This window comes from Schistocerca americana, chromosome 7 (genome assembly GCF_021461395.2).
Source record: "Schistocerca americana isolate TAMUIC-IGC-003095 chromosome 7, iqSchAmer2.1, whole genome shotgun sequence".
In the NCBI taxonomy this organism is placed as follows: Eukaryota; Metazoa; Arthropoda; class Insecta; order Orthoptera; family Acrididae; genus Schistocerca; species Schistocerca americana.
This window is the reverse complement of record NC_060125.1, coordinates 455,961,062-456,105,240: the sequence shown is the minus strand read 5'-3', so window position 1 is coordinate 456,105,240 and position 144,179 is coordinate 455,961,062. Positions and strand designations below refer to the sequence as shown.

The window sequence follows — 144,179 nt, the reverse complement described above, 5'->3', positions numbered from 1 at the left end:
CGTCGTCCAGACGACGTACAAGCGTGTTCTCCGGTTCCTTACCCTCTTTGTCGTCGACCATCCGTCAGCTTCGAATATTTTTGGCCTGGATGCGTTTCAACTGTTTGGCTTTTTAATTTCCGACGAAGTTAATGTCGTTTCCACGGCTGTTCCCTTTCAGGACTTGAACGATCTCTTCTTCGCTTTTGACTCGTTGTTTGCACCGGATCTCGGATGTGCTTCCGGCTTTCAGGCGCACATCAACCTACGGCCCGATGCATAGCCTCGCTTTTTCCGGACCCGGCCCCTTCTGGTGGCCTTACGACCAGTGGTCAAGCAGGAACTTTATCAGCCCCAGGCCACTGGCGTGCGGGAGCCTGCAACTTACAGTGCATGGGTGACACCACTGGTGGTCATACGGAAACCCAATGGGTGCCTTCGGCTGTGTGGCGCCACAGTCAATGCTCAGTTCCTCGTTGACATTACCCCATTACCCGACAGGAAGACCTTCTTGCCAAGCTTGCTGGGGAAGAGTATTTTTCCAAGTTCGACCTGGCTGAGGCATACCGCCAGTTGGCCTTGGATGCCAAATCTCAGAACATCATGGTTATCAACACGCCTTTCGGACTGTGTAAGTGCAAGTGCCTTCCCTTTGGTGTCTCTTCGGCGCCAGCCATTTTCCAGCGATTCTTGGAGCGGCTTACGCAGCCTATCGTTGCTTGTGTGAATTATCTGGATGACATCTTGGTCACCTGGCTTTCCCGCCAAGAACATTTACAAAACCTCAGCGCCTTATTTCACGCTCTGCAGTCCGCTTGCTTACACTGTCGGCTGGACAAGTGTTGTTTTTTTCAACCGGAAGTGGAATACTTAGGCCAATGTCTTAGCAAAGATGGCATTCACCCTTCAGGTCATAATGTCATGGCCACTGAGGCCCTTCCTCATCCCAAATACTTATCTGAACTGCAGGTGTTCTTGGGCAAGGTTACTTATTACTTAAAGTTCGTGCCCCAGGCTGCCTCCGTTGCTCAAGCCCTCTATCACTTGCGTCGCAAAGGGGTACCTTTTGATTGGACTCTAGCCTGTGACCAGGCTTTTCTCCGTTTAAAGGCGATGCTGAAGTCCTCCCCTTGCCTTACTACCTTTTCTCCGGACCGCCCCTTGGTTGTGGCGGCTGATACGTCGGCATACGGCATTGGGGCCGTCCTTGTGCACCGGGATGCCGATGGCTCCGAACAGCCCATCGCTTATGCCTCTAAGACGTTGAACCCAGCACAACGGAACTACTCCCAGATTGAAAAGGAGGCTCTGGCGATCATGTTCGCTGTCCAAAAACTCCACACCTATCTCTTTGGGGCAAAGTTCACCCTCCTGACGGACCATAAACCCTTGGTACACTTTTCGGACCCCACTCTCACCTTTCAGAGCAGACGGCTCAATGTCTCCAGCGCTGGGTATTGTTTTTACGTAATTACGCCTACACCATCCGGTATAAGCCCACCGCCCATCACGCTAACACGGACACTTTGTCACATCTCTCAGCAGGCCCTGATCCTGCCTTTGACCAGCAGGAGGTTCTCTGCTTTCACATTGATTCCGCCCGCCGAGATGCACATGACTCTTATGGCTCTCTTGGGGCAGGTTCTCAACTACATGTTCCATGGGTGACCATCCTATGTTACTCGTCGGATACAGTTCGATTTCAGCCCCTGGTGCCACCTGTCCCAAAGGCTCTCCATTGTCGATGATGTCCTTCTGTTTCTCACGGAGTCGGATGCCCATCGGGTGGTCATCCTTCCGGAATTGCGGCTTTCGGTGCTCGGTTTGTTACACCTCCGACACTGGGGTATGTCCCGTATGGAAGTTTTGGCTCGCTGGAATGTGTATTGGCCCTGCATCAATGGCGATATTGAGCGCCTGGTCCGTGGGTGCACTGTCTGTGCGCGTCACTAGGCGAGTCCCCCTCAGTAATTTGCACCCTGGCCTGTGACTCGTCGGTCCTAGGATCGCATCATTATCGATTTTGCGAGCCCGTGTTTGGGGTCCATGTAGTTACTCATCGTTGATGCCTGCTCCAGATACCCATATGTTATCCGCATGGCATCCACCACTTCGGAGGCTACTCCTCAAACATAGAGGGCTGTGCAAACGATACAAACTTCAAGACAAAAAAAAAAAAGGTTCAAATGGCTCTGAGCACTATGGGACTTAACAGCTATGGTCATCAGTCCCCTAGAACTTAGAACTACTTAAACCGAACGAACCTAAGGACAGCACACAACACCCAGCCATCACGAGGCAGAGAAAATCCCTGACCTCGCCGGCAATCGAACCCGGGAACCCGGGCGTGGGAAGCGAGAACGCTACCGCACGACCACGAGATGCGGGCAAACTTCAAGACAATTGTATGGAAAGGTAAGAGGAAGTAATGGAGAGAGGTGAGACATGTTACTGCAAGAAGAATTTCGCCAAGTTCTGAAAGACGTACGTCGAAGCAAAGCACCAGGGGTAGACAACCTTCCCTCAGAAATATTGATTTCATTAGGGAAACATATCACGACGGATGTGTACCACTTGGTATGCAAGGTACATCCTGACCGGCGAAATGATCTCACACTTAGAGAAGAAAGTAATAATTTCAGTTCCAAATATATCAGACGCTGTATTACCCTAATATAAATTGTGTACAGAAGAACGGAAGCATTAGAAATTTGGAGAACATTTATCTGGGTTCTGGAGAAACACGTGAACCAGAAGTGACACTATGATTTATCGTTGAAGACAGACTGACCATAGCCTTCTTCAGGAAGCAAATCACGCACACATTCACGCAAGCAAGCGCACCTGACGCACACACCACCACTATCTTCAACCACTCCTGCCACAATGGAACTCTGTCACATGCAATCTAAGCAGCGGTCTGGTGTGTGAAGGAGAACGAAACGCAGAGTACAGATGGGGAGAGAGAGATCAATGCTCCCTGGTGGAGTGTGCAGGGACTAGACAATAGCAGGACATGGCAGCCCGAGGGTGATGGTGGGATGTTGGAGGAGGGAGAGGGGGAAATGGTGACGAAAATAGAAGCATAGAAGAGCAAAAACTGTTGGGGTATAGCCAGAGAGCAGTGCAGAATGAAGATAATGGGATGTGTGTTGGGAGTAGGTAATAAGAAGAGGGGGGGGGGGGAGAAACTGTTGGGTGGAGGCTGTGGGTACAGTAGGTTACTGAAGGTTGAGATCAGGGAGATTGTGGGGTCGGAAAACGTGTTGTAGGGCTAAATGCCATCTGCACAGTTCTGAAAATCTGGTGGTGGAAGAGAGGATCCATGTGGCCCAGATTGTAAAGCCATCACTGACTCAATCATATTATGTTGTGCTGCATATGTTCTGCTGTACGCTGTACCAAAGGTAGCCGGCTTTGCACATGGACACACTTTGACCATGGTCATTCATCTTGGTGGATTTATGGTTGCTAGTCATACCAGCAGAGCTTGTGTATGGCAGAGCTGCTTTGATGGCTCGCCTGGCCTCTGCTGCGGAAGGATAAGCCTGCAAAAAGAATAGAGTAGGAAATGCTGGACGGCTGGCCTGAGCTGGTCTTGCACCTTTCAAAAATATCCATGTTCCAAGGGGTTCGGAGTGTGTGTGGCTTAGGGATGGACTAACGTGTTGTGGAGATCGACAGGGGCTGGAATCCACTTTAGGAGGCAAAAAATTTTGTAATGTCGGCACCTGTGGCTTTAGTAATGTATCATGATGAAAAAGACCACTTCAGCAGTATCATAGACATTTATTTATAATGAAACTACTGTCATGCCGTTAGAGCCACAACAGTAGGGATGCTTATTTATTTCAACACACATTTCATCGTGAGGCCACACCAGGAGAGGTAGGATGACCTACATTTTGGGGCATGATAGTAGATAAAGCCATAAGGAAGGGCTTGTTATAGTGTGGGGTGGTACAGAGTGATGTAGGGTGCGCTCCTTTCTACCTGATTCTTGGGTATGGTGGAATGATAGAGCTGCCGTGAATTATGGTATGGAAAATCTGTTTGCACACTGTGTTAGGTGGATAGTGAGGTGGATAGTGCCTGCCCAATAAAGCCTTTGTGAGACCTTCTGTGTGCTAGGCAAAGGAGTCATTGTCACTGCAAATATGCTGTCCCCATGGAGTCTGGTTGTCTGAGATTGCCACTCTCAAAAAGCAGGTACTTTTAATGGTTTATGGGTTTAATGTGGACAAAGGGTTAGATGGAGCCATCAGAGCGGAACTGGTCATCAGCCATGAAGGTGTTGAGCTGAGACAAGGAGGAGTATCAGAAGCAGGTGGAAGAGGAGGTGTTGTTGAGCTTGTGAAGGAATGAGAATTGGATGTCTTAGCCCTCAGACCAGATTGTGAAGATATCATCAATGATTCTGAAAAGGACCAGGGTTTTGGGAGGATAGGGAAGTTGGCTCTAGATGGACCATAAACATTTTTGCATAGGAGGGTGTCACGCTTTAACATGGGCTGAAGGCTATGTTCAACTTTTGGAATGGGATAATTCTGGCACTGTTTATTGCTGGAGAAGCCAGAGCATTGGCAGAGTGCCACTGCCAGGGAGTTACCAGGATTCATAAGAACAGCAGTGGAATCTCTGCCTGAAGGCAGGCAGGATCTGATTGGAGGCTATGTGTGTCTCTCCTTTCTTCTGCTGAGAGGTTTGCGATCGAGGTTTGTGCCATCGAGGGTCTGCCACACACATTGGTCTCTGATAATGGTCCCCAATTCACGGCGTCCTCCTTCGACAACTTCTGTCAGGCCAACGGTATCAAACATTTTCGTAGCCACCCTTTCCACCCTTCGTCCAATTGGGCGACGGTGAGGCTTGTCCGCACTTTTAAACAACAGTTGACTAAGGCGGTCGACACATCTCCAACAACGTCGGCTCTCACCCTGGTTTTGAGCACCTATCGTACTACGCCAATTGACGGACGCAGTCCGGCAGAGCTCCTTCATGGGTAACAGCCGTGCACCTTGCTCCATTTGCTGATGCCATCCTCCTCCCGCCCCCACTCCCGGCCCTCGCAGCGGTATGCCCCTGGCACGTCCGTGTGCGCCCGAGAGTACGGGCGCAAGACAGGTTGGACACCCGCCACGGTCGTCGCGGCCCATGGGTGGAGTGTGACGTCGGTGCAGACGTCGAAAGGGTTGGAGTGCTGCCATCATAATCAGATCCGCCCGCGTGCCGCCACGGGACCGCCTCTTTCCCGTCCTCCTTCAGGTAATGATGTGGTCCTCGAGTCACAGTCGCGGCCCCCGGTTGCCATCTCCCCAAGGGCCTGCCGCCGGCCCTCTCCGATTCCGGATGGATCGGCAGCTCCCTCCCCGGCCCTGGACTCTGGATCGGCTGTCATGAATATCTCGGGCGTCCCTTCCTCCCCGCCAATAGCGGTTGATGAGCCCGGCTCCTCTTCTCACTGCCGCCCACCCCGGCACCGTTTGGGGCGTTTCCGCCCCTAAGCGTAAGTTTCAAGGGGGAGGGATCTGGTACCGCGAGCCGCGGAATTTGAATACCCGCCAGACGTCATGGACGTCGATGACTCCTAGAGGTCTCTCTACCATAGCGCCGTAAGCTGTGGCGGCGCGCGCCTCCTGGCCCGCATTTAGAATGAGGCCGCCACAGTGGAACACGTGATTGCAGCAGCCAATAGCGGCGCCCTGATAGAGTACTTAAGCCCCTGCCTCTCGCTCAGTGAGTACCTCCTCCCAAACACCCAATGTGGCTTTCGACCCTCCTTCTCTGCTGATGACCAACTCCTCCGCCTCACTCATCTCCTCTCCCTCCAGCTTAACTCCCGTCGCTCCGCCATTTTTGTCTCACTTGACCTCGAAAAGGCCTACGACCGTGTCTGGCATCCCGGTCTCCTGTTTAAACTCCAAACCTACGCCCTTCCTATCAACTACATCCGTCTGGTGGCCTCCTTCCTCTCCCACCGCCCCTCCTATGTTACTGTCCATCATGCCAATTCCCACACCTTCTACCCCTCTGCCGGTGTGCCCCAGGGCTCTGTCCTCTCCCCTCTGCTCTACCTCCTGTACACGGCAGATATGCCCCAACCCCCCCCTCCAGTACACCTCTTGCAATATGCTGATGACACCGCATTCCTCGCCCTCGCTCCTACCCTCCAACGGTCCCAACGCCTTCTCCAGAATCACCTTGACCTTTTTGCTGCATGGTGTAACCAATGGCTCCTGAAACTCAATCCTTCCAAGACCCAGGCAATCATCGTAGGTCATACCACTCGCTCCTTCCGGCTCCTAGATTTCTCCCTTACTGTCTGCGCACATCCTGTCCGCTTCACCCCCACCCTCACCTACCTTGGCCTCACCATTGACCGTCACCTCACCTGGATACCTCATCTCCGCTCCATCCAATCCAAAGCCCACAGCCGCCTCCGACTCCTCAAACTCCTCTCTGGCCGGACATGGGGGTTGCACCCCTCTACCATCCTCCTCACCTACAAATCCTTCATCCGTCCCATCCTCTGTTATGCCAGTCCTGCCTGGATATCTGCCCCCCCCCCCCAAATTCTATCAGTCCCTCCACATCCTTGAGTGTCATGCACTCCGCCTCGCCTTCCGTATCCGCCTCCCGTCCCCCACGCGGATCCTCTATGATCTCATTCCTTTCCCCCATCTGCTCCTATTCCTCGAACATATCCACATCCTCTACACCTCCCGCCGTCTTGTACCCCCTCACCCCCTGGTTGCTCCTCTCCTCTCCCATCCCCGCCCCCTGCCACGTCTTCACCGTTGTGTCCCCCCTACCCTCCATCTCTACACCCTCCATCTCCTTTCCCAAGGTGGCTTCCGTCAACTCCCCCTCCCGGATGATGCCCTCTCTCCCTCCATTTATCCTTCCTATCAACTCTGATCCTCAATCCCCCTCCTTTCCTCTGTCCTTTCCCTGGGCTCCCTCTTCCCCCCCCCTTCCGTCCTGTTTTTCTCCCCACTAAACCTCTCCTTACCTCACTTCTCCCCCCCCCTCAGTCCTTTTGTATTCCCCTCCTCTGCCCACCCCACTCCCTGTTGCGTCTGCCCCCCACCCCTCTTATGGGTCCTCATCCTCCTTCAGCTCCTTTCCCGGCTCACCCCTTCTCTTTTACTCTCCTTTCCCCCCCTTTTTTGTTTTCCCATCTTCTGTCCAGTTTCCCCCCACCTGCTCTCGACTGTGGTGTCACATTTGCCCACTTTTTAGTGCAGTGTTCCAGTGACTATTCAGTGTTGTTTGTCTTTCTCGTGTTGCGAATAGAAACCATGCTGTCGCTCGGTGTGAATTTTATGTCCTTTGCGAACAGAATCCAGACTGTCGCCGTGTTTTTTTTTTTAATTGTCTATTGTTTTCTCTGTCTGCTTCGTATGTATTTTTATTAGCGTCATCATCCCTGTGTTGTTGTTTTAAGTTCCACGATTTCTTTTCGCCTTGTTACTCTCTAAGTCTCCGATTTTATCGCCTGTTTTTTATTATTTGTTCTCTTGATCTTTGTCACAAAATCTGTCGGCTGAAGAGCGGCGTACTAAGCTGCTGCCAGCCCGCCCCCTTCGGGGGGAATTGAAATTCCATAAATGAAAAAAAAAAGCTCAGTCAGTCAGTCTAACCTTGCGTACGTCTCTGAACATATCGCCTCGCCTTAGACAGCGTATTTACTTTCGTGTTTTGTTTGCTAGTGGACGTGGTTGTCTAGTTAGGTTTTGTTGAGTCTGTTGTTTCGCTCCTGTTGTTTTCGTAAGGTCCTCCGTCGGTCGTGTCCGTCCTCTCCCGTTGTGTTGTTGTTCGCGGGCCGCTCCGCGGGTCCCGCCGCGTTTTCCGTCACTTCAACCCCGCGACTGTCCCGGTCGCCGTTACAGCTAATGGGTTATTCCGTTTGATGTCTTTCTTCAAGGTGCAACGATAAACTCTTTATTGAGTGGTACCCTCAGGAAATTGAAGAAACTACTTCAGCATGTTCGTCGCCACAAAAATGCTAATGTGCTTCCCCTTTTCCATGACAACGCAAGGCCCCAAACAAGTCTGCACACCTGAGGGGAGCTCACAGAACTTCATTGGACCCTTCTTCCACCCTACAGCTCGGATCTCGCACAGTGAGACCTCCATCTGTTTGGCTGATGGAGGATTCACGCAGAAGGGAGGAGTACGTTAGTGATGGGGCTGGGGCGTAACTGACACAGCAAAACTTTGCCTCTGACGTCGACCAGTAGAGTTGTAGCATACGGGCATATAGCACGTACCAGTAATGTCGCGTAAAGCGGACATATTGAACGGAGATTACGTTGAAAAATAGGATGTTGTAGCTAAAAAAGTGGTAAATAATATGATGTATTCGGATTCTGAATAAAGTGAACTTACTCTCAGAAGAAAATGTTGCATTACTTACTGAAGGACCCTCGTATATTCTCATTCATTGTTACAGAGCAGACAACAAATCCGTGAAGGTCGACACTCAACCGCTATCGCATTCTTTCGCAACAGTCAGCTCACAAGTGTCAACAAAACTTTTCAACGGTAGTATTGTTTGCCCTAATATTTTAGTACAAATCGGTCTCTTCGATAGTTTAGTGTTCGATGACACCTAGTGTAACATGCTACGCAGCTTTTAGTTAACTCATACGTCACAGTTTACACAGAAAATTCAGAATTTTGCGCTTTCGTCCTTCTCTTTCGCGTTACTTTGCTACACTCAATGGTCAAATTTAACTCATAATTCTGTGAAATAATTATGTCTGTTCTGATGGCTGGGCTCCAGACTTGATCTAGACGTCGCAAAGCAATTCATTGAGCCCTTTGTTCTTTCCTCTGACTGGCCAATATGCGTCATAGCCAATCTGTTATCGGAATTAAGTTAATTATCTCGCGTCTTTTACTATGAATCAATCGCAATATAGTACTTTTAATTAGTAATCAGTAGAAATGCAAATTTGGAAAACGCACAAATATCTAATTACTTCTCTCTTTAAATAAATGAAGTATCATAATATGTTTATTGTTTCCCAGTATTATAAACTGGCAAATTACACTTTACCAATTTTCCCTGAGAGTATGATTCACCCTCTCAGACGCCCGTGGTAGCCGCGTTGTCTGGGGCGCCTTGCCACGGTTCACCCGGTTCCCCCCATCGGAGGTTTCAGTCCTCCCCCGCGCAAGGGTGTTTGTCCTTAGCGTAAGTTAGTTTCAGTTAGATTAAGTAGTGTGTAAACCTAGTGGCCGATGACCTCAGCAGTTGGTTCCCATAGGAACTTATCACAAATCACCCTCTCTGTACATATATACTGCACACACATTCATATATACCTTTAATAGACATAACAATATTCTTTTATCATATCACTTCACTTTCGCTGCTTCATTCACACTAGTAACTTACTAAATCAACAATAAGTAATGTCAGGCTTCCAAAATATATTGTGATGACTACTTAGGATTTCATAGTCCATAAGACGCTGACTCATTTCGGTCGCAGCCTTCACTACCAAGAACTTCTGCTGGATCGGAGTGCACTTCAGTCACAAAGCTGTGACTCATCGTTTGTGTGAAGCAATCTGCTATCGTCCGGCAGCAGCTGCTTATTGTTGGTGAGGCGCGCGAGTTCTGTGCTGTCGTACAGATGAGTGATTTATAATCAAATAAAAGATTAATACAGGAAACTAATTAAATACCTGTATTAATGTGTTTTCAAGCTTACCATTAAAGTTGTTACTTTTATCTGTGTATTATTCTAGAAAATGCGAAAAGATAATAAAGTAGGTTTACAGTTGGAATTTTTTTTACGTTTTGACGCAGTAAATTTAAAGAATTTCGTTTAATTGTTCTTTTTTCTTTCCAGCAAGTTAAGTAGAGCGCATAACTTCATTGTTTTAATTCTTATTTGCGAAACACAGCGTAAATTTTAATTTTCTGGACCCAGAAGTTTCGCACATAGTAACTTCGATTACATATTGTTGAGAGTAGGCCTAATTCTCGTTTTTTTGTTAATCGGAAATTAAATTGACTTATTCTAATTAAATTGTTACTTTTAATGTGAGTGAACAGTACCACCCAAATTCACTATTGCAGGAATTGTCCAAAAAGTTTGGAAAACATAATATACAACAGTTTTCTTAACCATCTGGCCACAAATAAAATATTATTCAAGTCACATGTCGGATTTTTCAAGGGTTCTGATATTGAGAAGGCCATCTCTACATATAGTGGGAATGAACTTAATTTATTCGACAGTAAATCACAGGCTAGTGGTACATATTCTAATCTGTCAGAGGCAAATGGCCGATATTTATTATTTAGCGTATGGCTATTACAGACATATCATGAAATTAAATTACATAAACATATGTACGCCGGCCGTAGTGGCCGAGCGGTTAAAGGCGCTACAGTCTGGAACCGCACGACCGCTACGGTCGCAGGTTCGAATCCTGCCTCGGGCATGGATGTGTGTGATGTCCTTAGGTTAGTTAGGTTTAAGTAGTTCTAAGTTCTAGGGGACTTATGACCACAGCAGTTGAGTCCCATAGTGCTCAGAGCCATTTGAACCAAACATATGTACATATTGACACACAAGAAACTTAAGTTTGTCTTTACAACTGAATATCCAGTCCATCTGGAGTTGCTAGCAGGAAGTCCTCTTTGGAACCGTGATAGGTTCCAATCCTGCATTCACTGACAATGTGGTGAACAGTCTGGTATGGAGCCCCGCAGTCACAGGCTGGATCAGGCAGCTTCTTCCACTTAAAAGAGAGCATCCCTGCATCGGCCATGGCCGGTACGGATTCTGTTGAGGGTAGTCCAGGTCTTGCGTGGTAGGTCTTAACCACTTGGAAATCTAGCACCTGAGAAGATGTTATGCAGGTGCACATCTGTCACTGCTTCCCATCGACCTTTCCATTCTTCAAGAGGTTTGTAATCCTTAGCAACCATGTCAGCAGCATCGCACAGAGTTGGATGGGGTGATTTCAGTCTCTTACGATTTAAAAGTGGCAGGTCGCTATGCACGGGTAGGTTAGAATTCTTGGAGACCTTGTGGAGTTCTCTCATAAGGGCAGTACATCTGCGTAGATCAGGAGGCATTATACCGGTTAACTGTGGAAGCCAATAAACTGGAGTAGATCTGATTGCGCCAGTTTTTATACGCATTGTCGTATTCACCTGGGTATCAACAAGCCTTGTATGATGACTGTTCGTCCAAACAGGTGCACAATACTCAGTACTTGACTACACCAAGCCCAGAGCTGAAGATCGCAAGGTGGTTGCTGAAGATCCCCAGGTAGCTCCTCATAGCTTATGCAGGATGTTGTTTCGAGTCCTCAACTTTTGAGCTAAGTTAAGAAGCTGTTGTTTGAAGCATAGTGTACGATCCAGGATGACACCAAGATATTTTGGGATCCAATTATGACGAAGAATTCTGCCTCTGAAACTTACTTCCAGTTTTACGTTTGCCAACCGGTTATTTAAATGGAAGCAACACACTTCTGTTTTACTCACACTGGTTTGGAGTCTCCAGATTTTGAAGTAATTATCTACTGCAGACAGCTCATTGCCTAGAATCTCTTCTGTTGTCTTCATTCCCTGGTGTTTTACGGCTAGAGCCAGGTCATCGGCATAGCAGTATTTTCTGGACGAAGTGTCAGGTAGATCAGATAGATATAGGTTGAACAGTAAGGGTGAGAGAACTGATACTTGAGGCAATCCGTTGTTCAGCTCCCTCTCCTTACTTATGCTGCTTCCAGTGATCACTTGGAACTTCCGATCACTTAGCATACTGTTAATCAGTCCAGCCATTGTTCTTCAGGGTATGATGCGGTGAAATTTGTACATAAGGCCTTCCCTCCACACAGTGTCGAAGACGGGAGTTAGATCAACAATTGCCATAGATGTTTTCTGCTTCATTTGGTATCCTGTCTCTATGAAGGATGTGAGAGGCAATACTTGGTCGCAGCAGCTTCGCCCTGGTCTGAAGCCTGCCTGATCAACTGGAACGTTCTCTAGTGTAGCGCTGCTTATTCTGTTATATATTAGCCTTTCAAAAAGCTTTTAGCAGCTGCTAAGTAGGGCAATGGGGCGATAACTTTCTACCTTGTTGCTGGGTTTGCCAGGTTTCAGAACAGATATCATCTTCGCCTTTTTAAACTCCAATGGAAGTTGACCAGTCAGCCGGATGTCAGTAAAGAATTCTACCAGCCATTTCATAGCTTTTCCTCCCATATGAATCAGGCATTCTGGATGGATACCATCGAATCCAGGCGCCTTAAGAGGTTTGAGGTCCTTCAGTCCAGAGTCAATGTCTGAAACTGTGAAGGGATGGGTATAGTCAGATGAGGGAGATACCTTCTTTTTCAGGTCACGAAGCTGTCGTCTGATATTTCTTATATGTTTCTTGTCAGGAGGTACTCTTGAGGTAGTAATGATGTGGGAAGCGATTTTGTCTGGTGTTCCTTCGGAATTTTTTCTGCATACTGGTGGACTTCCTCCCAGTTTTCTCAGAAAACTCCATGCTTTCCTGCTTACTTAAAAAGTATATTGTGATTTACACAGCCATTTGTCATACAATTGCACGGCATTACTACTACGGATGTTTACAAACCACCCAAAACAACATGGCCCGATTTTGTCCTACACACAGCAGAACATCCTGCAATTTACATAGGAGACTTCAATAGTCACCACGAACTTTGTAAGTACTCTCAAAATGATGGAAATGGGAGCATGCTTGCAGAATGGGTCGAAGAGAATAATCTTCATCTAGTGTTTGATGCCAAAGATCAAGGCACTTTCAGGTCAGCTGCTTGGGACAAGGATTCAAATCCTGACTTATGCTTTGTTAGCTGCAACGAAACTGGCTTTTCCATCAACACCACAAGCAAAATGATAGATGTCTTTCCTCATAGCCAACAGAGACCTGTAATAATTCAACAAATGGTTGCGCGGTTCCTGTGATACGATCAAATCAGCGTGCTCGATGGATTTTCCAGAAAGCTGACCGGATGAAGTTTTCAATGGAACTGGATAAGACCATTCGATGGATACCTCCATCACATAAGAACTATCAACGCTTCATTGGTGCAGTAACAGCTACAGCTAAAAAGTGTATGCCAAGAGGATACCGAAAAGAGTATGTTCCAGGATGGAATCATAAAAGTGAAATACTGTACCAACACTTCCAGCAAAGTGGTGATCCAGAGATAGCTACGGAACTATTGTCCCGCTTGGTCATGTCTCGGAGGCAGAAATGGGCAGAAACAGTCAAAAACGTGCAATACGAATTACTTGTTGTGGAAACTCAAGAACGTCCTGCAGAGGGTTGTTTAAACAACTGGGGATACTATCTACTGCCTACCGATATAATTGTTTCTTAATGACATTTGTCGTTAAAAATATACGTATTTTTAACAAGCAGCTCAGTTCATGGAATCAGTACTAGAAATAGGAATAACTTTCACAATGATTTAAAGTCACTTACTTTGTTTCAAAAAGGTGTCCACTTTTCAGCAATATAAATTTTCAACAACATGCCAACAGTAAAATAACTAATAATAAAATTCAATTTGAGAAGAATCTAAAAGATTTATTAGTGGCCGACTCATTCTACTCCAGTGATGAATTTCTTAGCAGAACCGACTGACGCGTATGTTTTATTAATAAAATCACATAATCTGTAAACTGCATGCAATCTGACTTCTGTACAAATTTGATACGGTAATGTGATAGTTGTAAATGAGATCTGTAAAACGTTTTTATCTGATACTTTTATTTGAAGGTGTGTGGCTACAATGGCCTAATAATTACCATGTGCATCGAAGTGTATTGAAAATTTTATATTTGATGCAAAGTTTCATATCTGTTTCATACCTAAATATGATTATAAGATATTTTTTGGATAGATTTCACATCCATAATTCAACTTCATTTGGGATTTGTGGAAGGTACATTAGCATTACAGATATTGTATTCTTGTTTTCTAACATGTTCTACATCCCAGACGATCTCCATACTTTAGATTAATGGGAACGAAAGGCACATCTAATCTATAGGCCCAATGCAAAGCACTACTCCTCGGCGTGCTCTCACCGTCATTTAAATTAATAACATTTTCTCACGCTTCCATCCACGTCAAGTAATTTAATATTTGCTCTTTGGCCCATACATAGTGGGAACAGTTGTGTGGTTGCCGCTTCTGTCGTTATGCAGGGTAGCGTAGGAGGAATGGTCAAGATTCAGCAGTTTGACAGGAACGACCATTAGAAGCAAGAAGCTTTATGATATGGACATATGTGCTATTCTGAATGGTTTGTTAGCTATAAACGTTTAATATCCATTTGTTTCTGGACTAGAGGTGTTCGTACATATCTTACACACCCAACATCCTTCACATTTTGTTTGCTTCATTGCTTTCAGTCTCTTTGCTCAGGGTGCCTTTCCCCCCATTGATCTATCACGTGATATATAAGATGGTATCGGTTCTTTCGTACATGTCCGAAAGAACAGATACCATCAGTGATCATGCAGTTCTCTTAAAACGAAATGATAAGTAAATCACGACCCTAAACTTCGACAGGCGTTGATATACATCAGTGGGGAGAGTTGCAAATGTGTGCCCCGACCGGGACTCGCAACAGGGATCTTCTGCTTACATGGCAGATGCACTACACATATGAGCCACCGAGGGCACAGAGGATAGTGCGACTGCAGGGATCTACCCACTGCACGATTCCCACGAGCCCCACATTCCCAGCTTAATGTCCACACACTACATTCGCAAAGCCCCGGCCCATTACATTCATTTCTCGCGGCAGACAATCTCACCGAGACCCGTAAGAGTTTGAGTCCATGGCCGGTTAGTCTTGACCATACGAAGCCGCACGTCCGATCATCACGACAGCCAGCCGTGTTCCTAACAATGGTGTGTCAACCCCAATGCTGCCTGTTATTCAAGTCTTTCTGGTAACCTTTGTCGATGTCACATTAGCGGTGGGTTGCTTTTTTGTGACCAACACAGACGTGCTGTGCAACAGACACAGTCCATGTTCGTCTATGTCTCACTTGAACTCATATCAGTAAGCTGAATTAAACTTCAAATATCTCGTGATTATCCAGTCGATGCTGTTTCCACCAAACTTATTGTAATAAAATTGTCTATACATCTAGATGATTACACCTATATATCCCTTTCCTTGCTAGTTTCATTTATTAATTTATTGACTAGCAGGGCGATGAGAGTAAAAAATGAGCAGATATACCGCTGCTCCGTATCACTACGACATGAACTGCCACGTTGTCAACCATGGTACCCAAAAACCTCCGCCACCTCGGTAAAAAGTACATGTCTGAGTCTTTGGTACCAGTGGCCACACTGGAAACTACTTAGTTAAGTGATTCTGTGCTCAGGAGAAGCAATGTGACACTGTCACTTCGCACAGAAGAAGTGGCAAGTAGGCTACATGGACAATTTCAGAATGAACAATACAACATTATCCCTATAATAAATGACATGTGGAATAATCGAGTCTACTGCCGGATGCTTGTGTCGCTCTGGCACAATATTTCGGCCGTGTAACTCGTTGCCTTCTTCAGGTGCTACCTGAGACTGCCGTACTGGAGGATCTTGTCGAGTATTTATGCCCAGAGTGCGCTGGGTGCTTTCTTTACCGTCCGCGCCCGCCTGGCACTGCTGGTAAGGTGTTGTCTCTTCCCCGGTGCTCCCTCAGACGTCCGCGCCCTACTTGGTCGCCATCTGTGGCAGTTCTCTGAGGTCCTTCCTGTGTCAGGCGTTCCCATCGCGATCCGCGCCCGCCTAGTGCTGCTCCTGTGATTTTGGCCCCTCCCTGGTGCTCCCACGGACGTCCGCACCCGGCTCGTCCACCATCTGTGGTCGTGGCAGCTGTCTGGGGCCGGACCCGCGTTTGGCGTTCCGTTCGTGGTCCGCGCCCGCCTGGCGCTGCTCCTAAGGTGTTGGCACTTCCCTGGTGCTCCCACGGCCGTCCGCGCCCGGCTCGTCCGTCATCTGCAGTCGTGGTGGCTGTCAGAGGCCCGTCCCGCGTAAGGAGTTGCGTTCGCGGTCCGCGCCCGTCTGGCGCTGCTCCTGCGGTGTTACTACTGGTTGAGGAGTTTCTTGGTTCCTTTCGTTGGGCCCTGATAAACTCCAAGGCCGGACTCCACGCCGAGCTGAGCTGGTAACCACTGTCTCGGTTTATTAGGTTGTCTGTGACCTTGATCTCGATGGCCTCCTTTTGACACTGCCCCAAAATCTTGGCGTCTGTGTCACAATTTTGGCGTTGTTGTAGTCCATCGAGTCACCGAGCACCAGAAAGTGCTCCGCTATGCTTGCCTGTCCGAGTCTGGTGTGCCTCTGGTGTTCTTTGAGCCTGATGTCCACCGTCCTGGTTGTCTGGCCAATGTATGACTTTCCACACTGGCACGGAATGTTGTAAATGCCTGGTTTACGTAGCCCCAGGTTGTCCTTCACACTCCCTAGCATTGTCCCAATTGTGGAGTGTGGACACAAGATACGCTTGGTATCATATTTTGAATGAATTCTGCTGATCTTTGCAAAAATAGGTCCAGAATATGGCAGGTATGACACCTTCTTCGCCTCGTCTGGCTCCTCTTCTGTACCCTGTGGTTGGCCGGTAGCAGATAGTGCCCTTTGGAAGTCTGTGGAGGAACATCCATTTCTGCTGAACACCAGCGGTAGATGCTCTATCACTGTGGCCAGACTTTCTGTAACTGTATTCTGTATTACGCCAGGCGGGCGTAAATACTGGACTAGATCCTCCAAAAAAAAGTGAATGAATGAGTGTGAGAATGCGTTAACTGTATTATGTATGAGTGTGTACAAGGTATATAACGTGTGAATGTGAAAGCGAATGGAAAAAAATTAATTACAAAAGGAATAAAAAATAAAAAAACCAAAAATAAAAAATATAATAAAAAATAATATCATCCAGACATTATCTTTTGTAATCCTTTCGAAGCACAAAAACAAGACATCTAAAAAGCTATTGTTCTAATGTTAATTTTTATTATTGAGGGAGTACCCGCATGGTTTGAACTTTTATTTTCAGACTGGGCAATCCTAGATGCCCCAATATATTCTGTAGCGGCCAATGCGGCAGTCTCAGGTAGCACCTGAAGAAGGAAACGAGTTACATGGCTGAAATATTGTGCCAGAGCAACACAGACATCCAGCAGTAGGCCTGATTATTGCTCATGTCAATATCTCTTCGGGAAAGCCTGAAGAGCCGGGAAAGCCTGAAGACTCTACGGGGAGGAGATGTACCTTAATATCAATAAGCTGGATAAGCTTCGAGAGAGGAAGGGGAGGATGCTGAGTTGTCTCAGTTTCCTTCTGAGATGCCGAGAGGAGGGTGTAGTTCCTGTCTTTGCCAGGTTCAAGCACTATGTTAACACCACAACGGCGAACAGAATCAAACACCGAGCCAGCCTCGCGCTGGTAAGAGAAAGAGTGCCTGACATGCGCCACAGCCTAGGTGTCACGTCCAGGGATTTGCTGTATCTCCACCTTTCCTTAGCAACTACCCTGACCCAAGAAGACTGGGACCAGGTTGATGGTGGCCTTTGGTCCTTGTCTAAATGCACCATGAGGGAGAAATCAACAGCATGTGAACAGGCCAAGTTTGAGGGCCTTAACAAGAATGTACAACAGAATGGAGACATATGGGCAGTAGTCAACCGGAGCGACAAGCAGCTCGATGAGCCCACCTCAAAAGCACTCAGCAAGGGCCTCAATTTTGCAGTGACTACCAGAAGCGTACCTGTTGTAGCCTTCATCAGTTCGGTTGAGCAAGTCGTCAACAAGCTATATTCCAACGTGTCTGAAGAGATCCGCAGGGAGACCTGCAGGGCACTCACCAGGACGAAGCCCCCCAAACCCAACATCTCGAGCGAGGAGAGGGTTGCATTCAGGCAGCTACGGGAGGATGACAGCATTGTAGTTCTGCCAGCTGATAAGGGTAACTCCACAGTCATCTTAAACAAGTTGGAGTACGATAGGAAGGTGCAACAACTTCTGTAAGACACTGCTTACAAACCACTAGATGGCGACCCCACTGACAAAGTGAACAAGAAGACCCGGAAGTTGCTGAAGGAGACAGGTCTACCTCAGCAGGTCATCAAGAAGCTTCATCCCAAAGCACCTGTACTGCCCAGACTCTATGGACTCCCCAAGGTCCGCTAGGAGGGGGTCCCTCTACAACCTATTGTGAGTAACATCGCCACAGCGACATACCTCACTGCACAATACCTGAAGAAGATGTTGGCACCATGTGTGGGCAAATGTGCACACCACATTCGGAACTCGGAAGACTTCCCACAACGGATAAGGCAGTTACACACCGTGCACTCTGACATCATGGTCAGTTTAGATGTGGTGACACGCTTCACATGAGTGCCACTCACCGATTCACTCAATATCATTGGAGAGAAGTTCGATGGTGCCCTGCTCGACCTGTTCAAGCATGTACTGACCCCAACATATTTTCTTTATGGGGGTCAATTTTATGAGAAAATGGAAGGCGTGGCAATGGGCAGATGATGGATGATCCGGGTACAGACGACTGTCAGAGCACCACAGATATAGAAAATCTATAGCTGGTGTTCAGCAGAAATGGGTACTCCTCCATAGACATCCAAAGGGCACTTCATGCTACCAGACAAACACACGGTACAGAAGAGGAGTCAGAGGAGGCGAAGAATGTGTCATACCTGCCATATGCTGGACCTATTTCAGCAAAGATCAGCAGAATTCTTTCAAATTTTGGAATCAAGAGTATCCTCTGTCCACCCTCCAAAATTGGGACAATGCTAGGGAGTGTGAAGGACGACCTGGGGCTATGTAAACCAGCCATTTACAACATTCCGCGCCAGTGTAGAAAGTCATACATTGATCAGACAATCAGGACAGTGGACGTCAGGTGCAAAGAACACCAGAGGCAACTCAGACAGCCAACCAAATCTACCATAGCGGAGCACAGTCTGGAGCTCGGTCCCTCAATGGACAACAACAACACAAAAATTGGGACACAGATGCCAAGATTTTGGGACAGTGTCATAAAGGAGGCCATTGAGATCAATGTCACAGACATCCTAATAAACCGAGACAGTGGTTACCAGCTCAGCTCGGCGTGGAGTCTGGCGTTGGGGATTATCAGGGCCCAACGAAAGGAACCAAGAAACTTCTCAACAAGTAGTAGCACTGCAGGAGCAGCGCCATCTGGGTGCGGACCACGAAAGCAACTCCCGACGCGGGATGGGCCTCTGACAGCCGCCACGACCGCAGATGATGGACGATCCGGGCTCGGACGACTGTCAGAGCACCAGGGAAGTGCCAACACCTCAGGGGGAGCGCCAAGCGGGCACAGACCATGGACGGAATGCCAAACGCGGGTCCTGCAACGACCACAGATGGTGGACGAGCCGGGCGTGGACGTCCGTGGAAGCATCAGAGTGGGGCCAAATCCTCAGGAGCAGCACCAGGCGGGTGCGGACCGCGATGGGAACGCCTGACACAGGATGGGCCCCAGAGAACTGCCACAGATGACGACCAAGTTCGGCTTCCGGAGGGGTCACTCCATGGTCCATCAGCTGATGCGGCTGGTGGAAGAGGCCATGCGCGCCCTGGAGAGTCGGGAATACCATGAGGCGGTGTTCCTCGACGACTCCAGGGCATTCGACTCTGTGTGGCACGACGGCCTCGTGTACAAACTTTTTATGCACGGGGTCCCGACGTCGCACGGGGTCCTACTCCAATCGTATCTGGCAGACAGGACTTTCCACATCCGCCTGGACGAGGGGACGTCCACGTACCGACCCATCCATGCTGGAGTGCCGCAGGAGTCCGTTCTCGGCCCGCTGCTCTACTCCTTATTCATTGCCATTGCCGGTACTCTACGCCGACGACACGGCGCTACTCGTGCGGAGTAAGAAGGCAGCCTAGATGCGCCGCCTGCTCCAGCGTGGATGTGAGGCCCTTGGTGCGTGGTCGACAAAGTGGCGCCTGAAGCAGAATGCGGCGAAGAGACAGGCAGTGGTGTCCACACGAAGACCACTGCCACCAGATCTTCCGCCAGTCACCGTCATGGGAAGCCCCGTCCCATGGAGCAAGACTGGCCGCTACCTGGGAATCATTCTCGATCAGAAGCTAACGTGGAAAGCCCAGATCGAGGACGTCAGGGGCAGAGCAATAGGGCGCCTATGCGTTCTGTACCCTCTGCTCAACCCGTCGTCTGCCTTGCCTCCCCACCACGGCATCACGCTGTACCTGGCGCTGGTTCGTCCAGTGCTGGTGTGGGGCAACACAGCCGACACACACATCAACCAGCTGCAGAGGGTGCAGAACAGGGCGCTCAAGCTCGCTCTGCGCCTACCGAGGATCTATTCGACCGCTCGGCTACACCGGCAAACCGGCATCCCCTTCCTCCGCGACCGATCTAAACAATCGGCGCTGGACTTCTACGAGCAGGCTGTACAGTCCGACAATAGGCTCATTAGGGACTTGGTCCATCCTATTCACCACAGGCCAACCACGCGTTGGCCTGACCTGTTACGAGAATAATCTCTCACGACCGAGAAACGGAAACTCCCCCCCCCCCCCCCCCCCAGAAAACACCTCAGGCCTATTCGGACCGTGAGGAAGCCACTCCACAGATACAGGACTATGCAGGAACAGCAGTATATGCTTAGCTTGCTCCCAACACGAGTCAGGGCAGACTCGTATGGGTAAGTGACAGTGGCGGTGACAGTGGCGACCAAGTCGGGTGCGGACGTACGAGGGAGCACTGGGGAAGAGGCACCATCTTACCAGCAGTGCCAGGAGGGCGCAGACGGCAAAGAGAGCACCCAGCGCACTCTGGGCATAAATACTGGACAAGATCCTCCAATACGGCAGCCTCAGGTAGGACCTGAAGAAGGCAACGAGTTACATGGCCGAAATATTGTGCGACACAAACATCCGGCAGTAGACCCAATTATTGGCTCTGAGCACTATGCGACTTAAGTTCTGAGGTCATCAGTCGCCTAGAACTTAGAACTAATAAAACCTAACTAATCTAAGGATATCACACACATCCATGCCCGAGGCAGGATTCGAACCTGCGACCGTAGCGACCCGATTATTCCACATGTCAAGATCTCGCCTGGAAAACCTAAAGAGTTACATATAATAATTGTTAAAAGGGACTAAGTGTTGCATTAAAATGGCTCACTCGTATAGGGGGAGACATAAGCAAGCATTCGTTGGTGTCTTTGAGGCACAAATATTACTGAATTTTATGTATAACTGACATTCTACAGGCCAATATTTTGGCATCTAACGTTTGTTAGCATTTAATATGGTTAGGGAATGAACCTTCAGTCTACATGTATAGTTTTTACCCTCAACTTCTGCCAGCTTGTAAGTCATGGGAGGGGGTTAGCAGTAAATCGAGCTGTTCTTTGTAAACTGAGCTAAGGCAAGAGTACATTTCTATTACTACCAAGGATTTCGTAGGCGCCCAAGTCATCTTGCATGGTCCATCGGTGTTTTGCGGTGGAATTTTGACCTCCACTCACGCTAACAAGGATACGAATGAACACGGTAATGGCTGGGTCACCGTTGCTCTTGTACATGGACCAAAAGTCGATAAAGTATAAGGGCTAGATAATTTCAATTCACGTGATGTCATCGCTTAACGGACATTTTAGCTATGTGAAATTTACAACACAGATAAGGGTTGATCGTATTACATGTCGGCTATGCCTTTGGTTCTCAGGACCAGGAATTGTCGTAAAATAAATGAATCGGAATATGTCCCAGTGTGGGTGAAAGGTGTTGACAACTGTAAAAATATCGCACTCGTTAGTGATCTGACTCATTATTATAGAAATTAAAGTTCCCTTCCTTATCCTTGAACCTTTTATATTAAACAGGTTTGCTCGTATGGGATGCTGTTTAGAAGAGCAACATGTAGCAGTAACCGTTAGGTACCATCGCAGTTAGGTTTTTCTCGTCTGGTATGTGAATCTAATCCGTTTAGAATAACGACTGTAATTCCAATGGTTAACAATATCCTATGATCCAGGTCACATCTATAGCATTATGAGCAGTTTGCGTGGGTGTTCCGAGTATAAGATTTTGCAGCAGTTGCTCGCCTGAGGATCGGCTGCAAAAGTTAGGTGTGGAGAAGTAAGGTGTGAAACTTCAAGAGAGAAGAACAAGGTCTCGCAGAGGCGTATTGTGTTCGAGTCTGTAGCGGCCAGCAGCAGCGCATACCTCCACGCCGGCACAGCATCAACGGCGACCAGCGAACGTGGACCGTCGGCAGAGATTCCGAGATCGTCGGCATAGACGCCATCTACACTTTCGGCTATAGCACTACAGCAGAAGCAGCAAACATGAGTGACAATCTGAGTAATTGTGCCGATAATGTTAAAATATGTGAAGCTGCCGCGTCATCATCAGTGAAGGAGTTTCCAAGGGTTAAGCAGTCACCCAGCATGTGTTATTCAGGTAATATTAGTGGGCCAGTTATTCCAAAATATGAAAGTGGTGATGTATATAGGGACGATATTATTGGAGTATATAGCCTAAAATCAGAGAGAAGCGGTGTAGTTGGGAGTGATTCAATGGCGTAGTTAAAAGAAATGCTGACAAACTCTAAATTCGAGTACTGGGCACAGAAGTATGTTCAATTAAATTAGCGATGAGTTCAGTAGAGACAAGTGTAGCAGAAAGTGTAAAATCTGAGGTGAAGAAATATAAATCCTTCATAGATGGGACGATAGATTCAAAACTTGGGGCTACGAGTACAAGGGCAGACGTAGGTAAAATATCTGCAAAGGTTGGCCTGGTTAACACCAAAGGCGACTCACATTAAAAAGATTTCGAGGACAAGTTGGAAAAGATACATTATACATTAAGAACTGGGTGGCAATGTTAAGGATTGTGTACTAGGGTAATGTGCGCTTGAGGAAGTGACCTCTGAGTCTGTTAACACTTTGCTGGTAGAGAGTGTGAAAAAGAGGTGATGAAAAATGAGCAAAGTAGACAACAGTTGGAAGCAGAGATTAACGAAGCTTTAAAGTGGAAACAGCAGATTAAAGATGTACAGGCAGAATTAAATGCTTCAGCAACGAATCAGGCTACCACTGCGATGCTTATCACGGTCCTAGCGGCTGCCCCCGTCGGAGGTTCGAGTCCTCCCTCGGGCATGTATTGTCCTAAGCGTAAGTTACTTTAAGTTAGATTAAGTAATGCGTATGCTCAGATGCCGATGACCTCAGCAATTTGGTCCCATAAGTCCTTACCACAAATTTCCAAATTTTACTTGTGCGATGAATCTTCTATGGGGTAATTTAAAAACGACAAAGTGTTTTGGAGATAACGGGAAATACCACGCACCTTACTTTATTGCTACTTCATGAGATGGTCTTCTGAGAGGAATGTTGGATGAAGCAAAAATTAAGTTAGCCAAGAGACATCTCGTGGGCAGTGCACTATTATGAGCAAATTTATTGAGAGCTTCGTGAACTACCTATGAAGTTTCTGAGAATTCTCTCCTGAACAAATTCTAGAGTGAAGCGAAGAAAACGCGACTTCAGAATGAGTTCCTGGACTGACCAAGTTTCAAACACAGAAGTTGATGGATGCGGTACTTTTGTGTGCGTGAGCTCGCTAAGCTGACGCATATAAATCGTCCGCTGGGAGCGTTGACCCAAATCACGACGCTCAAGAGACGCTCATCGGAACATTTATAATGGGATGTTGTTGACAGCAGGACAAATTCCATCACTGGATTGTTAGATTTCATTGAGAAACTTGAACAGGCTTTTAAATTTAATCCAGATAGCTGGAAAAGTAGACAGAGAAATCGATATCAGTACGGGAACAATAGCAATATCCACAATAATTATAATAATCGCAACAGACATAATAAACAACGTAATAATAATTTTTGAAGGGGAAACTGAAACTGGAATTTTCGCAACGAAAATCAAAACAGGGAACGAAGATTTGAAAGGCAGGAGAATAAAAAGTCGGGAAACTAGAGGTCACCGCGTCTCAGGTCCAGAGGTGCCGAAATAAAACGCTGTTGGAAAGGATAAGTTACTTCAAAAATTCAGTAGGTGTCGCAAATTCGGAAAATAAGCTACAAACTTTGGAGGTTATGAGAAATAATAAAATGAGGAATAATTTTAAGCAGCACAACCGTAAAGCGGGTGCAAGAAAGGTTGTACAATGTGTAGAGAGACTGGATGATGAGAACATAGGGCTGAAAAATTTGTTTTATGAAATAATTGAATGATGGAAAGCATGTATGTTTGTTGAAAGATTCTGTGATCAGAACAGAGACTGAGGTGGATCTGAGTATGTCTGAGGTGGAATTTATGACGAATTCTGATGAGACACTAGTTACTAGCAACAATTACAGTAACGTATGTGAAAGTAATGGATATGATTTTGTATCACGGGAGGAAGATGAAACTCTCTGAGAAGACGGCGGAGATGTAGTCGCATCATCTGGAGATGAATTTTGTGGTGTATCGACGGGAGCTTGTAAAGATATTAGTGAAGCCGACGTAGCAATAGTCTCGTCAACGGGTGATTAATTTTATTATGTACCGGCGGATGTGCGTTATTTACTGCTAAAGGGAGGTAAGGGTGATGTTTTAGGTGAAGAAGTTGCGAAAGTTGAAGTCACTGATTTAGAAATCTCGGAGGAAGCAATTTGTGCATTTATTTCTATGAATGTAAGTGAAGCGAGGGCTCTTGATGAAAGTATGAAATATGAGTCGACGTGGAAGTTCGAACATAAAAATGTTTCACACGGTATGCTAAAACATTAAGTGGCAGAGACACCTGAGACTAGAGAAAATGTAACCGACGTGTATATGGTAAATCCTCGGTGGTGAACATAAGCTGTGAGACTATAATTATTGAAGACTCTTTTGGGTTAGATCTTGAAGGGGAAACTTGGTGTCAAATATTGGAAGAAGGCAGTCCGGCCTGTTGTAAAGAGGATGATTCAGTCGTATCGGTGATTGATTCTGTGTGGTGATCGGCCGCAACAGTACTCTTAACTTTTGAAGACACTCTCATTCATGAGAGATCTGAATGTGCTCCGTAGTATCGACTTTTAATATGGAACTGAGGATAGACGGAGTATGAGTTACTATTCTTCGTATTGCTTGTGATAATTTGTAAATCATCATGTTGAGCCCAGAATTGTCTTGAGCTGGTGAATATTTCGTGTATTGTGATTACGAAATGGACTTAATTTTTGATTACTATTTACTCTGGGAACATTGTTGCCATTCTCGTAACGCTCTCGACGTAACATTACTTCATTTAATAAGTGTAATTTCTGTATATATTTGAACTGAATATCGTAGGACTATTTACCGTTAATCGGAGATATCCCTTCTTGAATAAACATTATTTAACACAATACTCTGCCAATTACGTGAATTATAGAGGTTGGAATAGAACCCTTATTATTAAATTATTCATTTAACGTTTATTTTATGTTCTGTATTTTATTAACTAGCAATTCTAGCCAAAGCGTACACTATTTCACTGTAGGATAACAGTTACAGGTTATTATTTGCAGCGAATTACCTACGGTTCATAAAAGCAGACGTGTGTGGCTAGACCTTACAACTACATCGAGCTATCTTTTTTAAACAGACCCCAGGTAGCTAATGTACGGGTAACTACAGGTAAAGAAGCAACTGGTTCACTCGTATGGGATGCTGTTTGGAAGAGCAGCTACACTCTGCCATAATCGTTAGGTGCCGTCGCAATAGCTACTGCGCTATAGGCCATTCAAAGAACTGCCTGGGCCAATGAATGAAGCCACTAGCCTTGATTCGGTCGATAACACGAGTCACTTTTCAAATACTTCATTAACAGTGAATGTTTCGACTTCTGTGTCTACTATAGCGAAATACAAACGATAAAATTCAGGGCACAGTGGGACTCAAACATCAGTTACAACATCCGAGTATTTAATTATACTTTTTCTGTAGCTAGTTCATTGATAGCAGCCTCCGCCTACTTCCAAATAAAGTTTTTGCCAAAAGATTTATACACGTTAAGAGTTACGAACTACTATGTTACAGTTACCAGTAAACCTTCAGTCGAGCGACAAAGATGGTCTGATAATCTATACATCCGGTTGGGTTCTGTAGACGACGGTGAATAACTGGATGGAATGCATTGCTGAAGTCAAGGAGAACGGAATCAGTCTGGATGTCAGTATTCGCCGCTTGACGAACGGAACGATCAGGGTCTTTCAAATCGTTGTTTGCGCAGCCCAAGCTGATTCCTGCTGAGAAGAATTTTTGTCTACAGGAAGGTCATGTTACAACTGCATAAAACGTGTTCTACGATTCGCGTGGGCACCTGCTCAACAGCGAATCTAGACAGTCCAGTCACTTGGAACACTACAATGCTTCTAACGATATCGTGATCGATATCCTTACTAGCGAGCGACATAGCAGCAGGTGCTAGATGGCGCACATTAGCTTCTAGAACTTACACCTTTACTTCTGAGTGCAGTCAGACATTAGCTAATACCCTCGCCTTCCTACACCACCTCCCCTGCCGTATGTTGCGTTGCGCTTCACCCCCCCCCCCCCCCCCCTCACGTCTCTCACATTATTATAACTTTAGCACCTAACTAAACTGTAGAATGGAAAACTTGTCTTGGAGCGCTTTATTTTTAAAACGATGAAACACGCGAAAGGTGTGTGTGTTAGAATGAATGATGAAGCAATATGCAGTGCATTGTAAGTGTTACACACAACTCGTTCTCAGATAAGCAAGCTATCTATTCACAGTAATGATAAACACTTACTGCAGTACATAGTTCCCCTGCATTACTCCTCTCCATTGCGAAACTTGCTCGACCAGCGCAGTGAAACCCTATTTAAAATCAAACACGTTCAGATGAGTGCATTATACTTACTGTTTGTGAATCACTTTATTGTTGGATTCCTTTCTTGTGAACTGACACATATTGGACGACTTCAGGTTATGAATGCTTCATGACGAACCAGTGTAATAATAATAGCAATAATAATTAAGTTAGAATCAGTTTAATAGGGAGATGACAGGAGTATTTTGCTGCAATGGGGATGTCGAATTATTTGCTGCTTTTTTCAGAGAGAATTATTTTTGGAATTTTCTACTTTAATCGAAATGAATGACTGCGGTGCGATTAAGAGTGTTTCACTGTTGGTTGTTAAATATACTACATGAAAGGATGTCATATTCTATTTCACAAGAGCCTTGCCAGATTTTATGTTTAATTCAGCGGTAAATGGTAACATTCACCTTAAGCAAAGTTAGGCTGTAGCTAAATTTTCTATGTTGTTCTGTCTATCTCGAAGGTCCGAATGCAAGTCCTTAGGATCGCAGTTAGATTACTTAAAACTGCGAGGTGACGAGAGTTTTCATGCTCCAGTGGCGTACGGTGGTCTACTGCTAGAAGAGCAGTACGTTCCTTACCATACTTTGTGTTCTCCACGTACTTTGTATGTTGTACTCAGTAGAAGTAAAATTTCAGTAGTGATCGCCATCATACTGTTTGAGAGTATATAATACTCAACAGAATGAGTTATCGTATTTCAGTAAATGGCTGCAGTGCGAAAATGTTTGAGTGTTAAAAGCAAAATAAAAAGAGAACACAAAATGTAGACGGGCTCACTCATCTCTCTACACAAAGCGAACAGCACACCCTCTGCGATTCATTAGCTGCGATACAAAAGTTCATTTTTGTACTAAAAGGGCTGGTCGCCGTCCCCAGTGAAATACCGCCGAGAGCCGTGTTTATCGGCCGTTCCCCTCCATTTGTTTAATGCCGCAGGCGTGACGTATCTCGGCTGCCACATCGCTGGCCTCGGCTGCACTAGTTTTTGTTTGATAAACTTGTTTCTCAGTTTCAGACAGAGTTCTTGAAAAAGCGCTCGTGGTTGCTGTCCCTTTTCAAGGTTTTAAAAAGACAACAAAACTATTAATGATTCATTCGTTCTCAGAGTTCTATATTTTCCAGAGTATTAAATGTGTAAATGTGACAGGTGCATTAATAGAACCGTAAGCTCGCTGGGTTTTCATTGTGTCCACGAGTTGGCGTTACGAGGGCAGTGCCTTGACAAAATGGCGGCTAAGTGAAAAAAGAGTTTTTGTGTGTCGGAATACGGGAGAGGTTTAATTGCTAAGCCAGCACAGCGTGTGCATTCAGAGGAAATTACGGAAAAGAACCGCTATGTAAAAACAGAATTGAGACACAACTTAGGGACAGTGGTCCCTATTAACAGAAAAGTACCGGTCGATGAAGTGCGCCAGATACGCAGTCCAAAAAAGTCAACGATCTGACCAAAACAGGAACTTGGAACACTGCAGCTAAATGTGTGGAAGATTTACCAGCGGCTGTTACATTTCAGACCGTACCGTCTGCAACTTGGGCAACAATGAAAACCGAAATATTATGAACGGTGGTGCCTTTAATTTTGCATAAAAATTCAGGAAGCACTTGGGGATGAACATTTCGCTTCCAAGCTAGTAAGAGTGAAGAAACAACCTTCCATTTATCTAGAAAGGTTAATCACCACACTGTGAGATTGAGAGACACATCTTCGATTAGTTCACACTTATTAACGATGTTCGCCAATGGTTTACGTTCTTTGTTGAGCGTCACCAATGAAGATTTGCGGGCCGGTTTTCTCCTACGACTGGTACTTCTTACCTTGATATGCAGCAGCGGTTGTTGTTTTCATAATTGACTATTGATTCCGTGTATTTGATCATCTAGCATGATACGGCATACCGTGATCGAAGCGTCGATGTTTGTTGCTCCCTAAACGACGGACTTTCTCATCCCTGAATTGAGTGTAATGGTGAAGGTGATGATATGGCTCTGTTCTCTTGGCTCCATACGTTATCTGACATAACGCCTTGTGACTTATTGCTTTGGGGATACGCATTAGACCGTGTTTATGTACCTCCACTGCCAAGAACACTGGAAAATCTCAGGGCACGGATCGATGACCGTTGGCAGGCTATTGCTACATAAGGGTATAGCGAATCGGTCAACGGGTGTTGTGTGACCATAGGGGAATCATAACATATCTATAGAGCGATAAATGCACACCTGGTGACTTTTCGGTTGCATTCATACGTCGGTTACATCTGGACATGTAAAACAATGGAAAATTTACAACTTTGAGAATGAATGAATCATTTATAATACCTCTGTGCATTCTTCATTGTGGATAGGTAGCAGCGTTTGAACATTACGTGCAGAAATTGCAAACGTGACAAAACACATGCTCATGCGCACGCGCGCGAGCGCGCGCCCACTAGGCAGTATTTGAAAATATTCGAAAACAAAACCTCCATGGTCAGGGATACTTATTTAAAACTGTCATGATTCAGAATTAAAATAATTTGAACACCACTTCCTGGGACACCCGTGATGTACTTCCCGGCCGCTCTGAAATGGTATGTTTACGAAATTTATTCGCCATTACGGTGTGGAATTATATTCTACCAATCATCGTTTCGAAGACTGTTAGTTCAGTAACAAAAAAGCATGTTGTCAGAATATGCGCCTCACCTCCGCAATGATTTGTGAAACATTAGTTACAGTATTTGGAATTTCAAAAAAAGCTTTAAAATTCACATACTATTTGTTGACAATAGTAACTGATTTAGCAGAAAAAAATAGCAGTGCCCATAATTACCATACGATGTGAAAAAATTTATTTTCAAAGTCATACCTTTGCATAGGGTTAGTAGCCTCCTGTATTTTCTCGGACGTGGGCTGTTTTCTGAGGAGTAATACTACAGAGATCGTGTTCTCACTTCATTTAGCGGACATCGCATAGGGTATGATCTGTTTCTACGCCATTGCAACACTTTGTGCCTCCTCAAATTTCGGTTACTAACAACGTGACGATCTCATCGCGTTTTCATTCCACTTTTGCTAAATTACTTACCCCTTTAATATGCCGTCTGCCTTATTTCACCTCTTACTAGTTATTCATAGACAGCCCAGCGGCGACCTTCCAGTAAGTTTTGTGGACTATTCTGATCTTCAATGAATTCGTTTCATTGTCGCGGAATATTTTCTTCCGATTTACCATTATATTGAATCGGAGGAACAATCGGTAGTCTAGCTGTCACTTTCGTCATTACAGTGATGTTGGCTTACGTCACGTTGCGGACTTTGTGCGTAACCGAACACATTACGTAATGCCACGGTTTGAATGTCGTATGGAAAGGTATTTCACATCTAGCTGATGATGACGTCAAATACCACTTATATGAAGTCACATATTACGTAAGAACATCTAGAAGGATTCCAACATCACGGCAAATCCTGACGGCAAAGTTATTAACTTTGAAATGCCATGTCAAAGAAATCAGGATTAGCATTAGGTAGATAATGTGGCATTGAGATAATAAATCGCTGTAACCAGAAAGTACTCGAAAAAAGGAACGAAAAAGATGTAGAAGCTGAGTTAATGTAGTATGTGAAAGTTATAGTGTCAGTTTGAGAAATGCTGCCGACAAGGTTGTGAAGCGAATTGCAATGGCGAACTGCATCTTTTATCTACTCACAGTAAATGATGACAGCCAAAACAGTAGCAGGATAAATATTTATTAAAAATTCTTGACCACGGTTTCGGTATATATAAATATACCTTCATCAGAAGTAAAATACACTAAAATCACATCTTGCAATGAGGATTCATAAAACAATTGTGCCAAAGGCGTCGTCAGTAGTTAAAACATCATCTCCATTTATACAACATAATTATGGTCAGAGGGTCGATGCGAACACACTTTACCATCAGTACTTCGCATATGTTTTAACTACTGACGACGCCTTTGGCACAATTGTTTTATAAATCTCCATTTCAGGATGTGATTTTAGTGTATTTTACTTCTGATGAAGGTATATTTATATATACCGAAACCGTGGCCATGAGTTTTTAATAAATATTCATCCTGCAACTGTTTTGGCTGTCATTATTTACCGTGAAGAATTTCAACAGTTGCTGTTTCAGCCATGTTTAAAATCTTTTATCTATACCAAAAGTTGAAATCTGCAGATATTTTTTACTGTTTTGAAGATGATTTATGAAACAGCTAGCCACATACAAAGAAACATATACGTTTTTTTTACAAAAACGTATGAGAATCAACTCACCCTGTAATGATTTAATAAAAAAATAATAGATAATGGATGACAGGATATTTCGCATTATGCTGATGCTTCTGTTAGCTAGGATTGTATACGAATAAAGTGAATTTATGTCAAGAAATAAAATCAGAATATATCAGTAGTTTCTTCGAATATTTATTATGCAGATGGCAGGTGACACAACACAGGGTTGATGTTACAACATCAACGGCTACTGGAAGTACTTCTCAGGGACAGTCCTGTTTCTGTAAATGTCTCCCATAAAACTCGCCGACGCCTTGGGGGTTCTCGTCCGGTCTGTGCTGTTGAAGTCCACGTGGTAGAGGCCAAACTTCACCCTATGAACAACCAAAGATGGTAACATTTAAAAAAAAAAAAGAGTACATAACAGTGGACTCTATGCTGATGGCACAGAATAAAAGTCAGCTTACTGACAGACAATATCACGGATACACTGGTATTAACGTATTTATGTATAAAGTTCTTAGGAGCGTTTACAGTCATCGAGGTTCCGACAAGGGAAGTCCGAAAATTCTAACTCTGAAAACCAAATTAAATTGCTTTAAAATACAAAGAAGTATCCATTCTAACACCAACAGCTTTCATTTATGATTAAGACTCTGCTTTTGTGTGTAATCCACGTCTGAAATTTAACGAATAAAAAACGCACAGAAGGACATGCGGTGAAATCGACGAGTTCGATCATCAGATCTACAAGATTCGTAGGTTCATTAATGAGCTATTATTTGAACAGGTAATACATGAAGTAATGCTACAGTCACATTGACCAACATAGAAGTTGCTACGTTGTACGTTCACCCTTTACTCGTTGTCCAAAACAACGGAGTTTCAAAAATATCAGCAAAACACAACGAAGTGGAACACCTCGTGGCGGTGATCCCGATGATTTTTATACTTAACTGTTCCACTACTGACACACCGGAAATGACGTAGCATGTTCTCATGTAACGACTGCCAATCGTGCATCGTGTTGTTGAAGTTTAAAGCATTAGTTATCAACAGGACAGTGAAATTATCAAATCCAATGTGATTGACGTAAAGGGTGACAGTTATTGATCTATTTGGGAAAAAACGTAAATTCGTTACAAATAACGGCGTGCACCCACTTTGTACAACATGTAAACGTCACTACAGATATTCTGATTCAGGTTATGACATGTTCGATATGAGTGGCCTCCAATATGGCGGCCAATCGGGCCCGATGCCAGTGGTCTCTGGGTACCCCAGAGGCTCCTCCAGGCCCCCACAGTGCCCAACCGGGACATCACTCTCCTGCTTCGAGTGGTCGAGGTCCGTCTTGCATGAACCACATCTTGTCGAAATCAGGGTCACTTTGAATAATGATGATGAAATCGTCTTCCAAACCGTTCACGTACCGTTCGATAGTCACTGTGGCATAAAGGAATATCGCACAGACCATTCCGTGACTGGTTACTACACACCACATAGTCACCCGTCGAGGGTGAAGAAACTTATGTATCGCGAAATGCGGATTCTCAGCCCCCCATATGCAGCAATTTTGCTTATTGACGTCCACATCCAAGTGAACAGTATTCACATCAAAGTCCTGTTCGTCAATTCTGTGGACATTGTTGGTGAAACACAACCGCTCTCCCATGGCCCTGGGGCTTAATGGCTGATGGGTTTGAATTTCGTATGTGAAGAGATGGAGGTCTTCAATAACAATTTCTCGTAGAGTCTCCCGGTTGATTAGCACCTGTTGTGCAGTTCGTCTGATAGATTTCTTCTCGTCTGAAACACAGCGCGTGTCTTCTACATTTTTTCAGGCGTTTTCACCCTTTTTGGACGACCGACTTTGCCAACACTGTTATCATGAACACTACCCGTTCTCTCAAATTTACGAATCAAATGCTTGATTGTTAGCACTCTTGGACCTGTTGCCTTCGGCTTGAACTCGGTAGCAAATTTCCTTTGAGCCGCAGTGGGCTGTTATTGCTCCCATAGTAGGCCTCCACACGCACTATACGCTCAGGCACGCTGTACCGTGACATTTCTACGGGCAGATGGCTGACAACAACAAATTGCATTCGCATGCTCATAATAATTCTCGTCATGCACTGTGGCCAGGCGTGAGTTTGAACGTCCTAAGGCAAACCGTTTAGAAGTTTTGGCGATTCTGCATCATATAATTCACTGTCACTCTGTATGTGCTTCACATTCAAAGCAGTCAACGTGTCTGTCTTGCAGAGAATCCGGGTTCCAGTTCCGATTTATTTGCTTGGTGGGCTGACTGCACTTTGACTCGAGAGGTCAATTGAGGCGCTTCTTGAATAGAAAGTAGCGGCTTCTAAGTCCGCATGCCGACAGGGAGAGCTTTGTGAAGATCCCTTGTCCTTTCCCACAGCATTCAAATAACGCTATTCGGAAAATATGATACATCGTGGGGTCTCCACAGCACGATGGCGGAGTTTAGTTCAATTTCTGATAACATTGAATTATGAATTTCGTTTGGGTCTTCCCAGTTTGATGGCTTTCTGGGGTGATCACGAAAAAAAAAAATTAGTAGAAGTGCTGTTGAGTGTAGGGAAACAAAGAAAATTAATGTTGAAATATGAGAGTGCTGATGCTCGACTTTAAAACTAGACAAAACAGATTAATGAAGGCGTCGTCAGTGTGGTTCTGAAAGTGTGTTACTGTGCGTTGAAGAAATATTGACTCATTAGCTATGAGAGAGGGAGACATTTGGTACAATCTGTAGATTCACGCAGAGCTTAGATGCGAAGAGAGATTAAAGGTCTGAGTAAGTTGGTCGGTGGGACATTGAAATGGTTTTGCGGTATCGGTAGTGGATATACGAAAAAACTGAGATATCTTTTCTCATGCTTCATATGGAGTAACATTCATTTGTAAAAATTCGGAATTGGATCAACAGCAGTTCATGAAAGAAATTACAATTGTTCAAGCAGCGAGTAAAGCTTAGCGACATTTATGGTTGAAATTAGACGTTCCTAAGAGAACAGAAGTATCTCTTCCAGCAGCCATGTATAAGTCATTACAGTGAGATATTTACTATGCAATACCACCATAGCGAGCTATAGCTTAAAATTTAGCAATTTCATCATTCACTGATGCTTAAGGGGCTCTGGAAAGGCTCAAAATCATGAAAAGTTCAAATTTTACTTTTTTGCGTTTTCTGAATCTGCAGACTATTACCTTTTAATAGATATATAATTTATTCAATTCCGAAGACTACAACTATTTTTAAATTTTTTTTGAAATGTGTTCTACATGGGCGTGACCCACTGTGGCGCTGTTAAACTGCTGTCAAATGGTGTTATTATTAACGTCCGTGTTCATCAGGTACATTTTAGAGATGTGAGATAAAGTATGTGTTGTGGCTAACCTGTGATGGTTCAATATATATCGCTGGTGTGATTGTCGATTGTATCATGTTTATTTACTCTGTCGTTATCTCGAAAATATTCGTAATTAATTCTGTTTCTTGAGTCTCTGTTTTGTTGAAGTATACTAATGAGTAAAAATAAAGTTGTTAGAAATCCTCTGAAGGCTTTTAAGAAAAGGAGAAATGTTGGAAAGCCAAAGGTATGTGTTATTACTGTAAACAATAAAGACGATAACCAAGTGAGTGAACCTAACCTCTCAAGTACACCTGCCCATAGCAGTGAAAGTGGGAAAGAAAATACTTCACAGAAGAAGCTTGGTTCAATGTGTGAAAACTATGAATGTTTTATGGGCGAATCGGATGTGAATGAAATATTTGATATGTCGGTTACCAAAGGAATTTTTTCAAACTGTGTAAGATGTATTCATTGTAGTGAAGTTGGTCTGGAACTCTCCATAATAAAGCACGTAGGACTTGCTAGTGAAATACAACTGAAATGTGATAAGTGTTCATACATGACCACCTTTTGGAACAGTGTTGCAGTAACTGCAACTGAAGAAAATGGTAGCAAAATCTACGAACACAACAACGAGCGATGCTTGCTTTAGACAAGGAACGCCTTCAGGCTGCAGACAGGGCTGTAAAGAGTCTAGAAATACAAGCAAGAGTAAACAGGAGGAGGAACAAGAGGAAGCTGGAGGAGGAGTTTGCAGAGGATGAAGATAATCTATCCTATGGCCCTGGAATGCACTAAAAAGTTAATCCAATCTTTGTCGCTCGATTCCCAAAACTTTTATTTTCTCATACTAATTACATGTTTTCTAAGGATCTTCCGAACATATTTGTTTCAAACTTTCAGTAAATGTTACACAGTACCTTCTGCATAATTTAACACAGCCTTTTTCCAAAAAACTGTATATTTTTGAATATATAAATAAAAAATTGTAAAAAAATGTTGTGAATTTTCATTACAATTGAAAAAAATCATCTTTAATAACTGAACTAAAATTTTGTAAAATCCCTGTGTTAAGTTGTTGTCCATATTCCAATAAATAATCTGTAAAAAGTTCAACTTCCTACCTCAAATACTTTGTGAGGAAAGATGTAATTTATAAGCGTTATTTTAACATTGCAAGTATAGGGCGTTCCGGAGCCCCTTAAAGGCCTCCGTACATTACGTTATGGAATGTAGCCTTGGAAGGATGTGAAAAGATGACGAGAATAAGTATCAACAAGCAGAAAAATTAAGGATCTTAATCATTGCGAAGATACTGAAGAAAGTTTAAAATTAGATGGGTACATCGAATAACTAGTAAGGAGATACTTAATCGAATTGCGAAACAAAAAAAAGCGACACGAATTGACTTAACGAATAGGTCGGTTGATAGGACACTCCTGAGGCATCGGGGAATCGACAGTTTAGTATTTGGAAGTGTCGATATTAATATTTCAGTGTATGTGTGTGTGTGTGTGTGTGTGTGTGTGTGTGTGTGTTTGCGGGGATTTAAAGTGTTCAAGAGCAAGATTAGATGCACCGTTCGGAACTTACAAATGGCCACATCTGAAGCCAGCTTTCTCGTTTGCCACAGTAAGAACTAAGAATTTTCGATCCTTGCGATTAGAAAGTACATCAGAAGCAGAAAAGCCAGCACAATAAGTCATTTGCAAGTCATGAATGGAATTTTTGAAGGGAGCTATTTATGACCCTAGCTCCAGAGATTGAAAACACGTCAACATTTTTTCTGATATGGGTATATAAATACGTCAATAAAACCCTACACACACACACACACACACACACACACACAGTGTGTAACGGGTATCAGTGCAGATTTTTTGTAACCCTTTCCCTATTATGTACACACATTTGTGTGTTGCTTGTCTTCTGCCTGCAACGAACAGTCTTCCCACAAACACGTCACATACCTTACAACGTGATGTTTCCTGCACAACAGTAGTTGCACCACTAAGTGGATCATGCCTGCCGGAGTGGACTAACCCATTTGTGTCCACGCATCTACACTTCAACAGGTGACCAGTTCCTTAGAGGAAAATAAGCATTAGTGGCTTGCTCTTGTCACAGGTACTTGGAGGTACTATCCAACCAAAAAAACTTGCAATAATTACAACTATTAGTCAGCAAATGACGTAAATACTGATGTAATATGGTTCAGTATGCCGATCACAGACACCAATAGAAATATCTATACTTATACCCATTACACTCTCTATGCGTCAACAACATGCATACGACAGCAGGTCCAACAGCAACAACGAATTCCAAATGGTTTTCAAAGAAGGGCCAGAGTACCTGAATGTCGAGCTTTCAGAGGTTCCTCATGAGTAAACAGAGGGAAACGTATGTGACTTACGCGTATCCATAAGCCCATTCTAAGTTGTCGATGATGCTCCACGCCATGTAACCAAAGACATTCACTCCATCTTCGTTGACAGCTTTAAGCATTTCAGCCAGGTAACTCTGAAACAAAGACAGTGAAATATTTCCTACAATTGTGCAAAATCTGGAGACACACTGTGAAGTAGACTCACTCTCCATCACGATACACGCCTTTAAAATGAGTATTTGCCATTTAGAAAGACAGGGACGCGTGGGTACCTAGTATGAAACTTTAGTCACTTTATCTTATGCGCTTTATAAGCAGCTGAGAAATAATGGAAGTTGTTTGACGACCACTGACTCAGAAAGGTAGTTTGGTGGATGTACAGGATTGTCAGTTAGGTGGTAATTACAAAAAAACGTGACGAATAGTTAATGTCTTTAATATGGTTGTCGTCCATGAAATAATAATTAACACATAATTTTTCTGTTTGAACCTTTCTTTCCGGATCATTAACTATATCTTGTAATTCCCTCAAACGATGCTGTATCGTACCTTCGGATACATAAATTCGAATAAGCTTCTCAATAAAGCCAGAATTTGATTTAGATGCAAAATATAAAGTTACTGATACACATATAAATGTATTAAAATATTGATGTTTTGAAAATTATCCACTCGCAGGAGAATTTCATATGTGGTAGTTGCATTTTACAAGTTCGTGTGAGAATGTTATTCATCTCTGTATATAAAACGCTATTTCCTAACTGACTGAGTAATTGCCTGACTTCAAATCAGGCGAAGGTGTGGATCTTTTACTGCATGCGTCGTTTAAGGAGAGATTTTTCGAAATCACAACCCCAAGGGGTGTGAAATAACGGATGAAGGGCTTATTTTGCAAAATGTTGCTATTAAGGCAATTTTGAAGCTACACTTAAGAAAGTTGCTATTTGGTTTCTTGGTGGTGAGAAGTAAAGAAATATATCCTTAAGTATTATTGGAAATTAAACCCATTGGGGATGAATTCTGGGTGAAAGTCTTTCTTGAAAATATAACATTATTGAAGAAAGACTTAAGTATTTGTAAATCTACATGTATGAACCTTGGTATTTGACTTCACGGTTACAAATAAAAAAGACGTGTTTTCGTTTTTTTGGAAGTAGAACCACTATGGGGGTAAAATGGGGGATGAAAACTTTTAAGGGAATATTTCATTGTGCAAGTATTTTTGAAGCTAAATCTATGAACATTTGTATGACTTCTCTGTTAGAAATAAAACATGTACATGTCACTGTTTTTGGAAATTAAACTCCTAAGAGGTTAGAGTAAGAGACGAAATGCTTTACGAAATTATTTCATTGCAAAATCGTGTTTAAAGCTGTATCTTTGAAAATTGGTGTTTGGCTACTCAGTCAGAGATAAAATACGTGTTTCAGTGTTTTAGAAAATTCAACTCCTAAGGCGGTGATATAGGGTCAGGCAGATTTTCTGACTCCTCACTGCCCTGCCCAAGCCGATATGGATAGACACTTGAAGTTTGGAAGAGAGCGTGGTTCTTATATTGTAGGTGTTTCAGGAAGGATTGTCCGAAATTCCATTCCTAAGGGGGTGAAATTGGGGATGAAAGGCTTTTTGAAAGTATGTCGAAAATAAAGGAATTTTGAAGCTAGAACTACAAAAACTGCAATTTGGCTTTTCAATCAGAAAATAAAAATATATGTTCCAGCATTTTTGGGAATTCAACGAAGGATACACCTATGAGAGTTCGTATTTGTCTTCTCGGTTAGAAATAGAAAAATATATATTTCAGTGCTTCTGGAAATTGAACCCCTAAGGTTTAAGAAATTATTTCGTTACCTAAAAATGTCAAAAGTATTTTAAGAAAATTGATATTTCACTTTTCAGTCAGATATAAAGAAATGTTTGTTAGGGGATGGAAGTTGCTATGGAAATGTCTGCACAATAACACCAAAGACATGATTAACAAACATTTTAGATTCGAGGCACCAGAATCCCTTTTTGGTCAGAAGTACATTCGGAAAAGACCATACTTATATGACCTTCATTAGCGAGAAAACTTACAAGGCACTGAAATTTATCAACAACATAAAAATTACATTAAATGAAAACAAAGAAAAATCTCTGCAGGACCGTACAGTTCACTCGAGCAAAGCAGTGGGCGTTAAGCTAATCTTGTGTATTTTAAATTTATCTGTATTTCACTGATGATGTTTTCTTAGTCCTATTACTAATAATTATTTTGTGTTATTAATAATTCTCGTACAGATCAACAGCTAATAATCTCTGTTCTCTTCGTTCATACCTAGATCGTTCACATAGTTCGAAACAGAAACCTTTGCAAATATGCCGAATTACTGTAATTTTCTTTTTGCCGATGGGCATGGTTTCACGCGGCACTTTTTTTCGTCATTCTCTGTTCCAATAAATTCGAATGTGGAGCAATTCCACAAATACGACGTCAGAAAAATACAATGTAATTATTAAATTTCAAAACAAATGGAAATATTTAAGGGAGGAAGCTTTTACGCGAATTTTAAACAGTAAGAGGAAGTTATGGACACAAAGAAAACGACTGAATGTACAGTTGACACATAGCAATTTTAGGAAAAGAAAATAGAAAGTAAGTGAAAAACGAGTAGATATAGGCGTCATCTAGCAGGAAACTGGACTAGTTCAACCTCATATAAGAGTTAGAGTAGTATACTCTGAATGATAGACATCTTAAATGAGATGAAAACAAGTGAAATTATAATTATAAAACAATCTTAACAATGCGTTGTCCTCTAACAAAATATGAATAGTATAGATAAATTAATTCATGGCCGACAAGAAATATTTTCAAAGGCACAGAGCTTGGAAACTTAAAAAGATTTTAAACCAACAGAGGTAGGGTAAATCAAAATATGCTCGATGGAAACAATAGTTATTAATTATGTAGGGAAATAGCTTATTTTCTCCACGTAACATAAATTGATTTTACTTGATGTATTCTTTTTTCGTTTACTTTGACTCCCCTTAAGAAGACTGGTGGACAATTTCTTATTTCATAATTCGGTCCAAGCTACAAAGGTCATGAGTATCTTTACAAAAAAAAAAAAAAAAAAAAAAAATAGTCTAGCAATGTTCCCATGCGGATTATACTGGAGTCGCAACAACACTTGCTTATATCTGAAACACGAAAAGTCATTCAAGCTTTGAATGACTGGCAATATAAATATGACAGAAAAAGCTGGTGAGAAAGTGGTATGATATCCTGCTATAGAAACCCCAAAAGGAAAAGCTAACAATACTCTGACGAATGGATTAAGCGGAGTATTCCTCATTTAGACCCCCCCCCCCCCCCCCCCCGATTAGGCCTAAAGCACTTCGAAACAATTAATAGAAAACTATATTTTCCGCCGTAAAAATTATTTTCATCTACTCTGAGTCTCACATTAGTTTATGTGTCTTCCTGTGTCTAAAGCAAACAGCAGGTAGAGAGTGGGCAATAGCAAAACTGGTAAATAGACTCGAACTGCAAACAGAAAGGAAGAGTAAACGAAACCCACATTAGGTGAGCATCAGAACGACTTTTGTTTTAAGCATATTGAGAAAAGTAGCCGATGCTGTAAAAATTTCGACGAAGAGTATTAACACAGATGTTGTTTCCAAGTTTGTTGATGTGTGGTCTCCATTCAGTGAATAGGTAAGAGAGGATGGAACAGCGTCCATGAAGCGGCCATGTCCACATAATAAACATAAATAATGTGGGCCTCTTCAGGGCTATTATTATATTAGACTTATGAAATGAATTGTTCACCTTCTTTCACTGGGTGACAGCCAGTGTAACTGTACACACACACACACACACACACACACACACACACACACACACACATACACACACAAAGAGTTTAGCACAAGTACACTAAATATCCCATTTACGCTATATACCATTTTCCAGAGGCATACTGTCAACAATAGTGCATTACTTGTAACGTGTACATGTCCTTTTGATTTTTGCAAGTTATCGATGTGCGTGTCAGGGAGAGAGAGTAAGTTATGTTGCTGTTAAACAAAATCTGGTCTCGTTGTGGCACAGTCTTTGTCTCTGCTGAGTCTGATACATTCCTAGTTGAAGTGGAAAAGGTGATGAGGTGTTCAGCAGTCCTGTGTTGACTTGTGGTTGGATGTGTTAGATGAACAGTTAATGTAAAGGACAGCAAGAATGAATATGATGCATATATCGGAGACCGAAAAGAATATAAATCTTGAAGAATGCTATTTTGTTGAACAGAGGAAGTATAAGGTGAAACTACAGAACTGTGCGCATGGTTTGTCAAAATGATTATTGCCATCTAGTTAACTTGCTCAGAGCTGAGAGAAAGACTACCCCACAACCGTGAGTCATGCAGTAGGATATCGACTGACTGAGCTGTTTGGTTTTTATAGAACTTCACTGTTAACATTGTACCTTTATAAAATCATTATTCATTTTGTTAAGCATAGTATTGTACAGGCGAACGTTTTGTGTGATGATCATGCGGAATTTTGTTCTGTCTTTTTGAATACATACTTCATTCTACAGTGGTTGCCTTGGAATATCATTTCATAGGAATACTTGTTTTCCCCATTCCACTGTTGAAAGAAGGTTTATTATTACGCATTACCGCACTGGGCCATACGGTATGTAACAGTTTGAATATAGTTCGGAAATTTTATTTAAAAAAGAAATCTAGCTTAGCCGCTGCCTGCTTGATGTTTGCTGTTGCGCTTTCGAGAAACCTGCAACGATGTTGTCAGGACACTAGGTGAGTGGAAAATTTTATTGTTTTACTTCAGTTGTTTATCTAATATAAACACATGTTGTTTTCAGACCAGTTACAGTTCACTTCAAATTAGGTTACGTTTAGTCAAAGACTAGCATACGAGAGTAAATTGCATCATAGTTTGTGGGTTTACAGTTTTCGTAATATGTAGATTTTTTTACAGAGTTGGGAAGTAAATTTGGGCCGAATTTCATACAGAAACATATAGTGTGCGGCTTTAATATGAGGACCTTTTCTTCCAGCATAATTCGTTCTTTTTTTTTTTTTTTTTGTTAATACACAGCCAGATAGTGTTGGATTTCTCGAATATATAAAATACCGCTGCGCTAATTTTACTAATGTTGAACTTTTTTTTCCCGAAAATTCTTTTTCTGTTCAATTTGTGAAATTTTGTGTCGAGTGACAATTATCCATTACTTTGTTACATAAACATTTTGCATGATAATACAGGTTTTGCGTGGATTTCACTCAATGTTGAATATTTGCATGATAATAGTACATTTTAATTCTCTTGTACCGTCGCTCATTTTTTGTGTTTGCATCTTTGCTACTTAACTAGCTTAATTTGTATCCCGATACATACGCTCGGACAATTTTTTGCCATAAGAAACCAGGAGGTTGATTTTTGCTTCTGATGAAGGAATAGTTTTAGATTCACGAAAGTGTCAGTCGGAACTAGTGCTAGTCTCTTGAAATAATTCGATACAGGATAATAAGGTTCAAATGGCTTTAAGCACTATGGGGCTTAACATCTGAGGGCGTCAGTCCCCTAGACTTAGAGTACTTAAACCTAACTAACCTAAGGACATCACACACATCCATGGCCGAGGCAGGATTCGAACCTGCGACCGTAGCAGCAGCGCGGTTGCAGACTGAAGTGCCTGGAGCCACTCAGCCATAGCGGCCGGCGATACTGGTTAATACATCTGTTGCTGAGATAAATGGATGTTGACACACATTTAACAGAAAATTCAGGTGGTATATACTCACTCCATAGTAGCTGATGCGCACTTGGTCATCGAGTTCTCCGGTGTCGGCGTAACCATTCTCCGTTACAATAATGGGATATCCCTGGTACTCTGTGGCCACCCAGTTCAGCAACTTCCGAAATCCCCATGGTACCACCTGTTATCAGTAAAATAATACGAAATGCAAACGAGGAGCAGTAATCAAAATTAATTATTTATGATGTTCAGACAGTGATATGAATATTGTTCAAACAGTCTGACACACGTTAAAAAAGCAATTTCAAAATCAAACACAGCATCAGAAAATTAAGTATACCGTTGTTTACTAGCAGCAATAAAACTGCCTTAGTGCAGTTGTATCAGAATAGACATAGTAGAAAACCTCAGATACGCGACGTTTCAGGTAGACAGATGGAAGATGTCACTAGATGTAGCTGTAGATAAATAGGCCGGCAAAAAGAAGCGCTTGAAGCAAGAGGAGCAGCATGTGTGCTGAGAATTGTATTTAAATGCTGAGTAGTTGGTTGAGCTCTGTGTAGCTGGCAAGTTGCCGTCATATGGCTGGGCCAGGTAGTTCAGACCTGCTGCTCGGCAGAGCGACCCGGCTACTGCAGCAAGGGGAGCGCCTCTCGACGTGTTACAGCGGCTCTGGGACTTGGAAGTTCCGAAATGGTAAGGGGAGAGTGGGCCACTGCTTGCGTGAGGAGTAAGTTAGGCAAGATATCCGAGAAAGTGAATATGTTACAATGGAAACCTAATTTATTCACAGGACACACCATAACTACTTATAGACATGCTACAAATCTAAAGGCAGTGTTGGATTCGTGAGAGTGAGATGACCTCATTAAGATTATTACCATGTGTATAAAATTTTTACTAACGAAATTGGTAACATTGATGTACACGAGAAATTGGGTTAAAATCAATAAAAAGTAGTAAAGACACCCTATGTGGCCCTGTATGCCAGCTAGGAAATGACCATACTCCTATTATTATAAAACAAAAAACTTGCAAATAGAATTACCATTTATAAATAATTTATTGAATAACCTAACCAGCATTCCACAAAGGATTATCACCAGCATGAGAGAGTTGTTCCATTATCTTACAATCAATCACCTTATTTAATGACATGTGGTGGCTTAATATACTACTTGACAGTTGCTTAGGAACAACTGACATCTGGTAACGAACGAAAGCTAGTCGCTAGAAGACAAGCGACCACTGCTATGGAAGACCCGATCAATGACAGTAAAAGGAAATGTAGAGGTTCGGAAGAGTTAACTGATGCTAAACCTGTGCAAAAAAGCTCAGTATATACTCGATAGCTCATACAGTTCGGTGTTTGATGAAGGTTGTTGTGAAACCGATTAGCGTGACATTCCGGATGGTATAGCAACATGTCTGCAAAACATCATTTGAGCGCTTACGATCGTGGAAGAACAGCAGAACCTTTCCAAGCCAGTCACAGTGTCACTTGTGTGCTAATGGATGCGTCTGAAAATATCGCACGATTAAAAAAGGCCACTGAATTTGGAAGTGCTATACGAAAGCACGAAAGCATACAAGTGGTCGTAGATGGACCACCATGCCGCAAAGAGGATCGATATGACCCCTAGTAGCGAAAGGGAACACGTATCTCACACCTAGATAGATCGCTGCAGATCTTGCAACCGCTGCCGGTAGCCTGTTTGTGCCAAAAATATTTCACGGCGATTAAATCAGATTGGTTAGCATGCCCAGAAGCCTATTGGAAGCATCCCACTTCAACCACACCATCGTCGAGAAATTATTCGTTGGTTTATGAAGCACGTTGGTTGTGGTTAGCAATAGTGGTCCAGAGTGATGTTCTCCGACGAATCCTGCTTCATTGTGGCAAGTGATACTCGCCACCAGTTCGTGAGGAGACAGAGAGGAACACGTTAGACACAGCAGAAAGTTCATGAACCGCACTGACGTGACTTAGGCGTCATCGTGTGGACAGGCATCATGCACAATGGAAAAACACCGCTTCATATCGTTGCGCGAAGTAACGTGATGGAACAGTGGTACCGCAGGATGATTATTCTGGATCACGTCCGTCTCTATGGGGGTTGCGGTATGACCCGACTTCTTTTTTATGGACGACAACGCCCGATCTAACAGGATTGCTAAGGTGTCGGGCGCTCTGGAAGGTGAAGATACTGTACGTATGCATTTCCTACATACTTCCCGGACGTAAACGATTTTGAGTATGAATGGGATGCTTTTGGTAGGTCCTTCTCAACGGACACTCCTGACCCGAACCGGGCAAGAACTGAAAACCACCTTGAGACAGAAGGGGACAATAAGCTCCATATACTCCTCAACAGTTTAGCAGCTAGCACGAATAACAGGTGCAAAATGTGTGTTAGTATCCGACAAAGTCATATCCTTTACTGAGAGTCAGATATCGGGCGTTATGTTGGGAGTCTGATCTGTGTCAAACAGGAACGCTATTTATGTCGGTTATCCTGTTTTCACATGTGGTGAAATCTGTAATATTTTCCGTTATAAATATAACATTACACCTATATTACTCATTTAATTTGATTAATGTCGTGCATCATTACCTTAGATTATTCCTGTGCAACAATATCTCTGTTCCTTAGCAGCTGTCAAGCAGTGCATATCCAGTATTGTTACTTGACTAACGTAGAATTGCACTAATGTAGTCAGTAACGCTTTCCTGTTGATTAGTTTCACTCCATTTCCGTTTGTTCCGTGTAAAATTCAGTAAAGTATGTTCCTATTGGTACAGTGAAAATTGAATAATGTGAGATGTCGTTTTTAATAAGCCAAAATTAATTGCCATACTATGTCGAATCCTGCAAACTGTGGTCGAATTCCAAGTTGCTGTATAGCATAACGTAACGTTCGCATGACGAGATTTGTGAATAGGAAGGCTGAGCAGAGCTCAGGGACTTTCGTCTTTGTCTTCTGGTCGCTGAGGTTGTTCTGGTAAAGTACTGTTTGCTCAGAGAGCCTCGTGGGCTTGAGTATTATTCGGAATTGTAAATACTTGCGGTGTCCTACAGTTCGGGATTTAGAATATCCATCTGTTCGAGACTGGATTTCGACTCAAAAGTCGGGTCATCGAGGACTGAATATTTCGACCTTGGTGAATTTGTTACTGTAAGAAGACTTGTATGCAGCTGTTGAACGGGCTGTATTCGTAGCTCCGGTGATTTAGAAATTCTGAAGTTCGGATGTATGCTTTTGGCGATCTTTTGTTTAATGATTACTATTCGTGTAAGAGGCGATAAAAAAATGTCCCTAGAAGGCCGTACAGTCCAGATTCAGGAAGCAACCATCGTGTCCAGCAGCGTGAAGAGGTCCGTAACTGACTGCTGTACATCCTCGTCCGAAACGTCGATCATTCAAGGACTTTCCAGAGGACCAGCGGCGTCGTAAACGTATGACGAGAAACCAGAATCACGTGGCGGGCGCTCAAGTGTCTCGGACTTGATTTGTAAATTCTGCCTTACGATATCTGTGACACGGGGAAGTATGTTATCGTGAAACAGCAGCACCTGTTTCCGCAGTGTTCCCGGATGTTTCGCCTTAACTGCACGCCGTAATGTGTCCAGTGCAGCGATGTACCGTTCCTCATTGATGGATACACCAGGTTCTTTGAAAGAATGAATGGCTCCCGGTAATAAAAGAACGGGATGTACATCACCTTTCCAACAGACGGCTTGCTCTTGTACTTATTGGCACAATGAGATGATGGACGCTTTCACTACAGTTCCCAGTACTGGTAACAGCTTTCGTCGCCTGCAACAATTTCATCACTGAAATGCATCGGGTGCTTCAGGCAAACAGCCACACGGTTTGCTTTTTGTTCGGCGCTCAACGTCCAGTGTATCCACTAGTTGTAGGCCTTAACGGCAGACTAATGCCTGATGTATAATGTGTTGCATGTTACCGAAGCTGTCGTCGAGGTCCTTTGCTAGTGCTCGATTGGTTACGCACGGTCCGCCCTAATAACATAACCAACTGCCTACTTGTTGTTGCCCGTAATGTAGGAAGCTGGCCTCGCACATCAACTGGTGTACCGAAACTTGGTGCACTTCTCCACAACGGTGGTTTTGAACAGGTATAGGTCCCATACATATTCCTCACTGTCCGATGGATGTCCGTCGGTTTTGGTCCTGCGGCAGCCGTGAAAAGAATAGCAGCTCCTTGGTCCTGTTTGGATGCATTTGGTAATAACGTCATCATAGTTCACGTTTCCGCATTTACTGCAAGAAAGTCGGAGAGATACGAATGCCACACTTATGTACCCTCAACACAGTCATGCGTGGTTGCATTTCCGCTGCAGCAACGCCCTCAAACAGAAACTATTTGTCGCCCCTCATTCACTGCGTAGTGTAATTATATTACTATTTATCATTTGCTAATTAAGGTGCTTCACGAACAATCCTTGTCGCCATAAGGCCTTGAAGTAACAATGCATGTCCTGAATCGTTATGATAAGATGAGCCACGTCAAAAGCTTACTTCGTATACTCACATTCTGGTGGTCAGACAGCAGTTATTTGAAGCTGACTAGCGATTATGTGTCACATAATTGTTACCGCAAGTAAAGTTGCACACTGTAGTCAATATCAGCAAGTTATTTATCTGGTACTGTAGAAGTATTACTCAGTTGACAACTAGAAACGGGTTGAAAATTGCGCTTTTCTTATGTTTAAGTTTACGTTTATATTGTTCTTGAGGTTCTTCTGTCCACATGTATTTCGAAGAAATGTATGAAATGTTCTATGAGACACAACGGTTGGTTGATTGGTTGATTTGGGGGAGGGGACCAAACAGCGACGTCATCGGTTCCGTCGGACTAGGGAAGGAGGGTGAAGAAAGTTGGCCGTGCCCTTTCAAGGGAACTATCCCGGCATTTGCCTGAAGCGATTTAGGCAAATCACGAAAAACCTAAATCGCGATAGCCGGACGCGCATTTGAACCGTTGTCCTCCCGAATGCTAGTCCAGTGTGCTAACCACTGCGCCACCTCGCTCGGTGAAACAAAGGTAAGACGAGTTTCGAACGCAATATTCTAGCCACCAATTCTACATTCTATTTAACAGTCTCTATTGACGGCCGAACAATATTAACGGACTGTGGAAACTAATGGATGAAACACAATGCGTGCTATGTAAAGAACATTTGGAAACCAATTGACATAACTTCGTTAAAAATTCACATCGTACTTTAAAGTAAGATCACAGACAGGACTGACATAAATGTTAACTTTTGGTACCACGCTCATCCACTAAGAATCAGGTAGTAAACCATTTCTCCTGCTTTAAAGGTAGATGCAGACTGAAAATTTTGGATCTCATTTTAAGGCTTTGTGACCCGACAAAATTTTGCTTGCTCAGTGTTGAAGTGGGAACCAACAAAGAAACAGTATTTTAAATGGTAATGTTCTATCTGAGACAAGCTGAAAGTTTTGATCTTAGAATTTGGCTTATTTCCTTGCTGTATTTGGTGTTTTCTAGAATGGCATGCAAACTGTTTCAACTATTTGCCATCGATTTTTGTCTGTCTATTGCACCAACATAGCCCTTTCATCTCATAAAGTTTCGATAAACATAATTGGAAGTATCATGCTTTCCTGACGAACTAAGCTGGCTACTGCGATAACGCAGGTATGAAATGTTCACCTACTGTGGCACTCTTCCATGCATTTTTGTTAATATCAGTCAAGAGCTTTAAGTGGTTTTGATTCACACTAACTTTTGATAGGCATTACAGCATATTCATTTCATCAATGTTTTGTGTACTCAGTGAATTTTCAACGTATCTTTTAAGACTCGTTATGTGTTTTGATACTTTTCATGTGATGAACAATTGATAAAATTTGGAAAAATTCGATTTCTTTGAGTTGTTGGTAAAAATCTAAACGTTCAGTAAATTTATTGCTCAGAAAATTATTGAAAACATGAAACGCTGTACTAACAGAATTACAGGACTTCATAATTGCCTTTGCCACCCTAATTCATTAATATAACTGCTTTAGGATAATTCTTGATCTTTTATGTCCCACCTGCGTACTAACATATGCTTTTCCGTCAGTTCTTCATATTTTAGTCGTCTTCTCCGGGAACATTCTTGTCTTTAAACTGCGGTGGAGCCTTACTACAACATTTGGCAATGATGGATATTGGATAGTTTCTGCCACAGTGGCTGACTAATACAGCGAACATTATATTACACTTACATTTCAAATGATACCTTGCTCATTGGTAATAACAAGTCGTCTCTTGATCATATTCTTGCTTACTTTAGATCTTACGTTTGTTATTCCGGATAAAGCATTTCCATGTTCTGCATTCCGTTTGTTGTCTGCATGACTGAGATAAAATTAAGTTTTGTCACGTCCTTTAGGATTTGTCTCACTGAAATCCTTGCACGCAACAGTACCTCTCTCGGTTGTCTTCCCAAAAAGAGTAGGTTTGTATTGACAGATACCTATTGCTTTTGTTTCGTGTCTGACTTTATATCTCTGTCCAATCTCTCGAGCTATTGTGAAACTCCTTCCAACTCTGATAATTAGACCAAATTGGACCACTTTGCGAGGGATAAGAAAACCTCAGAAAAATTCAGCATGTAGCCATATCTACATATTAATGTGGGATGTCAATGTAAAATGAATCGTTTCACATCATTACGATTTATCTTGCAGATTAACCATGGCACATGAAACAAACTAAATAACCAGCTTTCTGAAATGGATTGTAATGTAGAGGTCCTTTACTTTGTATTAAAAAACAATTGTTTACTTTTGCTAATATACAGCTCTCTAACTTTGATTCCCCAAACTAGTCTGTATCACTATCTGTCTGAAATCATTATAAAACAATTACTTCCTCAATGCAGTCCTCATGAAAATATTCTCTTCCATATATGATGCTCTCCAAGGATTGCTACCTTCTGTCTGATAGGGAGGCTCAATACCATTGAAATAGACCATCAGTCGGAGAAGCTTATGTTAGCTTGCCGCATATTAGAGGTGAGGCAAGCGGAATGCAGTACAAAAAGTTATAGCGTTCCTTCCAAATTGGACGGCTGACAAGGAGAGGAACGCCTGCGTAGAGGAACCATCGCCACTTTTGACAACGGAGTACAGTTCACTTCCAAATTCTCCAAGCTGGTGACTGATGGAACTCCGTCAGAGAAAAATATCGAATGCAAAAGCTCTCAGTCCAGTCTTTGATGAAACAGAAGACCGCAGCTGCTATGTCAACGAACAATGATTACAGTACCATGGAGTATACAAGGGTTCGCCACTAAATCAGAAGAAGTTTTTAAAGATACTATAAAAGTAATAGTGTGTATATGAGTTCTAAGGAAGACAAAGACAAAGTGAAAATTTATTGTTTCTGTATGTACAGTAGCACATGAAAGAGAGAGCGACATTTTCCATTAATAATAATTGTAAAGGAAACATTAAATTGTAGCAATTGATCAATAACTTCATCTTACAAGTTGACGTGATTATCAAGAGACAAAGTTTTGCAATTATAACAATATGTGTTCCTACTGACGAGTTGAATGACAGGTAGCTAAATTGTTGTGAAGAAAAGTCTATGGTAAACAAAGGAAGTAACCAGAAGGAAGTAATAATAATGCGAGAATTAAATGTAAGAATAGAGCTGATAAGTCATAACAAAATCACTGAAGGAGTCTTACTAGTGCCCAGGGATGGCAAAACTTATCAGAATCTTTTGATTGGAAGTATATAGAACCTATGCAGGAAACCCGCAAGACGAAGCCGAAGGAGATGAAGTATACATTGTAGTACCAAGAAAAGTAAGGCAAAATGATAGGGGGCGGAAAAATGTTAAATCTCTTAGTCGAAGAAATATCAGCTATGGACAGTTAAAAGCAGCTTTGGATATTCTGGGAATAGTTTTACTAAATTATTAAATGTCGAAAGGAAGAAGACATTAGTTAAAGAAAGGAAACAGGAGGTGTCGTTTAAATTACGATGTTATAAGTGTAATTTGTTAAGTACCTTGGCTCTAAGCACAAGTCTCTTACGGAATTTGGGAACCTAAGACCCATCCAGGCATAGTACTGGTGAATTGTGTAACTTCATACTTTAACAATAAATACCAAAATGTACTTAAAGAGGGCGAAAACTCCATTCTACTTTTATGTTGTCAGAAGCAAAGGGATACAAGTGGTATTTCTCACAAAAATGAGAGAATTGCATACAGAGCACGGTAGTTGTGAAATTGTTCTCGCAAATGGATAAACGTGGACTCTCACTTGGTGTTAATCTCTGGTTAACGAAAAGAAAAATTGTTGCAAGATGTCAGAAACAATTACCACTAAAGAGATACTTATGCATTTGTGTGAAACCAAACTTGACAGAAAAGGCAAATCCCACAAATGTCATCTTGTTACCTCTGTGCAAGCAATATCTAAAGCATAAGCTTCATAAATCAAATAATCTTCGGAACTTGCTCCCATTAACCCCGTCTATACAACATGAATTCTTCCTTTCGCTTCAACGTGAAGAAGGAAAACCGACAAGAACAACAAAGTATCATCCACTTGAAGAACTTAAACTAGATGATGAGACTTTATGGAATCAGATTATGAGTAGACTGTTTCTTATTATAAATGCTGTATCAACAAATGCGTTATATTTATGTTGGGTTGCAGCGAGTTCAATGTTGTATGTTATTCACTTAAACTTTTTATGATATACTAGAAGATGGACGTGAACCTGGTGGCGCGATAGGTTTTCAATAATGGGATAATACGTATTCTTTCTTATTATGTTTCGTACTGTAAATCACAAAAGGCATAGTTTTCATGTAACATGACATAAGGGTTCCGTTATAGCTCTAGATATCAATTCCATAATAACTGAATTGATAACAACCAATAATAAAGCATTACAGAGCAAATATAAATCACATCCTTCTTAACTCAAGATATTCTGGGACCCAAAGGGTTCCAATGCATATAGACTTTTACGAAATGTAATATAAAACTTATCATTTGTATTGACTTTTTCTTCCAGCACGCAAACGGAAAATGCTACAATGTCTCCTTTTGTCTAATTTACTCGAAATACTCCATTTTACAATCTCAAGACAACTCTGGAATCTGTGAACTTTAACAACGGTTTTTCAAGTAATGTACTGATACCCCTGTGCTTCTGACCCTCTCATTTGTTAATCTATAAATAAGTGTATCACATAGTGCCACTACACTGAAGTGACACAAGTCCTGAGGTACCCGCCTGGGATATTACCGCCATCTGTATATGTACATATCGCTTTCCCATGACAATTGTCACCTCACTGAAAATGACTAGTGGCTGAGCGTGAGGAACAATGGTGTCCTAATGGTCTCCCTTAATGCAGTTAGAGCCATGTATTGTGGACGCATCATCACAGTGAATGTGGATAAAATTTAGCAAACAGCTGCGGCTGGGTTACCCACTGTCTCATCTCTTATTTATGTATCATTTAAATGAAGTATTAACGACAAGGGGAAGTAAATTAACTCCGATAGGAGTGTCAGTGCAAGGTGATAAACTAGACCCTTAGTCGTAGAGAACTAGGTGATAACTATGGCAATTCAGAGGGAATACAGGTTTGTAGATAGTCATAAAAAGGCTACAGATGCCTCCCAGAAGGGAAAGGAAACGAAACTGACTACCTACAACATGGGTGCCGGATGTCAACGAACCTATTTACTCCAGAAATCAGCATGGCCGGAAAGGCTGTAAATCATGGAGGTTGGGAAATGAACATCGGCACTGACTGTAGCCAACTCACAAAGATGGCTTGGACGTTGGCTTTACCTCCTGTGCGATGTCCACGCTGCAGTCAGTAGTATTGTCATAATATTTGTCTTGATTCCCGTTCAGGATCGCTAGTTCCTATACAGTAGTCTTGGATGCTGCTTTGATGATAGTGAAGGAGATGCTAAGATAACGTTCGATGCACAGTAGGCTACATCTGGTATATTCAAAGACACGGCGTCGTCTGAACCTTACCCTTAGCCAAATTGCAGAGCTCACTGGCCACGACTCATTGTAGAACCTGATGACTCCGCTGTCGAGTTCCAACGAAGGTGAGGTACCCGATTCTCCAGGCATGACAAGCGATGTCGTATACGCGTTCAGTCCAAAGAAGTCCGATGAACCTGCGAAATTCGAAAAAACTCATTCGCATCGGAAACATAAAAGTGAATCATTTGGCGTCTTGTAGTCTCGCATCTGTTCCTTGTCGAATAACGGCGTCTCTTACCACTAATACACAGGACCCGTTTTCCGAAACTCGACGTCTGCCACTGTTTAGTTTTCGAGTAAAAATCATCAGCCACACCGACTGCAGAGTTCCAGTAGAAGAAGACATCGTCGTTCTGCCAACTGGTTTGTCAAAAGAGGCTTAGGACGGAGTAGAGCGTCCGTTGCCTGCGTTGACTTTGAGGTGTCACATGACTACACAAGGCGAAACACTCAGAAGTGACTAACGGCACGAGGAAAAAATGCAATGGAAATAACTGCATTAATTATAATTAAACACTATCCGCCGGGCATACAGCATTCAAAAGTAATATCCCGAAGACCATTGTGTTTGTAAATCTGAAAGGTAAACGAGTCCCACCACTGTCATATCACATTGGGGACTACTTAGGAGGGACTGACGCAACATCACAGAGCGTAGTTAAGTTTCTTTTATTCGAAGCATGGATTATTAGCAATTTTGAAGATGCAGATAAATACGAGTAGAATATGAAAAGAGAGCTGCGCAGGTTAAAGTTCTAATGGACTGTGTTTACTGAAGTAAAATGAAAAAAAAGTCTGATTTCTAAACAGATAAATACAGGGCAATAACAACAGTATGAAAATGTTGTAGTCGATTTTCGTATCGACAGGAACAAAAAAGTTGTTGACAGCGTGGAAACACGTTATGTGAATTACTTTTGTGAGGACTGAAACTAAACCAGAACCAAAGATCATTTTGCAAGTTCACATGCCTATATTACAAGGAGCTGAAGAGTGCGCAAATAGAAACTATGTGAATATAAAAAGCAACTGACAAAATCTTTCAAATCTGCTAGAAATTTGATAAACGTAGGTGATTAGCATGATATTCATGGAAGTAAACGGAAGGTGGCGGGCGTATGTAGAGAAAATGGGCTCTAGGAAATTAATGAGAGGGAGAGATGCTGATAGAGGTCTGGCTCAGGTCTCAAATATTTATAGCGAACACGTCCTTCCAAAATCGCGACAGAAGATTATATAGTTGGATAAGATTATATAGTTCGATAAGAGAGAAATCAACCGGTCTATATCATAATTAGACAGAGATTCTGAAACTAATTACTATTCGCTCCTCCAACTCATGACAAACCCGTTTACAAAAAGACTATGACTACTCATACTAGCAAAATTTGTCCACTGCGGTAAATGATACCTAGAAAAACTAAATTGTGGCAGGTGCGGATATAAACTTTGAACTATACTGACTGTGAAACATGACATGATAAGTGCAAGAGGGAGAAACCAATAGAATTATACGCCGAAACGAAACGCTGAAAACGTACGAGAAAACTCTGAAGTAACCCAAGGGATAAATAAAGGGGTCCAAAGTAGTTTGCAGAAAAGACTAGCTCCGCATAAACGAAGGTCAGACCTAATTCTATCTTTTAGAAATAAGACATTTTGAGATTAGGTCCATTACAAAGTCTGTAATTTAAAACAACAATCATCTACGTGTTGTTGTTGTGGTCTTCAGTCCTGAGACTGGTTTGATGCAGCTCTCCATGCTACTCTATCCTGTGCAAGCTTCTACATATCCCAGTACCTACTGCAACCTGCATCCTTCTGAATCTGCTTAGTGTATTCATCTCTTGGTCTCCCCCTACGATTTTTACCCTCCACGATGCCCTCCAATACTAAATTGGTGATCCCTTGATGCCTCAGAACATGTCCTACCAACCGATCCCTTCTTCTGGTCAAGTTGTGCCACAAACTTCTCTTCTCCCCAATCCTATTCAATACTTCCTCATTAGTTACGTGATCTGCCCATCTAATCTTCAGCATTCTTCTGTAGCACCACATTTCGACAGCTTCTATTCTCTTTTTGTCCAAACTATTTACCGTCCATGTTTCACTTTCATACATGGCTACACTCCATACAAATACGTTCAGAAATGACTTCCTAACACTAAAATCTATACTCGATGTTAACAAATTTCTCTTCTTCAGAAACGCTTGCCTTGCCATTGCCAGTCTACATTTTATATCCTCTCTACTTCGACCATCATCAGTTATTTTGCTCCCCAAATAGCAAAATTCCTTTACTACTTTAAGTGTCTCATTTCCTAATCTAATACCCTCAACATCACCCGACTTAATTCGATTACATTCCATCATCCCCGTTTTGCTTTTGTTGATGTTCATCTTATATCCTCCCTTCAAGACACCATCCATTCCGTTCAACTGCTCTTCCAAGTCCTTTGCTGTCTCTGACAGAATTACAATGTCATCGGCGAACCTCAAAGTTTTCATTTCTTCTCCATGGATTTTAATACCTACTCCGAATTTTTCATTTGTTTCCTTTACTACTTGCTCAATATACAGATTGAATAACATCGGGGAGAGGCTACAACCCTGTCATATTCCCTTCCCAACCGCTGCTTCCCTTTCATGTCCCTCGACTCTTATAACTGCCATCTGGTTTCTGTACAAATTGTAAATAGCCTTTCGCTCCCTGTATTTTACCCCTGCCACCTTTAGAATTTGAAAGAGAGTATTCCAGTCAATATTGTCAAAAGCTTTCTCTAAGTCTACAAACGCTAGAAACGTAGGTTTGCCTTTCCTTAATCTTTATTCTAAGATAAGTCGTAAGGTCAGTATTGCCTCACGTGTTCCAGTATTTCTACGGAATCCAAACTGATCTTCCCCGAGGTCCGCTTCTACCAGTTTCTCCATTCGTCTGTAAAGAATTCGCGTTAGTATTTTGCAGCTGTGGCTTATTAATCTGTTTGTCCAGTAATTTTCACATCTGTCAACACCTGCTTTCTTTGGGATTGGAATTATTATATTCTTCTTGAAGTCTGAGGGTATTTCACCTGTTTCATACATCTTGCTCACCAGATGGTAGAGGTTTGTCAGGACTGGCTCTCCCAAGGCCGTCAGTAGTTCCAATGGAACGTTGTCTACTCCGGGGGCCTTGTTTCGACTCAGGTCTTTCAGTGCCATGTCAAACTCTTCACGCAGTATCGTATCTCCCATTTCATCTTCATCTACATCCTCTTCCATTTCCATAATATTGTCCTCAAGTACATCGCCCTTGTATAGACCCTCTATATACTCCTTCCACCTTTCTGCTTTCCCTTCTTTGCTTAGAACTGGGTTTCCATCTGAGCTCTTGACGTTCATACAAGTGGATCTCTTATCTCCAAAGGTCTCTTTAATTTTCCTGTAGGCAGTAACTATCTTACCCTTAGTGAGAAAATCCTCTACATCCTTACATTTGTCCTCTAGCCATCCCTGTTTAGCCATTTTGCACTTCCTGTCGATCTCATTTTTGAGACGTTTGTATTCCTTTTTGCCTGCTTCATTTACTGCATTTTTATATTTTTCCTTTCATCAATTAAATTCAATATTTCTTCTGTTACCCAAAGATTTCTACTAGCCCTCATTTTTTTACCTATTTGATCCTCTGCTGCCTTCACTACTTCATCCCTCAAAGCTACCCATTCCTCTTCTACTGTATTTCTTTCCCCCATTCCTGTCAATTGTTCCCTTATTATCTCCCTGAAACTCTGTACAACCTCTGGTTCTTTCAGTTTATCCAGGTCCCATCTCCTTAAATTCCCACCTTTTTGCAGTTTCTTCAGTTTTAATCTACAGGTCATAACCAATAGATTGTGGTCAGAGTCCACATCTGCCCCTGGAAATGTCTTACAATTTAAAACCTGGTTCCTAAATCTCTGTCTTACCATTATGTAATCTATCTGATATCTTTTAGTATCTCCAGGGTTCTTCCATGTATACAACCCTCTATCATGATTCTTAAACCAAGTGTTAGCTATGATTAAGTTGTGCTCTGTGCAGCATTCTAGCAGGCGGCTTCCTCTTTCATTTCTTAGCCCCAATCCATATTCACCTACTACGTTTCCTTCTCTCCCTTTTCCTACACTCGAATTCCAGTCACCCATGACTATTAAATTTTCGTCTCCCTTCACTATCTGAATAATTTCTTTTATTTCATCATACATTTCTTCAATTTCTTCGTCATCTGCAGAGCTAGTTGGCATATAAACTTGTACTGCTGTAGTAGGTGTGGGCTTCGTATCTATCTTGGCCACAATAATGCGTTCACTATGCTGTTTGTAGTAGCTTACCCGCATTCCTATTTTCCTATTCATTATTAAACTACTCCTGCATTACCCCTATTTGACTTTGTGTTGATAACCCTGTAGTCACCTGACCAGAAATCTTGTTCCTCCTGCCACCGAACTTCACTAATTCCCACTATATCTAACTTTAACCTATCCATTTCCCTTTTTGAATTTTCTAACCTACCTGCCCGATTAAGGGATCTGACATTCCACGCTCCGATCCGTAGAACGCCAGTTTTATTTCTCCTGATAACGACATCCTCTTGAGTATTCCCCGCCCGGAGATCCGAATGGGGGACTATTTTACCTCCGAAATATTTTACCCAAGAGGACGCCATCATCATTTAATCATACAGTAAAGCTGCATGCCCTCGGGAAAAATTACGGCCCTAGTTTCCCCTTGCTTTCAGCCGTTCGCAGTACCAGCACAGCAAGGCCGTTTTGGTTAGTGTTACAAGGCCAGATCAGTCAATCATCCAGACTGTTGCCCTTGCAACTACTGAAAAGGCTGCTGCCCCTCTTCAGGAACCACTCGTTTGTCTGGCCTCTCAACAGATACCCCTCCAATGTGGTTGTACCTACGGTACGGCTATCTGAATCGCTGAGGCACGCAAGCCTCCCCACCAACGGCAAGGTCCATGGTTCATGGGGGGGGGGGGGGGGGAATCATCTACAGGGGAAGTTTAAATAAATTATCCCAGTCAAACGTCTACCAGTTTTGATATTCTTTAAAGTTTAAATTTTGGTGGCTCTTATTGTTCTCTTGCTTTCCTGGTGGACCTCGTTTTGTAGTCGTTGTTAGTAATAGGCACTGAGATACAGAAAAGTGTTTTTTAATTTCTGAACGAAAAATTTTCCGTCTTAGCCACCATCATGAGATGAGTGGATAACGATCATCAGCACACTTGATGATAGTAACAAAATCTATCGCCTAATTATAGTGCCTTTCAGAGGCCAATAGCTGACATTAAAACAGCCGACAATACAAACGTGGATTGTTTTGTACAGTGCAGCTGTTCCTAATGGACCAAACAACCACGTAAAGTATTACCAGTAAAGGAAACTATGTCTAAAAATCTGTAGAAAATGTATGGTGATAAATTACGATGAGTAACAACGCACATACATCAGTTCAATATGGCCATTTACTTTGAAAATTTCAACAACAGTGAGTGGTAGGAGTAAAAAAAACGACAAGTGAATACTCAAATGCCTCTCCTTCAAGTGAAACAACAGTAATCCATAGAGGTCAGCCGACACAGGTTGCGGTGAACATAATTCCCTCCAGTGATGGCTGCCACAGGGCGTCCCACCTCTGATTTCCTGCTTCTCCTCTTCCGTGAAGCTGGGCAGGCGAGACCTGGGTCGACCCTCGGCTCTGCTGTTGTTGTCCACACGTTCCCGCACCACGGCCGGGTAGTCGCCGTCGACGTAGATAGGGTGTGCGTACAGCCCCAATTGCAATCAAGTAGTCGCAAATGTTAAACACTTCCTGCATTTATAAACGTCAATGGACTTCGTGTGTTCTTTACTTTCCCTAATTACTAAGTATACAAAACCTGTTAAAACTAGGACATTTTCTCAGCTTGTGATTGCATTTCTGATGAATGAGAAAAGAGTAGTGTCTTATTAACGAGAACGTCACTAACTAAATCGGCATGACGAATGTTTGAGACACACTGAAAGGAACCATTTCCTTCCAGGTATATGCAGTTAAAAAAATGGTTTAAATGGCCCTGAGCACTATGGGACTTAACATCTGAGGTCATCAGTTCCCTAGAACTTAGAAGTACTTAAAAAAATGTTCAAATATGTGTGAAATCTTACCGGACTTACTGCTAAAGCCATCAGTCCCTAAGCTTACACCCTACTTAACCTAAATTATCCTAAGGAGAAACACACACACCCATGCCCGAGAGAGGACTCGAACCTCCGCCGGGACCAGCCGCACAGCCCATGACTGCAGCGCCTGAGACCGGTCGGCTAATCCCGCGCGGTGAACTACTTAAACCTAACGAATCTAAATCACACACATCCGTGCTCGTCGCAGAATTCTAACGTACGACCGTACCGTGCAGTTAAAAGATTATAGAATTCTGAAACTATGAAGAAGTGCTTCACTCGAAATAACAACATGCTTACATACAAAAATGGTTCAAATTCCTCTAAGCACTGTGCGACTTAACATATGAGTTCATCAGTCCCCTAGACTAAGAACTACTTAAACCTGACTAACCTAAGGACATCACACACATCCCGGCCCATGGCAGGATTCGAACCTGCGACCGTAGCAGCAGCGTGGCTCAGTACTGAAGCGCCTAGAACCGCTCGGTCACAAACGCCGGCGCTTACATACAGCCTGTTTGGAAATTTTGTTACAGAATTTTGGGGCTCCTGGAGGGGAGTGAGTATGTAATAATTTGAATTAAAACCTATATCCGGAAACGCACTGTTTCCGCGCTACAACCATTTGAAAATATGATGAATCTCCTAGCCATGTTAATTTCGGTCAGTTATACTATTCGATAATGTACTCCTGTGATTAGTAGGCAGCATTTTAGTCGCAGTACTTTCATATCACACTTGTGATCTGATGTCATTAGGTGTTACAATTTCATTTCTGTTCAGAGAGGCAGTGGGATTTATGGACGAAAATTGGACTTAAATTACCAAATGTGCATGTGTTAGTGTAGAATGTCTCCAGAGGAAATGATAGTGAAAGCATGATGCAATCAAGATGGCGTTGGCGGGATATTCAAAAATGTAAAATGCACACACACACAAGCAAATACAGTGATTACATCGTGAACTGATAGGTTAAGCAGCAACTGTGAATGGGTAAATTTCGATTTCTGTAAGGCACAGTGCAACTTCAAATTAACTATTTACCACATCTAAATCGTTATATAGTGTTATGACACCATTTTCACTCATAGTCAAAAAAGTCTGCAAAAATTCGTAAGAAATAGAGAAGGTTCGCTGGCCGTTGTGGCCGAGCGGTTCTAGGCCCTTCATTTCGGCACTCCGGTGCTTCTACTGTTCCAGGTTCGAATGCTGCCTCGGGCATGGATGTGTGTGATGTCCTTAGGTTAGTAAGGTTTAAGTAGTTCTAAGTCTGGGGACTGGTGACCTCAGATGTAAAGTTCCATAGTGCTCAGAGCCATTTGAACCATTTTTGAACAGAAAGTTCAGTTTTTATATCAAATGCCAGAATGTTAACTCCACTAAATTAATATACTATATTTTAAATTAAATTAATATATTTTCTAGAAATAAGACGTTCTACAATGCTTTGTAGACATCTAATCGTTCCTTTGATATCCAAAAGTCTCTAAAAGTTCTTCAGCAACGCAATTATTTCGTCAAGTATCGCAACGTTGTTTCACAGACACACATACACATATGTTCACTAGACTTTGATGAATTCAACGTGATTGCGAAGTCTCAAATGAAGTGCTCTGACACTAATCGAGAATTGAACTATGGTTTTGTAACAGTAGAGTTGATGTCTAATTTTGAAACCCAGACTCTGTTAAAAAAGTCATAACAAGCAAGGCAATAATGAAGTTTTAGTGAAACTATTTTTCCGTTGCATGTGGTATGTAGAAGAGATAATTTCCGACGATGGCTCACACCTTCCGTCCCAGAAAAGAATTTCAGCGAAGAAAGCAAATCAAACCTATATTTCTTGATGACAGAATCAGTTGCCACATGAGTCAACATCTCTATGCTGACACTGGTACTAAAAACTAAACAGCCACCTGATAAATAAAGCAGTTCCAGCCATGCCATAAATTGAGGCACCGTGAGATTGTGGAACTTGCCCTCTGTTACATCCGAAAGAAAGAGGACAGACGGAAAATAAGGGATAAATGTTCACATTCCAGACATTTTCAGGTGGATCAGAACGTTCTTGCTAGGGTCACACTATCTATCACGCAGGTATACACCCGATATTCATATGTTTTGATGTCTAATGCAGTCGGTATCGAGTAAAAGAGTAGTCAAACAGAATGCCATAGATACTGAGACACTTCGAACGAAGAACTCCCGTGGAATACACCGTATCTCTATAATCAAGCATTTCAAAGGGTAGGTTGCTCAAAATTTGGGACAAAAAGAGAAGTAGATTTTTATTCTTACTTTTTACATACACATGTTAAGGGAAGACTTGTTTGATATCTTTCTTTGAGTATTTGTGTGTTGTGTGTGTGTGTGTGTGTGTGTGTGTGTGTATGTGCACAGGCTAGTGCAATGGAGGGGGCAGATAAGAATCATTCCTGTTCTTTCGTGTAGGAATACTGCCTGAATCGTGAGCTTGTGATGATGTTAGGCAATTTTCTTGTCTACTGTCAGTCATGACATTAGGACTACCTAGTCTTTCTATCATGGTGTTGTGTCCGCACTGGAAGTATAGTGAGAAGGAGTGAAAAGATAAGAGACTTTCCCGCTCTCAGGTGTAGAATACAACCTCAAGTGTGAGCTTGTGATTAGGTTAGACCATTTTTTGGCTAGTGTTCGCCTAAAATTGTACTAAATAGCAGATCCTGTGTTGTTTTAATATGGCTAAATTTTGGCAGCACTACATGCTGGTGACAATGAAAATCTGTGCTGTACCGAGATTCGAACCCGTAACTTCTGCTTGATGCGAATGGTGACCTTTACTGCCTTGCCTATCCGAGTACACTCCTGTTGCCATACCGAAGTTCCATGTCGTAGATGCCGTCTACATCCTACCCTGCTGTGAGTCCCATACAGGAAGAGAGGTGTGATTAAAGTCGAAGCCCAGTTGTTGGACATTCAGTACTAAATTGAAGTGCCTGGGTCCTTCAGACAAGCGTGCAGGTCTGAACCAACAGGTACTGTAGTCATCGGCAGCCATATGAAATATGAGAATCAGTAGTGACAATGAAAAGTTGTGCCGGGCTGGGAGTCAATCTGGATCTTCTGCTTGATGCACACCTTGAGCACCTCGTGCACCGAAGGATGTTCCCCGGACTGACCCACTGATCTTGTCCACATCCTACACTCGCACTGGCACTGTGAGTCCCATACAGGAAGAGACGTCGGATTAAAGCCAAAGCCCAGTTATTAGACATGAAAATCTAAGTTGCATTGCCTGTATTATTCTAATATACTTTTCAATGTCCTTACATCTGAATGGTGTATTTTGCGATGTCCTTCAGGTATAAATGCATGTATGAAGGAACAGGCACTGCAGCTATCAATAGCCGTGTGTTGTTCAATATTTCATGCATAATAACTGGGTTTTGGCTTTAATCATACGCCTCTTCCTGTATAGGACTCACAGTATTCGCAGATATTGTTCTGATACTTCATACTGCTGTCGATCGCTTCCGTGCCTGTTCTTTGAGACAGGCTTGCATGCATGAATGTTGGAAGGACAATGCAAAGTACATTACAACAACAGGGACATTGCTGTTAAGATTTTCATGCCTAAGAACTGGGCTTCGTCTAATCATACGTCACATCCTGTAAGGGAATTACAGTATCTGTTTGAGAGTAGAATATGGACGACAGCAGTGACCCGTTGAAGTTTGGGTCAGTCAGCGGAGCACGTCCGGGTGTTCGAGGTAGTTGAGACGACCATTCGCATCCAGTGGAATATCAACGTTCCAGTCCCGGCCCGGAATACATTTTCATTGCTACCAATGCTTACTGCAGCCAAAACTTGGGCATTTTCATAGGTGCTAATATGATTCTCGTGCGTCACGAAATTTATTATTCCTTGTCTTTTTGATTGTGAGTTAGTGTTTCCAATAGATTAATAAATGTGTTGGTGTATTGATTGGAGACATCGATTATGATATTCTATCCTGGGCAAGGTACTTCCTCTCCGAATAACTACTGAAACCTACATCCTTCTGAATGTTACTAGTATTTTCATTTCTTGGTCTCCCTTTACGATTTTCACCCTCCACGCTGCCCTCCAATACTAAATTGGTGATCCCTTGATGCCTCAGGACGTGTCGTACCAACCGATCGCTTCCTCTACTCAAGTTGCGTCACAAATTCCTCTTCTTCCCAATTCTATTAAGTACTTCCTGATTAGTTACGTGATCTACCTGTCTAATATTCAGCATTCTGTTGTAGCACCACACTTCGAAAGCTTCTAATCTCTTCTTGTCAAAACTATTTATCGTCCATATTTCACTTCCATACAGGGCTACACTCCATACAAATACTTTCGGAAAAGACTACCTGACACTTAAATATATGAACGATGTTAACTAATTTCTCTTCTTCCGAAACGCTTTCCTTGCTTTAACCAGTCTACATTTTATATCCTGTCTACTTCGACCATCATCCGTTATTTTGCTCCCCAAATAGCAAAACTCATCTACTACTTTAAGTGTCGCATTTCATGGTTCAAAATGGTTCAAATGGCTCTGAGCACTATGGGACTCAACTGCTGTGGTCATAAGTCCCCTAGAACTTAGAACTACTTAAACCTAACTAACCTAAGGACAGCACACAACACCCAGCCATCACGAGGCAGAGAAAATCCCTGACCCCGCCGGGAATCGAACCCGGGAACCCGGGCGTGGGAAGCGAGAACGCTACCGCACGACCACGAGATGCGGGCTGTCGCATTTCATAATCTAATTCCCACAGCAAATGGTTCAAATGGCTCTGAGCACTATGGGACTCAACTGCTGAGGTCATTAGTCCCCTAGAACTTAGAGCTAGTTAAACCTAACTAACCTAAGGACATCACAAACATCCATGCCCGAGGCAGGATTCGAACCTGCGACCGTAGCGGTCTAGCGATTCCAGACTGCAGCGCCATTAACCGCACGGCCACTTCGGCCGGCTAATTCCCACAGCATCACCTGATTTAATTTTACTACATTCCATTGCCTTCTTTCTGCTTTTGTTGATGTTCATCTTAAATCCTCCATTCAAGACACTGTCCATTCCGTTCAACTGCTCTTTCACAACATTTGCTGTCTCTGTCAGAATTACAGCGTCGTCGGCAAACCTCAAAATTTTTATTTTTTCCCCATGAATTGTAATTCCTACTCCACATTTTTCTTTTGTTTCCTTTACTGTTTGCTCAATATACAGATTGAATAACATCAGGGATACGCTACACCCTGTCTCACTACCAACTCTGCCGCTGCTTCCCTTACATGCCCCTCGAATCTTATGACTGCCAGTCTGGTGTCTGTACACAGCCTTTCGTTCCCTTTATTTGACTCCGACCACTTTCAGAATTTGAAAGAGAGTATTCCAGTGTGATGAGTATAGTCTTGAAAAGGTTAAAGTGGACTTGGATTCTAAACAGTAATTAACTCATATGCATAACCATTAAACAATATTCATTTTCCTATGAGAGGTTGAACACCCATGTAGGTATGGAAGAGGAAGTTGCTTAAATCTTGGAATAAGGTACTGACGCGGTAGCACAAAGTAATTTAGTGATATAATAACCACTGTTACATTTAAGGCAGCTCTAGTATCGGCATTGTGTTATTCGTTTGCGACCAGAGATAAAGCAATAATAGTCCAACCGGTTAAATGATTAAAACATCGGTAATAAAGACGTATAGGCTTCACAGGTAGCTAGGTGGGCAGAAAAAGGCAGACGAGTAAGATAGAATGTAAAATAGTGAGTAACGAGAGAGAAATAGACAAATTAGTCAGACAGTGCTACTATGCAATATCAGTCGACCACTAAGACTGCTTTATTGACGCAGTTATGATTACGGCAAAAGTACGTAAAAATTGAAATTACAGAAAACGTTATTTTGAAAGAAGTTTGTTAGTGGCAAAGAACGAGCCTCCAAGAAAATTGATCTAAAGGAAATCTTTCGGGCATACCCCGAGCACCATCACTGATAGCCAATCCTTCTGCCACCAGAGTTCACGAAGCGAAAGTATCAATACCACAACATACATATCTGCCTCCTTCAAGTTCATTCTTCGAAATAACTTCAATGAACATTGAAGGACTCTTTTGCTCTAAGCAATTACTGTTATCTGACGTATGCAAATATCGCAAAATTGATCTTTTAAGTGTACAAGAGACCCATAGAGGAGTGAGTGATAGACCCCAAAAACTGAAAGATGAAACTCGTAACAGGAAGATCTCAAAACCAATACGGCAGTGCAATATTCATCAAACGAAGCATGCATGTACGACGGTTCGAACTTCAGTAGTGGCAACTATTTATTCACAACCGATACAAAAGAGTTACATATTTGCACCTGTTACTGTCCTTCAAAGTAGTCACCACCGTTGTGTAGAACCCCGTTGTCAGCGATGCGGGAGGCGCAGTATACCGTAAGCAGAGCCTGTTCCGTTGATGGTGCGAATGGAGCGGTCTACTGCCTGTCGAATCTCTGGAACAGTTCTGAAGCGAATGCCACGAAGTGGTTCCTTCATCTTCGGAATCAAATGAAAGTCACAGTAACTTAAATCCGGGGATAATGGTGGGTAGTACAGTACGTCCCAGTCCCATCGACCGAACAGAGCAGACACAGCTGGCGCTGTATGCTTTTGCGTATTGTTGTGCAAAATAGTGGGGGGTTTACGAAGAATGTGTCACCACTTCTTTTGCAAAGCTGGTCGCAGGTGATCCTCCAAAAACGAACAGCAATACTGTGCACTGACGGTCTGCCTTGTAGAAACGTAATGCATTACGATAACACCCTCACAGTCGTACACGAGAATCACCATAACTTTCACCATACGGGGGCTATGACGCATTTTCGACTTTCGTGGCGACCCATAATGACGCCATTCATTGGAGTGGCTTTCAATCTTGATCCAGCTCCGTTGTTCCTGCTTCGAGAACGTAGTGACACCGTTACGTTAGACCGCTCGCTCACAAGTGACTGTGTTTCCCACAGACGGGGCGTCCTTCTAAAAGTGGGCAGGTAAAACACAGTAAGGTAGTTGTAGAAACGATTGGTATTGTAGTTGTAAATTGTCGTAGCTGTGTTGGGAAAAAACCAAAGCTGCTAGTTCTAATAGGAAGCACTGAAGCGCAAATTGTTGTAGGTACAGAGAACCGGAAATAAGTTCAGCCGAAATTTTTTCGAACGATCTAACAGTGTTCAGAAAGGATAGTTTAAATACAGTTGGTGGTGGGGTATTTATTGCTGTCAGAGGTAGTTTTCCTTGTAGCGAAATTGAAGTATTCATGTGAAATAGTATGGGTAGAGGTTATACCTGACAATCGGACTAAACTATTAATTGAAGCGTTTTACCGACTCAGAAGACATAGTTGCAGAACATTTAAAAGAAAACTTGAGTCTCATTTCAAATAAGTACCCCGTTCATACAATTATAGTCGGTGGGGACTTCAATCTATCCTCGATATGCTGGAAAAATTATACTTTTAAAGCCGGCGGAAGACATAAAACATTATTGGAAATTTTACTGACTGATTCCTCTGAAAATTATTTAGAACAATTAGTTCATGAGCCCACTCGAAGCTTAAATGGTTGCGAAAGCATACTTGACCTTCTAGCAACAAATAATCCTGGACAAATAGTGAGTGTGGTGACGAATACAGGGATTAGCGTCCACAAGGCAGTTTCTGCTAGGCTGAGTACCGTAACACCTACAACCATCAAAAAGAAACGCAAAGTACATATACTTAAAAAAGCTGAAAAAAATGGTCTTAATGCCTTTTTAAGAGACAGTCTTCACTCCTTCAGATCTGATCATGTAAGTGTAGAAAAGTTGTGGACTGTTTTCAAAGAGATAGTATCAACAGCAGTTGAGAGATATATACCACATAAACTGGTAAGTGATGGTACTGATCCCCTGTGGTACACAAAATGGGTCATACCGTTGTTGCAGAAGCAACGAAAAAAGCAGTCCAAATTTAAAAGAACGCAAAATCCCCAAGATTTGCAAAGTTTTACAGAAGGTCGAAATATAGCGCGTACTTCAATGCGAGATGCTTTTAATAATTTCCACAACGAAATTCTGTCTCGAAATCTGGCAGAGAACCCAAAGAGCTATGGTCATACATAAAGCACAACAGTAGAAAGACGCAATCAATACCTTCACTACGCGATAGCAACGGTGAAGTCACTGATGACAGTGCCACTAAAGCGGAGTTATCAAACACGGTTTTCGGAAACTCCTTCATCAAAGAAGACTAAGTAAATATTCCTGAATTCCAATCAAGAACAACTGCCAAGATGAGAAACATAGAAGTAGATATCCTCGGTGTAGCAAAGCAGCTTAAATCACTTAATAAAGGAAAGGCCTCCGGTCCAGATTGTATACCAGTCAGGTTCCTCTTAGAGTATGCTGATAAAGTAGCTCCATATTTAACAATTATATACAACCCCTCGCTCACAGAAAGATCCGTACCTAAAGACTGGAAAATTGCTCAAGTCACACCAATACCCAAAAAGGGAAGTAGGAGTAATCCGCTGAATTACAGGCCTATATTACTAGCGTCGATTTGCAGTAGGATTTTAGAACATATACTGTATTCGAACATTATGAAGTTCCTCGAAAAAAAAAAAAGATTTATTGACATATAGTCAGCATGGATTCAGAAAATATCGTTCTTGTGAAACACAACTAGCTCTTTATACTCATGAAGTAATAAGTGCTATCGAAAGGGGATGTCAAATTGATTCCATATTTTTAGATATCCAGAAGGCTTTCGACACCGTTCCTCAACAGCGTATTCTAACCAAACTGCATGCCTACGGAGTTATCGCCTTAGTTGTGCGACTGGATTCGTGATATCCTGTCAGAAAGGTCGAAGTTCATAGTAACAGACTGAAAGTCATCGAGTAAAACAGAAGTAATATCGGGCGTTCCCCAAGGAAGTGTTATAGGCCCTCTATTGTTCCTGATCTATATTAACGACATCGGAGACAATCTGAATAGCCGTCTTAGATTGTTTGCAGATGATGCTGTCATTTACCGTCTTGTAAAGTCATCAGATGATCAAAATTATTTGCAAAATGATTTAGATAAGAAATCTGTAGTGTGCGAAAAGTGGCAATTGACCCTGAATAAAGAGAAATGTGAATTTATTCACATGAGTACTAAAAGAAATCAGCTAAATTTTGATGACGCGGTAAGTCACACAAATCTTAAGGCTGTAAATTCAACTAAATACTTATGGATTACAATTACAAATAAATTGGAACGATCACATAGATAATATTGTGGGTAGAGCAAACCAAAGACTGCGATTCATTGGCAGAACACTTTGAAGGTGCAACAGGTCTACCAAAGAGACTGCTTACATTACGCTTGTCCGCCCTATTCTGGAATATTGTTGTGTGGTGTGGGATCCGCTTCAGATGGGACTGACGGATGAGATCGAAAAAGTACAAAGAATGGCAGCTCGTTTTGTATTACCTCGAAATAGGGGAGATAGTGTCACAGACCTGATACGTGAATTGGAGTGGCAATCATTAAAACAAAGGTGTTTTTCGTTGCGACGGGATCTTCTCATGAAATTTCAATCACCAGTTTTCTCCTCCGATTGCGAAAACATTCAGTTGGCACCCACCTACATAGGGAGAAGTGATCATCACGATAAAATAAGTGAATTCAGGGTTCGCACAGAAAAATATAAGTGCTCGTTTTTCCCGAATGCCGTTCGAGACTGGAACGGTGGAGAGACATCATGAAGGTGGTTCACTGAACCCTCTACCAGGCACTTTATTGCGAACAGCAGAGTAATCACGTAGATGTGGATGTAGATGAAGATTGTGCGTACGCCGGTGACGTGGGTCGGGAGAGTCCATTTGCTCGGAGGTAAGGTACGTATATTAACAAAGTATGCTATCAGCGACAATAGAAGATTCCATTGCATAGTGTCTCCACAACAGTGTTGCCACTATTTAAGTTCCAACCTACGTACAAAGCCTTCCTGAATGACAAATAACAAAGATACTGAATTCCTCACTAGGACAGGAGTGCTATAGCGTCACATTGTACTACAAACCACCAAAAAGTATTGAAATTCTTAAAACCAACCAATATTTGCCATAGCAACAACTGCCTAAGCCAAAACGGTGAAGGACTAGAACCGTGGACAGAAGGCCGTAATCCCCTTTAACAGCTGTAAACGGCATAGGGGATAGAATGCGGATAATTTGTTTATCATGGAGACTCGTTACCAATATGTCATGAGAATCATAGAAGAACCCACATCCAAAACTTAACATTAACCAGTTACATCTAAACTTAGAAGGTCTGTAACACTCGAAAATTTTTCAGTGAAACGAAAGGTGGAATGATGTAGACCTAGAACTAGTCCAAGAGATAACGGAGTTGGAAGCGACACCGGGAAACTATATGGTTTCTGTAGACCGAAGAGAATATCGCGTACTTGGCGCCGGAAACAAGCCAAATAATTACATATTGTTTACCGTGAGAATTTCGGGAAATATCTCTTTACTGAAGTCCCCACAAATGCCAGCAAAGCACTAATGGCATCGCTGAGTGACAAAAGAAACTCGAATGAAGTAGGCGTTAATGATCCGGATCTGAAACAATATAACGGATGTGGATGGAAAATAATATATAATATCGTCAATTATCTGATTTCGCGGATGCTACACCAAACGTAGCAGCCCACCAGCCCTTAATAAATGGGCTAATAAAAAGTAAAATAAAAACACGATCAACAGGACGAAAAAGGAAAGCAATCAACCTGAGAGCTGATCCAACGTTCAATGCAGCAAAACTGATAGCAGTATAAATCGGATGCAGGAAAATGAAGCCTGAATAACGTTTAGATGAAAAGTTTTGGACAGACAACTAAGGAGTTGTTACTAAAAATATTCATTATCTGGTTTTGAGACTACTGGATGCTGCGAATATGCAAGAATGATCATGTAGTGGTTTTGTTTGAACCTGGGAAGGGACATGCAGATCCCTCGCAATTCCGGCTGGTGTCTCACCTGCGCCATTTGCATAAAATTTTTGAACGAACGTTTATGAGGGAGTAGAAGAAAAAATAAACAGCGGCGTATGACACACTCGATCACAAAAAATTATTAAGAAAACTGTATAAATTAACGATAGACTATGGGCACACTTGCCTAGTAAAAGAAATCCCCTAAAAGAAGGTTCATTCTGCAACAGAAAAATAGTCGACAGAGAAATAAATAAAGCGCATTACCTCAAGGTACTATATTGGGCCTTTTCTTATACAATACCTGTACACCTGTACCAAGGATACCGCGGTAACAGGACACACAATTCTGGGTTTATGTGGACCACATGCCCATTACAGATCATGGTAAAACATACGAAGAAACAGAAGTAAAATTCTCGAAAGCCTCCGAGAACCCGACGTTATACTGTGCAAAGAACAAACTGATCGCCGGCCGCTGGTGGCCGAGCGGTTCTGGCGCTACAGTCTGGAACCGCGCGACCGCTACGGTCGCAGGTTCGAATCCTGCCTCGGGCATGGATGCGTGTGTTGTCCTTAGGTTAGTTAGGTTTAAGTAGTTCTAAGTTCTAGGGGACTTATGACCTCAGCAGTTGAGTCCCATAGTGCTCAGAGCCATTTGAACCATTTTTGAACAAACTGAGCACTGTTGTTACGCCTCGCGTGAGGTAGAGAAAATGTTTGCTCAAGAGAACTATCACATTAACAATTACACCTGCTACCAAATGCCTAAATGTAGGGCAGAGGACACGAGTCAGTCCTGTTTACGAGCTGAAATAGGAACTTCCTTGAGACGCTCCCATACCTCCCCTGGAGAACAATCAATCGTCTAACAACAGGAATCTCCAAATGCAACAACACCATAAATCAATGGAGATACGTGAGGGATTACTCTTGCTAACGGAAAACATAAACACAACATGACCTGGTCCTCCACACAATCTTGGACTGAATAATGAATTTGTTTTACCAAAGCTCACCGTCGTGAAAGCTCCTGAATTCTGAAGAGGTAAGATTTAATGCACAATGAGCACGTGAAGTAGAATAAGTAAGTATGAATTACATTTGAAAGAAACGCACATGAACGATGATTTCTAAAGTAGCTAATGGGTCTCATGAACGAGACTCAGGATTGACAAAATTTAATCAGAATGCTAGTCATAGTCATCAGCCAAAACCAATACGAAAGACTGTCTCAAATGTGGTAAACGAAGCGGAAATTTATAGGATGTATTTCAACAGCGTTACTGAGTATTGGGATGTTAAAATATGGCAAAACACAGACGATAGTTCTCAGACTGCACGTTACGCTGAATTTCAATATGAAACTAAAATCACAAGCAACATTTTTAGCAAATAGTATTAAATTTTTGACAAGTATGCCATAAATTTACACTTATTACAACTAAACCAGTTATTTGTATGTTCGGGCAAGAGGACAGACAAAGTGGTCATGTGCGGGAGAGCTGTGCTTGTGTGAATGTGTACGTGTTTCTTACTTTAGAAGAGCGCCTTTTGGTCGAAAGCTCAAATGCAGAACTGTCTTTTTCTCGTGCCTGTATGTAACACAAGACCTGCTCTAGAAGGTTAGTGGCAATCTGTCCTTTTCACAATACTGTCCAGTTTTGATTAGGAGAGAGTTTGCCCCCTGTAAAAATACGAATGCTAAAAATATGTAACACTTAGGGATCCAACACGATAGTACTACACGTTCACCCATTAACTTACAAAGCACGGGTTAATAAAAGACACACCGGTATATTGCCAGCACTGTCATTTTATTCAGATCATAGAGGTGATACGTTTCAGGAGCACAGAAGGAAATTCATACGTATTTCAATCTAGCTGTCAAGGAAGTATTCATTTCAGTACCTCTGCAGTTCCTCGAAATTTCCAACTTCAGACTTTTCTCCTATTTAAGATGGCTGTTGCCCTGTGCATCTTCATATCTGGTTGATACATCTAAATATATCTGAGCACGTGACAGTTCCCTTTTGTATATACACTCCTGGAAATGGAAAGAAGAACACATTGACACCGATGTGTCAGACCCACCATACTTGCTCCGGACACTGCGAGAGGGCTGTACAAGCAATGATCACATGCACGGCACAGCGGACACACCAGGAACCGCGGTGTTGGCCGTCGAATGGCGCTAGCTGCGCAGCATTTGTGCACCGCCGCCGTCAGTGTCAGCCAGTTTGCCGTGGCATACGGAGCTCCATCGCAGTCTTTAACACTGGTAGCATGCCGCGACAGCGTGGACGTGAACCGTATGTGCAGTTGACGGACTTCGAGCGAGGGCGTATAGTGGGCATGCGGGAGGCCGGGTGGACGTACCGCCGAATTGCTCAACACGTGGGGCGTGAGGTCTCCACAGCACATCGATGTTGTCGCCAGTGGTCGGCGGAAGGTGCACGTGCCCGTCGACCTGGGACCGGACCCCAGCGACGCACGGATTCACGCCAAGACCGTAGGATCCTACGCAGTGCCGTAGGGGACCGCACCGCCACTTCCCAGCAAATTAGGGACACTGTTGCTCCTGGGGTATCGGCGAGGACCATTCGCAACCGTCTCCATGAAGCTGGGCTACGGTCCCGCACACCGTTAGGCCGTCTTCCGCTCACGCCCCAACATCGTGCAGCCCGCCTCCAGTGGTGTCGCGACAGGCGTGAATGGAGGGACGAATGGAGACGTGTCGTCTTCAGCGATGAGAGTCGCTTCTGCCTTGGTGCCAATGATGGTCGTATGCGTGTTTGGCGCCGTGCAGGTGAGCGCCACAATCAGGACTGCATACGACCGAGGCACACAGGGCCAACACCCAGCATCATGGTGTGGGGAGCGATCTCCTACACTGGCCGTACACCACTGGTGATCGTCGAGGGGACACTGAATAGTGCACGGTACCTCCAAACCGTCATCAAACCCATCGTTCTACCATTCCTAGACCGGCAAGGGAACTTGCTGTTCCAACAGGACAATGCACGTCCGCATGTATCCCGTGCCACCCAACGTGCTCTAGAAGGTGTAAGTCAACTACCCTGGCCAGCAAGATCTCCGGATCTGTCCCCCATTGAGCATGTTTGGGACTGGATGAAGCGTCGTCTCACGCGGTCTGCACGTCCAGCACGAACGCTGGTCCAACTGAGGCGGCAGGTGGAAATGGCATGGCAAGCCGTTCCACAGGACTACATCCAGCATCTCTACGATCGTCTCCATGGGAGAATAGCAGCCTGCATTGCTGCGAAAGGTGGATATACACTGTACTAGTGCCGACATTGTGCATGCTCTGTTGCCTGTGTCTATGTGCCTGTGGTTCTGTCAGTGTGATCATGTGATGTATCTGATCCCAGGAATGTGTCAATATAGTTTCCCCTTCCTGGGACAATGAATTCACGGTGTTCTTATTTCAATTTCCAGGAGTGTAATTATTTCTCCCTACCTGGAATTCGAACATTCTCCTCTGCGCCTCCACACAAGCTTCCGTGTCCTCCGCCGGCTCGTACCAGTCGGTACTGAGGGTAATGCCCACTCTCCCTGCGAAACAATGATGTGTAACATGTACAATTAGCTCTTGAAATTTTCGCAGGTAAAAATTTAAATAGATTAAAACTAAAAATATGGTTTTCTGAGTGATATCTCTAAACTACAGCAATCAAATATGGGGTTCTTCATGGAAATAGAAACGTTGTTTCCATGTAGTCTGATTAATATTTCACGATTTCTTTCCCAAGCTGTCGACATCAATGCCCGATACATAGTCCTTGATCAGTTATCAGAAGGATTTCATGTGCAAGAAATTTCCAAAACCAGTACTACCGTCTGAAGATACCTACAGTAACTTAAGCAGCCAGTATCACGTCAGGACTGATTATCATTAGAGGAATATTATATTGTTCTGATACTGACTGCTTAATGCTGGTTATCATAAATATAACGTAACTGTTACTCCACGTAAATAACTTAGTTTTATTTTGTTCCGTAGACAGTCATAATCACCTTGTCAGTCTAGATATTTTCAGTGGTCTCCACCATTTCTGCGCATGTTTCTTGTACTTTATCAGTTTTCAAAACTATTCCCACTTCTTCATTTAATAATATTTGCACTCGGTGTCCTTATTCATTTCAGATATAATCCTATGCCTGTCTTTCCCTATAGTGTTCACCTTTCAAGGTTCCATCTGGCACCATGTATGTTATACACTGATGTCTCAAAACATGCCTTATCGCCCTGTCCGGTCTTCCAGTCACTGTTGTTCACGTATTTCTTTCCTCACCGATTCTACGGAGGAATTCCATTTTTTTCCCTTACCAGTTTACTAAATTTTCAACACGTTCCTGGCACACTACATCTCACACCACACATCTCACATGCTTCAATTCTCTTCGTTCCCGGTTTCCCCATCGACCATGCCGTGCTAGAAATGAGGCTTACGGTTGATTCTGAGCCGTGGCGACTGGCTCTAGTTATGCTCCACTAGCGTCGCTGATATCGGCACCCGTCTGGTCTTGTATCTCTGACTGTTCCGCCTTTCGTTTTCCGGCTTGGCGTGTGGCCGAGCTCTCTCTCCTAACAGTGAATTCGAGGGGGTGGAGTGAGTGTGGGGTTCCCTAGAGCTTCCTCTGTCTTGGTGGACCTGGTCGTTGTTGTGTTTTCCCGGTGTCGTTATTGCGTGTGTGTCTATTGTTGTGGTGACAGGGCTTGCGTCGATTTCTCAACGTTTCCGTGGCTCTTTGCCTGGCCTCGCCGTCCTCGCCGTCCCTGACGTTTCGCCGCGCACTGGATGTACGGTGCTGTTTAGTCGACGCGTTTGCGTGCGAAACGGTGGCGTGTCCGTCTCATCACGCTGGGCATCTTTTTCTTCGCGTAACTGGAAGCATTAAGTTACGTATGATTCGTATGCTGCTGTTAACCAGTGAAGATTTGTGAAACTGGTGGTGGCATGTTGTATCTACCGGAAATCAGTTAAGGATGCTTCTGAATAAGAGAGTGTTATACTGAACTGAAGAAGCCTAAGGCTTCCAAGTGTTGTTTCCGCGGAACGGAGTCTAATTATTTCGGAAAATGTAAAAGGGAGTAGAGTGTTACTTCTTGTTTTAAAGGTTTCTTGCTATGTTAATTTGATGTAGTGTGTTAATTAGTGTGCTCCTCGCCCAGTTTCGGTTTTACACTCTCTTTCAATATGAAGGACAGCGATTTGTTAGGTCAGTGCAATTTTAATTGTTCTTTTATTCGGTAAATGTCTCAGTTTGGTTTTTTGTTGTTATGTTACAGATAGTCACGTAGTTAGTAAGCCTTGCAAGGCCTTGAAAAAGGTGAATCACGAGTTGAATTTGTGTGCAGTGTGAATTATTTTCTGTTGCAATAACGGCCTGGTATGTGGACAGACGGTGTTTGTCGCCTTGGCGGGCACGCTGAGATCGTGTGCGTGTTCGGTGTGTTTTCTGCCCTGGCTTGCAGCTTGATCATCTTCGAAATTGCTCGGCGGTTGCTTTCTACTCGTTTGTTCCGAGTACCACCGTGTATAAGCCGTGCTCCCATCCTTTAGTTAAATATCCGGCCTGTCCGCCGGGACGGACGAGAACTTTTTATATCATTAGTGTTGTGTAAATTTTGGTTACATTAGCAATGAACTTCACAGTGTGCTTATGGTGGTGACTGTCTGTGATGATTTTGCAATCACATCTAATTATCCAATCACATAGTTTTTCTAAGTTTGGTGAAGGACAAGCGACCGAAATTTAAAGACTTGATATTTTCTTAAGAGAACAAAGGTCTGCATTAAATTTTTATATTGTTATTCTGATTCTGTAATTCAGAAACAATGAAATTATTTCTTTAGTCAACATTAAAATTATGTACCAACCACAAGTTTGCCCATCAGCAAAGACCCCTAACTTCCTATCTCCTATGAGTAGCTGTGGTTAACTTGAAATTTTGGTATCTCTAGCACGTAACTTGAGCAGTCACACAGCTCAGATACCAGTAAATTTTTTGGGCAGGACATGCTGTATTTGTCTCTACTAATCTGCTTCTCTTGTCCTCCATGGCTCGTCTGTTACGTGTTATTTTGCTTCCAAGCTAGCAGAATTTCTTATATTAGGCTACTATGCTGTCTCAAAGTTTAACATTAGTTTCGTCGCTAACCTGACATCTCCTGCACCTTTTACACTTGCCTTTCTGTGGTTTACTCTCAATCCGTATTCTGTATTTGTTAGGCAGCTCATTTAATTCAACAAGTAATATAACCAATCTTAATGTTCACTGAGGATAGCGATGTCAACAACAAAACTTATCATTTCATCATGAATGTTAATCATATTTCTGATCCTTTCTTGTAACTGCATTATTACTCCTTCGGTACATAAATTGAATGGTAGGTGGGAAAAACTGTAGGTCTTAGACCCGTTTCAAACCTTGGTCGTCCAGTAACTCTGTTCACTTTTGGGTTTTGGGAATATTAAGCAATACCTGTCCTTCCCTATAGCTTGAAACTATTTTTTGTGATTTTCTGTCATTGTGCGCTATTTTAGTTCCATTGCCTTACGAAAGTCTCTTCATATCTCTTACGTCTCACGTCGATTACGGCGTGCGTTAAAATTACGTCTGTGGTGCCTTTACATTTCCTGAAGCCAGAGTGGTCTACCAGATCCACAGGTGTATTTTCTATTTTCATATCTTATTATTGTTAGCAATTTGGATTCTTTTAAGGTGATTGTATGATTTCTTACATTCATTTGCCTTTGATATGGTCAATATAATGTTGATGATGTCGTTCCGAAAATAGGATGGTACGTTTCTAGAATCACAGATTCTACACACATACGTTGTCAAGTTCCTTCAGGGTTTTTCTAATTCTAGAGGGTTAATCCTTCTGCCTAATGCTCGATGCTATGTGTTTTCTTCATCAACACCCATTTCTTTTTCTGTCGTCAACAGAGAGTTCTTTCGCCTGTACAGTCCCTCAGTGCACTCTTTCCACGGAGCGAGGTGGCGCAGTGGTTAGCACACTGGACTCGCATTCGGAAGGACGACGGTTCAATCCCGCGTCCGGCCATCCTGATTTAGGTTTTCCGTGATTTCCCTAAATCTCTCCAGGCAAATGCCGGGATGGTTCCTTTGAAAAGGGCACGGCCGACTTCCTTCCCTAATCCGATGAGACCGGTGACCTCTCAGTTTGGTCTCCTCCCCCAACACAACCCAACCCAACCCCACTCTTTCCATCTTTTCGTTCTCTCCTTTGCGTTTAACAGTTGTGTGTAGCTGTGTGCACAAAATCAGACTGAAAAGTAGGTCTAGTGTATTTATTCGCAAACAGGACAAAGAGTGAATCATTCATTTTATGTAGCAGTATTAAGATCTTCAGGCACTCTCTTGCATGTGTACACACGTCATTGAGAGTTAAAACTACTATGCACATAAGAACAATAGTGGTGATACTAGTGATTGTAGTAGTAAATCTACATGTTATAACAATGATATCATTCTTATTATCATTGCTCTAAACAGTGTTCTTATTAGGTAGTTGTATACTGAGAACAACGACATACCAAGAGAAATGCATAGCAGCAGAGCAGATTGGATCATAGAGGTGAAGTGGACTGGTCAAGATAAAAGCTGGAATATAATGAAGGTAAATCTAGCAAATAAGGGAAAAATAGATAGGAATGAGGAGAGCTGGGACGAGGCTGGCATTGTGAGATAAAGATTTTCTTTCTTTTGGCGCAAGTAAAAAAAGCTCGGCTGTTCCTAGAGGAAAACAGTGTTACGATAACACATACATTTTAATCTCGTCTTAAACGAGGCGTGGTTTTGCATAAGAGCCAATTACCGGCTAGGTGGTTCGAATACATAAATGAGTAAATGAACTTGTCCATTTCAATTTAAGTGATAGTAATTTCGTAGACATGTACTCCGTTTTTATGAGTCTTAGTTGAATGTTCTGCCAACAATGACAAATTCAGCTGCTCTGTAACGTCACGTGACAGTTGCCTTAGCCGATGTGTCACCTAGTGAAACGCTTACCATTCTGCGTGGCGCGGAACTGCTGGTCGTACAGGCGGTAGACTTTACCGTGGGCGCGGATGAGGGTGTGCGCTGCAAGGTAGTTGCCGATGCCTGGAGCGTACTGAGAGGGCGCCTGATAGCCCACGCTCGAGTAGCCGCTGGTGAACACTGATGGCTCGTTGAACGTGATCCACCACTTCACCTGCAACAGACCACAGTCTCTTCTAAACATGGAGCTTCAGAGAGGTGTTACGTATCAACACTGTATCAGGCAGCTGGCCGCAGTATTTCATAATTGCGAGACCTCGTTCACTTTGTGTTCCTTGCGGGAGTGTTAACAAGTGCGACAGCAGAAGCTTAGTAAAGCAATACGACTGAGAAGTATCACATCAGCTTGTTACATGAAGTTAGAAGCCGAGTCGCTAACGCAAGAAGACGTACTGAATATTGTTACTGACCAGTCTGTTTGTGTAACAAACGTGTTAAGCAAATAGGGTACGATATGAATCGCAGATGCATTCGTATTAGGGAGGCCAAAGCGGTCATTACAATTGACTTTGGGTCAACACCAGCCGATATTTCACACTATAAATACTCCAGCATTGGAGTTTACAAGAGAGTAGTTGGTCAGAAGGATCGATGGGGTACAAGATGCGTGTACTCGATTCCCTGACACGGTATTTACGCTGGGTATAAGTCTATCAAGATTTCCTGCTCGTACTCAACACTGCCAGCAGCCGCCGGAGAGATGTCTTCTTCTCCTTAAGCACCAGACACGGCGCTGTTGACAGCTTCCAACGCAGATTGGAAAGCCTGGGGGCCTTGGACATCAGTGTTCCTGACATTTCAGTGGAGCCATGTGGCCTACGTGCACGGCATGCCAGGATCGGCGCTCTTTTCGACCACACGACAACCATCATCGTGGTTCATAGAGCAGAGATGAGCCACAGTTACTGGAGGAGATCGAGGACCTCCTAGGCAGCCGCGTGTAAGCCACATACGCACGCGCCACCTTCTTCGTGTGCTGAGGGTGGAGACGCAGCAGCCACTTCCTGACTAGCTGCTGGGCGCTTGCGGCGCACCCGGACAAGCAGCGTCATCGCTAAAGGTGAGAAGTATTTGTATAAATAAGTGGTTAAGTCACTCTTCTTTTACTGCGTCCACCGGCGTACACAGATTAAAACCACCCCCTCTTCCCTGAGGAAACGGCAAGTGGCGAACTGGGGGAGTGCCTCCTGACACAACTTTCATCTGCCACGCTTCCCAATAGGCGCCACCTGCAGGCCATATAGATTAGCACCACTGAGTGTCCTGCTTACTTCCTTCTTTTCACTTCTTGTTTTATTACGATGAACAGAGCGCAGAACTGAGAGCCCACGAGCTTGCTGGCAAAAGATAAGGAGTTTTCATAAAAGTACGAGGGGCGTTCAGAAAGTAAGCTCCGATCGGTCGCGAAATGGAAACGACTATGAAAATCCGATAAAGCTTTGCACAGATGTGTTGGGTAGTGTCTCTAGTATAACCCCAGTTAGCATCACGTCGCTCTTCTCATTTCTGAGCTCGCAGTGAGTGCGTAAAGATGTCTAGAAAATAGTGTCTGCCGCCAAGTACGAGGGCCTGGTGAGAAATTTCGCCTGAAGCTATGCAGCTAACATTACATAACTGTCGTGCTGTTTCTTCTTCAAGACAATTCTCAGCCGCATTCTGCAGGGGCAATGAAGATGCTCCTGCATCGTTTTCAAATGGAAATGTGAGATTACCCACAATACAGTCCGCAATTGTCTCCCCCTGAGTTTCATCTCTGGTCACATGAACCGCTGTCTTTGAAGACAACATTTTGACACAGACAACGAGGTGTAGGCCAGCGTGGAGAATTCGCGGAAAGCACTGGCGCCTGCCTTCTATGATGAGGCTATTGAAAAGTTGGTACAACGCTATGACAAAAGTCTAAGTCAGAACGGCGACTACGTAGAGAAGTAGCTGAAAGGTGTAGCTAATTGTTACCAGTGAAACATTTCTGATGTTCACTGTGGTTTCAATTTGGCAATCAATCGGAGCTTACTTTCTGAACAGGCCTCGTAATTAGCAGGGTCGTCAATTTGTTAGCTTAGGGCTGAGCGTTAGCCTCAGGTTGTCAACACAACCATAATGTTAACCCATCCCATGTACTTTGGGCAGCGCAGGTAGCTGTGCTCCATAGATAAACACAGCATTGCTCGAAGAATCCATTTAGAAGGATAAAAATGCTAGGAAAAGAGTCGTTTCCCAGAGTGCAGCATGAGAACCACACCGTTGCCTCAGAGGCAACGCTACAGAATAATGTTCTCTTTAAATTTCTAAAATAAACTTTTCCATGGGTTTATAGCTTTAATTTCAGCAGAGTGCGCACTTTTCATGCCTGTATACGTGGGAGCTCTCTTATTTCTCAGTTTCGAGAATTATATCATGGAAGGGGGGGGGGGGGTATTTCTTTTGGCGTCTTACTCTCACGACTTTTCATTGATAAAAACGAAATCAGAGAGAGTAGGTGGTTCTTTAACCTTATTGCTCAGGTGTTACTGGATGATGTTCGTAATGTCTGCTTCTATCAATCAGCAAGATTCCTGCTCTGAGAACATTAAGATAGAGAACACGCGCTTATAGTAGATTTGAACACATGCCGCTAGTAGAGAGTGGAACAACGACTTTTTATCAGACGACTGATGAGTTGAGCCTTGTTGTGGCACAATGCGTACCTCCACTTCAGTACTGACTGCAGAGACCGCTTTGAACTCAAGAGTGTCCAACCAGTACGGCGGCTGCTTACCAATTTCAAGTTACGTGAGTCTGGTTATGTAGGCGAACAGTGCAAGCAACGACGCGATAGGAACACGAAATCGTTCTCGCCCTTCAGGAGCCATTGGTACAGTTGTAAGATTTTGGAGGTAAGTAGTTGCTTTCATTACAAACTTTGGTGATTTTTCTGGTATTCGTTTCAATTTTTCCACTTTCTTTCTCTAATGAACTAACTACTCTTGTAGCCACCTGTCACATCTGCGAAATATTCTCATAACTATGCTTATATCACGCCCACTCAGTTGTGCCAAGGTTAAATTTTACTTAATCCCTTGTCCAGCTGTTAAAATTCATTCAGTTGTATCTGTGCGTAAGTCATGCGTTGATGTTTATGATAATAAACCTGATTATTATAGAGACCGCATTTTTTTGTTATAGGTAGAAGATCCATCCTCTTATTAATATATGTATGTGTGCGGTGAGGTTCCGATATTTTCACTTTTGATTGGGCCACTACTTTTAATTTTCATTTCAATATGAGGTTTCCGTATGCGCAGCACAATCATTTACTTTAAACGCAAATATCCAGTAGTGTAGGGTCAGCATCATCATACTGTGCTCACAGTTACAGCAACAACAACTGAACGGGCTTGGGTGCCAAGTGTCTCTCTCTGACACACAGTACAGAATTACGTTCCGCAAACACCATGAAAACGGTATTAGAATTTTCCATAAGAGACTGTACCTTGAGTTAATAATACAGTCTAAGACAAACGAATCAGCGACGCCCCACGAAAGAATTATCAGAATGCGACGGAAATCGGTAGATAGGATGTACAGACAAGCAAATGATTACAGTTTCAGAAAAACTGGATAACTGATTGAAGAGAAAGCGATTCAGAAATTGAGCAATTTGTAAGTAGGCTGTTTAGGTTTTATACTGGTAATGCCACGTAGCGCTCTGTATGAAAATCACTGGCTGTGCTGTGTGCAGTCTGTGGCTGGTTTGCATTGTTGTTGGCTATTTTAGTGTTGGGCAGTTGGCTGTTAACAGCGCGTAGCGTTGCGCAGTTGGAGGTGAGCCGCCAGCAGTGGTGGATGTGGGGAGAGAAATGGCGGAGTTTTGAAATTTGTAAGACTGGATGTCATCAACTGCTATATATATTATGAGTATTAAGGTAAATACATTGTTTGTTCTCTGTGGAAATCTTTCATTTGCTAACTATTCCTATCAGTAGTTAGTGCCTTCCGTAGTTTGAATCTTTTATTTAGCTGGCAGTAGTGGCGCTCGCTGAATTGCAGTAGTTCGAGTAACGAAGATTTTAGTGAGGTAAGTGATTTGTGAAAGGTATAGGTTAATGTTAGTCAGGGCCATTCTTTTGTAGGGATTTTTGAAAGTCAGATTGCGTTGCGCTAAAAATATTGTGTGTCAGTTTAAGCACAGTCTTATATAATTGTTCTAAGGGGACGTTTCATATGGCGACCCAGCCAGGATACCTCACTGGAATCTTCTAATTTTTTCTTGTAGTTTGTGTAATTAGTGTAGATTTTGTTTATTGCTAGCGCATAATTGTAGAGAGAATCTCCTTTGTAGTTGCAGTCTTTCATTCTTGTACAGTAAAACAGTTGTGGCATGCATGTAGATTTGCACCAAGTATTTCGCAGCTGCGCTTGCAATTAACTAGATATTATTTTCAGTGCTATGTTAATGTGTTTTCTTATTTTACTCTTCCAATTGTGCATTTCTGTGTTATTGTGACAATAATGGCGTGTGAAAAACGTAATACTAGGCTCCAAAGTAAACGGAGAAATGACAGTGAAGATGAAAGCAGTGTGTTAGCGCCACCGAGTAATGAATTAACTAATGTTTAAAGTAGTAATTTGGTAATTGCGCATACGGAAATGGTTGGTTCAAATGGCTCTGAGCACTATGGGACTCAACTGCTGAGGTCATTAGTCCCCTAGAACTTAGAACTAGTTAAACCTAACTAACCTAAGGACATCACAAACATCCATGCCCGAGGCAGGATTCGAACCTGTGACCGTAGCGGTCTTGCGGTTCCAGACTGCAGCGCCTTTAACCGCACGGCCACTTCGGCCGGCTACGGAAATGGAGTGGGTGGCAAATAATGGTGTAGACAGTGAAACAATTAGTGAAAAGGGAAGCATGATCGATCGATCGGTCGGCAACAATTCGCCTCAGAAATCCGAAATGACAGGACACAATCTTGCGAATACTGTAGATTCAGGTTTTGGGTCCTCAACGTTTTCTCAAATAAGTCAAGACACATTTTCTGCTTGTCAAAATGTGAATGTTGCCGGTGCAACTTCACTGCCGAAAAGCACTGAGGAACATGTTTCAGACAACAGTGCATTGTTATTACAGTTAATGCAACAAATGGGACAAAGGCTACAAAAGTTAGACACAACGCTTGAACAAAATCAGAAACAAATGGGACAAAATCTTCAAGAGGTAGATACAATGGAACAACACCACAGACAAACACAGCAACAGTTAGACACAATGGAACAAAATCAGAGACAAACACAGCAAAAGCTTCAAAAGTTAGACACCACACTTGAACAAACACGTGAAGATTTAACTACTGAGTTACATAACATTGAATCGAAATGTCAAAAAGCCTGTAATGACGTAAAAACACAAATGTGTGAGCATTTCAAACCTATTTTTTCGCGTCATGAAAATGCATTACAGAATCATGAAGCAGCCATAAAAGAACTGCAAACTATTGTTCATGAAAATCACGACATCTTGCAAGCTAAAATTGACTCAGTTGCATCTACCGATTTGGTTACGCTACTTGCAAAAACTCAGGAAAACTTAAAGGACACAGTAGACACGATTTCAACACAAATGGACACTCTGAAACTTGGTTCAAAAAAACACAGAGAGGAAATAATTTCACTATCGGATAAAGTAGCCGAACTTTCAGATCAGTTCACTAACTTATCTACAAAGGTAGATGATGATCTGAATGACCCAAGACCTGTAGCCTTCACGGACACTGAAGAGTATGATCAAGTTAGAAAATTCAAACAAAATCAAAATCAAATCAATACACAGTACTAAAGAGAAATCCGGAAAGTACAAGATCAGTTGGCACAAGTAATACAAGAATTGCATATTTCAGAGGACACTCGCGCTCCAGTACGGGAAGAGGGACATAGAAATACGGAATAACCACATAATAATAACACAGCACACTTCGGAAATTTTCAAAAAAATTGGCAAGGCGCATTTGATTTTGAGATGGAACCGCCGAAACGAAGTAACAATGAGCGATGTGCGACTCACCGACACGATGATTTTGACTATAAGCTGTTCATTACTACACGTAAATTCAAAACATTTAAGAATTTCGGCAACGACATTCATCCACAAGCATGGCTTCATCAATTCTCTCATTGTTTTCCGCCCAACTGGTCATCAGAGCACAGACCGAGTAAAACAAAGCATCATAATGGTGAAACATTTCGAACAATCGGAATTTTCCAGTCTTGTCAAATATTTCGAAGATATGTTACATAAGAATCAGTATCTTTCAAACCCATACAGCCCCTCAGAACTCATCCGCATTTGCTTAATCAAATTGCCTGAACATTTACGACATATTATTTTGGCAGGACGTTGCAAAGACGACATTGAAGCTTTTCAGGGACTGTTACAAGAATTGGAAATTGACACTGACAATCGCGGGGCGCGAAAACAGGAACACAACAATTACAGGTCACATCCGTCACAATTCTGCGACGACAGAAATAATAACTGGACACGACAAGGCTATTCTTACAACGCAAATCGTGAACAAAGCAGACACCACCCATATGACAACCACTGGCAGAGTAATAGTAACAGAAAAAGTTCGCATTTCCGTAGTAATGAATATGACAGAGACAATCATAGAAACAGACAATATGGCAACCAGGACTATTATTATCACGGGAGACAGAATAACTTCAGACGCAACGGTCCACTGTGCAGTGATAATTCTGGGAGAAATTCTCCACCACTTAACCGACAAGAAAGAAACTACAGGAACTACCGACATGACGACAGAAATATAATCGTAACGACAGACCTGAGTTGCATCGGAACTGGCGGGATTCAAACAGAGCAGGGCCCTCTCGACAAGGTGAATTTGTAGAAGTTAGGTCTCCAAATCCTAATAACGACGCGCGCCAACAAAGAGATAGCAGACAATGACTCGCATCGCAGGCAGCCACGTGCGCCAGCAGGCTCAGAGAAAAATAACACAGACACTAACCTTGAGAAAAATTTTTGCATTCTTTACCGACATATACCACATGATAATTCCGTTGAAGCTGGAGCTCTCCATAGGAGGAAGAGTAAAGGACTGCACCACATTTCACATGTAAAACCGTTTATTGAGAGATAATCTGCTTTTTAACTTAGTCTTTGCCCTAAAATTTTTCACTTCACGTTACTAGTATGTTTTGTCAGACTAAGAAACTGTTACCAAGCAACAATGTTTGAAGTTAAATATCCAGTCAAAAATCAAGAGAACTTATTTAAACAGAAATTACGAATGCATTGTAATAGTGAACAGATGACACAGTGTTGTTATTTGTACATTCTTGCTTGTTAGTTGCACGATTACATAACGACTATCAGGCTTACATACTTAGAACATATACTGCCAATGAGATTTTACTGCAACATTTTGGTTTAGTTGAAAAGATACTCTTTATTTGAAGTACATTTGGTGAGATTAAAGATGACTTAGCATTGCTTTCTTTGATAGCTAGACGATTGTATCACGACGCTACTAATATGTGACACAATTTACATTGTTGCTTTTGCAGTGCATCTGTTTTATAACTGCACAGTTTTTCTGTATTGTTCTGGAAAGTAAAGCATGTTTCAGTAGTAAATTTTGTGGTATAGCTACAATGAGACAGCCTTTTCCCTAGCACAACAATACATTACATTATAGTACTTTCTTGATCACGGTAAGGTATGTAATAACTACGATATCCATACGCAAAGCATTTCACTTTTGTTTATGATGAGGTGAGTACATTGACTTCAGCAGAACTTTGCTTACAGAGGACAATAACTACGACACTTTCCACAGAATTATCTTACAGCAAGACGCACATTTAGTGCTACAGGACACGCATTTGAGTGATTAATTTTGTACTTGAACCATTTATTCTTCAAGATTTTTGAATTACAAAGAAAGTTTTCTGTGATACATTTCATTCCATTGCTGTAATCTGTAACACCTGAGGGTATAATTACATTAATCCTCAGGGGGGTACACGTTTACTTTGTGTACCACGTGTTTGGCAAGCACAAGGAGCCCTACCTAATATGGTATTTCCTTATACAACTTTACACATTGGTACCATATTTCTCCAACACACAAATTACACGGCTATCTGATCATTTAACTGAGAGATAAACATTATTTTTACTACATCAGTGACACATGTTTACGCAATTACACAGTTGGGTAACTTCACACTTATGAAATTGTGTTTTGTCTGTACTTTGTGAACTGTCATATTTTTTCGGATCCATTGTGATACTATGAGAGCTTTGAATGATGTATTTGGTAAGGGAGCATGTTTTTAAAGTACGTTTGAGGTAGATGACACTACTGAAATGAGCAGAGAATTTTTTTTAGGTTTTGACATTTTTGCAGAAAGCTACGACGTTTTTGAGATTTGACTGAGGTGTTATGATGTTATTTTTACGACGACGATGTGTATTATGCTGTTGAGGTATGTTTATGATCAATAAGATGATGCTACCATAAATGAAGAATTTGATTATGCTACGTATTTATTTTGATGAAATATTGAAGAAGTGTTGACGAATACATATATAAATAATGAGTAGTGGTTAGGGACTCTGATTTGTGGAAAAGGATGTTGGAAACCAAGAATCTTACTTTAAGAGTTATGAAATGTGTGCAAATGCACAAATGTATCACAATGCTTACGAAAACTTTTTGAACACTGTTATATTCCTAGGATTTTGATTCTACACATTTGCAACGCAAATTCTCGACCTGTGAAATTTTTTATATTAGACTGTCACTGTAGTGCAAACTGGTGTCGTAAATATTTCAGTAAGAAAGTTGAGTGACCACCTTCACGTAATGAGTCATGGGCACCCAGCTGCACGACAATCGCCTGGAAAGAAGCCATTAGTGTGTGCCTTTCAGAGGCACAAGTGGAGAAAAAAAACGGAGGCCATTATCCTTGTAGAAAGCATCGCAAATACAACACACTCAAACTTGAAAACATATGATTATACTGTGGAGCTCTCAATTTATGATATTTATTAAAATCCCTAATGAAATGATGAGAAACATTTAACATCTATTGTCTTTCTAGTTGAGAGTTTGCTCATTTTGTTTAATATCAAGTTTCTAGCTGCAGCAGCATTGGTTAAAATAAAATTTAATAGATGTACTAATATCACTATTTTCTGTCTGCAGACCCAGTAAAGAATAATTTTAGGAAGTACTTTCGTAGAAAAGAGAGCACAAATAGACATTTCCCTTCACAGGAATTGCAAAAATAAATTTTTAACAGATTGGTAACTTATCTGCTAGAGTAAATCAATGTGATGCATCACTCTAGTGTTATGATGTGACATAGGTATTAAACATGGGCATTTTTACTCTAATATTTTTTCTGCTTGAGCTTTGTCATGTTTAGATGTAAGTTATTGCATTTGCTGCTGCTGTTTGCCAGGCATAGTGCTACTAAATTTCACTTTGTATTACTCTGTTACGCCAGTTTTACTACTGATTTATTTTTCTTGTTGCTGCACATTGGTTCATATTAGTTGCAATGTTGCATTTGGTCTGCAAATTTAGAGTTAATGCTGCTAGCTTTGCCAATCTGCATTTTTTTCATTGCTGTTTGTATTAATTGTTTTGTGCTGCTGGATTGCCTCGTCCCTCAGTTTAGCATCTGAGCTCAGTAGATTTAAGTTAGCTTAAGATGGGGTAGGCTGTATAAGAGAACGAGTTATGATGAATTGGAAGAAATGCATTGAGAAGCTATAAGAAAATGGTTTTGCAAAAAAGGATTTTGAAAGAGGATGAATAGAATACAGAAAGCAGGGTTAGATAGGACTTTCTGGGAATAATGATGAATGAAGGGAGATCTCCATGCAAAATACTGCAGTAAAACAAACCCTGTCCTTTCCTTTTGAGTTATCCCTCTATGTGTTTGTGTACCCTTGTGTATTTGTGTTCTTCCTGCCTTTATGTGTTTAGTTAATAAGATTTATGTTGTAGAATTTTTCTAGTACTAAGCTACATTCACTATGATGAGGAATACTGTTATCCTCAAATATAATTTGCATTTATAATATGTCATTTTCTTTGTAAAGATGTTTACACATTATTAATTCTGTTCTGTTTCAATTCTCATGTGTGAAATTGATGTTCCGAAAACTATTCTTATTATTTTATTTATTTACTTATGTCATAATTCCTGTAACACTGTTGTATATGTCTATTTCTATTCTTTTGTAAAGCCTGTATTACTACAAATGTTATTTGTACTGTTATGTTCTTTAATGATGTATTTTGTACCTTTGTAATTGTATTCTTATGTTGTAAATTTATAATTGTATAGACACCAGTTCTTCAAATTAAGTTACATTTCACTGCACACGTTTCTGTTGGTCATAGTAATGCACAGTATGTGAGAAGTTGGGACTGTTAGTGTTTGGATGTGTGTTAATAATTCAGCAAGGGACTGGTTAATAGCATTGCTGGTTCTAAGGACAATTCCAAAAACTTGGTGAGTGCACAAGTGGTGGTTTATGGACTTGCTATATTGTCTGCAAGACTTCTAAGGACTATTCCAAAAACTTTGTGAGTGCACAAGTAGTGGTTTATGGACTTGCTATAATGTCCGCAAGACTCTCCGATGGTGATTGTGCACCTGCACAGTCGCAACAGATGGCTGCTAGCCACCTCTAAAAGGACTACAGTGGGTCTACACCTTTGATGAATCACCAGTACCATTATTTCTATAAGGACTGCAGTGGGTCTGCGCCTCTGGCGGCCAACCAGTACCATACTCTCTACCAGGACTACAGTGGGTCTGCTCTGTGATGACCTACCTACCAATATTCTTCAACTTCCATTGATTTGCTTTGGGTTTGCTCTGTTGTGCCCCATTAGCTGCCCACATGTCAAGAGTCAGCACTGTCTTTCCGTTAGAAGGACACTACTACTTCTTCAAGACTGCATGGAAATCCACTACTTTCGTGTGCATTTTCTTTTACTGCTCAGACTTTGAGAAAAACACTGCAATTTTACTGTGAGGAATGATCAGGACTGTCTTTATGGACTGTGAGAAAATTTTAGCTTTTGACCAACATTGTATCAATAAGTGTATGCATTTGATTTCTTTGTTATTGTAATTGTTAAAAATTTTTAACAAATATGTATTGGCCAGTGCCCAAAACAATTTGTAAAATATTTTGTGGGGAACATGGGGGCAATGTAAGTAGGCTGTTTAGGTTTTATATTGGTAACGCCATGTAGCGCGCTGTATGAAAATCACTGGCTGTGTTGTGTGCAGTCTGTGGCTGGTTTGCATTGTTGTTGGCAATTGTAGCGTTGGGCAGTTGTCTGTTAACAGCGCGTAACGTTGTGCAGTTGGAGGTGAGCCGCCTGCAGTGGTAGATGTGGGGAGAGGAATGGCGGAGTTTTGAAATTTGTAAGACTGCATGTCATGAATTGCTATTTATATTATGACTATTAAGGTAAATACATTGTTTGTTCTCTATTACAATCTTTCATTTTCTAACTATGCCTATCAGTAGTTAGTGCCTTCCGTAGTTTGAATCTTTTATTGAGTTGGCAGTAGTGGCGCTCACTGATTTGCAGTAGTTCGAGTAACCAAGATTTTTGTGAGGTAAGTGATTTGTGAAAGGTATAGGTTAATGTTAGTCAGGGCCATTCTTTTGTAGGGATTTTTGAAAGTGAGATTGCGTTGCGCTAAAAAATTGTGTGTCAGTTTAAGCAAAGTCTTACATAATTGTTCTAAGGGGACGTTTCAAATTCAGTAACGTGTTAGTCCACCTCTTGCTCTTATGCAAGCAGTTACTCAGCTCGTCATTTTGTCATTGATTGAGAGAGTTGTTGGATGTCCTCCTCAGGGATGTCGTGCCAGATTCTGTTCAATTAGCCCAATAGATCCTTAAAATCCCGAGATGATAGGAGAGCCCTGCCCATAGTGTTCCAAACGTTCTGAGTTGGAGAAAGTCCGGTAAGCTTGCTGGCTAAAGTATGGTTTGGCACGCACGAAGATAAGCAGTAGAAACTCTCGCCGTGTACGAGCGGAAATTATTTTGTTAAAATATAAGCCCATGATGACTTGCTATGAAGGACAGCAAATCGAGGCGCATAATATCGTCACCATACCGCTGTGTTGTAAGGCTGCCGCCAATGGCGACCAGAGGGATCGTGCTATGATTTCTGATATGAGGCCATAGCATTATTAATTTTAATCTAGTATACAAAAGTTCACTGATATAATATTACATATTCTGCCCATACCTCCAATGTAAACTTTATCTCAGTTATTGGAATAAACTTTGTGCAAAGCTAATTTTGGAATTTTGTTTTATTTGTTTTGTCCCACTTTTGAAAGTTTGGAGGTAGGAATGTTTCCTATCCTTGGTCCCCAGGGTACGGAGTCTTATTCATCTGAAAGCAGCATTAAACATTTGCGGTCTTATATTGTTTGTCTGTATGTTGCGACATTTTGCCACAATATATGACCCGGATAAAGTTCTTACTACTTTTTGCCTTGACCTGCGTTCCTTCTTATCTTTCTCTAATCTTGTTTTGCAGTTACACGAAGTAGTTATCTGTGTATAATTTTCGTAATGGTATCTGGTTTAATATTCAAATGCTTTATGTAGTTACTGGTTGCCTAGTAGCGAGCGTATTCTCTGGCAAATCGTGGGCGTGAAGAGAGCTCTTTTACGCCGCATTAGTTGAAAGTATTTGGCATAAATAATATTATTGGTGTACCAAAGTTCATTATAAATGCCGACTACACGTTTATTTTCAGTTTTAAGGGTTGTCAAATGGAGGTACGTTAACAGAATAATTTTTCTCCATTTCGGTAGTGGAAACGGAAATGAGCGTTTGGCGTCATTGGCCGCGAGGCCCTTTGCGGGGGAGGTCCGGGTGACTTAGCGACCTGCGCTCCGTTGGGGACGAAATGATGATGAAGACAGCACAACACCCAATCCATGGGCGTAGAAAATCCCCGACCCAGCCGGGAATTGAACCGGGGCCCGTAAGACGGCAATCCGTCACGCTGACCACTCAGCTATCAGGGCGGACATTTCGGTAGAAAAATTACTTTTGGGGTGCACTGATACAGAGTCGTTGTGCAAAGGCATCAGTGCCGGTTACATTGCTTTTTAGCATTACTAAGATATTAGCTATATAGATTTTGTAGTAATTCGTCTGATCTTTCAAGTCTTTTATTTTACTAAAAGTAATTATTTCTGTTTCACGAACAAAAATATCTACCAGTTTTTGAACTATGCTATTGCCCATTGCAAGACATTCTCATCTGAAATTTATTTTGTGAATAAATGTGAAGAATTTCTGGAAAACAACAAATGCAATGGTTTTCACTTTACTAATTTTCTTGTGAGTCAGTAAATTACGCTTTATAATAGGGACTTAGTACAAAGTTTAGTGTTATTAAGTGACGCTAACGCTGCACCATCAAGAACAGTTATGTTATTAATGAATTTAGTCAGTTTACGGATATTCCTAACTCCGAAATATGAAACTAGTACGCTGCTTTTAATTTTCCATTTAGTATCTTATAGAGTTCATATCAAGGGCATGTCTTTTAGGTGACAGTTAGTCCAATGAATAGCATGCTACATATTTCTGACACACTGTAGATTGGAACAACGACCAACTCAACCAGAAAAAATACTTGCTCTACCCTACAGTCGCTCTCTTATTTGGCTACTGGAAAACGGTTTCGGTACTATGTAAAGTCATCAGACCATACCTCGGGCGCAGTCGTCAGTCTCACTTCCCTAAGTGGGTGTATCATAAAAATGCCCTACATATGTAACACACCTTCTTGGGCAAGTGAGGTTGACAATTGCACGCTGGGGCATGGCCAGAAAACCAAATTGAAGTGCGACTATAGATCAAAGCAAATATTCGTTTTAGGTGAAATGGGGTTGCTATTCTTACGAACTTTCACTTGAGGCATAGGCTCGGGGATACTTGTGTTCGTAATTTTATGTGGCTTCCTCTCATTGTTTCGAGGTGGAACTACAGAGCTGTGGTTTTCCATAAGTCAGAATGAAGTTTTTAGTAGGCTACCTCAAGACTGCCATTTCCCGAAAAAATTTTACCTAATGTAGTAATTGTTACATATTCAGAAAGTAGTGCATCCTTTATTAGCGATGAGGGTTCTTTTAATTTTTGTAGTGTAGGTGTCATAACACTTTTGCCAGTATGTTTCATTACATAGGTAATGTTTTACTACTTTCACAGTCGTAGGAGTAAGTCCGAGGCTACTCGTCCTAATAACTATATTAGCTGCTGTAATTTCTTCCACTAACCTGCATATTCTTTTCCGCACTCTCTATACAATTCTAATGATGATTACCGGCCATAAAATGAAGGAAAAGTTTTGTGATCAAAGGTTTTTTTGAATTGTGCAGATGATGCTGACTATGATCTGAAAAATGTAATACGTGTTGCGATAGCAACGGCGATTGAAAGATGTGGACTAAGTATTTAGTTCTTTCACTGGCAATGCTTTGGCCTTACTCTCTATGCTTCTGTTGAACATTGATTAAATGTTGGGCAGACAGTCACTTGCGACAGTAGACTATTCAGAAACTCACATTTCGTCTTCCCATCCACTCCTCTAGAAAAATACAGTTAACCACATACTGTAACCCACTTTCTCGCTCGTAGCCTCTGAAAAGTAGTTGGACGAAAATGTGCCTAAGGCTTTCCTGCTTATTAAACGAACCCATGACGAGTCGTGCTCCACTTGGACATGTCTCTCCTGATTTTATCTGTCTTCTGCACTTTTCTCAAGGAGTATGATCTTCCACAGTTGTCATTAAATTCTGGAGTGTTTTCAAAGATAAAGCTCTCATAAATTTAGAAGACAGAATTTTCTCTGGCTGCTAATCTCACATTTAGATGTGATTCTAACCCCATGGATATGAGAGAGCACAAAATATTGCTAAAGAAACACGTGAGGCATTACAATGTGAAAACATAATTGCTGTTACCAGTCCGTTGCTCTTAGTTTTTGAAATGCTCCGTCGGAGTCACGACCGATACCACCAACCTTATCACTGTTGGTACCTTTCTGTCAACTATACTACCACGCTTTTTTCAAGCTGAGCCTACAGAAAGAAGACGCGAAATTGTTTAATGCAGCTGTATGCGAGTAATGGTCTTTGAATCGTGTTCCATTCCAATTACTGATTGATAAAACGACCTCCGCAGTAAGAACTCGTACATTCTCGATATTATTGTTGACTTCAGCAACTGTAAAGTGGCCCCTAATCACGGCTGCAGTCCTAAGCAATCACATGGTGTCAGTAGTGTTGTACTGTTCTTTTCATTTGATGTCTTCTCCTTACACGGAACTGCTTTCGGCTTTTTGAATATAAATTGATCACTATATACCAGTCTCAGATCATGCACCCCGTTCTGTAAAAATTCGTCTTTGTTACTACCTACATATTGAATCTAGTTTCCATTTACATTGAGAGTTAATAGCGTTTGCTTTACAGAACGAAGGAAGATCTGATCACTCTGACGTCACAGCATGATTTACCTGCGTTCTAGACATACAGAAACGCCCTTAACCAAACTTCTTCCTGTTCTTATGTTCACCATAAAATGAAAAAAAACAGCGATAATTTCCAATTACATGCGCAATAAGTATCTTCACTCAGTACAGTACAGCAGCGTTGACCACTTATGTTATTGAGAAGAGTGTTATGTTTGATTCCTTAAGTTAGGGCGTTCGATACAGAAACAATCATACATGTATTTGCTAATTTTAGTTTCAGTTCAGAGGCATATGTCTTATAAATCGCTATACTGCAGTTTCATAAAATGTGTCAAAAACACGCGCAATTACTTAAAACTATTAGAGAAATAAGAACACAGTACTCTCTGTTATTGTACTTTTAAGAAAGATTCACTCTATTTTACTACGCATTTCACCCCTTATTGAGAGATTCGCTTTGTTTTATGACGCTCGTCGCTCCTTCTTGCTTTCCAGCAATTACTTTAATGTAAATAAAACTCATTCTACGCATCTCTCTTTTCATACACACGTGGCTTTTCCTCCAGCATTAAATTCTCCTAGGTATACGTTATTTATGTGTATTGAACCACATTGCATGAAGGTACTTATTGTAGGAGTGATTACAGTGTTGCAGTAAGTCGGTCTTTAACGTCCATTCTGTACTGAAAATATCAAAATCCAAAATTATTTTACAAGCAAGAAGGAATCAGGCTGTGAAGGCCACGTGCGGAAATTTTTCTCTATCGAGGACAATAGTGATTCGTAATAACAGATCAAATATGTGTAGATTATAGGATAGTTATCTTTGTAGCCTCTTATGTGTTTCATTTTCTATTTATAGTAGTCAACAGACTAGGAAGTACTTGATACATGCAGACGGTAATGCAGTATACCTCTCTTCATTCTTAAGCTTTGTAATGGTAATACAGTGTGAATTTGTGGAACTAATACTCACCCTGTCACCAAAATTCTCGAAAAGTATCCTGGCATATTCGACGAAATAGTCTGCAATCAGCGGGTTTGGCCAGCCACCGATGTACTGCAAAGCCTGCGGTAGGTCCCAGTGGTACATTGTCACCTGCACGCAGAGGTAGGGTTCAGGATACAAGTGCAGCATCTTACAACCGTTCATGGTAATACCAAGAAACGAGAATGCCATAAAATTCTGTGCTCCTGTAAATAAATAGTTATTTCCTCTCTGGTTCAATATATGTCTAGTGCTAAGTTTATTTCTCTAACCTCTTGTAACAGGCTGTTGCTTATCGAACTAGGGGACTCTCAGCACTATATCATTATACACAGGCGGTATTATTGTTTCATAGGCGTTATTATCGTTTTATCACAATGGATTTCCAATCGTTAATATTACTGCATTTGCGCTGACAGCTTCCTCTTCTCTCGCTAATTGCAGCACTCTCCCATTCGGAAAATATAAATTCAGTTAAATTTTTCAGTATGTCAATGGAGTAAGCGATCTATTTTGGAGAATACTCTTTTGTTCACAATAGTCATGGTCGTAATGAATGGCCAATAGTTTAACCCGGTTAATCATCAGAACCAGCACCTATATTATACTAAAGCAAGACATCGAACAACCGCATTAGCTTACGCGAGAATTAATCGTGTTATTTTTGTAACCAGTTACTATTTCAGATGAATACTCTTCAGAGTCTGTACAGTGCAGCTGTTGTTAATTCCATTCAATGCTATAAACACAATTGTGAATTAGAGAAATTAACGTAAAATACAATTTCGTAACACGCAGCATTTACTTTATGAAACTGTACACACACGTGTTTATAATTAACGGGATAGGTAGTTCTTTGTTAATACTAGGTGCAGAGAATCTCCGAAACCATTGTATTTTGTCGTATTCTGAGCATTTTTTTTTTTAGATGAAGCACTATTCTACAGCGAAATTTTTTGACAGATATTTTATGACATTCAATCTATTACACAGATTTTGCAATATTTAGAGTACTGTAGGGCATAAATTCGGCATCATTGAGGCAATGTTAAGATTATTATGCCTGTTACCTATTACAGAAATATTCTCTTCTTCCTTGCTTTTTTATCTCCTCAATTCCCTTACAAATGCCTTTTGTATCCTTCACGCAGAGAAATAGGAGATTAGTTTTAAATATTTTATTGATGAAAAAACATCATACTCGTCAGCGGCGTCGAAAAACCTCAAAAAGAAAGTATCTTTTTGCGTACAGGAAGAGTCTTACGAGGTGGCCACGTATACTTATCATCACCTATTTCGTTCAGTTTTCTAGCGTACGTATGGCTTGGACAAAAACGAAAGTGACTCAAATGCGAGCTTCAGTAGGGAAAAAGTTTAGAAAAAAAGCTTTTATGGCTCGGATCGGGTTAGAGATGAGCCAATTATGCTGACGTAATTTCGGGGCAGCGATTGGAGCAGTGGAAGATCACGGCAAACTTTTTTTATTTAGTTTGGTTTATTTTCTATTTTTCTGTTACTTTTATTGGAAGGAACCGACATAATTTTCGGTGTATTGTTTCATTAATATTTTCATAAAATGCGTCGAAAAGAGACAGACAAAAACAAATTTGGAACAGCAAATAAATTGCTATGAAGCGGTTATAGGGCGAGAACTTGGTGTATAAAATTAGATTCTTCTACTGTTTACTGTTGACGATTTACGCATAACAGAGGAACTTATTGTTCGCATGCAGCTGTGGAGGACTGTTGACTGAAAAAATACGACTAACGCATGTCCTGTAGGCTTTAATTATAATCCCCTCTAGAAAAGTTATTTGCCGAGTTTTCGTGACGCTAAGAGAGAGTGGGGCAAATAAACATTACCCGGACGAGTTCCAACATTTTGAAACCATTTGAGGCAGCATTGACGGAGATCCAAAGATACTTCCAACAGGACGGAGCAATTGCCCATACAGCCGGTCGAGTCTTGGAGCACATTTACACAAGCTTCACGCCTGACCGAGTTGTTAGCAGAGGTCGGTCTTGCCGCGGCCCTGGATGGCCGCGCAGGTCACCTGATCTGTCAGTGGGCGACTACTTTTTGTTGGAATCTCTCTAGTTTGGTGTGACGCAACCGCAGGCGTAGTCTTCAAGAACTGCAGCAGACCATTTTCGAGGACACTGCAGCATTTCCATCAGTCCATCTATGGTCCGCCTTCATAAACCTGCTGACAAGGGTTCAAAAGTGCCAAGAAACGAATGGTGGTCACTTTCATATATTCTACAGTCAGGTTAGTACTGTATTTCCTGTCCTCTACTATGTTCCTTTGTACCCTGGAATTGTGTTCTCCGTGCTATTTTTATTGGATCCAGCCTGTGGTATAATCCGTTCTTGGGAATTATTTTCAATGCCAGTTTTTCTTTTGCCTCTTCATTCCACGCCTTTTGTGAATATATTAATAAATACAATATACTGAGCATTATTCCCCTTGTTTTCAGTGCAAGTATCGTATGAATTGAAAACAGAAAAGATCAAAAAGTTTCTGCGTACGGGATCCAACCCAAGACTCTCGTATTACCGTTCTATATCCTTTCCGCTGCTCCAGACGCTCTACACAGCTTACCTGCCGAATTTGACCTGCGGAAAATTTCAATATGCAGATGACCTGGCAATTTCATATCAGAGTGAAGACCTTTCTGAATGTGAAGAACACCTAACTAACAGACTTACTAAACTTTACGAGTACTTTGAGACATGGCGACTGAGACCAAAGGTTTCTAAAACCGAGGTAAGCTTGTTCCATCTCTGTAATCACCTTTCATCAGCAAAGATCTGTCCACAGTTCGGCCCACTTGGTGCAGTCAGATATAACGAAAGCCCAAAATACCTGGGAGTCGCTCTGGACAGAACTTTAACATATACAAAACACCTTTCCAACTTTGCCAAGAAGATACAAACACGAGTGAACCTTGTGAGAAAGCTGGCAGGCAGTACATGGGGAGCAACCACATCAGTCCTCCGAGGAGCATCCCTTGCACTGATATACTCTGCAGCAGAATACTGTGCACCCACCAGTTTGGCTCCGAAGCGCCCACGTAGTGAAAGCAGATGTTCAACTGAACTCAGTTATGAGAGTAATTAGTGGTACAGTCCGGTCTACACCTACTTGCTGGCTACCAGTGCTTTCAAACATCAGTCCACCAGAACTCCGTCGAAAGGCTGTTCTTTACAACCTCTGTCAGCAAGTTTCTGAAAACAATTCGATCCCTCTTCATGACGATTTGCTATCACTGCCCAGGAAACGCCTCAAATCAAGAACACCAGCATATGAAATGAGAGTCCAAATGATATCCATAGGATTCGACCAGGACGCAGAGTGGAAACGTGAGTGGCAAGCTACAAGAAACCGAAACCATGAATTTGTAGACAATCCAGTAGTTCCAGTTCCAGGTTTCCACCAACCAAGGGAGGTGTGGGCACAGTTAAACAGATATCGGTCTGAAGAGGATAGGTGCGAATACAACATGCACAAGTGGGGCTTTTCAAGTGACAGTGTGTATGAATCTGGTGACACCCACACAATGAGCCACATTGTGAATGACTGTCCAATCAGACGCCTCTCTGATGTCACTGAGAAGCTCCATCAAGCATCCCACAAGGCACTCCGCATGATAGAGTCCTTCAACATCCAACTTCAGTCTGAGCCGTTTTAAAACTTGTGTGTTATATATAATTTCACATGTTCATTTTTATATATATTTCTTTGTTTTGCTAAATGTGTATCACTGTAATTGATGCATACGATAATAATAATAATGATTCATGGCTCACCCGACTCGCACCAGAACTGCTTTTGTTTGCTAAAGGCTTGACCATCTGGAGCACCCACCTGTGTCACGTTTATTTCTGGGCATGCCCTGCATGAACTAAAAATTTGGACGAAATCGATTATGACCAGTAGTGCAATGTCTTCCTAGATACTCAGAAGCTGTCGGCTACAAAAAAGTAATTATTACTATTTTATACACATGTTATTGGCCTAGTACCAATGAATTGCAATAAAAAAGGGTTTTAAGGTTTTACATGAATCACATATCACTTAATGTGTTGTTGTTACTTTATACAAAAACTACTATCGTTTCATCCGTTCAATTTTGTCATTGAGCAAATAAAGGGAGATATTTAGGGACAGATTTAATTAATTGATTTGGTAGCCTCACTTGCTAACAGATAAGGCAACACTCATCAGGGAGGAAATGAACCGAACGTTATATTGTAGAGATCTACGTTTTCCTTTGCATGCGTAAACGATTGAAGGTCTATGCTTAGAATAGTTTCTTCAATAATTCTAAAACTTCGTTTAGTTTTGTTCCTCGTTGGTTATCAGTCCTTGTCAACGTGGGTTCAACGTGTCATCTCCATATTTAAGCATCACGATAAGCGCTGTATAGTACACGCTTCGACAGAGTATATTGAAATTCTTACTTTAATATTCTCACCTAATACTAGAATCGAAACTGATTCTAATTATCTATCCGTTGACATGACGTGTTGCACACCTTCTGACTGCCAACAAATATTGTGCAATATTTTTGTTTTCACAGTTCATTGAGTCCAGGTGAAAAGAGCTCACGCAACACTACAATCTAGGCTGTTTAAGAACTACACGCCATATTTCTGGAAAGTAAAACAGTGGATCTCACCATTGGTTCGATGCCGTTCTCGAGGAGTAGATTGATGACATTGTTATAGTAATCGATGCCAGCTTGGTTGATCACGTCCAGGTCTCCTGTGGGCAAAATCCTCGACCACGAGACGGAGAAGCGGTATACTTCCGCCTGTAAGGAAATACCAAAGAGTAATGATAGGGAAGTCGATCAGCAGTAAAATGTGGGTAAGGCACTCAATAAATGTGTCCATTAAGAAATGATCCAGAGACGATGACAACCATATATATTAGTCATTAACCTACAATCGTCAGGAATTCTGCATTCAAACTGCTCCACTTTCCAAAGTGAATAAATTTTCCTTGTTTGAAGGTTGCAAAACATCAGTAGCTCTATTTACCTCCTGTTCTCAGCGTGTTACTATTCTTTGGTAATGTCATTTGACAATTTGTGCAGTATATCTATCGTCAGCTGCCTGTCTTCCATAATGCAGTCCATCCTCATAAATTTTCGGCTCATTTATAGAAGCCAAGTCCTTGAAGATCAGTCTCACAAACATTTATCTTCGCCTATACCGTCAGATATCTCTCAGTTCAAGTTTTACGGAATTTAATTTTCACAAATTACGATATCTTGTTCTGTACAATAACTAACAGATATTCAATTTTCGTCAAACTGATATTCTGTCTTGATTCACAGAACTTCCCAGACGAAACATTTGTATGACTTTGCTAGAAATGCTTCGTTAGATTTTTACTATCATTGAAGCAAAAGTGAGTTTCTGTTAGTAGTAGATGAGAAACGTCATGAGGCATATCGAAATTGTGAAACGTCGTAGCCAACCCTCAGTGTGGCGTGGAAAGGACTCATAAAAATCTTCATCCATCTATACAGTAATTAAAAAATTTAATAGATAATGGAATTAACTTTAACCACGGCTGAAATCATACTTTTTTATTAACTCCCTTCTCTCTGTAGAAGAATGTGTACAAACATCATGTGTGCATTTAAAAGATAAACAGACAGACAGTGAACATAGTTATGCAGTGGCCAAGGAAAAAATGTCTTCAGACTATTGTATAAAAGTCTTATCCTAAACCGAGCGAGGTGGCGCAGTGGTTAGACACTGGACTCGCATTCGGGAGGACGACGGTTCAATCCCGCGTCCGGCCACCCTGATTTAGGTTTTCCGTGATTTCCCTAAATCGCTCCAGGCAAATGCCGGGATGGTTCCTTTCAAAGGGCACGGCCGACTTCCTTCCCCGTCCTTCCCTAATCCGATGAGACCGATGACCTCGCTGTCTGGTCTCTTTCCCCAAACCAACCAACCAATCTTATCCTAATTTCAATGAGAGCGACTCTCTTTGCCTTCATTTCTTTCTTCTTTGCCCTCGATTGTTTGTTAAATGTATTATTTTCGCTCGATCGTTTGGTAAGTGTATTCTATGTGCTCCTGTGCGTATCTTACCTGGTAAACCACGCTCCAGTACTACTGAAATTGTTCCCTGATATCTTAACACGTGTATTATGCTGTCTCTTCTTCTTGGCGGTGTTCTCCACATCCTGCTTCCCTCTCCGATTCCGCAGAGAATTTCCGTAGTCCTAATTTTATTAGCTCAATTAATTTTCAACATCTTCCTGTAGCACCACTTCTCAAACGGTTCCATTTTCTTCCTTCTCGATTTTTCCACAGTCGGTGGCTCACGTTCCATTCAGTGCTGTGTTCCAAGTGTATACTCTCAATATATTTTCCTACAATTAAGGGATGTATTTGATTCTATTGATTTTCTTAGATAGTTGGTTTTTATGTCCTCCTTGTTCCGTGAGTCACCTGTTACTTTGCAGAATTCCTTAACTCTGTGTACCTCATGGTCCCCAGTTCTGATATTAAATTTATCGTAAATTTCATTTCCTTTACGTCTCATTAATTTCGTCTTTATTAGGTTTGTTCTCAACCAGCGTTGGGCGGTCCTTAGGCTGCTAATTCCATTTTACAGGCCCTGTAATGCTTCCTCACTTTTACTGATAGCAATATTACCAGCAAACCTTAACATTTCTATCCATTCAGCCTGAGCCGAACCCTACTTTCCCTCATTATTATCATGGCTTCTACAGTGTGAAGATTGGACAGTAGAAAATAATGACTGCACCATTATATGCACCATCTTTAATCCGAATATTTCGTTGTTCATCTTCTACTCTAATTTCTTCCTTTCATTTGTTCCACAAACTGTGCAGGGTAAGTCTTTCTACAGTTAACAATATTTATTTTACAAAAACTATAAAACTTATAAATTTGTCGTTTGTGACAAATGAAAGAATAACTTTCACCAACTGCGACATAATCGCGCGTATAAACAGTGATCCAACACTATAAAATGCTTTTTCATTCCCGTCTATGATCACAAATGAATCGTCTAAAGAATTCATTTGTGATCATAGATTGGAATAAAAAATCATTGAAAGAATAACTCACAAAGTTAGCTCGCATATCTTTGCTGCAGGTAGAAATTGTGTACAGACCGCTACAATTACTGTTGTAAAATGGCAACACGCGTAGAGGAGGAGCTGTATATTCTGTGGTATCACGAGGAAAAATTGCCATTTACTGTGCAGCGAAGTTTTAGAATAAAATGCGGAAGAGAAGCATCTGGCAGGAGTATTGTTGCGTGGTACACGACGCTTAAACAGACCGGTAGTGTGTTGGACCTACCGCGAATTGGCCGGCCTTCAGTAAGTGAACGAAATGTCGGTGCGGTGCAACAGGCGTTCTTACGAAGCCCCTCCAAATCTACTTGACGCGCATGTCACAATTTAGACATTCCTAGACCACAGTGAAAGGAATTCTACACAACGGACTGCACCCGCATGCACAAAAGATCCAAATTAGACAAGCGTTACAACCCGGTGATAGAACTTGTCGAGCGGCTTTCGTGACTGTGATACTGACCCGAATCGACACGAAGAGTGAGTACATTCAACTAATCCGTTTTTCAGATGAGGCTACTTTCCCCAAATCAGGTAAAATTAACCAAGACTATGTAAGGACATGTGGTTCGGAAAGTCTACATGTTGCTTTATGTCACGTTAGGGAGTCTCCTTAAAGGACTGTGTGGTGCGATTTCTTACACAACAGAGTAATTTGACACTTTCTATTGGCCGAAAGATCAGTAATAGTTAACTATGCTATAACAATTTGCAGAACAGCAACAGAGAGACTTGCTGCCTGACGTGATTCTTCACCAAGATGGTGCACCACCACACTGTATATTGCATACTAGAAATCTTACGAGTATTAATGAAACCTGCTGAAATGTAGATTGGGCTTAATGGCCCCACTGACTGGCCTGCAAGATAACCAGACGTAACGCATTGAGATTTATTTTTGTTTAGGTGCTTAAAGAACAATGTTTACGTTACATAATTACCTGATCTGGATGCATTAAAAGGAAGGATAACAAGTAATGTTGCTTGTGTTTCACAAGGAATGTTGTCAAACGTATGATGTGGAAGCGATATGGGATAGACACTCTTCGAGCAACAAACGGTGCACATGTTGAAGGTAAATATCATTCTTAATTTATTTGGTGATTTATTCTTTCGTTTGTCATAAACCGCAAATTTATAAGTTCTTTAGCATTTATAAAATAAATACTCGTAATTGTACAAATACTTCAGCCCCACCATGTACCTTATCTGTATTTCCCTACACCGTATACCCATAATCGTATTTTTCTGAGAATTTATAACTCCTTGCAACACTCTACTTGACCACACTACTATATACTATACTGTGGTATATATGCTACTGAAACAAAAATGATTGTAACATCTGCATCTGAAATTAGGTAGATCATCATGACTGTAAAATTAAAATATCATATGGCTAGGATAGTATCTCCAATAAGACATCAAAAAGTTGTGGTCCAATGACACGGAATAGTCTTAGTCAAGTACGTAATACTTCGTTGACTTATATCGTTTTTCCGGAAAAACCGTATGATGTCATTGGCAGCTCTCTGTATAAAAAGGATGACTCTACAGTTGAGAAATTTACCGCCCAGTGCCGCTCCTTACATCATTTTCTGGAATTTTTTTTTTTTGAAAAGGCAAGGGTTTTCGCTCTCTTGGTACTAATTGGATACATAGCGCTTCACAATTTGGATTTGAAAATGTCTATTCTAGTGAGTCAGTAATTTATGCATTCATAAGGTACATTTTAAACTATTTAAATGATAAAATATCTGTGACTAATCGAAGGCATTTGATTGCTTCAGCCATAATATTGTATGCAGAAGTCAAGTTTTTATGCAGTTAAGCAAATTCCTGGTTTAGTTCTTACTCCTGAAACCGCACATAGAAAGTTACCGTCGGCTATCCCAGCAATATATAAAGTAAAGCCACAGCATCTACATGAGGAGACGATACAATTTGAGTTCCGCATGACCCAACTATTGGTCCGTTATTGTTCTTGCTGAAGTTAATGATTTGCATATTATTTGAATCAGGAGGCAGAATAAGTCCTGTTTGCCGATGTTGCAAGCACTGTAATGAAGCAAAGCAAAGAATCATCAGCAGACAAAACAGTAAATGATGTTTTCGTGGAAGTTGCTGAATGGTTTTGCACAAATCACACTAAACATTGAAGAAATGTAGTTCATCCAATTTTTGCAAGCAAATATATCCCACATCCTATTAGCATCGTATCCTTACAAGAAATGATAAACACATTAGAAAATCGTAATGTGTTAGGTATGCATGCTGATGAACACTTAACCTGGCAAAACCAAACAGTAGACATGCTACACTGTTTAGATTCTGATAATTTTTCGACAACTGTAATTACCAACTTTGAGGATACAGATGTCAGTATGATAACGTATTTTACTAGTTGTATGCGTTTATACCGTTTTTGTGCGACTGTAATGCAAGTCTAATTAAAACCATTCTCGACGTTCTACCACACATATAAGATTTTCGTGCACAGCACTTCCACTGAGACACTTTATATTTATGTCTCTATTTTGTGTAGACCCACTGCCGTCTCGTTACTTTGTTCTTATATTGCAATACGCACCGATACTTTGTGTTGTATTGGTGGTAATGAGAGCTATAGCTCTCTGTATATTTTTATATTTTTCGAGTGATTTTTTTATAAGTTGTTACTTCGCGGTGGTACGGTTGTAGGTTATCTAGTGTGAGTACATTCATAAATTTTATCTTTTTTGTGGTGTGTGGGGGGATTATTACATATCTATTGCGTATTTTATTAGTTTAAATAACATTTGGTTGCTAATGTTTATTTGGTCATTTATTCTGCATTTCTTTCTTCGGACATTTATAAACGGGGATGACATTGACATATATCAAAAAGTGGCATTTGTCAACTTCAATGAAACAGTTGCAATGCTGCATACTTTGGATAGACCACTACGGAATTTGAACTACGGTATAAAGAGTGTAAAAGAGTTTGTTAATATGGCAGCAGGCAGTCAGTATGCCAGAACACGTCGCCAAGAAAACTCCAACTTTCCACAATAGACAGTGACATAAAAATATCCAGTTACAGTAACAATAAGTATCTCCTAGCCCAGTAAGACAACTACTTTATAATAAACGCAAACATAGAAGAGAAACACATATTGAATGTGCAAACAAACATTAGCAACCAGACTTATTAAAACAAGTAAAACATACAATAGATAAATACCAACCATCCAGACACAACAAAGATGGTATCACATAAGATAAGCGATGTACTCACGGTAGACCACCTGGCACCGTACCACAGTGAAGTAAAAATTTCTAAATACAGAAGTTACGTCATATTAGGTAACTCTATATGTACATATATTCGTGTCAGTGCAAGTTCTGTGTAGCATACTATAGCAACACATAGGTGTAGAAGAACATTAAACAATACCATGAACACTTTAATGGCGATACATTAATAGTGTTTATCATAATAATTTAAAATGTGGAAACTCTTCATGATGATGGCAAAACGTCTCATAAAAAAAAGAAATATTTTATTCCAGAGACGACTGAAGTATTTTAACCCATTAAGACCTAAATTTTTTCTGGAGGAAGGAACATTTTCCCTTATGTGGTAATGCTCTTACGAAATCCTTCAATGATTTTAGATGTAAGATCTACACAAAAATATGCACCCGTTTCCAAAATATACTTGGGTCCATTTCATGGACTAAAATAACGGATTACGAAATATTATGTATTGCAGTAAATAGTAGAATGATCATCCAATAATTACCATGCAAAATAACAATAAAAATATTTAATTATACTGTGGAATATAGCGAACCAACCACGTCTGTGTATTCTGGTGGTCACGCTAAATTGACTTGCTGATTATCTTCATAGTGATGCCAAACAACTGGCAGCACTTGGGAATGATAAAAAGGCTGAATGTTCAAAAATGGGTACTTTAGTTTTCCATTGGGAAAATATACTATTCCTTTTGTTGCAGCTAATACGCAGAACACGTTAATATACACTGTTGTAACCAGAGGGTCTGAAGGGGTTAAAATAAAGCAAAGCGCGTATCATCATAATGAGACATATTACCGTCATAAAGGGTTACCAAACGCATTTAACTTATGTAACTGATACTGAGGTAATAGAGGCGATAAAACAGAGAAGATGACATACTTCACTTTAAGTGATTTGAGTATTTTCATGCATTAATGTATTATAGGAAAACGTTCTACGGGAACTTCTCTATTATGCAAAATGTATTCATTGGGGAGAAGAAAATAATTAAAACTAAGTTTGTATGTGGTACATCCCGTAGGTATGGCGCTGGAAATAAGCTTAGATGACTGCTGTGTAATAGGAGAAAGGTAAAATGATCGATTCGCGAAACTGCAGACCAATATCATTAACATCGATTTGCTGCAGAGTTCTTGAATATATTTTCAGTTCGAAAATAATTCATTTCCTTGCGACAGAAATGTTTATGTTCACGAATAAGTAGGTAATCGGTTTGCCCTTACTCTGCTTGAATGTTCAACGGGAAAATAAATTACTAATAGTGGTTCAGAGTGAACCCTCCACCAGGGACCACACAATGGCTTACAATGTGTATATATAGCTGTATGTGTAGATGTCGATGCAGATATCTCTTAAAGCAGCTGGAAATATTAACCACAGCCTAACAGTGCCTTGAGAATAATAGAGATATTCACCAGCACAATACTAGAAGGAAAAATGGTTTCCCTTCACTTTAAGGAGTCTAACTTTGGCACAGGAAAGATGAAATATGCAGCTACAAAACTCTTCGTTAGTCCATCCACGGAAATAAACTGTCTGACAGATAGCAGAAGGGTCTCTAATAGTAGATTAAAGACGCTCCTTCTTGACAGCTCGTTCTGTCTCAGAGAGGAATTCTTCAGCAGCAATAATTTGTCGTTAATTGCGGATATTCAACAAGTGCCCATGTAAATATTAATATTTTTTATTCATTATAAGTAATTGTCGTACACTTGTTCTGTTGACATATTACATACGATAACGTTCATCATGAATTTGAACTGTGGAAAAACTAACTAACTTTATTGTTCCACAAACCACTCTATTAAAATCTAACTCTTACTCGTTCTACATCATACTGAGAGGTTCCAAATATGAGCCACGGGATATGTAAGCAACTACTAACCAAGTAGCGTAGACTAGGGGTATATTTTGTTAATAATATTCTGTCTTCAGTGACAACATTTTTGTTTTCTTATTAGTATCCAGCGTATTTCAGACTTACAACTCATTTTAAAGAACCCTGTAGACTCAATGGACGATAAACCAGCCATTGTTCTTCACGTAACAAGAAAAGCTTATGAGGCAGGCTTACTGATAAGCAGCTAGAGAAGTGAAAGAAATAAAGTACTGGGAAACATTACTTGCATTTTACCACATAACATTCGTCCTCTACACTGGCGATATCTTTTACGGTTATGATTACATTTTAAACGATATGGCATATTGATGACAGTACTACGTATTTAATGTTCATGAGATGGAGTATTATATGTTATAATATTTTTGTTTAGATAGATTGACGAAATAGAATACTTACAGGAGAGACAGTTAACCGTTTTTCATTTACATTTTCAAGTTGTAACCTCGAGATCTGTAATGCTTATAAACTGACATAGTGACTCAAAACATCCATTACAGTTTAGTGCTCATATTTCTAAGTGTGTAATTTATACTTGTTGAAGCTGTGACTTAGTAATAACATCATATTATTTCAGTAATGCATTTCAATGTAATAAATTAACCTTCTGCAACATGACAGTGACTGAAATATGACGGCTGTGGGAAAGAGGAAGTGTGGTTTAACAGAGAGATAAAGAATCAGAGACAGAGAGATGGGGAGAGAAGTTTCTGGAAAGAGATGATGATGAGAGGGCCTTTATGAATGTTGAGTCTGTACTTCAAGAACATTGCTATATCGAAAACTTGAGTACACAATATTGATATTCCACAATAATATGTATTTAATAGTTATTTAAGACTTAGCATTTGGGTTTTCTTTGATCAGTCTCTGTACAGGCATGAACTCTCACTGATGTTGTGTGAACTATCTGTTAACAGCTGTCTGCCAATGACCTAGAGAGTTGATACCCAATTCGAAACGAACTATTAAATTAATATTTTTGTTGAGCATCTATACAGTGTATCCAAGTTTTTCGTATAAGAGGGTGTATTTATATTTAAAATAGGGATATGGTATTTTTAATGGTAATATGGTTCAAATGGCTCTGAGCTCTATGGGACTTAACTTCTGAGGTCATCAGTCCCCTAGAACTTAGAACTACTTAAACCTAACTATCCTAAGGACATCACACACATCCATAACCGAGACAGGATTCGAACCTGCGAGCGTAGCGCTCGCAAGGTTCCAGACTGTGGCGCCTAGAACCGCTCGGCCACCCCGGCCAGCTGTAATCGTAATATCTTTGAGGCTGTTGTACTAAAGAGACATTAATTAATGAGTACAAAAAGTAATATATTATGCTCATTATCTATTTGTTCATTGAGAATGTCTAGCAAAAATTTGTTGTCTGTATATTTCTAGCACACATAATGTGTTGACTTGAAGGCCTGTGGTTTATCTATGGCTTATTGTGAAATTTTGATTTATGCCTCGGTGAATGTATTTTCTCTCCTAAAGGTGAGTTACCATTCCTGATGTACAATGAATACTGAAACGTAAAACTTACTGCTGTTCATTACATCATATGGCAAATTATGTGCCCATACTACTTACATAAATACTGGGACAGCTGTTTATGTTGGTCAAGTTTGTTGCCACTATGAGGAAGGACATGCTTCATTCTACTGCTTGTGTAGTAACACATTTTGATACCACTTTTTAATTTTGGATTAACTGGCAATTTTATAAATGTCTATTCCAATCTAAGACACACTGAAATGTTGTATAGTTGTTGTGCTTCTTGGTAAAAAGTTGTAGTTTCAGTTTTGTTTCCTTTTTTTCTCATGTAATCAAGGAGGAAATCGATTGTGGATGGTCAGTATACATTGTTCATGGCGATTTATTTGAATAACACAATTTCATCACCAAAATCAAGTAGCGCATTTGGACGTTCATACTCTTATTAACTGTCTGTATCGTGCTAGATTTTATGTAATGGGATCTGTTGTGGACAGCTATATCTGTAGTTTATTTTCTGTAGGTGGTCGAGGTGTGTCTGTTGTTCTTTGCCGGCCGGTGTGGCCAAGTGGTTCTAGGCGCTACAGCCTGGAACCGCGCAACCGATACGGTCGCAGGTTCGAATCCTGCCTCGGGCATGGATGTGTGTGATGTCCTTAGGTTAGTTAGGTTTAAGTAGTTCTATGTTTTAGGGGACTGATGACCTCAGATGTTAAGTCCCATAGTGCTCAGAGCCATTTGATCCATTTGTTGTTCTTTATGCAAACTATTAGGTCTAAGACATTTTATGTCTCGTCTACCTCATGATCACTGATGACTTTGATAATAGGATGCAATTGGCTGTAGATATTACATAATCTCCCTACTTCAGTTTTAGTAGCCTAAAAAAGTTTGATAATGTTATCTATATGCCTGTAAAAGTAAATGATTTTACTAAGTAATGCATGATTTGAAAAAAATCTGGTGTTTAAAATGATCGAAATAAATATCTGCTCACAAGACAGACAAATTTTATTCCAATGCTAACGCATCTTGCTGACCATAAAATTTGTTGTTAAGCTCAAAATCATAATTATGTTTCAACACAAGTTCTAGAAGGTATGTACCGAGCGGGGTGGCGCAGTGGTTGGCACACTGGATCCGCATTCTGGAGGACGACGGTTCAAACCCGTCTCCAGCCATCCTGATTTAGATTTTCCGTGATTTCCCCAAATCGTTTCAGGCCAATGCTGCGATGGTTCCTTTGAAAGGGCACGCCAGATTTTCTTCCCAATCCTTCCCTAATCCGAGCTTGTGCTCCATCTCTAATGACCTCGTTCGTTGACGAGACGTTAAATTCTAGTTTCCTCCTCCTCCTCTAGAATGTCTGTAAGTTCCATAATTTCTGTTCTGGTATTTCTGTAAAATTTCTAAAGCTTTTGTTAATAATCTCTAATGTTCAATTTATTGGGACACCTCATTACAGATTTACAATATCAAAAAATGCTAGTTCAGCTTCACTGGGTACCTGCCAGTCTGTTATCTCGATATAGCTGATGTTTACGACCGTGCGTTATAAGGAAATAAGGGCCTTTTTAGAATTTGCTGCGTTTATAACGTAGATATCTCCTTCAGGCACTTTGATTTGGGTTCTTAAAACAGTGCTTGTGGATTTTTCATCATTATGTTTTTAGTTTCTTGAACTGTGGAGAGGAAATTGGTGTTATTCATTGTTTCTTTGATCTATCTCTCAAAATACTGTGCAGGATCTCTCTGAATTACATTGATGTTGTTTTGGGCAAAAAACTCTTCTTGTTTTATGCTTCGCCATCTACTTTTACTATAATAGTGGCATTGCCTTCATCAGCTTTAAGAGCTATTGATTTTCCTTTCAATTTTTAACTTACAATACTGGCTAGTTTTCTCTCATTATGTGTTGGTTCCTCAAGTGATTTTTTAAGGACACGTAGACTTTGTACGTCAATACAACCTGTTCTGTGAGGTCTTTTACACCAAATTTTGCATCTTTTATGATGTTACGGATCAAATGTCCATTGGTATAACTTTTACCTGATACTGGGAATGAGGCCTTTCTCAAACAGCTAAGTTTCATCCATTTTCTTCTTGTGTTGATAACAAGAGGCTGAAACACACATTCAGCAGCTTACTAACACTAAGTGAACAAACAGCACATATAACAGATTTCTTTCCATATTTAGTAATAACTGTCGAATAGAACAGCCTCACAAGATACAGCGAATACTGTTACCTTATTCTTGTCTCAAATAAAAATAAACCCTCTCATCTCCATCTCATAGAAACTCCTCCTGCCTTCTCTCCCCTAATTTCTCTCTCTATCTCTTTCTCTTCCTCTCTCTGTTCAGTCACACTTCCTTTCCCCCACTGCCACCTCATTGCAGTCACTGTCATATTTTAGTAGGCTTTTTCATTCCATTTGAATGCAAAACTAGTGTAGTATTATGTTATTCCCAAGTTACACTCACAACATCTCAAAATTACGCACTTAGCGATGTTGTTGTTATCATGGTCTTCAGTCCTGAGACTGGCTTCATGCAGCTCTCCATGCTACTCTATCCTCTGCAAGCTTCTTCATCTCCCAGTAACTACTGCAACCTACATCCTTCTGAATCTGCTTGGTGTATTCATCTCTTGGTCTCCCTCTACGATTTTTACCCTCCACGCTGCCCTCCAATACTAAATTGGTGATCCCTTGATGCCTCAGAACATGTCCTACCAACCGATCCCTTCTTCTAGTCAAGTTTTGCCACAAATTTCTCTTCTCCCCTTTCCTGTTCAATACCTCCTCATTAGTTACGTGATCTACCCATGTAATCTTCAGCATTCTTCTGTAGCACCACATTTCAAAAGCTTCAATTCTCTTCTTGTCCAAACTATTTATCGTCCATGTTTCACTTCCATACATGGCTACACTCCATACAAATACTTTCAGAAACGACTTCCTGAAACTTAAATCTATACTCGATGTTAACAAATTTCTCTCCTTTAGAAACGCTTTCCTTGCCATTGCCAGTCTACATTTTATCTCCTCTCTACTTTAACCATCATCAGTTATTTTGCTCCCCAAATAGGAAAACTCCATTACTACTTTAAGTGTCTCATTTCCTAATCTAATTCCCTCTGCATCACCCGACGTAATTTGACTACATTCCATTATCCTCGTTTTGCTTTTGTTGATGTTCATCTTATATCCTCCTCTCAAGACACTATCCGTTCCGTTCAACTGCTCTTCCAAGTCTTTTGCTGTCTCTGACAGAATTACAGTGTCATCGGCAAACCTCAAAGTTTTTATTTCTTTCCATGGATTATAATACCTACTCCAAATTTTTCTTTTGTTTCCTTCACGGCTTGCCCAAAATACAGATTGAATAACATCGGGGAGAGGCTACAACTCTTTCTCACTCCCTTCCCAACCACAGCTTCCCTTTCGTGTCCCTCGACTCTTATAACTGCCATCTGGTTGCAGTACAATTTGTAAAAAGCCTTTCGCTCCATGTATTTTACCCCTGCCACCTTCAGAATTTGAAAGAGGGTATTCCAGTCAACATTGTCAAAAGCTTTCTCTAAGTCTACAAATGCTAGAAACGTAGGTTTGCCTTTCCTTAATCTAGCTACTAAGATAAGTCGTAGGGTCAGTATTGCCTCACGTGTTCCAATATTTCTACGGAATCCAAACTGATCTTCCCCGAGGTCAGCTTCTACTAAGTTTTCCATTCGTCTGTAAGGAATTCGCGTTAGTATTTTGCAGCTATGACTTATTAAACTGATAGTTCGGTAATTTTCGCATCTGTCAACACCTGCTTTCTTTGGGATTGGAATTAGTATATTCTACTTGAGTTCTGCGGGTATTTCGCCTGTCTCATATATCTTGCTCGCCAGATGGTAGAGTTTTATCAGGACTGGCTCTCCCAAGGTCGTCAGTAGTTGCAATGGAATGTTGTCTTCTCCTGGGGCCTTGATTCGACTCGAGTCTCTCAGTGCTCTGTCAAACTCTTCACGCAGTATCGTTCTCCCATTTCATCTTCTTCTAAATCCTCTTCCATTTCCATAACATTGTCCTCAAGTACATCGCCCTTGTATAGACCCTCCATATACTCCTTCCACCTTTCTGCTTTCCCTTCTTTGCTTAGAACTGGGTTTCCATCTGAGCTCTTGATATTCATACAAGTGGTTCTCATTTCTCCAAAAGTCTCTTTAGTTTTGCTGTAGGCAGTACCTATCTTACCCCTAGTGATATATACCTCTACATCTTACCCCTGGTGAGACAAGCCTCTATATCCTTACATTTGTCCTCTAGCCATCCCTGCTTAGCCATTTTGCACTTGCTGTCGATCTCATTTTTGAGACGTTTGTATTCCTTTTTGCCGGCTTCATTTATTGCATTTTTATATTTTCTCCTTTCATCAATTATGTTCAATATTTCTTTTGCTACCCAAGGATTTCTAGCAGCCGTCGTCTTTCTACCTACTTTATCCTCTGCTGCCTTCACTACTTCATCCCTCAAAGCTACCCATTCTTCTTCTACTGTATTTCTTTCTCCCATTCCAGTCAATTGTTCCCTTATGCTCTCCTTGAAACTCTGTAAAACTTCTGGTTTTTTTAGTTTATCCAGGTCACGTCACCTTAAATTGCCACCTTTTTGCAATTTCTTCCGTTTTCATCTACAGTTCATAACCAATAGATTGTGGTCAGAGTCCACATCTGCCCCTGGAAATGTCTTACAATTTAAAACCTGGTTCCTAAATCTCTGTCTTACCATTATATAATCTATCTGAAACCTGTCAGTATCTCCAGGCTTCTTTCATGTATACAACCTTCTTTTATGATTCTTGAACTAAGTGTTAGCTATGATTAAGTTGTGCTCTGTGCAAAATTCTGCCAGGCGGCTTCCTCTTTCATTTCTTCCCCCCAATCCATATTCACCTACTACGTTTCTTTCTCTCCCTTTTCCTACTACCGAATTCCAGTTACCCATGACTATTAAATTTACGACTCCCTTCACTATCTGAATATTTTCTTTTATTTCGTCATACATTTCTTCAATTTCTTCGTCATTTGCAGAGCTAGTTGGCATATGAACTTGCACTACTTTGGTAGATGTGGGCTTCGTGATTATCTTGGCCACAATAATGCGTTCACTATGCTGTTTGTAGTAGCTTACCCGCACTCCTATTTTTTGAATCTTTATTGAACCTACTCCTGCATTACCTCCATTTGATATTGTACTTATAACCCTGTACTCGCCTGACCAAAAGTCTTGTTCCTCCCGCCATCGAACTTCACTAATTCCCACTACATCTAACTTTAACCTATCCATTTCTCTTTTTAAATTTTCTAACCTACCTGCCCGATTGAGTGATCTGACATTCCACGCTCCTATCAGCTAACGCCAGTTTTCTTTCTCCTGATAATGATGTCCTCTTGAGTAGTCCTCGCCCGGAGATCCGAATGGGGGACTATTTTACCTACGGAATATTTTACCCAACAGAACGCCATCATCATTTAACCATACAGTAAAGCTGCATGCCCTCGGGAAAAATTACGGCCGTAGTTTCCCCTTGCTTTCAGCCGTTCGCAGTACCAGCACAGCAAGGCCGTTTTGGTTAGTGTTACAAGGCGAGATCAATCAATCATCCAGACTTTCTGGCCTCCCAACGGATGCCCCTCCGTTGTGGTTGCACCTGCGGTACGGCTATCTGTATCGCTTAGGCACGCAAGCCTCCCCACCAACGGCATGGTCCAAGGGTCATTGGGGGGGGGGGGGGGGGAGGCTTAGCGATGTAAGCAATAAAAATACATTGGGTATTTTTAGTTGCTCTTCTTGTTCACAAGCAACTCAACGTCACTGGTATTCTTTGGGATAAGAAGATGCCTATAGGTCTAAAATCAAAGATATACCACACAATGATGATCAACAGTAAAACTATTCATTAACTATCTGGAGTGGCTACAAACAAAGAGATGTTGCAGAAATGGAGACTTTGGTGGTAACGATACATCATTCGGGCAGCCCCTACTTCAGTTATCAGCTCAGCTTATCATCTCAATGTCAAAGGCTAAGGACAATGTGGAAGGTCTAAATTATGGTGGATACGCCCTATAAAAGAAAACAGGAATAATACGACATTTTATATTGCAACATATCCACTTAGGTTAAATCTGCGCCATTTGAGTCATGCAGTACTGTCAAAAAAGTGCTAAATCCTTCAGAATGTAAATGTAGCTGTAAAGGTTTTTCACCGATGTAGAAAACAAATGTTGTGAGGTAAGGTGCATGTAATATTTTACAATATTTTATTTCTATCATTTCTCTATCATTTCGCTCATTACTATTGCGTCAGTTTTCTTGATACAAAGAAGCAACTGTATCGTTCTGTTACTGTTCGGCAAAGAACTCAAGCAGAAGAATTGTTAATTATGACTACAGAGTTCTAGAAAATGGAGATATAGCTTCTAAACGCTTTGGACAGTAGTTATAAAATAAAAATATTGTGATTGAGGATGGAATATTATTAACAAACTAAATCGTAAACCCGGAAGATACAGTCAAGGATAGCCTTCGACTTTATATGTAACAAGTAACGTATAGCTAAAATAACGGAAAGAGACTGTGTTTATGAGCTGATATTATGCTACGCTGTAATGTCACTGAAACTGTTGAAACCATTCCTCTTCTCTCTGACATAAATTTTTAAATTGTAGCAGCAATTGAGTGTCACATATATGCTGTCTCAGTAAATTTTATTTTATAATGTCCATTAAGTATAAAACACATCCGTAGCCGTTTCTGACACCATAGCAAAGCGCCTTTTCTGAAAGGCGTATTGCTGTCATTTCCAAAGGTTTCAGAAGGAGATGTGCTGGACTTACCCCGATACCTTTAAGAGCCTCGACGTCTTCTGCATACTTGTGGTACGAGTCACAAGCTACGTCACCATTAGCACCGTTGTTCGTGTATTCCGGGTGCTCGTGGAACATGTGGTCCCAAATGTTTTCACCTTTACCTGTAATGAGTTGAAGACAGTGATTAGACTGAAAGACGTAACGACGTATGCACATATCAGGCAATACAAAAAATAGGTGGAGTGATCAACACTCAGGGAAAGAATTATTTGCTATTTGTATTTTCATCGATACAAATTAGACCACTCTATTTATAGTGCTATTTAACATTTTAGTATCATTTCTTTACACTACATATTTAATTTTCGAAAGTTGTGAGACAGGGGAAAGACTGTCACCAGGCTTCCATGTTAGCCTGAATCCGTTTAATCCTCCTCTGGGCTTTAGTGCGAAAGAATGCCTGCTTGCGCAATGTAAGAATATACCTGTGTTATGCCGGTCAACATAGAGGACAAACACGTATTTCACCTACAAAAATTTCGGAGATTCGTCTGGGAGTTTCCTGAGTATTTTGTTGTAATAGATTTACTGTTTTCGAAAACAGGTTTCAGAGTAATTGTGTTTGTTCGATTTCTTACGCTGGCTTATTTTTGTTCCTACATTGCCCAGAAAATATCTCGAGAACGACGCGAATGTCAACGGACTGCGCTGTGTGTCTTGTTTGACAAAATACGTGTTCCATTTACTCTCGGTACTTGTTATCTCGTTCTTGATCTTTGCCCTGAATCTCGCGTTTGGTATTGCTCAGTTTTGTCTCGGATTTTTCTTTCCAGCAGTGTTAGTTATGCGTTGACTGTGGTATGGAGTAGTATCAACAAGTTTATAATAAATAGTTGGTAGACATCTGCGTCGGGTTCGCTGAATGCAGTAGAAGAGATGCGCAACGACGTCAGGCGGTCGCGAAGGGACAACTATCACTAAGTGTGTGTGTTTGATACGTAGGTATTTGTGTGTAAGGCACTTAAAGAGATTCATTTGTTGCCTTCATGTCCCTCAGGTTGCGTAAAAATGACAGTCTTGAATAAAATATGAGACTCAGAAACCTCATTAAGTCTTGAAAATGTACATTCGTATCTCTCATTTACAACGCAGGAAATTTAGCAATTTCGAGGAAAACCATTAAACACGCACACACATATATATACAGGGTGTTACAAAAAGGTACGGCCAAACTTTCAGGAAACATTCCTCACACACAAAGAAAGAAAATATGTTATGTGGACATGTGTCCGGAAGCTCTTACTTTTCATGTTAGAGCTCATTTTATTACTTCTCTTCAAATCACATTAATCATGGAATGGAAACTCACAGCTACAGAACGTATCAGCGTGACTTCAAACACTTTGTTACAAGAACTGTTCAAAATGTCCTCCGTTAGGGAGGATACATGCATCCACCCTCCGTCGCATGGAATCCCTGATGCGCTGATGCAGCCCTGGAGAATGGCGTATTGTATCACAGCCGTCCACAATACGATCACGAAGAGTCTCTACATTTGGTACCGGCGTTGCGTAGGCAAGAGCTTTCAAATGCCCCCATAAATGAAAGTCAAGAGGGTTGATGTCAGGAGAGCGTGGAGGCCATGGTATTGGTCCACCTCTACCAGTCCTTCGGTCACCGAATCTGTTGTTGAGAAGCGTACGAACACTTCAACTGAAATGTGCAGGAGCTCCATCGTGCATGAACCACATGTTGTGTCGTACTTGTAAAGGCACATGTTCTAGCAGCACAGGTAGAGTATCCCGTATGAAATCATGACGGTGAATCGAGGAACTAGAGTACATACTGACGAAACTAAAATGAGCTCTAACATGGAAATTAAGCGTTTCCGGACACATGTCCACATAACATCTTTTCTTTATTTATGTGTGAGGAATGTTTCCTGAAAGTTTGGCCGTACCTCTTTGTAACACCCTGTATATATATGCTTATCTAAAAGAACTGAAAACTAATTTCTGTAGCCCACTTCAGCCTCTTAACTGTGCGTTGTACTCACGACTGGTTGTTACAGGGTTAGAGGAGGAACAAGAAAACACAAAATCGTTCACAAATATGGATCATTCAAGAGGACACCTTACTGTGTAATTTGTACCGGTAGAGGCTATGGCATACAGTGTAATACTTAAAACAGTTGCCTACGGAACACCGCACTCTTACTCAAAACGATTAAATGGCACTGAGCAGTCTAAATATTAAAAAAAAACCTTTTGATGAGAAGGTGCGAATACAGCCGTGCTAGGAAGCCCTATTTATGGAGTTTTTGTTGAATATTGTGTCTCCAGGCTTTATTTATTTAGAGAAATATCGATATACTGTGCCGCCAAAGTAAGAAAGCCTGCTCTGCAACAGCGTTGAGCAGTCATATGTTCCACAATTGATCGAAAACTCGTGAAGGCCTTCTGAGAACGGTTTGAGAACTTTTTTGAAAGACATCATATTTCGGCCAGCGACTGTTAAACTTTTCATTTCCACTATTGCAATTTCTGCCTTATGCCATTATCAAGTGCAGAAGTTTTGGCTTTAAGCCATGTCTACTTTATACAAGATGGTTTAAGAACTGCCTAATCACTGATGTCCAGACCAGATGACCAATGATAATTCGGTCCAGGGTCTTTCCTCTACAGCTGTGGTTAAAGCGATGCGTCTGCAGATACTGGGACCAGTTCAGTCGTATCCTAGTTTGGGGATATGTACCAAAATTGCTTCCACTCACGAGATGAGATGCTGAACTCTCTGCCTCACCGAATTAAAACATTCTAAGAGAACTTCCTTTCCGTTTGCGACAGCCGTAGCCTGTTGCATTGATTTCGGGTGTGAATGGGCACAACATGCATGCCTGACAAGAATTTTAGGAATTTTTAGGTTTGAGGTCGAATCTATTCCTCTCTATATTCACACTTCCGCTGCGGATTGCTAGAACCTGGCTGTCAGTTGCAGTGGCCATTGCGAAATGCTCTACCATTGTCTGGACCATGTCTCTGCAAGTTGTTTGGAGACTCCTACTTCAGCACTGCAATATTTACTAGATATAATCTTCATGGATTGCCATACTTCTGTAAAACAACTGGACACGTTAATAATAATACAAAAACACTTTCTATGATCTACTTGCTCTACTTGATTGTGTGTCGAAGTTTGGTTCTCATTACCCGATAGGCTGCGAGCTTCTTCGTTGTTGCCCATTACTTAAATCGATGCAGAGCTGCTTGCCTGACCCAGATTCCTGACTGACACTTATCTTACGGCAAAGGCACAATCTGCTTGCTAAGATTATCTACGAAGTTCGGCGTGTATGTATCAATGGCATAGTGGGTCATACTTGTGGTGTTGTCGAACGGTTCAGGGATGCTGCCTTGGTGTCTAAAAACAAGGTTCTGGCTGTACAGGGTCAAGTTTGCTCTGCTGATAACCCTACTTAGTGGCTTGCCTTCGGTGCTTCTCCACCTGGCAGATAGGTCCAGATTGGTGCCACTGGACTGAAGCTCACCAGTAATTTCCACTGAATAGAATCTGCGAGGATTGGACAGCGAAAGAGAGGTGACTGGCCGAGGATGCTGAAGTGCGTGTATGGTTGCTTTTGTAGAGGATGCAAAGTTCTTGCGATATCATGAAACTTTCTAAAACACGACCCCTGTTGCCAGTCGAGTGTGAGACCTGTAACATATGTACGCTTTCGAGTTCCAGTAGAATAGATACTCGGGGGAAATATTCTGGAAGGCCTTTGGCAACATAGTTATCTATCGCTTCTTTGGTGGTGAGAATACAGAGACTGCAATAATCCTTTGTCTATCATAAATTTCAACTGCAGCTTCTTGCAGGCCAGTAGCTAGGCATGTCAGAGAGGAATGGTGTGATTTGCAAACACAGCGACCTATTTTTGGCTCTTGCACCAGTCAGGTAACGCAGTGTAGCAACTTCACTTCCACCCTCTCCTAGGTGGAGATCTGTGGCAATTGAGATGCGAAACGGTTGCCTCAGGAACACTCCAAATTTTAACAAATACTCCATATTTCAAATATCTCTGAAGAGATTAGGACCGTCCCGTGGAATGAGATCTACAAGCTAAGATGGTTTACTACCTGTTCGCTTCTGTGTTTGACACTTTCCTTATGCATTGTCTTTGGGAGGAAATTTTGGAGGAACTCCAATGACATTAGCCATTCCTGTATACTGGAGTTCAACAGTTGCAGTACCGGAAGCTCTACAATGGAGCACCCATGCTCTTTCCTGAGTCCGTAGGGAGAGCTATAGGTTTTGTTACAACACAGATTTTTCAGTTCCACATCCAAATGCAGGTGTTAGAACTGTCAGAATGTATCTTTGTGTCGTGACATTGGCTTCCTGAACTGACTTTCTGAGAGCATGAAATGTTTATGGTTTACCAAACAAGAAAATACAGATTATTAAAGAATTAGAGTAGAATAGTGATTGTAACAGAAACGAAAAAACAAATACTAAGGAACACAATATATAGGAGACTACAACTTGATTCGTAGTAGAGTTAGTAAACAACAAAGAGCAGCTAGTGTAGTTCCATTAACTTTTGATAAGAAGTGGGCTAATAACACAGAATTCACACTTTTGTAAATGACAGAATACAACATCTTGAAAATACACGGCAGTCACTTGATCTTAATTGGAAAATATGCCCCCGAAAAGTTAAAGAGATTATGAAGAACAAAATACATAAATAGAAGATCTGGATGCCCGGTTGGTATAATCACAATAACAGATGTTAAAGGTACATTTGGTGAAGATACATTGAACGATTTTGGGAGAAGCTGAGAAAGTTTCAAGAATTTAACAAACTCTTGACAACAAGTATGTTCTTTGTAAATACTGACATAAGTAAGTTCATTTGGTGCAGAAAACGACGTAGATCGTTAATTGCTTATGTCATTATGAATAAAAAGTCGTCATCACAAGTGAAAGATTTAAGAGCCAACAGGGAAGTGGTGTATCATTGTATCAGTGTTAGCTAATACCTAAACAGAGACTCCCGAAAAGTTGGAAAATAATGAAAAACATGAAGAGCGAACCCGAAAACCTCAAATCACACACACACACACACACACACACACACACACACACACACACACACAATAAATGTTTAAAATGAAACTATTACAAGAACTGAGTATAAAAATTACACGAAACAAGATTATATGCTTACCTACAAAAACAAGAAATAAACCAGGGTATTAATGAGGAACAGAAAAACGCTATACAAGCTGCAAGAACTACAGCCAATGAAATGTGAGGTAAAAAAAGAAATCAGTGGAAGGAAAGAGGATTAGCGTGGCGATATGAAGAAACTCCAAACATAATAAGAGACAAGAAATTAGCTCCACTACAACAAGTGAGTGATGCAAGAGAGATATATAGTGTTAAACGAAATAAACGGAAAAATATTGGAAGGGAAGTTCACCAAGAGACTTGGAATAAAAATATTAGCACCGTTGAAGATGATACACATGGGTGACAGGTGATGGCACATCAGGTGTTTAAGTATCTAGATAGTGGAGAAAGAGATGTAGCAAATATTAACATGTCCTAAGATGAAAAAGGGTACAACATTACAGACATTTAAGGTCTAATACTTTAATGAAAACAGGGGAAGAAGACGAAGAGCCGATTTGTGGACAAGCAGATTAATTAAATGCAGAAGAACTAGAATTTTTTGAGTGTTGGGAGACCGTGGAATATAAAATTATAAAGAATGTAGCAACCTGTCACGGAAACATAGTTTCTCTTGTTGCAAATTGATTTCAGCTGATATCAGTTATCATCGGTGCATTTTTCTAACCGATACATGCAGTAAGCAGAAGTACTGTCCTTGGAAGATTTCTATCATGAAGTGATACATCATAGGTCAAGTGCAAATGTCAGGTGTGAAAGGATAGGGGAATAAGTGTTGACCTAACGTGTGTCACTTCATCTGCCAATGACAGTACTTCTACTTATGGCATGTATCGATTAGAAAAATGCACCGATGATGACTGAAATCAGTGGAAATCGATTTGCAAAAAGATAAATAAACTATGTTTCCGCGACTGGTTGCTACGTTCTTTATAAGAATTAGAAATAGCATTGAACGAAATGAAGAACAGAAGGATACGGTAGACGATGGAGTAAATGCAGAGTTATGGAGATATGCGGGCGCAATACTAAATCAGAGATTTCTGAAAATAATTAATAGATGTTGGAAACAATATAAGATTCCAAGATCCTGGTCTTATGAACAAGTTATGCACATATTAGAAAAAAGTGCAAAAGTCAGGTGTGGAAGGATAGGGGAATAAGTGTGTTGAATATAGAATATAAAATACTTATGCAAGCTTATTAGGTAAAAGGATACGAGCCATCACAGACGTCTTATCACAAGAACAAAACGGTTTTACAGTTTTAAGCACGCCTGTTTCTTAGCAGCCGTATATAACGTTCATATATAGGAATTCTAAAGCCAACCGGCTGAAACTAACGTCATCTGCAACCGGTGGCTGTATAAGTAATATGTTTGAAAACGGTTCTGCAAAGGGACAGTCCTGTACACATGCCACTTTCAGAGCTAGGTAGACAGTAGAGAAACAACAGGAATGCAACCTTGAAAATCTTAAGGATTTGACCGAGAATGTATGCAGAAATTATGGGAAGTCATAACTCAGAGAGGTTATCTGAAGCACGTAATTAAAGTTCTAAAATGTATGTATGAAGACAAAACAGTCAGCGCACATGGTGGAAAAGGGAGTTATAGTAAAAACGTTCATACTGGGTGATTATAAATGAAGTGCAGATCTCATGGGTGTCCAGTGTGGGCTGTAATTATCGCATGGCAGTGAAACTTTGTGGAAATGCTAATGCTTTAATGCGCAACCGATTCAAGATGGCCGAACATTAGTTCCAGTTGCCGCCAGCAGGTGCAAATCTGTCCTTGCGCGCTATTTGTATACCGAACGAGGTTGCGTAGTGGTTAGCACACTTCACCCGCTTTCGGGAGAACGACCGTTGAAACCTGCGACCGGCCATCCTGATTTATGTTTTCCGTGATTCTCGTAATTCGCTCCAGGCAAGTGTCCGGATGGTTCCTCTGAAAGGGCACGGCCGACCTCCTTCCTCATCCTTCCCTAATCTGATGAGACTGATGACGCGGCTGTTTGGTCTCCTCCCCCAAATCAGCCAACCAAACAACATCGCTTATATGACATCCAAGCGGCCATTCTGCAAGCCGTAACGTGCGTGAACTGTGTAGCTATAGAGAAGAGAGATGATTCGCTGTTACTGAAACTGTTTTATATGAACGGCAGTAATTAGAGTAATTGCAGTGTTGCATTGCGAGATTATCGTCGACTGAAAAGTTTGAGGAGTGGGACGTTGTCTCGAAATGGCTTAAGTAGATGTTAATAAAATTCGAAAATACGGGTGAGCCCGGCGTGGCACCTAAAAGTGGAAGGCATCCTATCCCGAGGTTGCTGTTGCTGGAACTGACCATGCAGCAAGTGTCACGGGTAATGCTACAGATCTTTTAGTGTCACTAGAATGTTCCAACCTGTGGTCAACAGCACGGAAAGTTTTTCGGTCTGTTTCAAACTGGTACCCGTACGATGGTGCAGCAACTGAAATACCATGTTTCGCAGCAACGTCCGGAAATTGCTCATTGGTTTCTGGCACAGAACAAAGTTGATGACATGAGGGAGGGCAATGGTGTATAGAGTGATGAAACATTTTATTCTGCAGGATGCAGTGATTACACATGACTGCCGAATGTAGGAAACTGTCAAACAGCGTGGTGTGCACGAAAAGACGATGCATGGTGTGGAATCACAAGCTCCTTTATTCTCGGTCCGTTATTCTTTGAAGGGAATACACCCTGAGGGCCTATCAGGTGTTCCGTGAGGTCTATATGCTATCGAGGCCTCCTTGGACAGCATGTGATTCCTGCTTTGTTGGAGCACAACTGTGAGCAAGCCATAGGCCTTTTTCACTTGTTTTACCTCTTCAGTCCACGTCCCGTTCCTAATCCATTACAAGTGGAAACATTTCTGTACGTCTTTCTTACATTCACTGCGCCAGATTTGTACCTGGTGCCTAGAATAGGAACAAATTATTTTTTCACAGTAAATCGGCTTCGCATCAACGTATCAGAATATCCCCGATAATTACGGCCTACACCTGGCATCCACTCACCAGTCCTGTGGTCACGAAATCCGGGCTCGCCAATCCCACACCTGCATACCCAGTTAATGACGACTGAATTCCCAAAGGTCTCATCATTTGGCAGGCTTGTGTTCAGGCTTGTGTTCACCACATCACGGCAACTACTTCACAAAACTTAGGAATTACTTTGTTTTATGTTTTACGTTTCGATGTTTTCGCGTTACAGACAAATCCATGTTGTGAAGATATTTTCATAGAAATAAACGTAATTGGGCAGCATTGCCGTATTAATCATAATTACAAGATTACTTTCTGGATCCCACATGTCCCTCATATAAAATACTATGGAAAATGTCCCTCAGCGACATGTGTATTATATTGGAAGAGTTCGTGTTCACTTCTCGCACTCCTATACCTGATGAAGTTCAGATTCCAGTGTCAGGGATCTCTGGTGAGTAAGCAGTCACAGTCAGCTTGGAAACAGTTCACTTATTTCTTAGCTTTAGCCTAGAACGGAGGTGCAGTTCCCACAACCAGAGGGCGAAGTTGAAGGGCAGTGGGAGGGAGGGCAAAGAAGCAAGGAGCATCTGGGTGAGCGAATCCCAGCACTCGACGTCTGCCAAACAATGCTGAAAGAGGCTTGCTAGAGTTAATGATGATTTCTATGGCGGGTTGTCTCGTAAGATGTGAGATGATGATGGCTGCGCCAATAAACAACAGTAAAGTGACGATCGTTCTATGAACCATGTGGCCCAAGTATAGTTTCAGGTTATTTTTAACTATTTTTCGGCAAATCCCAAAGGTATAAAAGCAAATTACTCCACAGTGATCAGCGATTCGATGCCTCTTGTTGTCTTGGCAGGCAGTATTTCTAAACACCAGGATGAGACGGGTAATCCCCCTGGCGCCACGTAGTTCTCCTGTTACAACGCTTCAGGGGCGTTCGGCGTTTCGTTAACTTCACTGCCTGACGGAGGTGGACGCATTCGCGAAATCCTGCGTCAACTTGCTACTGCAAACAGTGCTGTTACGGAGACTATTGCGTGTACCACTCAGTGTCACAACGCTATAATCATTATTATAAAAATTAAAGTGTAAAGCAGTGCAACAAATGGAAAACTGTAATTCTCTGTTATAGCTTTGGTCATTAAAGGTTACCTGAAATTATATGTAAGACAATGTAGAAATCTGTATTAGAAATTATACGAGAGTTAGCAATTCTGTTAAAGCAGTGACACAGTAAGCAGACGACGTGTATTTCATAAACAAGGCATTTTGTTGTTTATTTATTCTTATATTGGTGGAAAGAGAATAGAATGTATAAGATTTGCTGATGACATGGTATTAGTGGCAGAAAATGAGCGGACAGAGAATAACATGCTGAAAGATGTGAATGAAGCTTATGTGGGATATGGGATGCAAATAAACACAGCAAAGACAAAGAGTATGGTCATCAGTACAAGACGCAGACTGTCCAATACCGAAATAGGACAATCTAATATTAGCCAAGTAAGCGCATTTAAATATCTTGGAAGCACAATAACTGAAGACTTGAGAGGTCACCAGGAGGTGAAAACTCGAATTGTAATAGCGAAGGAGGCATTCAACAGAAAGAGGAGACTTATGTGGCAAATTAGATAAAGGACTTAGGAAAAGGCTTGGCAAAATTTTTTTCTGGAGTGTGGCACTATATGGGGCAGAAACATGGACGCTGAGACGAGAGGATGAAAACAGGTTAGACACATTTGAGATGTGGATGTGAAGGGAAATGGAGAGAATGAGCTGGATGGAAAGACTGAGTAATGAAAGAGTATTGGAAACTGTTGGTGAGAGAAGCTGTCTGCTGAAGGTTGTAAGAGAAAGGAAAAAGAACTGGTTGGGACATTCATTCAGAACGAAGTGCTTGCTAGCTGATGCTCTGGAAGGTTTCTCTTGTGGGAGAAGATTGAGAGGAAGAAGGAGATACAAGATAACAGACGACATAAAGGGAAGAGGAAATTATGCAGACCTGAAGAGGATGGCACAAGACCGGACAGCCTGGAGAACTACCATGTGAGAACCTGCCTTTTGGCGAACACTGATGGTAATGATGATATGAGCCCTACGTATCCACAGTATTGAAAATATCTCTGAGTGACGCAGCGAAGATTATACAGCAAGGTCCGTCCTATATTCGTGTCTGAGACAGAGCTCGAATGCAGTAAACGAAAAAAAAATTGAGGAAATCGGCAATCTCTTCTTATTTTATTTCAGAAGAATCCGAATCGGCAAATACCTTATATGATTTAGAATAACGACAGGAAACTGGTATTAGGGTAGCCCACAGGAATTGTAACGCTTTGGGTTCAGCGTTTTGATCATAAAAATTTCCACAGTATAGTGACTTAAATTAAATAAGCATTTTACATAAATAAAGACTGAAATATCCTGGATTAATTACAAACACTGCTTGTGAAAGTAGGTAGATCGGAAATAAATGCAGCGTTTACAAAGGATGGTCAAACTTACGGCATACCATTATAGTAAACTTTTGAACTTAATTTTAAAAAGTGAGTTGTTATATGGAACAAATAATTCATTGTCTTTCTTATACCAAATTCTAAAAACTTCAGTCTAGAATATTTTATAACAATGACTGCCATAAGCTCGAGACGAAAAGCGTAAACGTGTCCATGATATAACGATAGTTAAACAGTAAGCTATTCACAGACGTCTGTATGTTGCGATTACTAAAGTGAAATACGTCTCATGAGATCAGTTCAAGTTAGAAATGATTTGAAAAGAAGAATGAGTGTACATAATTTCTGAACGGCTATACAAGCTCACCATCCTCGTTCCAGGCGCCCTCAATTTGATAGGCGGCGGTAGCAGCTCCCAACAGGAAGCCATCGGGAAACTGGTTGAGAGAGCTGTTAGACGCAGCTCTGACCAGGTGGATTACTGCCACCGTGGACAGCAAAATTGCTAGACCCCTCGCCATGATCCGCTATACCGTCAGTGGGAGGCTGGTGTAGTGTCCGTCAGCACTACCTTCTGAAAGTAAGTAGCCTTTTATCATATAATGATACGTAAAAAATACTCTTCAGAAAACGCATTAGTCATATCCGTAAACTCTTAATATCGTGATCTAAATAAGAAACATTAAGGCAATAGATTGATATCGGCGATTTCCATTAAGTGATAAGGAGATTACTACCGGCCTCAGATGTCGTGTGTTGCTCCTGTTAGTTATCAGTCTTGTACTTTGGTTAAGCTCAGAAAAACACGTTAAGTGCCCTGACCTTCTCCATTTATGCTTACTACTAATTATTTAAAAGTAGGAGGTACACACAGTAGATGTATAGTATTTTTGATTATCTGTTCACGTCTCTCCCAGAGTCCCTGGTTTAATTTTAGGAAATCCAGTTAACCATAAAAAGAATTAGTGACTACTGCAGGCGCAAAATGGCGCCGAAAAGTAGGTACTCGCAATCGTTGTCGGCGGAAGAATATTTTTCATATCCCTTTCAAGTAACAGCCTTCACTGAAAAACCAAAAGAACTGGTACACCTGCCTAATATCATGTAGAGCCCTCTCGAGTACGCAGAAGTGCCACAACACGTTGTGACATGGACTCGACTAATGTCTGAAGTAGTACTGGAGGGAACAGACACCATGAATCCTGCAGGGCAGTCCATAAATCCGTAAGAGTACTCTTCTCAACTGCACGTTGCAAGGCACCCCATTTATTCTCAATAATGCTCATGTCTGTGTAGTTTGGTGGCCATCGAAAGTGTTTAAACTAAGAAGAGTGTTCCTGGAGCCATTCTGTAGCAATGGCGGACGCGTGGGGTGTCGCATGGTCCTGATACGAATGCCAAAGTCCGTCGGAATGCACAGTGGACATGAATGGATGCAGATGATCAAACAGGATGCTTACGTACAAGTCACCTGTCAAAGTCGTATCTAGACCAATCAGGGGCTCCGTATCACTCCAGCTGCAAAGGCCTCACGCCTTTACAGAGCCTCCATCAGCTTCAACAGTCCCCTGCTGACATACAGGTCCATGGATTCATGAGGTTGACTCGATACCCGTACACGTCCATCCGCTCGATACATTTTGAAACAAGACTCGTCTGACTAGGCAATATATTTCCAGTCATCAACAGTCCAATGTCAGTGTCGGCGGCCCCACGCGAGGCGTAAAGTTTTGTGTCCTGCAGTCATCAAGGGTACACTAGTGGGCCTTCGGCTCCGAAAGCCCATATCGATGTTGTTTCATTGAATAGTTTGCACACTGATACTTGATGGCCCAGCATTGAAACATGCAGCAATTTGCTGAAGGGCTGCACTTCTGTCACGTTGAACGATACTCTTGAGTCGTCGTTGTTCCCGTTCTTGCAGGATCTTTTACCGGGCACAGCGATGTCAGAGATTTGATGTTTTGCTGGATTCCTAATATTCACGGTACACTCACGAAATGATCTCACGGGAAAACCCGCTTCATCGCCACCTCGGAGATGCTGTGTCTTATCTCTAGTGCGCCGACTGTAACATCACCTTGAAACTCACTAAAATCTTGATAACCTATCACTGTAGCAGGAGTAATCGATCTAACAACTGCGCCAGACACATGTTGTCTCATATAGGCGTTTCCGACCTCAACACCGTATTCTGTCTGTTTACGTATCCCTGTATTTGAATACGCATGCTTATACCAGTTTCTTTGGCGCTTCAGTGTAAAAACAGCTATTTAGAAAAGAGAAAATTTCAGGAGTGCATTAACATGGAAACATTTACAAACTTTATACCATATAGTAATTTGATCCTAAAGGACTGAAATGATATAGTAACTGCATGGAAATATGATTCTAATCAAGTAGCGTAAACTGGTTACTATGGACGCACACCCAGACACACACACATACACACACACACACACACACACACACACACAAACTTCTCCTAATAATCATATGTGCAGTTTTTAAGTAGAAACTGCTAAAAGCAGAATAAATAAAGACCTAAACGACTAAAAGTAGCACACAGCTGACCAACTGATTGACGGTCAATTAATCCGCAAGCGATGGAAGAGCTAACTCTGGCAGAAAAGCCTCCGTCTTCATAGCAAACATGTAAATGAGCACTGGAGCAGTACCTCTCCTCAGAATGAACATGCCAAACGCATCTCGTTGTGTTCGAAAGTAGGGTGCATATAGACTTGGCAAAACTTGTATGGTCTGTAGGCAGATATTACAAACCTGCGAAGATATGGTTATAATACACTCTACTTATCCAGATGGGAGGATGTAATTTGAGATACAGTACAAAGCATATAAAACAATTTAGGCTAGTGTCATAACGTACATGTGATAGAAGCAGAAACGGTAGTTTCATATCTGTGTGTAACGACCAGTAGCATTGTGGGAGAGATTTCCAGTGATGGTCGGTGGTGTGGATCAGAGATTTCCATTACTACGGCTGCCGTTTGTTATATGCATCACAGGGGTCTGTAGATAGGAATCCTATGCGCGCTGCTGTGCGCTGCATATACTACCACACGAGGCTTTAATCTGGCATAATCTACTCATACAATATAAGCTGCATATAAACTCCAATAACAGACCCATGGGTCCGTTACCCACGGGTCCGTTGCAACAAAGAGTATAACACTACAGAAACAACAACTCCATGTTCAAAGTCTTGGTTATGACGCACATTTCAGTCATTGCTGCAAGGATGAAATTTTGTGGAGTAAAGTGACTTCTGTGTGACGGAAATATTCTATTTCCGCTTAAAATCGAAGTACACCAAACGGATGTAAAGTATAACGCTGAGCAATACCACTAAGTCAGTTATATGCAGATGCTGCTTCAGATAACAATAGTCTCTTTGACGACTCCATAAGAAGTAAAGCTATCCAAAAACAGATCACCTTGGAGCCAACCACCGAAAAACTAAGAGAGGTGCGTCTTGAATGGAATAGATGTATATAGGGATCAACATATGATAAGGTCTAATTGCCCGGTCATTGTAGATAGATGATGAACACCAGAAAGGTCACAAAAACCGTGGACAGATAATCTCGGTGAGTGTAAGCCTATTATTGACACAATACTGAAGATGTTTTGAATCAAAGAAAGTGGCAATGATGATCAACAAAGCTATCTCAGTAATACTGGGAAAACGCTGAGAAGACATAGACGATATTGCAGCCTCATGCTCAAAGAAGTTTTGTTAAAATGGACTCAGCCTGCGATATACTACGCTCATAAAATGTAAATTACTGGACTATTTTAATGCTGGTGCTCTTTTGACTCATAGCTCCACACATGGGAGGGTAATCCTTGGAATAGTGCAAATCAAAGCAATGCAATCGTTGTTATGTCAGCTAATACGGACTGTGTTTCCCATGTTCGATGATCACTGCGCCGCACCTACACGGCTGGAAATGATAAGCATCTGACTGATAATTTAATCTTTTAGTATGAAAAATTCATGATGCCCATGAGTTGCGCAATATGTCTTACAAAGCAATCCAGAAGCTGGCAGAGAGTAGTGTAGGAAGCAAAGCATTTCAGTGGTAACTTTGTCTTGTGCCATGTACGCCAGTAATTGAGCCTGATACCCCCGGGAACTGTCATTCATAAAAGACAAAAGCTTTGCAGTGACACCAGCATATCACGGAATGATCTATCCCGAAAAGAACCATGTATCCTCCAGTACAATTACCATACATTCCATTACGAAGACATGGTGATGTTTTGAGGAAAAAAATCTGCTGCTATGTCCTCTTTCCTGTTCTCCTGAGGTACAGCGCATCAGATATCAGTCACACGTGACTTCTCAGAAAACTGTATACTCTGTCATGATGACAGCTAACTTAACGTATTTGGGCTCTAATGTATTCGTATGGATAGAACACATACCATTTGGCTCGATCTTCTTCGGATTTCTTCACCTATTTCAAAGCTAGTCCATGATGACAACACTGATTTCTTGACCCTCCAGTACTGTTTGATGTATTTGGTTGCATATGACCAGCTTGCCAACACATCAAAACCGTTTGTGGGGAAAATGGATATCAGTTGGTGCCAAAAAGTGCGTTATACCAACATAGAATAATCTCATTTAAATGCAGAGCTCTTTGTGCAGTCAAACATTTTTCCGAAACAGAAATGAGAGGAGTTCTATAAGAGCCAGTGGACGAGGCTGATGGTCTATAATTCTTCTTCCCAGTTCATCAACAACTCTGTATGTTATTCATGTTCAAATACCTCTTTTGTCTCTCCATTCTGTTGATACTGTCATTTGCAGGTTCATGCAGCAGAGTGAATGAATCAGGAATTGAGGTCTTACATTTTTCGAATAATAAAGAGACCAAGAGTGACAGGATGAGCAAAAGTGTTGAGAACAATACGAGTCCTACGTCTGTACTACAGCCAAGTGGAAATTACAACATGTTCTCGTCATAAACTCAAGGAAGTTTATACCTAATATCTCTGTTAGTGTAGTTCATAGTCAGTGGGGTAATACTGGTGTATGTAGTGATAATGTTGCAACAGAGGAGACCAGTTACTTCAGTGTTACTGCAAACGGAGATGAATCTGAACTGATGGCTCCTTTTGACACAACTGACAGTGCAGAGGTGTTGTCCAATTGTAGCTCTGTGCTTCGTACTGATAAAATGCGCGTCATATATCTTGGCGGCCGAGTTTAGGTTCGTTCTGCGCATCTGACGTCACAAAACACAGTCAGCCAATGAACAGAGAACGACGTTGCCAGATCTCGACAGCAGTGCAGAGCACGGACGAGTGTCTTCAGTTTTACAAACGTTCAGTCATAAATAAAGTAATAGAACAAAAGCAATGTCTTGATAGCAGACTTTCTTTTACAGAAAGTTTGGAAAAAGCGTTCTTTATACCAATTGCTTCATATTCTATTAATTAATTAAACCATACAAGCAATAAGACTCCTAATTCAGGCGATAGCAAGAAAAGGTGTTTGTTTCAATCTCACGAACTGGTTTTTCGCAATAAAGAACAGCGGTAATTGTTTATTTCCTATCGTACTTCGACGAAGCGTGAGTAATTCATAGTCATACCAACAGTGCTTATAAGTAGTTGCGTGAGATGTTAGAGTCCTTATTGAGTTACCCTGTTTGCTGAGCAGAGGTAGCGGAACGGTTAAGGTGTTGAGCTGCCAAGTGAAAGGTTTTCAAACCTTGTGTGGTGCTTAATATTTTCTTTATTTAAAAACAATATTGGAGTGCCTTACTTCACGAATTTTATCCATTTGAATTAAATTTCTAGTGCTTAGCCTCTTCATTAACTTTTTCGCTGCTGCAGACACGCGCTCCCCACATTCCGCGCTGTGCGCGATTTTGTCATCACTGCACTTCTCGCCTGTGCAGACACATGGTGTTCCCACTGCTGTGACACACTTATCATTCGATTGCACAAAAACTATTTGGCCAAAAAATTTGATTTTTACACGTCTTCTTGCCTGATACCTTCCCCCCATAAATGACTTAATTTTGTTTTGATGTGCAGCATTAAATGTAGTAAACCATTGCACGAAATTTTGAAGAGTTTGCAGAGGTAAAGGTCCGTAGCGTATACTTTCCGTATGGTCGATTTTAGTTGCCACAATGTTGAGAATGATATGTGGACAAGATACCTAAATTTCATATAATATTTACTGTATAACAATATCTCATTTAATTTAAGTACCACATAGGTGTCGTATGTAATATTGAGAAATATCCCTTCTTTCGCGACTGTAATAAAAGTTTCATATACGCACGGCGCGTTTGGCTTTATTTTAAAGCACTTCCATCGGTGAAAGGTATGGCACATACACAATGGTATTCATGTTCTATTTCTAGTTTTTGTTCCACAGTCGCAGTTTTACCAATGGTATTGAAATATATCCCTCGTCTGCAACTGTAATAAGCGACTTATTTAGACCAGACGCGTTTCTCTCTTTTGAAGCATCATAAGAGGACTGTATTTTGTGTCCTCCATTGCCAAGTCACCTTTCGTAGTTTTGTGTTGCGGTACCACAATATTCAACGTTTGTGTTGGCTCATCAGTGTTTTAGCAAATAAATGCTGTTTGTGTGTGCCACACACAAAATTATATTTGACATAGCTCTGAGCACTTCACTGACAGACGGTATATTCAAGTCCTAATGTTTTTGTAAGTCCACAGTTTTGTTTAATGTATTTTGTCTACTTCCTTTTGATTGATTAAAGTGCTTTAAAATAAATCCAAACGTGCCCAGTGTAAGTAAAACTTTTGTTACAGTCGCGAAAGGTGGAATATTTCTCAATATTACATACGACACTTATGTGGTACTTAAATTAAATGAAATATATAGGTATCTTGTCCACATTTCATTCTCAACATCGTGGGAACTAAAATCGACTATACGGAAAGTATACTCTATGGACTTTTACCTCTGCAAACTCTTCAAAATTTCGTGCAAAGGTTTACTATATTTAATGCTGCATAATAACTGCGTTGAACATCGAAACAAAATTAAGTCATTTATGGGGGGAAGGTATCAGTCAAGAAGATAGGTAAAAATCTAATTTTTGAGCCAAATAGTTTTTTGGAATCGAATGATAAAGAGTGTCAAAGCAGTCGGAACACAATGTGTTTGCACAGGCGAGCAGTGCAGTGACAAAATCGCCCACAGCGCGGAATGCAGGGAGCACGTCTTTGTAGCAGCGAAAGGGTTAATGCGGCCGTGGTGGCTTTACTTCATGAACTGCGCGCTCCCCCCTACACGTAAGCTTGCGAACTATGCTATACTATGGCGCTGCTTCTACTGGCGCGTGCGCCGTGTGCAACTGGCAACGCAGCAATCTCCAGCGTCTGGGCGGGCATGCGCGAGCCGCCAAGATAAAAGAATTGAACTATAACAGCGTTCAGCTCGATCAGTGTAATATTGCTTCCACTCCTCAGATTAACCTTTATAGGGATATGAGTGAATTAGAAGAAATGATACTACCTAAATCAAAGAAAGCGCAGGAAGCACGAAAAGATACTACAGACATATTAAACGATCGACGGCAGCCTAGTACAAGAGAACAGCAGGATAGTATGAAAGAACTAAGTTCTAGTACAAAAGAATTTAAAAAGAAAATCTAAAATTTAGAAAGCTGTTTTTCATTAACTGGGGAAGACATCCAAACAAGTTTAACGAGTTCAATAGTCAAATGAGGGAAGAGTAGCAGTGTGAATATAATTGGAGAACAGTAGAGGGCCGAGCTGAGACACTTACGTATGAGGTCAGAAACGCTGTAGAGCATCAACGACGCTACTTAAACACTACCAAAATTCAGTCATTTATTCACAATGTGTACTAGTCATCATGCGTCTGGACCAGGATCGGTTGTTGCTCATTCAGCTGCTTGCTGGATTCCAGCTGATGTCTGTCCTGTTGGATCCATGCATGCCCAGCTGAGATTTAGCAACCCAGAGGCACAGCTGGTTGCCAGTGAGTGAACACTGTCATCGTCCAATGCAGAGTGAACTTGGACTGGTTGCTGTAGTGCCCTACGTCCTATTCCAAATTCCACGATGACCCATCTGCGATGTACTTCATGTCGGTAGTCGTGTCCTCAAATTATGTCCTCTCTACTTCCAGTATGCTTTCAATACCCAAGGCAGTTTAGTGTTGAACAGGAATGTAGACACTAAGAGGCCCCGTTCCTGGCATCTGTATGAAAGTTCAGCCTGGGCAGCACCCTGCGAATTGGTGTTGTTGGAAGATAGTCATCTCGTCCTTTAGAGGATGGTAGGTAACGAGCAGCATCAAGTTTATCAGCTGAAGGCTGTCAACTCAAGTACAGCTTTTACTAGTTCATACATGATACTGGAGCATCTGGGACATAGTTTCAGTACAGTATCGTAACCAAAGAATCGAATGTTATTGGGTGTGCCATCGATCCCAATAATCAACTCATGATGGGAGCCGGAGAGATGGGGTATTAAGAGAGAGGAAGCATGAAGTTATGACGCAAGGAGCTGTTTTAATGATTGCATGTCTCCTCATTCTTCTATATTCAGTTAACAGGTTGTTAACTGCTTTGTTAGTTCCTTATTAAGTGGTCTTGTGAAAGAGAGATTCTTACAACATGTCTCACAAGCCAACGAATATGTTTGCCTTGTTTCTTTTGGTTCTCTGGCACAGTCTCCTTTCTGCTGAATGTGTCTCCTCATTTGACAGACAGTGTCTTAATGTGTTGCCTGGCACACTGTAAGTAGGCTGTTTAGGTTTTTATGTTGGTAACGCCACGTAGCGCTCTGTATCATAATCACTGGCTGTGCTATGTACAGTCTGAGGCTGGTCGGCATTGTTGCAATACCGCTATTGTAGCGTTGGGCAGTTGGCTGTTAACAGAACGTAGCGTTGCGCAGTTGGAGGTGAGCCGCCAGCAGTGGTGGATGTGGGGAGAGAGATGGCGGAGTTTTAGAGTGGATGATCTGGACGTGTGTCCATCAGAGAGAGTAAATTTGTAATACTGGATATCATGAACTGATATATATATATATATATATATATATATATATATATATATATATATATGTGTGTGTGTGTGTGTGTGTGTGTGTGTGTGTGTATATATACATATATATCTATATATAATGACTTTTGAACACTATTAAGGTAAATACATTGTTTGTTCTCTATCAAAATCTTTCATTTGCTAACTATGCCTATCAGTAGTTAGTGCCTTCAGTAGTTAGAATCTTTTATTTAGCTGGCAGTAGTGGCTCTCACTGTATTGCAGTAGTTCGAGTAACGAAGATTTTTGTGAGGTAAGTGATTTGTGAAAGTTGTAGGTTATTGTTAGTCAGGGCCATTCATTTGTAGGAATTACTGAAAGTCAGATTGCGTTGCGCTAAAAATATTGTGTGTCAGTTTAAGCACAGTCATTGCTCATTTTGTTTAATATCTAGTTTCTAGCTGCACTGCAGCATTGGTTAATATAAAATTTAGTAGATGTACTAATATAGTTATTTTACACCTACAGATCCAGTAAAAAATAATTTTATAATCTACTTCCAAGAAAACGGGGGAACATAAATTTACATTTCCCCCTCACAGGAATTGCATAAATAATTTTTTTACGATTTGGTAACTTGTCTGCTAGAGTAAGTTCTCGTGATGCATCACTCTCTAGTGTTAAGATGTGACATAGGTATAAAACATGGCCATTTTTACTGTAATACTTTTTCTGCTTGAGCTATGTCGTATTTAGGTATAAGTTATTGCAATTGCAACTGCTGCTTGCCAGGCATAGTGCTATTAAATTTCACTTTGTATTCCTCTGTTAAGCCAGTTTTACTACTGATTTATTTTTCTTGTTTGCTGCACAGTGACTTATATTAGCGATAATGTTGCATTTGCTTTGTTAATTTATATATATATTGCTGCTGGCTTTGCCAGTTTGCATTTTTTGTCATTGCTGTTTGTGTTAATTGTTTTGTACTGCTGCATTGCCTCGTCCCTTAGTTTCGCATCTGAGCTCAGCAGAGTTATGTTAGCTTAAGAGTGGTTAGACTATATTACAGAATGAGTTGTGATGAACTGGAAGAAATGCATTGAGAAGTTATACGAAAAAAGTCCAGAAAGCAGGTATAGATATGACTCTTTGGAAATAATGAAGAACGAAGGGAGATCTCCAAGAAGTAAAGAAAGTTTTCTTTGCAAAATACTGCAGTTAAACAAACCCTGTCCTTTCCTTTTGTGTTATTCTGCTATGTGTTTGTGTACCCTTGTGTATCTGTGTTCTTCTTGTCTTTATGTGTTTATCTGTTAAGACTTACATTGTCGAATTTTTCTAATACTCAGCTACAGTCACTATGAAGAGGAATACTGTTATCCTCAAATATAATTTGCATTTATAATGTGTTATTTACTTTGTAAAGACGTTTAGATATTATTTGTTCTGTTTTGATTTTATGCTCACGTGTGAAGTTGATGTTTCGAAAGTTATTCTGACCTTTTATGTATTTACTTATGTCATAATTCATGTAACACTGATGTATATGTTATTTCGATCCTTTGGTAAGGCCTGTATTACTACAAATGTTATCTGAATTTCTATGTTTTTAATGATGTTTTCTGTATCTTTGTAATTGTATTCTCATGTTATAAAATTGTAATTGACACTAGTTCATCAACTTAAGTAACTTGTAAGAATACATTTCACTTCACACATTTCTGTTGATCATAGTATATACACAATATGTGAGAAGTTGGGACCGTTAGTGTTTGCACATGCGTTAATAATTCAGCAAGGGACTGGTTAACAGCATTGCTGGTTCTAAGGACACACCAAAAAGTCTGTGAATGCACATGTGGTGGTTTATGGACTTGCTATATAGTACAAAATTCTTCGATGGTGATTGTGCAACTGCACAGTCGCAACAGAAGGCTGCTGGCCGTCTCTACAAGGTCTGAAGTGGGTCTGCACCTTTGATGATCCACCAGTACCACTATTTCTACAAGGACCATAGTGGGTCTGCACCTCTGGTGGCCCACCAATACCATAACCTCTACCAGGACTACAATGGGTCTGCTCTGTGATGACCTACCTACCAATATTCTTCAAAACTTCGACTGACTCTGGTGTGGGTTTGCTCTGTTGTGGCCCATTACCTGTCTGCATGTCAAGAGTCAGCATTGTCTTTCCGTTGGAAGGACAACACTACTTCTTCAAGACTGCATGGAAATCCACTACTTCCATGTGCATTTTCTTTTACTGCTCAGACTTTGAGGGTAAAAAAACCCTGCAATTTTACTGTGATGAATGATCAGGACTGTCTTTGGGGACTGTGAGAAAATTAAGCTTTTGACCAACATTGTATCAATAAGTGTGTGCATTTGATATCTTTGTTATTGTAATTATGAAAAAGTTTTTCAAATCTGTATTGGCTGCTGCCCAAAACAATTTGTAAAGTATTTTGTATGGAGCCTGGGCTGTTTAGGTTTTTATGTTCGTAACGCCACTTAGAGCTCTGTATGATAATAACTGGCTGTGCTGCGTGCAGTCTGAGGCTGGTCGGCATTGTTGCAATAGTCGCTATTGTGGCGTTGGGCAGTTGGCTGTTAACAGCGCGCAGTGTTGCGCAGTTGGAGGTGAGCCGCCAGCAGTGGTGGATGTGGGGAGAGAGATGGCGGAATTTTAAGAGTTGATGATCTGGACATGTGTCCATCAGAGAGAGTAAATTTGTAATACTGGACATCATGAACTGATATATATATATATATATATAATGACTTTTGAACACTATTAAGGTAAATACATTGTTTGTTCTCTATCAAAATCTTTCATTTGCTAACTATGCCTATCAGTAGTTAGTGCCTTCAGCAGTTAGAATCTTTTATTTAGCTGGCAGTAGTGGCGCTCGCTGTATTGCAGTAGTTCGAGTAACGAAGATTTTTGTGAGGTAAGTGATTTGTGAAAGGTATTGGTTATTGTTAGTCAAGGCGATTCTTTTGTAGGGATTATTGAAAGTCAGATTGGGTTGCGCTAAAAATATTGTTTGTCAGTTTAAGCACAGTCATTTTTAATTTTTCTAAGGGGACGTTTCACCACTTGTGACGTAACAGATTGCTTCCTGCTTCCACCCCTCTCTCTGGCCAGATTTGCATTTGGCTCTGGCAATGGGAATTAGTTTTAATAACCACCCCTGTCTCTGGCAAGATTTGCATTTGGCTCTGGCAATGGGAATTAGTTTTAATAATTTTTCTCCTGATCTTTACCCCTTACTACTCCAGGCCATAACGGAATGAAAGCGTGGGTTTCTGCAGCCACTGTCACATTTCATAAAATTTTTCTGAATATGTGTCCATAAAATTCTTCTGAATGTGTGACCACACTGTCAGTGTGTAGAATCCACAAATGTTGGAGAATTTTACATATTGACAGTGTGTTCACATACCCAGAAGAATTTTGTTGAGTATAATTGTAGAATTAATTCTGTTTCAAATAAGGAAGGCAGTCTAAATGCAGGGAAATAGTAGGGAACCTGAATAAACCTTGCAGGAGAAACTGGCGCTTTATGACAAAAAGAAAGTTCAAATGTGTGTGAAATCTTATGGGACTTAACTGCTAAGGTCATCAGTCCCTAACCTTACATACCACTAAACCTAAATTATCTTAAGGACAAACACACACATCCATGCCCGAGGGAGGCTCGAACCTCCGCTGGGACCAGCCGAACGCTCCATGACTGCAGCGCCTTAGATCGCATGGCTAATCCAGCCAGAGCGCGGCGCTTTATGAGAAAATCAGTCTAAAAACGAGGAGAGTATTTCAAGTAAAATAAATGCTGTGCCTACTTAGGAAGATATTAATCAGATAGAGGAACAAATAGCTAGTCATATTATTGCTTCGCAAAATGTTGAGCATGGGGTAAAATTACTTAAACTCAACACAGAATAGGAAACATAATGGACTGAAGGGGAAGTTCATAAAAGGGCTATCAAAATTGATGGGCTCACAGCTGTGATAGAAGAGCTGTTGGTAAATGTTGAGTAGATGTCATATGGGACTGTACATATAGCAACTGGGGACTCTAAAGGAGTTAGGTCACTTTTGTTGTTTAAGGAAGGTCAGACACAGATATTCCAGAAGAGGTGCGAATTAGACTATAAGTTGTAAGAAATTGTATCAAAGATTGAGGAAAGGCTGGGTGAGAAATATGGTCTCATTAGAAGGCATATCTCTGATGAACAATACAATTCAGAAGCTGTTCGTTAACAAGAACCGCAGCGTATGGCAGAAGACAGACTCACCGCAGTTGTAACATTATAATAGTGGAGCTGTGTTTTGAGGAAGCTTGCCAGGTTTTAATTGCATTACGTAACGCTACACATAAGAACTTGGAAATTCATGTCTTCTTTATTGTCATAATTCTCACTGGTCTTCGGAAATGTAAATTAGCAATTTTCAACAAATTATTAATGAGTTATCGAAGGATTGTGCTTGTTTCCTATCAGTACTTACTCTGAATAATTAGTATTCTCAAGAAAAGGGTTTATAACAAGTATGTGTACCTTTTTTTTCGAAGCTATGGCATATTAGATGAGACTGACATGGGTAATCGTTCAGCACGCGGTTTAGAAGCGGAAAAGCTTCTAAGTCACACAAGAAGCGAGGGCTTTTACTGCAGGACGGAAGGTGTTGTAAAGTTACGCTGATTGTCGAATAAACTACACTCACTTACTCATAATTCATTCTTATTTAATTTGATATATGCAGGTTGCAGGTTGCTGCTGCAAAGTGTACCTGCACATGTTTTGTGGTCATTGCATGTTATCTCTTTTTAACACGTTTCCTAGGTCAGTTGAGACACTATTGATTAACCATTAAATAGTATGAACTTGGATCTCTGTACAAAACATTTTGTGGTGTCATCTGTGTCTAGTGCTTAAATGATCATGTACACATCCTCGATGGTCATTACAGTTGATCACACAGTTCATCAGTAGTATTTCTAAGCTCATAGTAGTAGCTGGGTAACGGGAATAGTTATCTTGCGTACCTTTGTAAATAATTTTTTTCTGCTACTAGAAACGTTTTTCTTACATATATACACTGCTGGAAGCATTTTGAGAAATGATTCCAATTTTCAAGTGTGTTTTATGTGTGCTACGCCATTTATTTGGGATGTTTTCGATGCATAAAGTGCAGCGTTGTTTTGCTGCCTTTACTACAGTACGTAAAATAGGATGAAATCGAAAAACAACACGATATGCCATCTATGTTACTAAATGGCTACAGACAAACGGTCACAGAGGAGGTTGCCTATCAACCGGCTCCCAGACACAATGAAAAATTGATGTTCAGTGTTTCCTGTAATTACTGACCAGATAGAAAAAATTAAAATACTGTCATAGTCTACTCATTAAGAGGTATAATATTAAGCAGAATATTAAACACTATAAGTCAAGTATTAAAGTTAGAAGCTCTGTATACCCATCTTGAAGCAGCTTACATCACGCAACACCAATTATCCAGACCTTATTCAACAATCTCAGACTTCCAACAAACGTGACACATAATTTCCAATCTTTTCTCATCTTTTTATGGCTGATGCCCCACAAAATAATGACTATTTTGTTGCTTTTTACATTTCAGATGTTAGTAAGTAGAACTTCAGCATTAGTCATGATGTTTCAATTTATTACGTCTTTACTGCTAACTCCACTAACAACACATACTGCAGGCAGTATCCTCACAAGCCATTTAATGTAGCTGCAAAATTATGACACGGTATGACGTATGATTCGGGAGATACGCTTTAACATAAATTGTGATCCATGAAAATCTAGCTTTTATTAAAACGAAACACAGTTTACACACACTTTATTCACCCAGTGTTTGATAAGAAACACATTTATCTTCAAAATAACTTTATACATAATTTCGAACCATTTCTAAACTTTTTATTAGTCTATGTGTGAATAACCCAAAACAAATAAAAGTAATGTAGTTAGGGCTTGACCTCTTATACCATAATGGTTTTATACATGTTAGGCACTGAAAACCCATGAAGTCAAGATTACACATGAAATAATCTTTGTTCGGATAAATTATTAGTTTCGGCTAACAATATAGTCATCTTCAAATAAGATGATAGCATACATTTGTTGATTTCTGTTATGAAGTAATGTACATACTGATTGCGTCAGTTACCGAGTTTTAATGGTATAATGCTCGGTTTTATAGGCGTCATTCAATTATACTGGCTACAAACGTTGAAAATCTGTTTTTAACTATGTCTTCTATGTATGTTGTTTTAAGAAAGATTTTAACGATGTCTGAAGCTTTAATGGTGCCAACAATAACCAAGGATATTTTACTATCTGAAGGTGGCTAGATTGTTAGTAAAAATTTGTAATCCATCCAAATAAAGAAGAGTTCCTGTGTATTGTGGACTTCATAGTTCATTTACAAGATATTACATATCCCCTATTTGACAATATTAACAAACTTGTTAAGGCTTTTACATGCTTAATGTTAAATATTTAGCACATTAACTCTGTTGTAAAGTAACTAGACGTTTGTAGTTGTTTTATACATGGTAGTTGGATGTTTTAAACAACTAGAAGGCACGTATTACTGGTGCTTACTAAGGAATCTGTACCTAAGTACAATTTTGGGCATATCTTCATTACTAAGTGCAAGATGCCAAAAATTAAAAGTTGGTCAAAGAATCCTTGTGACTGTTTAAAACCACTAACTGACTAACCTGTGTGTGCTTGCCTGTGCCAACTGTGGTTTGCAGATTGTGACACAGGTGGCTCACTAGTATACACAGTTATAATTTTAAAGGACACATAGAAATAATTATTAATGTCATGAAAACATTTATTTATAACAAATTGAAAGATAAACGCGAAAACGTACATTAAAATGGGCCTCACAACATAAATATCAAATTCACAGTAGTTGTGTTGAGATTACATGAGTACAGATATTAACCATAATTATCAAACAGGAGGTAACTATCAAAAAGATGGTCAAAACCAGGAAACGTAATTTCCATGTTTTAAATAAAATGAATACCCATGAGAAAAAATGCTTAAATGTTTCAATTGTGGCCGATGGTCAGTGGTCTGTCATTGCGACTGACGCATCACTTCCAAGCAGGCATATGTAATGGAAATGATTTCGAAGCGTGTGTGTTGTAAAATTTGGCAGCGATTGTGGATCCATGCTGACAGGCATCCTTGCAGAACACATCAAGACCGGTACGTCAGCACAAGTGCTTTCAAAACTTTCAGCTTCCATCACTTTTTAAAGTAGTTTTGTATACACCTGCTCCAGCTGTGTCCACAAATCATGAGAGTTCTTGGTTGTCTAGAATGATGGAGAGGCCTACCTAGTTCTGTCGGTCCAGAAAGTTCAGGCTGGATGGAGTGGTGAATTGCCTGGAAGCAGGCTCTGTCGTAGGGAGAAAAAACAGGTCATAAGATAAGAACGTAAACGGAGAAGCAGTAAGGCTGGGAGAAACGTAATTCATCCACGAAACAAATTGTTTACAAAACACTACTACTAGTACTACTACTACTGTTTTTGATAAAATGACGTTACATGATAGGTTTCGGCTTATCTGCGAAGCAACCACATCATGTTTCTGCTAGAATCGTATAGATTGGTGCGCTCTATTCGAAAATGTAGCAGATAAGAGATCGAGGGAAAGACGACTCATTTATCCCAAAACATATGGGGGTCTGCAGTACGTATTGAGGAGTATAGACAATAATCTTTTGCTCTGTCAGGGCGTGAGTAGTACTGATATGTTGTGTGCTCCTCAGTGCACTGTATGGAGGCTTGTTACGTATTTGCTTGGACGTAGGGTATTCATGGATGACGAAGTTGTGTATAAGACAGCAGTAGGAAGTTGATGGAAGGTCAGTGACGGGGGCGGGTGTCGGGCGTTTGTGACAGTGTAGGGAGTGGTAGTTGATCTGAACATAAACAAATTAACATATTGAGCATAAACAGGTTCAGATATCCTCTGCACTGTTGCTTCAAACATTAACTGCCATAAAATACAAAAGCATATGTCAGGCTCAGATTCATCTGCAGGAATCTTAAGGCAATGAGTTTAAAAAACTCTACTACTGATAAAATTGCGTTTCAAGATTGGTTGTGGCTGTCACACTAAGCAGTCACATCGGTATAAATGATCCAGCGAGTGTTCCATAAAATTTCGGGAGTGCAGCAGCATGAATTTCTCTTCTTCTTCTAATATTTCGGCTGCATATCGTCCAGCCATCTTCAGAGTGAGCCGAGGTGACTGACGTTCCAGCACTTGCTCCGTCCTTCTAAAACCCACGGACCGCGCTACTGCGCATGCGGCCACGAATACACAAGCCGCCACAGACGTTGATCGGCGGAAAAGAGATATAACATATGCAAGAAGTCAGATCCACGCCTCCACTGACGATCCACATAGTGATATCGATGTATCACTGTGAGCAGCACCGTCGCAACTTTGTGAGTTGATCACAAAAAAGTGCCGGATTCCATGATTTTTCCAAGCTGAAGCCGCTATCTCTATTAACTGAATTCGTCGCCAACCGAATTTCAATTGCTTCTTTCACTACTGAGTCCCAGAAAGATGAAGTCAAGGCTAAAATTTCGACGTTATCGTACAACATAGAACGCCCAGTGTCAATACAGTGCTCCTCCACCGCAGATTTATTAGCCTATAAAACCGGGTGTACCTGCGATGCTCTGTGCATCTTTCATGGACTGTACAGATCGTCTGTCTGATATATGAGCGGCCACACTCTTCCAAAGCATCAGATCATCTTTAACGGAACACGTAAGTGCTGCTGTCTTTGGTGGATGACGAAAAATCACTTTCACTTTGTGTTTTCTGAGAATCCATCTTATCGTTGACGATAGGCTTCCAACGTATGGCAGGAAAGCCATGGATTTAAAACTTTTCGTGCCTTCTTCTGTGTTCCTTATACCCACTATATTCTTCATGAATGGTGTGTGCATGGATCGTACTAACAGCAGAGGAGGATACGCATAACGGCCCTTTGGAGTGGCACACTGTACCTCTGATTACTACGATAGTGATCTCTTT

General features: G+C 41.3%; 1 protein-coding gene across 1 annotated transcript; it reads right to left on the bottom strand.

The window, feature by feature from the left end:
* Positions 1-31,350: 31,350 nt before the first annotated feature.
* On the bottom strand, positions 31,351-130,346 carry LOC124622243 (myrosinase 1-like). Its single transcript, XM_047147898.1, has 12 exons — positions 130,279-130,346; positions 126,394-126,600; positions 115,381-115,514; positions 99,339-99,473; positions 94,644-94,766; positions 78,077-78,260; positions 73,493-73,587; positions 58,450-58,594; positions 52,776-52,924; positions 42,758-42,892; positions 36,972-37,078; positions 31,351-31,552 (listed from the first exon to the last, which is right to left on the bottom strand). The coding sequence occupies exons 2-12, from the start codon at positions 126,545-126,547 to the stop codon at positions 31,426-31,428; spliced, it is 1,488 nt and encodes a 495-aa protein (XP_047003854.1). The 5' UTR covers positions 126,548-126,600; positions 130,279-130,346; the 3' UTR covers positions 31,351-31,425.
* Positions 130,347-144,179: the final 13,833 nt, after the last annotated feature.

Excerpts from the sequence above, each read along its gene's own strand:
- LOC124622243 (XM_047147898.1), bottom strand. The coding sequence starts at position 126,547 with ATGGCGAGGGGTCTAGCAATTTTGCTGTCCACGGTGGCAGTAATCCAC. Across the intron at positions 52,925-58,449 it reads GGAGAAGCAGGAAATCAGAG|GTTCATCGGACTTCTTTGGA; the intron begins GTGGGACGCCCT and ends CGAATTTCGCAG. Across the intron at positions 37,079-42,757 it reads TGCGCATCAGCTACTATGGA|AGTTACCTGGCTGAAATGCT; the intron begins GTGAGTATATAC and ends TCTTTGTTTCAG.